At 39.1% G+C, this 144,179-nt stretch overlaps 1 protein-coding gene across 2 annotated transcripts; it reads right to left on the reverse strand.

The window, feature by feature from the left end:
* Positions 1–10,299: 10,299 nt before the first annotated feature.
* WIF1 (Wnt inhibitory factor 1) lies at positions 10,300–119,711 on the reverse strand. 2 transcript variants are annotated; one of them, XM_020990197.2, is made up of 10 exons: positions 118,903–119,708; positions 118,313–118,452; positions 64,689–64,797; positions 52,416–52,556; positions 44,507–44,602; positions 42,897–42,992; positions 33,608–33,703; positions 16,568–16,663; positions 15,423–15,518; positions 10,300–11,221 (listed from the first exon to the last, which is right to left on the reverse strand). In XM_020990197.2, the coding sequence occupies exons 1-10, from the start codon at positions 119,048–119,050 to the stop codon at positions 11,100–11,102; spliced, it is 1,140 nt and encodes a 379-aa protein (XP_020845856.1). In that variant the 5' UTR covers positions 119,051–119,708; the 3' UTR covers positions 10,300–11,099. The 2 variants fall into 2 exon arrangements, with proteins under 2 accessions (XP_020845856.1, XP_020845857.1); XM_020990198.2 differs by lacking the exon at positions 44,507–44,602 and having other exon boundaries at positions 118,903–119,711.
* Between the last annotated feature and the right edge of the window lie 24,468 nt (positions 119,712–144,179).

Consider the following 144,179-nt stretch of genomic DNA (forward strand, 5'->3'; position numbering starts at 1 on the left):
GATTGGACCAGGTAACCTCCATGATTCTTTCCTACTCTAACTCTATGATCCAAGGAAGAGGACAGTAAGTTTTGAATCCAGGTATCATTTGGTAAAAGCCATCACAAGAGATCTTTAATTATTCTTCACTGCTAGCCACACTTCTCTCCCTGATGTTTGCCTTGCTAACTCTCTTGGATAAGCCAAAGCCTTATTAAGAGCTCAGCAAAGCCAATGCTATGACTCGTTTGCATTTCAACCTAATCATCTTTAAAAATTTTCTGTCCCAAAGAGCAATCACTTCAGGAATTCTAGACTGTACACTTTTAGCTCCCACCCTGAGACAATATGTCATAGAATCGCCTATTTTTTTCACCAGCCAGTCCAAGTGTGGCATAAAGCTGGAGCCAGGGAGGTTGTTACATTAAGACACACCTCATTACCAAGCCATTGCCTCCTCTGTCTGGTTTTGGTTCAGAAATAAGGTAATATGTAATAATAAGCCAGGACCGGATTTTCAAATGACTAAGGAGGAAAATCACTTAAAAGCTCATTTCCAATACTTTCAGTTTAGCAGTGGGGATGCCAACTAAGGATTTCCTAAGGCATCTAATATCTATGAGGTCAGGGAGCACATTATAGCTAAATTGAGTATCTCCTGCAGTACCAGCTCCATGTGAGCCAAACTGGGCATGCTCTAAAGGCCCACCCTGGTTACACAGGCAAGATGGGAATTGTCTTTGGAGTGATGACAGAGAAGGCAATCTTATGGAGCAGTATGGCCATTTCTTCCTCTAACCCCTGTCATGTCTGGACCATGACGACTCCAGAGTCAAGAAAAGAGCTTTCAACTGCTCTCTATTCTTCTAGGAAGTTATAAGAAAGATCATCTAAGCACTGGGACTGTTCCCTACCACTATTCTAAAATATGAAGAACTGAAGAGGGATTCGATTATAACTCCCTCAGAGGTATAGAAAATTATACCTCTTTGTGTAGGGTGTGGCACATGTTTTATTACTTGATTCTCTTTCTTGTTTTTTATACTGTTTCATCATCTCTTAATTAAATGCTTTTATTACTGGATTTATGTATTTCAGGTGTGGCCTGGCAATAGAGTAAAACAGGTGGAGTTTAAACATTTACCAGCAAACCTCTGTCTACGGCATATTTAGAGGTGGGCAACTGTAGTGGTGAGGAAGTTCATAACCATGTAATGTAAGAATTGTTTGAAAGACAGGGGGACATTTACATCTTGGGAAAGACTTACCAGGGCCATGATAGCTGTCTTCAAGTATTTGATGAGTTGGCAAATGGAAAATAAATCAATCAACAACCATTTATTAAATGCCTACTATGTGTTTAATGGGGCAACTAGATGGTGAAGTGAATAGAGGCTCTGAAGTCAGGAGGACCTGAGTTCAAATCTGAGCTCTGACACTTACCAGCTGTGTGACCCTAGGCAAGTCATTCAATCTTGATTGCCTCAGTTTCCTCATCTGAGAAATGAGCTAGAGAAGAAAATGGTAAATCACTTCAGTATCTTTGCCAAAAGAACTCTAAATGGGGTCATGAAGAGTCAAACATGACTGATTGACTAAACAGTGTTCAGTATGTGTTCAGTATGTACCAGGCATTGTGCAATACTCTTGGAATACACAAAGACAAAAATGAAACAGTCCCTTCCTTCAAGGAGCTTACATTCTACCAGAGGAGATGCGTACATAAATAAATATGAATTAGATCTTAATTCATCCATTTTGTCAATGGATCACATCCATCATTACAGCTTGCTTGTGTATCTCTCTGGCTGCTTGGAGATCTTTAGTGTTTGCTGTACCTTGGAGATTACATCCGGGAACCAGGGAGAACGAGGGTCCCAAGACTTCATTCCCTTGCTTGTCTTTGTGTAAAAGTTTTAACTTGCTATGTAAATATTATATTTTCACTGGTTCTGAGCATCTAGCATCAGTCAGTCACTCAAGAATATCATTCATCTTCCTGTCATGAAAATGTTTTTCTTCCTTCTACTGTTGGTAGGTACAGTGGAAAGAGCTCTGGATTTAGAGAACTTGGGTTCGAATCCTATTTCTGATACTTACTACTTGTATAACCTAGGCATAGTCTTCCTGGTTCTCCATCTATTCTAATGTATGAGGCAGGGGTGTGGCTGGGAAGGACTAACATTGAGATCAGTGAAAAAGCCCTTGGAAGTGCTTTATCTACTTCCCCCTCTGATTGCAGCATTTACTAAAGTGAGTAAAGTAAGTAAGCAGGCATTTACTAAAATCCTATGCTTTGTTTTTGAAGTTGTTCCTAATACCTGCTTAACGGTGTTTGGAAAAGCTAGTGTACCCCTGATATAAAACTATGACTGGTCATAACTTCTTTGTGATTCGTGTTTGTTCTTAATTTTAAACAGCGAGGCTGCAACACAGTGAGCCAGTGAATGGTTTGTGGCACAGAGATTAAACAGGACAGACTTTTGACTCTCAGTCCAAAACACCTTGGGTTTGTTTTTCCTTAGCTTGGGGGCGAAGCTGATTATGAGAGAAACTTATGGCTTTGATTTTATTAATAACTCCTATAAGCTCCTCAATAGCAGAGGAGATTAACCACAGAACTGGAACCATTTAGCCCTGGCTTTTGCAGAAGTCTTGAGTGAACAGCCTTTGGTGGTATTAGCAGGTACATTCAACCTTGGGCTTTTCTCTGAGGCCAGTAGCCTCAGGAGTGGCTTATTCCCATCATTCCATCTGACGCTGGTCTGTGCCTGGTGAGGGCTAGGCTGCTGGAGGGCAGTCTTATCCATTATTTTCTGTCAAGGAAAGGAAATTGACTAGGAAGTGGATGGGAGGGAAAAGGTGTGGTTTGAGAAGAATGGCCACCCCTACATTCCAAAGGTGGGAGCTAGAGGAGAGAGTGAAAGGCTATTTCTCTTTCTCTTTCGTTTCCTAACTTAAAACTCTGTATCCTGTCATGTTGGTTACATGGGTCTGAAACTTGGACACCACAGAAATCCTGTAAACTGTGGATGGCTTGATTAGTTTGATAATCATTCTAATAGTTCTAGCATCAATAATAGATTTTAAAAGCTGGCCCAGGGACTGAATTCTAGGAAACAGAGCAGATTAGGTTTTCAGTGAGCATTTTTGAAGTGCCCATTAAACATCATTCAAAGAAAAGGAAATGAGATATAAATTCAAGGCTTATATGTCTAATTATACTTTACTTTCTATATCTCTGCTCTTGGAAACCAGACCTAGGATCATATCCTCTTGGAAAGAAGAATATTGAGTAATCCACCTGCCCTCATCCTCTTTTTCATCAATTATCTTAATCATCGATCCATATCCTCCCTTAGAAACATACCCAGGGATGCCCTGCAATCATTAGAGAGAAGCTCTGAATCCCTTGTTTTTAACTAGAGTGGGAAAGTGAGAATAACCTGTGCTTATATAAGCACATCTGTTTCTATTATTCATATGTGGATGAGCTTTGCGGCAATTTATCATCCCATTCTGGATTTCCCTTGATACCCAGTATATTTTTTGGCTTCCTGCCTTCCGTTGGTTATATGTACTCTCAAGGAATGAAAAGTAATTTTAAGATCTAGGCAAAACATAATTGGGAAACTATCTTCTATCTCATAATGCAAAGGACAAATATAATTGAATTTTAATTACTTGTGGCTTTAATTGTCCATGCCATTAACGTAGGTTCTTAGCACTGATCATGGACAGGTCTGTGTAATCAATTAGTATCATGCAAAGGCAAGAAATATAGAGAAAGTCCCCTAGAACACTGGATGGACATGCTATGGAGCATTTGGGGGAGGAATTACACAGCCTGGAAATGCACAGATGGGTTACAAGCTGCTTCTTTAGGGGAAACACCCACATCATAGAGACTGTCAGATATCAAAGGGCGATGGATAAAACTGATGATAAAACTCATAAAGAGGCATGCTATGGGATCCTCCTTGTCATGCAGAGTTTATTTTTTGTATTTATCTGTAAAAGCTTTACGAGTGTTGTACTGAACACAGGACCACCTCTTATGACAATGTATGTTTCCCATGTAGGGTTTCTAATTTTATCTGATGTGTTTTTGTAAATATTTACTCGATGTATTTATTTAACGTTTATGTTTAGACTGTCTCTATGAGGGATTTGACCTCCTCGGCTTATGGTGACAAGACATCCTATTTTTATATCATCATTCGATCATTTTATTCTTTTTCCATTTCTGCCTGGTCTCCCAAGGAGAGGCAATGAGATACAGTAAACAGAGTATGGGAACCTGGATTCAAATCTTGCCTCAATAACTCCTCAAAGGACTTTTCTTCTTCTTCTTCTTCTTCTTCTTCTTCTTCTTCTTCTTCTTCTTCTTCTTCTGCAATTGGGGTCAAGTGACTTGCCAGGGACACACAGCTAGTAAGTGTCATGCGTCTGAGGTCAGATCTGAACTCAGGTCTTCCTGACTCCAAGGTCAGAGCTCTATCCACTGCACTACCTAGCTGCCCCTCAATGGAACTTTCTTCAACTACTAATTTGCTACTTGTACCCATTCCACTATCATTAGCATACTTGTACTCATGTTTCCCCATCCTAGGGATTCCAAACCACTGATTGTCCTTATACAAAGACTCCTTTATTCCCATCCCCTCAATCCTAACCCATCCTCAATCATTTCAGATCTACTCACCCTTTCCATTGTTCTCTATGGAAATTATACAACCCCAATTGTATAATTAACAAACTTGTTTCTCAGTCCTTCTAGCTCTCACTGAGTCTCGGCTCTTTCTTGATAATTCTTCATCCCTGGTCATACTTTCCAGTACTGGTTGAACTTTCACTCATATTTCTAAGTCACTGGTCACAATGGGGGAGTCAAAATACTCCTTATTCACCATTGCCATTTCCAAACGATCCCTCTTCCCGGTAACTCCTCTTCCTTTGAGGTTCATTAAATCCAAATTCATCATCCATTCAAGATTCTGGTAGCTTTGTCCTACTGATCCTCAGGACATTCTGCTTCCTTTCTCAATGGGTTTAGTGCCTGGCTCACAGACTTTTCCCCCCGTCCCAACTCCTCCCCTTGTACCAGGAATAGTTCTCATGACCTACTCTTCTGTTCATCCCCTTGATCTTGCCATCACCTTCAAGTGTTCCACTTCCATGCCCATGAACTCTGAAATTCCTTCACCTGATTATAATCTTTGCTCATTCCATCTTTTCTTCTCCCTTACAACGCTAAATCCTGTTCTTTATCTTCATTGTGACCTCTAACCCCTATGGCCCTCAATTCTTTCCTAGACCATCACTCCTGCACTGGCTACACCCTCCTCTCTTCCCTTTCTCAACCTCAGTGAACCACTTCACCTTTATTCTATCCTTTACCTGTGGGTCTCTTACCCCTTTGACTTATCACCAATTGTGTTTTGTCAAACCCCAATTTTGAATTACTCTTACTAGCTGCCACCTTTGCACCTATTTACATGCTGCTAAGAAGAGAGAAAAAAAACAAAATCGAGTATAATATAAATGTACATTACATGATCTCAACTGGGCCCTTGCTGTGGCAAAGCAGACCTCTTACACTATTCATATGGCAACTCTTCCAAATCTTTTCAACTCTCCTCAAGCTTCCCATAGCAACCCTCTCCCTACCTTCTTCACTGAGAACTTTATACTTCACTGAAAAAACTGAAGCCATTTGTTAACAGCTCCCTCTTTTTGCATCCTCCTCACCTCACATCACTCAAATGTCTTCCCCCACTCTCTCCTCCTTCATACAAAGAGGTGGCCCCTTTGCAGGCATCTTTGATCTCATTCCTTCCGATCTCTTCTGGCATTTCCCCCTCTATTTTATCCCCACCTTTCCAGTAGTCCTTAATGACTCCTTCACTTTTGACTGTTTCCCTTCTGCTTACAAACACACCCATGTCTCTCTCATCCTTAAAAAGCCCTCACTTGATCTGGCCTTCCTTGGTAGCTATTGATTTTCCTATTCCTCTCCTCCCTTTGGGGGCTAAACTCCTTAGGAAAACCATCTACGAATGATGCCTCCATTTCCTCTCCTCTCTTTCAATGCTAAACCCTCCGCAACAGGTTTCTGACCTTCTCATTCATCTGAAATGGCTCTTCCCAAAGTTACCAAGAGCTCTTAATTGCTAACTCTAATGACTTTTTCTCAATCCTCATCATTATTGCCCCTCTATAGTCTTCAGCATTGTCAATCAGCCTCCCCTTCTTCATAATTTTTCTCTCTAGGTTTTCACTACACTACTCTCTGTTGCTTCTTTTCCTAAGTGTTTTACCACTCCTCCCTCTCCTTTGCCACTGCTTCTTCCATGTCATGCCTGATCATTGTGGGTGTCCCCCAGAGATCTGCCTTAAGTTTTTCCTTCTATCCTGTCTCACTTGGTGATCTCATCAGTTCTAATGAGCTTAGTTGTTACCTCTAACAAAATGATCCTGATCTATTTTTATTGTTGTTTAGTTGTTTCAATTGTGTCTGACTTTTCGTGACCCCATTTGGGGTTTTCTTAGCAAAGATGCTGGAATGGTTTGCTGTTTTCTGATCTATTTATTCCTCTCTCCTAACCCCTGATTTCACTTCACCAGCTACCTCTTGGACATTTAGAATGGGATCCTGTGGATATTTCAATCTCAGTCCCATTTATCTTTTTTCCCAAATCATCCTTGCTTTCCAACCCTTCTCACTGTTGAAGGCACCACCATTGTCCCAGTCACTGAATCTTAGGACCTGTGTCACACTCTCCACTCTTCACTCTCATCCACCATACATATCCCAACATCTTGCTGGGTCTTGCCATTTCCATCTTCAGAACGTCTCTCACATAAGTTCCTTCTTCCCACTTACAAAATGACCATGCTGTTGCAGGCCCCCACCACCTCCCTCCTGAAATACTACAATAGCCTGTTGGTTGTTCTCTCTACCTCAAATCTTCCCCAGTTCAATCTGTCCTCCATACAACTGCCAAAGTGATTGTCCTCAAATGCAGATCTGGGGGATGGAGCCAAGACGGCAGAGTAAAAACAGTGATTTGCTTGAGCTCTCTCCCAAACCCTTCCAAATACCTGCAAAAAATGGCTCTAAACAAATTCTAAAGCAGCAGAACCCACAACAAGACAGAACAAAACAAATTTCCAGCCCAAGACAACCTGGATGGTTCATTGGAAAGGTCTATTGTGCCAGGCTGGGAGAGGAATGCAGTTCAGTATGGGTGCGCAGGTAAAGACCAGGCCTCAGTGAACCTGGAGGAGGCCTCAGAGGACTGAATCATGGGCAACTGTGGCAGTTTCTAGACTTCTCAATCCACAAATGCCAAAGGCAACTTAGAAGGTCAGTAGGAAAGGTCTGTGACTGCAATGAAAGAAGCTCGGTCCCAGCCCAGTCCCTGCGTGTGGCCCCAGGGTGGTGGCTGTTTCTGGAGCTCTCAGCCCAGAGACAGAGTGGTAATTGAGTGGCTGATCAGAGGTGCAATTGTAGGGATCTCTTTACTGGTGCTGAGGCAGGAATCTCTTGCTTTGCCCATGCATGGATCTGGGTCACAGTTCTAGGTGGCAATCGTAGGGCAAGGAGGAACACTGGTGTGGTGGAGCTTGTAGTAGCAGTAGAGGAGGAATCCTCCTCACAGTTCCAAGGCAGAAAAGAGTACTTGTGGTCACTCACAGACAAGAGCACAGGCCAGGACACCTCGCCCTTGATCATATCACCTTGGAAGAATTGAAAATTTACAGGTCCCTAAAAGTATCTCTGAAAACAGCTGCACAAAACCCCTGAAGCTTGGGACAGTACATTCTTCACACTGGATGCAGACCCCTACTTTAACAAAAAGTTTAAAAGTTAAGTGATTGGCTGGGAACATGAGCAAAAGGCACCAAAAAAAGTCAGACAATAGAATCTTTCTTTGGTGACAAGAAAGATCAAAACATACAAGCAGAAGAATATAACAAAGTCAAAGCTCCCACATCTAAAGCCTGCAAGAAAAATATGAATCAAATGTTGATCTGACCAGGTCAACTACCTCCAGGATCAAATATAAACCTCTCTGTTTGCTTTGAAATCCCTTCACAACCTGGCCTTTTCCTACTTTTCCAGGTTTCTTACCCTTTACTCTCCTCCACCTCCTATCAGACCCAGTGACACTGGCATTCTTTATGTTTCTGAAACACACTTTTCCACCTCTTATTTCCATACCTTTTTACTGGCTGTCCCATATGCCTAGAATTCTCTCTCTCCTCAATCCTCTCTCCTGGCCTTTCTTCAGGCCTCAGCTCTAATCCCACCTTCTGCGAGAGGTCTTTCCCAGTTCCCTCTGCTGAAAGTGCCTTCCCTCAGAGATCACACTCCCTCTGCTCTGTATATAGGGCAGCTAGGCGGTACAGTAGATAGAACATTAGATTCATCTTCCTGAGTTCAAATGAGACCTTAGACACTTACTAGCAGTATGACTCTGGGTAAGTCACTTAACCCTGTTTGCCTCAGTTTCCTCATCTATAAAATGAGCTAGAGAAGGAAATGGCAAACCATTCCAGTATCTTTGCCAAGAAAACTCCCAAAAATGGCATCATGAAGAGTCAGACACGATTAAAATGACCCACAAAACTCTGTATGTTATCTTCTATGTACAAAGTTATTTACATGTTGTTTTCTCCATTAGGTTGTGAGCTCCTTGAGGGCAGAGTCTACATTTTTGTCTATCCTCAGTGCAGAGCACAGTACCTGCCATGTCATAAACACTTAATAAATGCTTATTGACTGCTTAAATGATGGAAGACAGAAGCCAGGGTGTGGGATTTTGCAGAATGAATGAGTAGGTGAGAAGGAATTATATCTAGGTGAGTGTTTCTAGAAGTTTGCAGTGAAGGGAATCATTAGTTGGCCCACTGCTGGAAAATGTGTTGAAACCTCCAGTGCTCTGACCACTGCCCCACCAGCTACCTCACTTGATGTGCGCTAGCCCAGTAGTCAGTATAAACAGAGATCTGTTTTACAGAGCTATAACTGGGGGGTGGGGGGTTGGGGGGTGACAGCAGGTAACAACAACTGTGCTTTAGCACCTAGTTAGGAAGAAATCAAAGTCCCACCAAGTGGTATACTCCCACGCCTCATCCCAGGTAAACTCTCTGTCTAGCCCTGTCTCATCCCCCACAGTGACCTCTACCCATACAGGTCAATGTCCCACAGTCTTTGTCCTCCCCCAAGAGGGTCCTGTTTCCTTGGGTCTCTTCTCCCCAAATGAATTTGTCTTTAAAAGCTGATTTTAGGAAACATTTCTTGCTGCTTGTCCCATAGGGAACACAATTACTGATTACAACTCTGCTATAGGATCCTATATACAAAGGAGCTTACTACTGGATGGCTTAGAATATCCTTATAATACTCTTCTACTCTACTTATAACACAGTTTAAGGAAAGCATTAGGCTGAGGTTCCAGCATGTCCTTCTATCCTTGAAGGATTGGCCATAAACTTTTAAGCTAGAGGTTTAACTAATCACTGTAGCTATACAGTGGCTTTCAAATCTTTCTGTCACGAGTTTTGAGACAGATAAAGGGAAATCAACAGCTGAATTTTCTTCATCTCCATGACATCATAACAAATGCCCATCATTGCTGTCATACACCCACTCTTTAAAAATTTTATTTTTGTTGATATCTTTTATTTTTGTCTTCATTTCTGAATATATTTATCTCCACTCTCCTTTCCAGCAAGCCATCCCCTGAAACAAATTTTTTTTTAAAAGAAAAAAAAAGCAATTCAGCAAAACCCACCAGCACAAATGCTGTGTTTGACAGTGTTTGGTATATTTAGGGGTGAGCTAAAGCCAGTCCATATCATTTTGTGAGGGTCAATTGTTCAATTTCCAACACCAGTTTTCATACCTGGGAAATCAGGAACTGCTGCAAGTCAGAGCTTGGTTTATTGTTTTGTTGATTGTCTAGACCAGGGGTGGGGAACCTGAAGCCTCAAGGCTACATATGACCCTTTAGGTCCTCAAGTGTAGGCATATGTGGCCTTGAGGCCGCAGGTTCTCCACCTCTGGGATTTAAGACTTAAGAATGTGATGAAGAAACATTCATAATTCAAATTAAGCTTAAAGTTTGTTGGCTACATTCCTCCCCCCAACCCCCCACCCCAGAGATCTGATTGTTAAATATTTACCAGCACACCAATGGCTAATATTCCACATCCACAGTCCCCAGTTTCTACTAAGAAAAGAAAGCAACTGCACTCTTAATTCTTAGCCATGAGACTGATTACAACATATAATAACCACATCATGCAACCTTTGAGAAAATTAAAGCCTCACCTTTATTTTATACACATCAGTCGGTATACAGTTTATTACACAAGAATTGTGCTTTGTTTACAATATATTATATTGCTTCAAGCCGATGCAAAAAAAGTTCATACATTATATTTCTACTTTACTGTATACAATATATTATATTGTATAAATGCCACTGAAAAGAGTGTCTTTTTTTTTAATACTGAGAATTCAGGAAAAACAGGAAAATCAAAACATTGTGCTGAGATTAAAAAAAAATTAGGATGCATTCATTTTTCTCTAAAAAGCAACACAGCTTTAAATGTCTAATGTTTAGATCTAAATATCCAATATTTAGATCTAAGTAACTGATATTTAGATGTAGATCTAAATAATAAAGAGATTTTTTTAAGGGCAAAACACAGTAGCCAGTCATAGCAATCATTGCCTTACCCAATCCCTTCTCTGTGATTTGTGTTTTTTCTTTCTTTTTTTTTTAATCAAGGGTACCCCCTCTATAATGTGCTACAATCACCTACCTTATCATTGCATTTTCAGTTTTGGAAAATCATCTGCAGCTAAGCTTAACTTGATCAATGGACTTTCTAACAGAAATGTCATTAAAAAGACCTATGCCACCATGCTAAAGAAGCTCGTAGAAGACTTAAAAGGAAAATCAGCTCGGTGATTTATAATGAAGCTAATAAAATTCAGGCCAGTATTCTTCCCTGTAATGAACAACATTCTAACATTCAACACATGAAAGGTTAACAAAGGCTATGAACGTGGTGTAACTTAAAACGTTTCAGATGCTAGGGGTTCACCAGATGTAATTGGATTCAGGTGGAACATGCCTCTCTTCTGCCTTTTTAAGTAAAGGCGTGTGCTGTCTGTGCTTGGTAACTGGTGGCTTTAGGGCATGCATGAGGCTGGCTCCATACCCTGAAAAATTAACCGCAGTTTAAGAGAAAAGAAACAACAAAAACAGATCCTTCAGGTTCGTGGTTAACCATACCGATGGAATCCATTTTCCCTTTCTGGCCCAACAAACCTGGCCACAGAAACCACAATATGTATGTAACTACCTGAGTGAGGATTGTGGGAGCACCGATCCTGAGTTGGAAGATGTCAGGGGTCATCTGGTAAAAGGGTTCTTAGCCTGGGATCCGTGAACTTAAAAAATATGTATACTTTGACAACTGTATTTCACTATAAGTGGTTTCATTTGTAATCCTATATAGTTTATGTTTTATGTATTTAAAGACATTCTTCTGAGGATAGGTATCCCCAGACCGCCAAAGGAAAAAAAAAAGGCTTAGAACTTATGATCTAGCCCAACCCCTTCACTTTACAGATGAAGAAATTGTCTTGCCTTACTTTGCATAGGTAGGAGATGCTAAAGGTATTCGCTTCCAGAAGTTCTTCTGTGATTTGATTTGATTGCATCAAATCAGACTTATCTTTATACAAAATCCCTGTCCTAGTAACATAGTCATAACCAAGGTGGTGACCTGGTCTTCTAGCAACTCTTATCAATGTCAAGGGCAATTAAGAGATTGAAAAGAAATGCATGTTCTTCAGCCAAAAGCCACTAACCTATAATGCTGATTCGCAAAAAGAGAATGATAACCTCTGTAGACAATCTGATCACAGATCTTCTTTTGCTATACTTCCAAAACAACTTAAGCCATACAGATAGGAATTAATTCCATACTCCTTCCTTCCCCCTCTTGCCCCTCTCTCATATGGTCAGATCTATCTTGTTGTTCACCTGTGTCCGACTCCCCATGACCACATTTGGGGGTTTTCTTGGCAAAGATACTAAAGTGTTTTGCCATTTCCTTCTCTAGTTCATTTTACAGATGAGGAAATGGAGACAAACAGGGTTAAGTGACTTGTCTAGGGTCACACAGCTAGTAAGTGTCTGAGGTTAGATTTGAACTCATGTCATCTTGACCCCAGGTTTGGCTCTCTATCCACTATGTCACCTAGTTACCCCTAGATCTATCTACTAGAGCTATAGCATTAATCAAAATGATAAACAGCAATTAATTCTGGATGAATTTAGTTCCCGTTCACCACTGGGTTAAAAAGATAATTTTAAAGAGCTCATTCTCCATGATGACTTATGAGCTCATGGAAATAGGGGTGGAAATGGGGCAGAGATTGTATCTATTTGGGAACTCACTTCTCACCTGCCCAGGCCAGGAATGCAGTGATAGCAATATACCAAGAGCCCATGCAGTATCACATAAAACTGCTAGATGAAGAGTAATTGACCCTGACCTCTGATATTTACTAGTTGTGTGACCATTGGTCCACTTACTCTCTCTAAACCTGAGTTTTTCTATCTGTAAAATGGGGGTGATAATGGCATCTATTTCATGGGGTTTTTGTGAGGCTCAAATAAGTTTATCTATGGGAGGTGCTTTGCAAACCTTAATTCACTATATAAATATCAGCTATTATTATTTCAAGTAGCTTGACTTGCTCCAATTCTGTCTATGAACTCTCAGAGGGGGTTCTCTCAGTATAGGGAGGTGGGGTGTTTCAGTTGAAAGACTGCTGGGTTAGAAGTCAAAGGAACAGAGTACAAATATTTGCCCTGATACTGTGTGACCTTGGACAAGTCATGAGCTCTCTGGGTCTCAATTTCATCATTTGTAAAATAAAGTAGTTGAATTAGATGACCTCTGAAGTCTCTTTCAACTCTAAGTCTACAATCTTTTAACTTTTGTTTAGCTGTATATTAGTTCTTCATCCTAATTCAAGTCACCAAATGGATTTCCCCCAAAATCTGGAAAATGGGGCCATACTGGCAACACCTTCTGCATAGTTGCCACTTTTGTTTTGTTTTAATGAAGTTTCTTTTGCAAACAGTGAAATATAATGTAATAAAGTTTATATACTTTTTTTTGATGGAAAAAATTTAGGGGCAGCTAGGTGGCGCAGTGGATAGAGCACCGGCCCTGAAGTCAGGAGGACCTGAGTTCAAATCCAGTCTCAGACCAATCACTCGACACTTACTAGCTGTGTGACCCTGGGCAAGTCACTTAACCCCAATTGCCTAAAAAAAAAAGTGAAAAAAAAATTTAAAAATAGATTAGTGGAGGCTTATTGAAAGTGGGAAAAATACCCTCAAGAGTAAGCTTATGCCACTGATCAAATCAGAATTGGCATCTTCTTAGACAATTTTGACTTTCTAGTGCAGGATTTCTTAAACTTTTCCCATTCAAGACCCCTTTTTGTGTTCCACCAGCATTCATTGGTGGTGTTGGCCTGACAGCATGCACAGTGCAAAGTGAGCATGTCGTGCATTCAGAACCAAGGCTGCAGTGAAGTTTAGTGATGCGACACTGGCAAGTGCTGGAGAAACACCTCGGATTCATTACGCGTTTATTTTTAATTAATTTTTGGTCGTTGCAGTTTCAGAAACCTTTGACTGCTGCCAAATTTTTCACGCCCACAGTTTAAGAAGTGCTGTTCTAATATACATAACAGTCCAGAGCTGAAAACAACATGAGGTAGGTCTATGTTTAATTATCAGGGCATATACTGGTAGCTTCCCACGATGATTAAAACATGAGCCAATAATGCACCAGCCCCCCCCCCCCAAATGTCTGCCACTTGTGATCCCAGCACTTCCCTTTGAGACAAAGATGGCCTTGGGCAAAATGAAGTAGGTAGCCATCTTCAGCAGTCTTCACCATAGTCTCCACCCAAGTACTACTCAGTGTTCCCATGCTGCTGCCTAGGTGTTCAGGACCTCTGAGATGGTAAGCAAGCTGATATAGGTTATTGTGTGTGTGTTTTAAAAAGGGAGATAGGGTATTTGATGGAAGTGTTATTGCTGACCTGAGTTAGAATCCTAGCTTTGCCACTTACTACTACCTGTGTGATCTTGGGCAAATCTACTTAACTTGTCTGGGCCTTTCTCTCCTCATCTGTAAAGCAAAGGGTTTAGGGTTACTAGATCAGGGGGGTCAAACACGTGCCCCCAAACAGTCCTGACTGCAGCTGAACCAGATTAAAATGCAATCGGGAAATATTTAGCAAAATGAACGAAAGTACAATAAAACATAGATAACATTGCATCTTAAACTGTCAATATGGAGCTCACGGGGATTCTCATGTATACATTGGTGGTTCCTGGTTGTGCTTGAGTTTGATACCATTGTACGAGATGACCTCTAAAATACCTTTCAACACACTCTAGACCTACTCTTAGGACTCCAGGACCTCTGAGGTCACCTCCTAGTCTAAATCTATGATTATTCCAGACTAGCTCTAAGATGTCCAGGCTTGCTAGTCCTTGGTGATCCCTTGCCCAGAGGACTCCTGGGATACTTATTTGCTTTGGAAATTACCTGCATAGACCTCCTCACACTTCATTTTTCCCTCAGTGGGTTCACCCAAACACCACCAAAACTATCTTTTCTACATTGTGGTGGGTAGGAGGTGGGTAGGAGTGCAGTGGCCTCCCTCTGCCCTCATGATCTGGAAAATCCACATAAAATGTTTTTGGCCTTCCCTTTGTACTAGAGAAGAAGTCTGAATTTTTTCTTTTATGGATATTTACAGAACCTTATCATAAAATTTTGGTTGATATTATATAATACTATACATATATTTTATGCATTTCTGAGTTTTTAAATTTTTTCTGTATTATCTATTGGCCTTTGTGTGTCGTCTGTGGCTTCCGCAAAACTTCCCATTTAATTTCTTATGCCAACCCATGATATATTGAAATCAATATGGGGAAAGTAGTGATGTGGAAGGGATAACTGTATATATGACCTTACCTACAACTTTTAGCAAATCCATTGTTAAAGTTATTAAGTCCATTGTACACTATCTCAATGTGCCTTGGGCACAGTGCCATTTTAAAACTCCAGAAAAGACCTTTAGACTAAAGAATCAAGGTCAATGGAATGCCAATTTCAAATCTGATTTAAATAGATCTAAATTATAATTGACATGTGCTTCACAATTTGCAATCTGCTGCATCAATGAGTCAAAAGTTACCATTAACAGAAGGCAGCTTTCGGTTACAAGATGTCCGCACCTCTGCGGTCAGTGGGATGTGACTGAAGAAAGTTAGGGAAAATTCTGGGGCGCACTCTAATGGGGCAATTCCACTCACTTTTGTTGCAATGTCGTCCGTGCCAGCCTTCCCTACACTGGCATTTATTGGGCTCCTGGCAGGTCCCGTGGGCTCCACAACCAGGCTCACAGACAGCTAGAATCAGAGAGTATCACAAAGAAAGCTTTCTGAATTTTTGTTTTCAGACCAAATTACACAGTTACTTTTCCTGCTGTTCTGTAGAATGTGTTAGTTTTGGCCTCATCCCTTTCACTTGTGTGGGAAGAGGTAATTTTTTTTTTCTTAAAGTCATTCTCCAGTGGAAAGTTGATTTAGCACCCGGGTCCTCTCCTTACCTATGAGATTAAACTATGCATGATGCCTTGTGTCCACAAAACAATCAGCAGCCAGTAGGGCTTTGACAGTGCAGGACAATGACCCCTCATTATCTTTTAGGAAGTTTATAATGTTTAGAGAGTTCAGTTTGCTCCTTTTCTCCCTCTCTTCTTTTCCTTCTTCTCTCCCTTCCCTCCCCCTCTTTCCCTCTCGCTCTTTCCTGTCCCTCCCTCTCTTCTTTCTCTCCCTCTCTCCCTTCTCTCCCTCTCTTTTTTCCCTTCCTTTTCTGTCTTTCCCATCCCTCTTTCCCTCCCTCTCTCCTTTCTTTCCCTTCTCTTTCCTTCCATCTCTCCATTGCCTCACTTCTTTCCCTCTCTCTCTCTCTCCTTTCCCTCCCTTTCTTCTTTCTCTCCCTCTCTTTTTTCCTTTCCTTTCCCTTCCTTTTCTCTCTCTTCCACCCCCCTTTCCCTCCCTCTGTTTTTCCTCTCCCTCTCTTCTTTTCCTTCCTCTGTTCTTTCTCACCCTCTTCTTTATTTTCCTCTTTCTTTTCCCTCTCTCCTTTCCTCCCTCTCTTTTTTCTTTCCTTCCCTCTCTTTTGCTCTTTCCCCTCTCATCTCCTTTCCTTCTTTTCCTCCACAACCCCTTTCCTCTTTCCTTTACTCTCTCTCTCCCCTGTTATTTCCCCCCTCTCTTCTCCTTTTCTTTATAAGCTTGGAGTTTATCTAATTCTAAGAACCCACATAAGTAAAACTTACATATTACTGAAGACAAGTTAAAATGCTGCCAGTCTAGCAATAACGTATAGCAAGTACAGAGGACATCCTTTATCTACCCCATAACCGAATAGATTAGGTACACCAGGTACTTACGCTTGGAACAGAGATCTCCTTGGTAGCCTTTGGAACATTTGCATTTATTTTTACCAATACATTTACCACCATTTCTACAGGCTTGCTGACATTTGCCTAAAAGAGAAAACCATGTATATTAAGAAGCATTTAGTCCCAAGACCTGAGATCAAATCCTGCCCTGGGCACTAACTGGCTGTATGACCCTGGGTAAATCACTTAATCTTTCTTAGCCTCAGTTTCCCTATCCAGAAAATAGAGATAATAATAGCACCTACTTCACAGGGTTGTGATGAGAACCAAAGGAGATCATGTATATATATACACATACACATATATTTACATACACACACACACATATATAATGTATATATATATAATGCATATATATATAATGTATATTATATATATATGATGTATATAAATAAGGCACTCTACAAACTTAAAGTGATATATAAATACTACTTATCATTACAGTGATTTAGAGATAATTCCATTTTTTTAGTTGAGTTACATGGAATGTGGAAGAGAAATGTTTTGAAATAAATATTTTTTACTGTACATTTTGATACATACAATTTGAGATCATAGATTTAGAGTTGGAAGACATCTCTGATGTCATCTGGTCCAACTTCATATATTAGATATGGGGAAACTGAGGCCCAGAGTGGTCAAGTGATTTTTGCCTTAAGTCATAGAGATAGTAAACAACAGAGCCAAGATTTCAACTCAGGATCCTCTGACTCCAAATCCAGCATTGTTTCCACTGTACCATCCCAATTTATGGTCATTAGTTTGAATTTCTTTTCAGGAACATACTAGTTACTTCCTTTTTCTGTGGGTATAGTTAGGTATGACAGCTAGGTGGCGCCATATTGCAGTGGAGAGTGCTGGGCCTGGAATCAGGAAGACTCATCTTCCTGAGTTTAAATCCAGTCTCAGACCCTTCCCAGCTGTGTGACCCTGGGCAAGTCACTTCACCCTGTTTGCCTCAGTTTCCTCATCTATAAAATGAGCCAGAGTAGGAAATGGCAAACCACTCCAGTTTCTTTGCCAAGAAAACCCCACAAGAAGTCACAAAGAGTTGGACACAACTGAACAAAAACATAGGTAAGTATTCCTTTTATTTTACAAAAGAGCTGTTTTGTTAAAAGTAATTTATGGCTATCAAAGTTTTGCAAACTGAATCAAAGAAGTTCAAAGTTGGAAGGGACCTCAGTGGCCCTACAATGCAACCCATAACTGAAAAAGATTCTTTCCTTCATTATAATAACCAACAGTTGTTCAGCTGTTGCTGGAAGGCATGTCACAGAGAACCCACCACCCCATTCCCCTTGGGGACAGCGCTAATCATTAGCAAATCTGTTTTTGACATGACATTTAAACTTGCTTCTTTGAGATATCTAATTATTGTCCCTTGTTTCACCTCTTAGGAGCAAACAGGACAAATCTAATTCCATTTCCACCAAAAAGTCTTTCCAGTACTTGAAGACAGCTCTTATGTCCCCCTTGAGCTTTCTCTCTTCCAGATTAAACACCCACAGTTCTTTCAGTTGGCATCGATTGCACTCCAGTTGGCATGTTTCCATCCTAGTTCCTCTTGAGCTTATAAATGTCCTTTCTAAATATGGTACCCAGAACTGAAGACAATGCTCCAGATGTAGAGTGACCAAGACTTATAGTGACCTCCTTATTCCTGAAAGCTATACCTCTCTTAATGCAGCACAAGATTGCATTAGCTTTTTTGTCTATTATATCACCCTGCTAATTCATATTGAGCTTGCATCCACTAAAACCCCCAGATCTTTTTCATACAATTAAACACATCCTTACTTTTTTTGTACTTTTAAGTTGATTTCTTTTTTTTGGGGGGGTGTCATTTAAAGTATATTTCTTGAACACACACATAAAAGTATAATCATTTGTCCCTAATAAATTTCATCTTAGTGGATTCTGACCAATTTTCTTTCCTGTCAAAATGTTGTTGGGTCCTGATTCTGTCAATCTGTGTATTAATTATCCTAGTGTAGTGTGTGTGTGTGTATTGGGCGGGGGGCGGTGTGGAGCTGACTTTAATTCTCTCTAGACCCTCTTTTCCTGGGCTGAGCCTGGCTCATTCACTCAAACCCATGCTGGCAAGTTCAGGTGTTTCCTCAAAGGGATGGCTATGCTACTAAATCTCATTCTGAGGGCCACAGGGGTAATTCTGATGTGAGAAAGCTACAGATTTATTACTCACAACTATAGGTCCTAAGCCTTCACTGAGGTGCTTCTCATTTAAACAAATCAGCCAAGATGATTAACTCTTAATCATGAAACATTTACTACTACTACTACTACCACCTCCACCATCACCACCACTACTACTATTCCTCCTACTAACACTACCACCACCATCATCACCACCACCACCACTCCTTCTGCTGCTACTACTACTACTACTATTACCACTACCACTACTACCTACTAACTAGTGTTTACATACTGCTTTAAGTTTTGAAAAAGGCTTTCTAAATATGATCTCATTTTATCCTCACAACAACCCTGGGAGGTAGATGCTATTATTATCTATAGACGAGGAAACTGAGGCAGACAGAGACTTCAGTGTCTGAGGCTGTATTTGAACTCAAGTCTTCTTGATTCTGCATCCAGTATTTTATCCATTGCATCACCTAGCTGCTTCTTAAAGGAAGGCAAAGCTATAATAAGCGTAATATAACATAGCAGCCCACCCATAAACCTGGATCAGACTCAGCACAAATTGTGACCACGGGCCATAGTGGTCACAAACTTACAGAAACCCAAGAGTGAGGCACATGAAAGGAAAATACATGTACCTGAAGCAGCTCAAAACTCTGGACTACAATATTAATGTCCTTGGTCTCTTCGGGCATCAGTGGGCACCACAAATTACCTACTGGGTGGCACTGCTCTCCTTCTGCACCTCTCCTTTTTCCTGCTGGATGATGATGAGTCTCTGATCTCAGTTTGCTGAAACACTTCTTTTATCAAACGTAAACTTAGCCTGGGATCTGTATAGATTCCCATCTCCACTCTCTTGTTTGGACATTTAGTCAATGCTATACCCTTTCAGTGAAAAAAAAATCCCCTTAAGCCCGGAATCTGCAAAGCTATACAGGACTGCTCTGTGGCCAATGAGATCCCTTCCAATTTTGAACAGTTTTGAACTTTTGAGTTTTTTCCTTTTGAGCCAAAGATCACAATAGTCAACATAGGAAAGCCTCTGAAGGGGTTTCCTCTCTGGAGAGCAACACAGTCCTCAGGCAGCTCCTCAAACAGCAGAGGATTCTGCTTTCTTCAATCAGTTCCCAGCATAAGAGCTTTTCTCCAATCAGATCAGCTCCCCAGAATCAATTGCATAGACTGTTAGTCTTTTAAAAAAAAATTTATTTATTTATTTTTTGTTTTCAACATTCACTTCCATAAGATTTTGAGTTCCAAATTTTCTCCCCGTCTCTCCCCTCCCCCCATCCCAAGATGGTGTGTATGTATACATTCATACCGAACCTATTTTGACTGTTAGTCTTAAATCAGCTTGTCTCAGATGGGTTTAGATCAAAGCAGTTGCTATTATCTTTGCTACTATCATTTCCTCTGGAAAAGGCATACCAGCAGATCCCTATGGCTTCTCTCACCATCCCTGTGACTTCCCAGGCCAGAACACCCTTTCCTGGTCACCACTTGCCTATATGTGATATTTCCCCCTCTTAGAATATAAATTCCCTGAGAATAAGACTTGCCGTACTTTCTTAAAGCCAACTGAGTAATCTGTGGCTAGATCTCTTTATTGGTTTTTGCATCATGGTTATATCATTGCTATTACTATTACTATAACTGTGACTTCTTGTTCTTCCTTAATTTTTTTTTTTTTGGTGAGGCAATTGGGGTTAAATGACTTGGCCAGAGTCACACAGCTAGTGAGTGTTATGTGTCTCAGGCCGGATTTGAACTCAGGTCCTCCTGACTCTAGGACTGGTACTCTATCCACTGTGCCACCTAGCTGCCCCCTCTTCCTTAATTTCTGAAGAGGACCAATGACATCATGAGGATTTAAGTGAGGCAGAGTTGCACAAAGTTGTCAGTAAGACAAAAATCAAAATGGATGGCCCTGGTCCACGATGCAGTGGATGACCTTGGCATCTTCGATGTCTGACCAAGCTCTAAGTATCCCACAGCACCTATTTCAGCTGCCTTCACAGCCATTGGAACAAAATCATTCTCATCTGCCCATTCCACTGGAGAAAGTCTTCACATGCTTAGGGTAGACGTACTCTCTAACTCACTGATGGGTTTAAAGCCTGCTAGTTACCTCTTATTATTTCTGTGACAAGTATGATCATCATAGATCTCCCTGCCCCCATTCTGGACAAATTCTATGTCACAACCCACAAATAGGTTCCCCAAATTGAATTTAAATATTATTTTGAACTTAGCACAATTCTTAGCACCTGGTAAAAGGTTAGCAAATGTCTTCATTTATTCAATCATTTGCTCCATCGCAGGCTTAATTCTGATTAACATCAAACTATTAATGATAATTTTGTTTTGATTGCACTAGGAGAACATACTGTTTATAAGATCCATGTAGCTAATCCCTTCCTTTTTTTTTTAAAGATGAAGAGTTATTTTTTAGAAAATAAATAATTCAAATTTTCTAAATTTCAATGTGTGTGTATCAGATTTTCTTAAAATAGGACACATCTGTATTTGAAGAAATCTGTGTATTCCTCTGAATGATCCAGGTTTCTTGTCACACTCCTATCTTTTTTTTTTCAAGCCGAGCAGGTTTTTCTGGAGTCCTCATGAATTGTAGCCTCATAGAATTGAGAAGGGCCTTTAGATGTCATACTGGTGTGCTGATTTTTTTTCTCTCTGGAGTTTACCCTTAACCATTCTGTGGCAGAGGTTTTTAAGAGGGAAGAGGAAGACCAAGCCCAGTATTGACCATCCAGATTAGAAACCAAATCAAGGAACTTGCAGGAAAGGATTTCAGAAGGACTTGCCAATTATTAGCTTTTGATAGCACAGGGCTTCAAATGTATTATTCTTCTCCCCGCTCCCAGAGCCTTTTTTTTTGTTTAAAATTCACACACAGATATACACACAGAGAAGGAATGAAACTATCATTCCAAAGAACTTCCTCCCTTTAAATGCTTTTATTCTCCATTCCATTCTTCCTGTCTAGCTAATGCCTTGGGAAGGTAGAGTCCCTGAAACTTTCTGTCCTAAGGATCTGTATGTTTGCCTGAGGAGAGGAACACAGTGCAGCATCTAGGATAACGAACTCCTTCCTCTCCTTGCTATTCAAACATTTGGACCTATTCAATAATTAATCAGATTGCTGGAACAACAACAAAAACCCCTCTAAATGACACCAGAGGCCTAATTCACTTTCAAATGTCCTGTTAAATGAGGTGACTAAGGCTATTGCACCTTTTGTCCTCAATTAACCTGAGGAATTTCTGAAAGAGAAATTGCAACTACATACCCTACTAACCTCCTTCATTCAACCACTAAGTTTAAAAGAGAAATTTTGCTAGCTTTGGGTAAAATTGAGACCCATTTTCCATGTACTACTGGTACAACTGATGCCTTCCAACTTGTATCCAAAGAACTAATAGCGGTGGTGATGTATTAAATAACCCCTTAAATTAGGGGTTGTAAGTTAAAGTCCTATCCCGGCCAAGTAGTCTTATGTCCTTCCCACCCTCCACCCACCATTCCTCACTCTTCAACAAAACAAAAATAAAAACAAACCAAAAACCTACCCATCACCAATCTGTGTCATATGAAAGAAATATATGATTTTTGGAAAGACAATGTGAAGGAGTGCAAAGTAATCCATGAATTAGGGGTTGTAAGTTAAAGTCCTATCCGGACCAAGTAGTCTTATGTCCTTCCCACCCTCCACCCACCATTCCTCACTCCTTAGCAAAACAAAAACAAAAACAAAAACAAACAAAAAAACTTATCCATCACCAATCTGTGTCATTATGAAGAAATATGTGATTTTTGGAAAGACAATGTGAAGGAGTGCAAAGTACACTGATTCTGGAGTCATTCAAATCCTAGTTCTTATGCCTGTGTGGCCTTGGCCAAATCATTTAATCTCTCAATTTTCTCTTCTATCAGATCAGGAGTCCTTTCTAGCCCTAAATTCTTTGAATATCTAAGTGAGAATTTCTCTTTGCTTCCCAATAAGTACTAGGTGACACAGTAGGTAGAGCACCAGGACTGAAGTCAGGAAGATTCATTGTCCTGAGTTCAAATTAACCTCAGACAGTTACTTAGTTATGTGACCCCAGGCAAGTCACTTAACCGTGTTTGCCTTAGTTTCCTCATCCATAAAACAAGCTGGAAAAGGAAATGGCAAACCACTCCAGTATCTTTGCCAAGAAAACCCCAAATGAGGTCATGAAAAATCAGACATGACTGAACAACAATAAATACTTTATTCTCCCAGTACATAAAACTGAATCAGTTCACATATGGTGACAAAGCTCTCTATTCTGTAACCTGTTACTCACTACAAGTAAGACATGGGATAGTTATTACAGCATTGATCAGACTGAGTATTCTAAAGTTCCATTCCTTCTCCCTTACATTCCATGAGGTGTCACGGTGCCAACAGGGGACATACCCAAGGTCAGGAGGAGTGTGAACTCCAACAAGGTTGTAAGAATTCCTTTGCAATGATTCTGTTGGGGCAAATTCAATCTCTGTTGTTCTTCTTAGAGAGGATGGATGAGGGTAACATTAACAATGAAGGAGGACTTCCAATTTTTATTATTGTATGGGAGGAGGCCAGATATGGCAACATGTGTCTATAATTTGTAATACGAGGTAGGCTGAAGATGGTGAATCACTTGAGCTCAAGAATTTGAAGATGCATTGGCTAATTGGGTGTCTGTAGGAGTCTGGCACCAATATGGTGAGCCCTTAGGAAGGAAGGGGGATGGTGGTATGGCAGCAGGCTATGCCTAAGGAGGGGCATATAGGCTGAGGTCAGAAACAGTAGGTCAACAGCAGGTCAAAAACTCCCATGACAATCAGTAGTAGTGAGATCTGGCCCTAAGTGGTAGTGGCCATACTTTCAGCCAAGGCAAAATAGGGAAACCCAGCCTCAAAAATACATAAAAAATACACCCCCCCCACATGTATGTATGTATGTATGTGTGTGTGACATCTCAGGGGAAATTTCAGGCAATGTTCAATGTATATTTAATATTGATTTCTCCTTTGTGAAAGAAATTTCCAATCCACAAAAGGATTACCTATACTTGGGAAACACCTTTCAAAAAAACAGAGAGCATGATTTTTTTTTTGGCTGGGCAATGGGGTTAAGTGACTTGCCCAGGGTCACACAGCTAGTAAGTGTTATGTGTCTGAGGCCGGATTTTTGAACTCAGGTCCTCCTGAATCCAGGGCTAGTGCTCTAGCCACTGCACCACCTAGCCGCCCCGAGAGCATGATAATTAAGGGAATAGTTTATCATCACCTGATTCTCCCAAAAGAACATGCTCCCTGAAATATGGATGAAAAAGTTATTCCTTAGCAAAAAAATATTTTAAAATTCATGAAGAGTTAATGGGGAGGAAGTTTGGCACCTCTTATTTTCATACCTTCCTAGCTGGTCAGTCTGACTTCTGAAGGTCTTTATTTCCAGAAGTTCAGCAAAGTTAAAATAGTCAGTGTTCTACTAAGTGTCAGAGCAAGACTTCAAACACAGCTCTGTCTTGACTTCAGGCCCAGCAGTCTGTTTACTGTACCATATAAAGGTAATTTTCTTACCTTCACACCTCCCTCCTTCTAATTAGCCTTGTATGATCTAACCCCTTCACTCCCAGGCTTAGATCAGAGGATGAGCAAAAAGTGAGGCAGAAATGAGGAACATTCAGCTAGCACACTTATATGCTGCCAGCCTGCACAGTTCTCCATGCCTACCTTCTCATCCATGTTCCTTGTTGTTCATTTGTTTCAGTCATGTCCAACTCTTTGTGATCCCATTTGGGATTTTCTTGGCAAAGATACTAGAATGGTTTGTCATTTCCTTCTCAGTTCATTTTATATAGATGAGGAAACTGAGGCAAACAGTTAAGTGACTTGCCCAGGGTCACATAGCTAGTAAGCATCTGAGGCCAGATTTGAACTCAGGAAGATGAGTCTCCCTGATTCCAAGTGGGATGCTCAATCCACTGTGCCACCTAGCTGCCCCTATCAATGTTCCTACCAGATGAAATGGGCTCCCTTTTCTGCAAAGCTATTTTGTGATGGTAGGATATATATATATATATAAATTAAGATTATAGCATCATAGCTGTAGAGCTGGAAAAGACCTCTGAGGCCATCTAGGATGACTTTTTCTCATTTTACAGATGAGGAAACTGAGATCTAGGGAAATTAAATGGTTTATGTGAGATAAATTCCGAAGTTGAGATTTGAACTAAAGTCTTCTAACATTACTGGGTGAGGGTGAGAATATTAATGTTATTCTAGCAGCCTGGCTTGATGAGGAGAGCATTGGATTTGAAGTCACACCTCCCCTGGGTTAGAATTTTGTTTCTGCTATGTAACCTTAGGCAACTGGACTTCAATTTCCTCATTTGTAAAATGAGGGGGGTGGAAAATAATGTCCCTTTAAACTCTAGATATTTTGATTCTCTATTTGGGCAGAGGATGAAGGGAATAGGCACTTACATAGCACCTACTATGTGTCAGGCCCTGGGATAAGTGCTTTTATAAATATTATCTCATAGGATACTCATAACAACCCCTTAGAGGTAGTTGCTACCATAATCCCCATTTTACAGCTGAGGAAACTGAGGCAAGTAGCAATGCCCAAGGTCACCCTGCTAGTACTTGTCTAAAGTCAGATTTGAACTTTGTTTTTCCTGATCCCAGGTCCAATATTCTATCCAATGTTGCTTCTGCCTCACAGGGAAGGAGTGGGGGAGATTTCTAAGGTAGGAAAACATTACTTGGTAAGACAGTTAAAAAAAATCTTTCTCTAATTGAGTTTAAATAATTTGAATGGTTTTGTCATTAGAAAGTCATTAAAGTTCCTTGGAAAGTTTGCTGACTTAAAATTACAATCCCAGTGCCCACCTTATCTTTATCTTTGTTCTTGGTGGTAGGATGTTTCTAACTAGCATTTTAGTCAAGCTTAACAGGAGAATCCAGCCAGATTTAAATTTGGGGAGCCATTCTGCCTTGATAGACCCCAGATGAGAAGAGATTAAATATAATATTAGGAGTGCAAACTTTCCTATCATTTATATTTCCTCCCCCCTTGGGGTAGGAAAGGAGATGGGGCCAAGTGAATAGCCTTTCCTAACTCAGGCTCTATTTCCACAATCTTTTCCCATGTTGTAGGGCCTATTAAATTGTGATTGCCATGATTCATTTCATAAGGTATGGTTGAGGCTTCTTTGGGCCTTCTTGTTACAGGCAAAGGATATGTTTACTTCTTAGGACTTTGTAATTTCTAGTGCCAGCCTTCCTCTGTGGCATGTAATAGAAGTGATATTGCAACTAGGTGGTTTAGTGGATAAAGAATTAGGCCTGGAGTCAGAAAGACCTGAGTTCAAATTCAGCTTCAGACACTTACTAACTATATATGGAAAAGTAACTGCTGTCTGCCTGTTTCCTTAATTATAAAATAAAGACAGTAATAGGACCTACTATACAGGGTTGTTGTAAGACTCAAAGGAGATACTATTTGTAAAGCACTTAGCACAGTGCCTGACACATAGTAAGTGATTAATATATATTTGTTCCCTTCTCTGTCCATAGAGAATGTATATGAATAGATGTAATATATTGGGACACTGAGGCTTTTTGTTCTTTAACATTAGAATCCTTGTGAAAGTTTCCACCTTTCCCTGTGGAATTATGAATCAACATTTCATATGCAGAATCCCGAAGGAAAAATGCCATAAACTTCTCCCTCCCTCCAAAGGCTCACTCTGAGAGAACAACACAAGGCCATTCTTTTGACACCAGCTAGGCAATTTATGTCAAAACTTCCTGGAAAGATTCATGACCATTGGCTGGTATCCTGTAAGAATTGTTTCTTACTACCTTTTACTTTCATTTCTAGAACTGGCCAGGAAGGTCTTCCCTGCATTTCCCAATAAAAGTTCCATAGTTAACTGTGCGTCTGGGCCCAAATGGCATCATAGCACCTACCATCATAGATAAGGCCCTCTAACAACCCCCTGGTCAGCTAATATTGAATAAATCAGGAAACTTTCCAGTCTCGACCTCTCATTCAATTAGTTACTGTAATCAAAGATCTCAGATCATAGATATTGAATCAAAGGGAGCAGATAATAGATTGCTCCCCATCAAACACTATCCTGGAACCCCTAAAAAGGATCATCTATGCCACATGTCAGACATGGGATTTTTCCTGTTAAAAAACAGGAAATCTGAGAAGTCATCTTTGGAGATGCCATACCATCACTCCAATCTAGGGAAATGCCACGCTATTACCCAAATCTGGACACAGATCTAAGGGCCTGAAGCATCTAGCTCCCATCTCCAGTCAGCTGTAAATGATATTCTTTAATGAATCTCTTTTGTACACACCAGCCTTATGTGTGACCTTCCTTTTCCCCTGCTGTAGTGTTGATGCTAAGTTACCACATAATCATTCACTTAGAGAGGCACTTGCAGCCAAATGAATGAATTGAAATGGGGTAGGAGAAATTGATGAAGACCCTATTCTCATTTGAAACTCTTAAAACTCAAAGGGCTTTTATCCTAATTGCTGAAGAGTGACTCTCATTTATCCTGTAATGTTGCTCCCAGCAGTAGAAAAAAGAATTTCTCTAGAAGATCCTAGAAGTGGCCAGTTACCAATATCTCATACCACAATCTTATGCAAAATATTTATGTAGGGACATATGAAATAAAGAGAAAACTTGATCCCTATCCATAGAAAGTTGGAAATTGAAATGGGGAGAGAAACAAAGAAACCTAGAACCAAGAGTCAGGTCTGTGTATGAGTTCTAAAAGAGACCAGAAGTGATGAGAGTTGAGGGAGATTAACTAATAGGGCAAACTTCATCAAAGAAGAGTAATTAATAATATAAAACACATCCTGACAATTAAAGATCCATGTTCTATGCAAACCATTGAGGTAACACATTAATGCTATTAAAGAAAAAAAAAAGGGCTTCTTTCAAATCATCTCATCTTCCACTGCCAGTACAAAACAAATAAATTAGGGGTTGAAAGTTTAAAAATAAAACAAAACAAAACAAAGCCAGTGTTTTCGGGCTTTGAACTTTCTGGAGTCCCTGAAACTGTGATTGTACCAAGACACAGTGGTGTTTGCAATAGCTATAACACAGCTGGGACAAATAAGGACCCGCAAGTTTCCATTAGCACATACACAGAGAAGGAGGGGAGGAAGGCAGCTTCCTAGGATGGGGAGAAACACTAGGAGAGCTCACTAGGCTGTAGTTGTAGTATATATGTTGGCTTCCACATGCTCCGTGAATATGAAATAATATAAGCATCATCCACAGCGAACTGGGTTCAACACCTGTGTCCATAAAGATTAGCTACAGAGAAAAAAGATGGAAACCATTCTTTCTACACTGGGACCTGAGCGATGGATTCTTTGCCTAAGCTACATAGAATGTTGTTCTCTCTGAATTTAAGTGAATTACTAACAAAAAATTCAAAGACTATGAGCTGCTTTAGCAACTAATTCCATTCGTCTATGGCTGGTACTGTAGTTAGGACTCTGTGATAATGAGGCTGCCAGGGTCAAGAGTTCCAGGCCTCCACGAGAGGTCTGTTTTAATGGCCACAAACTAGCCCTCTAAACTGCACCATTGATGTGAGAAATGTCCACTGTTCACTTGAGGCGTGTGGTAAGAGAACAGGGAGGAATCTGGGCAATACTCTACCAAGCACAGATCTGTTGTTCCACTGTGCACATAAAGGTCAATAAATGAATTCCTTGCCCACCTAGAAACCACAAGCTAACTCCAAAAGGTCATAAGAATTCAATTCAACAAACATTTATAATTCTCTAGGACCACTAGCTGAGGGACCAGGGGGCAAATCACATGGACCTCTCAATGCCCCTAAACAATTAAATATCCATGATGAGTGCAGGGTAAGAGAGAAGAGAGCCATTCCTAAAGAGGGCCACTGTCCCACAGGGATGGTAGTTACGGGAGAAGGACAGGGGCCAATGGGAAACAGCATGGGTGGCCATCCTCCCCTCCCATTGTCCCCAGTACCACAGGCAGGCTGGTGGTTTTGCATTCAGCAGAATGAGTGCTATGACCACAGGCTTCAAAGCCACTCAGGCCTCAAACTTACATAATGGATGTCCCCAAGGTCTTAGAGCAGTTTTCAACTTTTAATTGCTTAAAACTGCACTAAGACTTTTGGGACAGGCTGTAGCACTTTATGCAAAGAGCTGATGTGATACAAACAGGTATACGTATACAATCTGTAGGGCGAGGCAGGAGGGTAGCCTGGACCACTGAAATCAGAGTACCTTATGAATTGTTGAAGAAGGAATGAAGAATGAGGGGCAGGGACCCAGGACATTTACAGTCTAACCATGCTACAGCAAGCATGTGGTTGGGAAGGGGTGCATTGACCAATCTCTGGGTCAGTTAAGCCTTAGCCTTCATGGCTGAGGATATATCAGGCAAATCGATTGTTATCAGATAACAGTGAGTTGCTGATCTGCATTGGTGAAAGGAGTTTACACTCCAAGAGTACATTATACCGATGAAATTACACTGGACCAGAAAACAAACAACTTTTGTTTGTTTGTTTTGGTGAGCCAATCGGGGTTAAGTGACTTGCCCAGGGTCACAGTGCTAGGGTCAACATATATTTGAAAACAAACATATTTATTAAGCTCCTACTGTGTGCAATATGCTTCCCTAGGGACTGGGGATAAAAAACCAAAAATAAAACCATTCCTGGCCTCAAGAAGAAGATATTGTATTGGGGGATACAACAGGGACAGAAGCAAATATAATACAAAGTTGGGAGTGATGTGGGCAAAGGAAAGATTGCTAATGAGGAGAGTGAGAAAAGATGGAAGGATTTGAGAAAGGTTCACAAAGAAAGTGGAAGCTAAGATTAAGAAAGAATAGTTTTTTGCAAGGAATATAGTAACTCCGGTGGACAAGTGATCTGTTAAGCCGGCCTGGAATCTGGGTAATAACATACATTCACTATAGTCTCTCTGTTCCCCAAGCCATAAGAGAGAGCCTTTACCTAGACACCAATACATGGGAACAAGATTATTCCTGATCTTGTACAAGGCCCATTTTTGGGTCAGGATTTTTCTCATTTAAGAGAATCTAATGACTGTTCCACTATGGATTGCCTTTATAATTTGTTTTTAGGTTGATGCTGATAAATGCTTTTTTCTTTTGAACCTAGCCTGGACTTTCCTGATTCCTACCAGTAGAAAGTGATCATTTGCTTTTCAGAATTCTTATAATTACTTGTAACCTGAGCTTCTCTGGGGATGCCTGTTTCTAACATGGAAACCCCTGTGAGGGCCTTTTGAGCATGCCCAGTTTACCTGATATAGAGCCCTTCTTCCCTACCCCATGGTGATGATAGTCCCCTTTGACTGGCTGCAGTGTCATTAAAACTAGCTGAGCTATGGACCCTTTGTCCCAGCCTCATAGTTCCCCACCCCCCACAACACACACAAAACCCTGTTTCTGTATCAGCATGGATACATTGAACTGAGCCAATGAGAGTGGATGGACTTGCCATCCTCTTCTCTGTCTCTTTTACCCTGGCTAGGGAAAAAGGAATCTAAGAAGGCTGATTTCAGTTCTCCATTATTTGTCCTTAGTTTCAGATACTGAGTGCAGGTGATCCCTGCAGCTACCTTAGAACCAGGATAAATCAGGATACCTAAGCTGGAGGGGTATTTTGGACTTGGAACTGGAAACGGGTTTTATGGGAACCTAACTAAGCTATGAAGCTCATCCCCTTCTCCTCCCCAGTGAATGATGTGTGGGATATGTGTGAGGAGTACTGTACATCCCATGTGTTGGGGAAATAAGTTTGTGTATTTATGATTATGCCTTTTGTAATAAATATTCTCATGTAAAAGGTCCTGTCTTTTCTATTTTGTCTAGACCCTTTCCTTTGTCCATTCATCACAAAGCATTGTGGATAGATGGCTAGATCTCTCAAGAAATACCCCCAGCATTTACCACTTACATCCATATGTGACCTCTCTGAGTCTCAGTTTCCCCATAAAGAATAAATGAAAATAATACTTGTACTACCTACAGATATTAGATACACACACACACACACATACAAAAAATAAAATAAGAAGGCTAATACCTGTGGTATCTACCATTTAGGGATGTTATGATAAATATATATTATATATTTGTATGCATATGTATATATGTATATATAATATGTATATATACACATATGTGTGTATATGTCACTTTAAAGTTTGTAGAGTGCTTTATATAGGATTATTTTGTTTGTCACACGTGTATTTTATTTGTTATAGGTATGTTTTTATATATGTATATATACACACATGTATGGATCTCTATCTATATAGACAGATACATATATACACATATGTCACAGAGAGTTGGTAAACATGTGCAATGTGCTCCTCATACAGCCCCCATATGAAAGAGTCTGGGTAGCCTGCCTCTGGAAAGGTGTGATGGCAAGTCCTAGAAGGTTCCTACTCCCTGATTTGGAGCATGCACAGATAACCTATAACTGGTTTGGTTCACAATGTGGTGAACTAGAGTCTTTTTAATGGGCTGTTGAGCCAGAATTGGGGTTCATTCAAAAGACACTAACCAGCCAAAATAAGTCTCTTGCTTTGTCTTTTCCTCTCCCTGGAAAAAAAGACAAGCCACTATGCCCTTTGGGTTGAGGAGGGGTTTCAGCATACTGGTAATAACTGATTATCACAATGTTTCTTTAAGAGATACTGTCTAGGGGCAAATCCGACCTTAGACACTTGACTTTTACCAGCTGTGTGACGCTGGGCAAGTCACTTAACCCCAATTGCCTCACCAAAAAGCAAAAAAATAGAAAAATAAAATTAAAAAGGCAGTGAAAGAGATACTGTCTAGCAAGAAGCTCCATATTTGTTAGAGTTTGGCGTAGAGAGCCAAAAAACTGGACTGTCTAGGCACAAAGCCAAGAGCTGCTATTGCTTCTGTCTCTGTTGAATCCATTCTGTCCAGCTTCTAAATAAAGGATATTGGAGATGGCCATGAGTTTACAAGCCTTAAAAGGTCAGGAAAGAAAGCCACCAGAAGTCCAGGAGCTGGATCCATGTTGGATTTGTAGAAACCAAAGAATAAGGAATCAAGTCCCAAGATTGACCTCAGACACTTCCTAGCTGTGTGATCCTGAGCAAGCCACTTAACCCTATTTAACTCAGTTTCCTCATCTGTCGAATGAGCTGGAGAAGGAAATGGCCAACCGCTCCTGTATCTTTGCCAAGAAAATCCCAAATGGAGTCACTAAGAGTCAGACAAGATTGAAAAACAACTAAACAATAGCCGCAGCTTTCTAATTCCATGCCCAACACTCTACCCACCTGTGCCACTTGATGGACTTGTTCGGGGAAAGGACCGCACTGGCCAATAGGCACTAGTGATGAGGATTGGCAGTCACATGACTCAGAAGAATTGATAGCAATGTGAGCCCCAGCAGCAGTGGACTGGCATCATGAGAGACCCCAGTGATGGTAGAGTGGGCAGAAAGAAGGCCAGATTTGGCAGGAACGTAAAGTGTGTGAGGGGAAATAGTGTGAGATAAGGTCAACTGGACTCAGGTTATTTGGGGCCTGGAATGCCATGCCAAGGCATTTCTTTCTTATTCTTTAGGACAGTGGTCTCCAAAGTGAGGACTATTTACCCCTAGAAGACCCTGGAATGACCCTAATGGGTATGTGCTCAGCCAATCAGTAAGTTGGAAGATGGGCTGCATCTCTGTGATAGCCAGTCGTCTCCAAAGCTACCACACCATCTTCCAGTTAATTTCTTCCTGGCCTTGCCCCTTCTACTACTAGTGTCCTGTGGCCTTGATGTGCATTGACTCCTCAGGTCAGTTATAGGATAACTGTGACCAGCACTTGAGGCAGCCTGGAAGGCTGAATTCTTCACTCATTCTCTGCCATTGTTTCCAAATTCTGACTCCCTCAATCATCATATGGTTGCAGCAGGCATCTCTCAGTGGAAGGCTCAGTGCTTCAGGGCCATGGCCAGTGATTCTAAGCTCTTGAGGTCAGTGTCTCTCTTATTGCACTGTTGTATCCCCGGGACCTAGGTCAGTGCCTTGTCATACATAATTCAAGTCTTCATGATTTCATCTACACGGGTACATGTTCTACCAACACAGATTATAACCTCTGCATACCTTAGTAGGACATCTTTGTGGGTTATCATAGCCTAAAACATCTAACACCATAGGGTCAACCTTCTTATGACAGCCCTCTGCTTCTTGGTTGACAGACATACTGTCCATCACAATAGGCCTTTAAATGATGGCTTTCCCTCTTGGTAGGAACGACCAGAATTTTGGTTCATTGACATAGCATTCAAGAGCCCAGGGTCATCTCCATGCTACTATGTTCAGTCATTTTTCAGTTATGTCCAACTCTTCATGACTCCATTTGGGGTTTTCTTGGCTAAGATACTGGGGAGTGGTTTGCCATTTCCTTCTCCAACTCATTTTACAGAGAGGAAACTGAGGCAAACTGTGTGCCCAGAGTCACACAGCTAGTTAAGTGTCTGAGTCCAGATTTGAACTCAGGCAGATTAGTCTTCCTGACTCCAGGCCTGGCAGTCTATCCACCGTACCATCTAGCTGCCCATGCTATATGAGGCAGGGCTAACTTGAGATGCTAGTGTGGCACTTTATACACAGTAGAAAATAAATATTTTTAGAATTAAATGTAAAGCCATCCCCCTGGATCCTTCCAACCCAGAAATTCTGTGGTTGTATAAAATAATGGAACATAGAAAGTCAAGTACTCACTTATCTCACAGTGGTCTCCCTCCAGTCCTGGTGGGCAAATACACTTTCCTAAGTAAAAGCAAGTTCCCCCATTGAAGCAGGTTGTTGAACAATTGGCTGAAAGATAACAGGAGAGTACTGCATTAGATGGCAAACTTAAACCAGTGGCCTCAAACTCAATTAGAAACTGATCCCTACAGACCACCTATTGACTTAGAAAACCACAAATTAATATTATCTATGTTGTATTGTATTTTTATCTATTTTTTCAACATTTCCTAATTACATTTTCATATGATTCAGCTGCACAATTGAGAGTCTCTGGTTCGACATCTTTGCCTTAAATTTAGGAGAAATATGATTTTGAAGGTCTTGTTCATTCTTGAGAAGGTCTTCTGAACAGCTAAAACTTGCTCACTATTTTCAGAGAGAAACACTTTTTTGGGGGTCAATATTGATATTAGCAGCTGCATCAATTAAAACCATTTCTACAATTTGGTGATTAGAAGAGACTGACAAAATATTTCTTGGCCAGAGAGTAATACTGGAGAATGTGAGCAAAAGAACAAAAGACTTGGAATCAGGGACCTGAATTTACATCGTTGATGGCCTAGTAACTACCAACATGATCCTTGGCATGTCATTTACCTCCTCTAGGTCTTTGTTTTCTCATCTACGAAGTGGATCACAGAAGGAAGCAGCTGGCATCAGAGGACCTGGATTCAAATTCTGGCACTACCTGTGTATTATACACATATTACATAATACACATACTACCTGTGTGACCTGTATCTCTCTTGGCTTCTATTACTCATCTACAAAACGAGGGAACTGAATGTTGGATTTGGAGTCAGAGGGTCTGAGATTAAATGCCCTCTCTACTAGTTACTTCCTGTGTGAGTTTGAGTAAGTCAATTAACTTGTCCGAACTTCAGTTCATCACCTGGAAAATGCAGCGGTTGAATTAAGTGGGTTCTAAGGTGTCCTGTGGCTCTAAATCTAAGATGTTAGACTAAATAATCGATCTTTGAAACCCCAGGACCTAATCACAGAAAGTAAAAAGCCAATTATTAAGTGTTAAACTAACTAAAAAAAATGTGACCATGCCTCAGGGATCCCTTTATGAAGTGTGAACAAGTCTCTTGAGTGAACTAGAAGGAGAGCAATGATACTGGTCAAAGAATGTCTAGCCATGCCCCCAAGCCACCCTTAAAAGGCAGTGGAACAATTTGTGATGAAGGCAGTTTTAGTAAATTGAGGAGAACACAGTTCCTAATGAGTTGCATAGATTCATGGAACATGTATGAAGCTGAATAGGGTTGACAGGAAATGTGGAGTTGGGTGCACAAAAATTGGGGAATAGGTAGCAATGGGCTGGGCCTGGGAGAATGGAGACTTTTTGGGCCAATTGGGTGTAAGGGATATTGGGACAGATGCTGCGTCACTCTAACCACTATAGATCCCAAAGTAGTAATTCTGTATTTCCTTTCTATACTTGAAGCCTTTCCCCTTCAGACATGGGGACAATCTGTTTACTTTTCTTTGTTTTAAATGCTTATTTTGTTTTCATAAACTGTGTGAACTATAGACATTTGCTAGTCTAGGCATACTTATTGGGAATATGGTTGGAAGGCAACAATTAAGAGGAAACATCCTCAGGGGAAAAAGAGAGTTGTTTTGCCACAGTGCCCTCTGTGACTGGGGGCTCAGAGCTAAAAACAAAACAAAATAAACACTCTCTCCTCCTAAATTAAAAAAAATTTTTTTGGCAACAACTTTCCAGAGCACAGAAAGAATGTTTATATTGAGGAAAACCATCTATGCAATGAGTTAATAGTGATAAGATAAAGTGAATACCAGGTATAAAATGCAGTTAGTGTAATGTGAGAATCAGGACCAATCAGATTCTATTTTTGAACACTGACTCTATTCTGCTGTCACATGTATACTCATCCATTTTGTTGTTTTTAATTTGATTTTAATGAAAAAATTTAAATTTTGAATTTAATTATTCATCCATTGGAATCCAGATTATATAAGCAATCTATTGTTTCACATGTGGAAGTGGATGTAATTAATCAATATCTTTTCATTTTATGAGTAGAGGACCTCAAAACCTACTCGTCCCCCTCCTAACTGGACCAAAACTTACTTTTTACCTCTCCCAACTTGGAAAACTCCTAAACATTCCCCCAATTAGAAATTACATGACCTAATTTTGTATCCTGGCTAATTGTTTTTGCTATAATTAACTGGACCTTTTGGATTTATTTGATTTTTGGAGAGGGTATAAAAATCTGCTTTCTTCTGTATTCAGGGTCTTTGGATTAACTGAGGAGTCCACTGACCCATTCTTTTGAATGCCTAGCTAATAAATCACCTACGCTTGAATTGTTTCATTAGTTATTATTAATTACCCTTTACAACAGGAGGGTAGGTGTGAATAAGAGTGGCTAAATTACTCTGCTCACCACAGTACCCATGCCTGTTACACTCTGATCCTATAACTAAATTAACTCTGAGTCCCCATTCTACCTCTAAAGGTATGCTCCTACAGGATATTTTTTGGGGGAAATCACAATTACTTCCAGTGGTAGCTAATATTTTAGCAAAATGGGTCTTGATATGAGGAGCATGTAATTTAATTTTTTTAATTTTCTAATTATTTATTTTATTATTATTATTTATCTTTTTTTTTATCCAGAGTTTTACCAGAACCCCTAGTATCACATATCAGATTTCTTGAATGGCAAGTTATAATGTGGTGTGGAAAAAGATCAAGACAGGGATGGGAAATTAGGGATACTAAGATAAGGTTAATGTGACTGGGTTAAAAGAGGTATATGTGTAGGGGCAGCTAGGTGGTGCAGTGAATAGAGCACTGGCCCTGAAGTCAGAAGGACCTGAGTTCAAATCTGGCCTCAGACCAAACACTTGACACTTGCTAGCTGTGTGACCCTGGGCAAGTCACTTAACCCAATTGCAAAAAAAAGAAGAAGAAGAAGAAGAGGTATATGGGGAAGGACCTGAAAGATGCGTCACTGCCATCAATTTGAACTTGATGAAGAGAATATCTTGAATCAAGGAAAGGGTTTTAAAGAGGGACAAAACATGATGAAAGTGATTGGAGATTACAGGGAAGGGGAGGAGAAAGAAAAAGGAGAAAGAGGAGGAGGAGAAGGAATTGGAGAAGAAAGAGGTCCAGGAGGTACATTTTGGATTAATCAATCCAAAACAGGTCAAATATAAATAAAGCTCTAGCTCCTATGTTTGGCATTCAAAGCTTCCACAATATGGCACCATTCCACTTTTCCAGCCTTATCTCATAGTACATACTCTATACACCAGCCAAACTGGTCTATTCTCTGCCCCCCAAATATACTGTGTGTTTTCCTACCCCTGTCACTTTGCTTACTCTGTTCCCCATGCCTTGTGTGCTTTGCCTATCTTCTCTTTGCCTGTTAAATTCTACCCATCCTTTAAAGCCCAAATCAAATGTCACGTTGTTGAGGAAACTATCTCTAATCCCCCCATCAATAGTAACTTTGTTTCTGACTTCTCGGACACTTTGTTTATGCTTCCTTAATGCAGCTATCATGCAGTTTTGTATGTTGTGATTTTCTGTATTAGTTTGTTTCTTCCCCAAGACCTAACATGGTATTCTGCACATAGTAGATGCTTAATGTGTATTGAAATTAAATAAAATATGAAATTCTTTGGAAAGTGAAGTTGACACTGTCTATTCTTCTATATTGTGAAAATGCTTGTTTTATTTCTTAAAATTTAAAAAAAATTAAAACCTAGATTAATTAATTAATTAAGAAACTTGAGATTTATCTAAGATGAGGAGAGGAGATCATCAGAGGATTAGCCCAAGTTGAGATTGACCTTCTATGAGAAGACATTGACTCATGATGCAGGAACCAGAGTGATAGATCTAAGTGTGAGGTCCTGGAATTGAATTCTACCTCTCTCTTTGACTCCTTTACTCCTCTGGGACCTTGGACCAGGCATCAAACCATTGTTGGCTTTAGTTTCCTCATCTGTAAAATGAGGAGGTGAGGCTAGATCACCTCTAGCTTTCAGTTCTAGATCTGTGAACCTATGAAGGGGTTAATTTTAATATAAATAGAAGGAGAGGTTAGTGACTAAAAAGCTAACCTCATCAGGCTTTGAAGCCAGGAAGCATGCATTTAATTCAAGTCCCACATCAGACACATACTGGCTGTGTGATCTTGGGTCTTCTCACTGTCTCAGGAACTCTCCAAGACTATAATTTGCAGTGAAGGTGACGGATGACCAGCATTGGTAGAAGGAATTTCCTCACCTGGGAGTTTCTTATACCAATAAAATCACTAGTCCAGGCCCTATCTCTATAGAGGTAGAAGTAGAAAGATTCAGGGCAAATTGGGGGGGGGGTGTTTCTGGAGCCAGTTTCTACCTCTTGAGAGAACTGATTATTAAAGTTTCAGTGGGAACATTTATACCTCAGAAGTTAGCAAATACTGCAAATTAGGGCTTGATTCACTGTTTTGTTGATTGTCTAGGCCTAAGAAAGTGATAGAAAAAATGGTGATAATGCAGATTAAAACTCTTAAGTGTGCTGTGTGTTTTCAGAGAGCTGGTTGTTAAATATTTATAAGCACACCACTGGGGCAGACAGAAGGGAAAAAAAATAGGAAAAAACAATGAGATTCTTCGTGTGGAAATGAAGGGAGGCCTCCATAAGCCATGGCATATGGTATGTATAAGTATGATATAGACTTATAAGTTTGTATGTATAAGTGATATATAAGTATGATATAGAAATTGGATGTGATAATGTGGTAATGTGATGACTTTTACTGACCACCCTGGTGAGGGATCATCCTAAGCTGAATGCTTCATCTCTCTCTCTCCCCCTTATTTTGTTGCTCAAAATGCCAGAGGGAGAAAAAAATGAAAGGAAAAAAATTAAATTTCTAGCTCTAGAGGCTTTGAGGGTAGCTGGGTGGTGCAGTGGATAAAGCACCCACCCTGGAGTGAGTTCAAATCTGGCCTCAGACACTTACTAGCTATGTGACCCTGGGCAAGCCTCATCTATAAAATGAGCTGGAGACAGAAATGGCAAAACCACTTCAGTATCTTTGCCAAGAAAACCCCAAATGGGGTCATGACTGTACAACAAAAACAGAGCATTTTAAAGTTTGTAAAGTGCTCTACATCTATGTGATCCTCACAATAACCCTGTGAGGCAGGGAAACAAAGGTCCAGGGGGCAGAATAGGAAGCACTGATGGAAATTGAGAAGAAGCAAATTAAGACTTCATGTTAGGAAAAAAACACTTTCTAAAAATCAGATTTGTAAGTGAAATAGATTGCCTCAGGAAGAAGTGCTTCTGCAATTCCTCTTTCCATCCTCCCCTTCACCTTAGAGGTATTTAAGCAGAATCTGGGCCACTTGTCCTATAGCATAATTGCAATTCCTTTGCAGGTATGGGTTAGTCTCCATGTTAGCTGAGATTTCTTTCAACTCGAACGTTCGATGATTCTGTGATTTCACCAACCACCACCCCTTAGCGTGGAATGGGAGTATAAAGACATTGCATGTGCCTCGCAGGCTCTCTCAGACTAGAAAATCTGACAAAACTATTAGACCACCAATTAACTGGCTATGTCAGTTGGCACTTATATAAGAGTTTTAAATGCCTAAATAAAGCTGTTAGACCTTGGGAAAATAGGTCTGTAATAATTCCTAGGTAGAAAACCAAAAGAGAGACATGAAGTGACTTTCATTAAGGATGAGAGTTAGGTAAATGAGTAACTTCTGATCTCCTAGAGCAGGGGCTTTTAATCCATGGTCCTTGAATTAGTTTTTAAAGTATTTTGATAACTGTATTTCAAGGTAATTGGTTTCCATTCTAATCCTGTGTATTTTATTTTATGCATTTAAAAACATTATTCTGAAAATGATCTATAGCCTTTTCTAGACTGCCCAAGGGGGTCCAGGACACACAAAAATGGTTAAGAACTCTTGCCCTAATGTGGCATTTCTTTCTTTTTTTTATTTTAAAATTTTTATTGTTTTTATCTCACCTTGATTTCTCAATATATTCCCCTTACTACCTCTCCCCTAGAGCCATCCTTAATAATAAAGAATTTTCTTTTTAAAGGGTGAGGGGAACAGTTCAACAAAACTAACTGGTACACCAATCAGGTCTAACATTATAGGGAGAAGTGTATTAGAGCTAGCTTGTCTCAGAGGAGTTGATCATTAAATTTGCAGTGTGAGCAGTGTAAGTCAACCAAACAACAAATGAAGACCTGATTTGTACTGTTTGTGTGCAAAAGCTAGCTTGTACCAGCTCAGTCAGTTAAACACCCACACTGAAGATTTAACTGACTGAGCTGGTACAAGCCAGCTCTAGCACAGAAACACTACAAATCAGGTCTTGATTTGCATTTGTTTGTTTGTTCGAAATATTTGTTTATTTAAAAAAATTTTCCTCCAGTTAAATGTAAAAACAATTTTTAACATTAATTTTTAAAACTTTGAGTTCCAAATTCTCTCTCTACTCTTGATTTGTTTTGTTGATTGTCTAGACTTAAAGAAAGTGATGGAGGAAACGTTAACAATGCAGGTTAAATTTAAAAGTGTGCATTTACCTTTTTTTTAAATTAGAGAGCTGGTTGTTAAATATTTACCAACATATTGTAATGCAGAACATTATTTTACCATTTAGGTAGTAGAACACTTTAGGCCATGGAAAACTCCAAATTCCTTAGCAAGACCCTTATCTGGCTGCTCAGGCCACAGCCCTCAGATCATATCTCTGGAAGCCTCCATTGTGAGAAAGTTTGCAGAGCATTATCATATCTACACAGAGGGAGAAGGGTGTCCTTGACCAGCCCCCCCAAAAAACCTCTTCCTCTTGCCAGACTTCAAAGATCCATCCCCTCCCTGTCCTGTATACTCCCTATATAAACCCTAGCTCAACCCCTGATGGGGGCTGCTTGATTTGGATGTGAATATCCCTGGCAGCCGCGCGCTAATAAAGTCCAAAATTTAAAATTAGCTTGGGTGGTCAACTCGCTCATTTCTTGGTATAACAATATCACCCATGAGTCCATACCAATTGTACACTTCTACAATGAAAGGAGGGAGGTACAGGCAAATGTGTCTTCTTTGGGAGCAAGTTTAATTATTTTAATTTTACTGAATTCTTGTGGAGTTCTTTCCATTTACATTGTAGTCATTATGTAAATTGTTTTCCTGATCCTGCTTGCTTCACTTTGCATTGGGTCACATAAGCTTCCCCATACTTCTTTGCATTCATTTAAATTATTTTCAATTGATGATTTATTTATTTTTACATTCTTTTCTTTTCAAATTTTGAGTTCCAAATTCTCTTCTTCCCTCCCATTCCTTCCCTTACCTACTGAAAAGGCAAGCAATGTGATATTTATTTCTGATGACTCAAAAGCTGAAGTTATTTATTAACATTTCTTCAAATATGTAGAAGGTACTAACTCCATGCCAAGTCTGAAATGAAACTTTTCAGGAGCTGCTTTTTTCCCCTTTTTGAATAATAAAAGCCCCTTTTGTTTGAGGAGACGAAGAACACCATTTTTAATGTTCCCAGCCTCTCTAGAGGGGCCAAGTGGAATTTCACAAGATTTTCCAAAGAGCAGTCTATGTGAGCTAAAAGCAAAGTTGGAAAATCTTCCATCCAAGAGGTGAGATATTCCAAAAAAGTAAATGTACTGGGTTCCTATGGTAGATACTCCTTCAATAATGCCTGAGCATCACTGATGACCGAAAAATAGCAGAAGGAAAAACACACGCACACACAAAATATTCAGTCGATTGTCTTTTGGTCTAACTAAGCCAATAAAGTCACATTTATGTAAACAAGTTACCAAGGAGTATGGCTTTTAGTAATATGGAGTAGGAAGACAGATGACACTAACCTTTGAAAGCATGAGTACTAAATGTTAATTTCATACCTCTGAAGAACATAATACTGAAAAGGTCTTTCCTCTATTGCACAAGGGTGTGAAAGCATTAATAGCAGGAGTCCCCATTTAAGAAATGCCAAATTGGGGGCAGCTAGGTGGCAAAGTGGATAGAGCACAGGCCCCGGATTCAGGAGGACCTGAGTTCAAACGTGACCTCAGGCACTCTGCACTTACTAGCTGAGTGACCCCGGGCAAGTCACTTAGCCCAAATTGCCTCACCAAAAAAAAAAAAACAATGCCAAATTGCAATTGTCCAGGTGTGAGGTGATGGGGGACTGCCAGGGTGGCAGCTGTGTGAAGGGAGGGAAGGGGGCATATCCATGAGATGCTATGAAGGTAAAAATGATGACTTGGCAAAAGGTTGAGTATGTGAGATAAATGAAAGTGAAGAGTCAAGGCAAGGATGTCATCAAGACTGTGAGCATGGGTGATTGGAAAGATTACTTTAGAATAAGGGCAGGTTGGGGGTAGGGAGGGGGGATAAAATGAGTTCTATTTTGGACATGCTGATTTTGAGAGGCGGATGAGTCATTCAATTTGAGATGTCTAAATGGCAGTTGGTGATATGGACCTGGAACTCAAGAGAGAGTCCAGGGCTTGATGTCTAGATGTGGGAAATTCAAGAAGTGGATTTAGTATGATCGTTGAACCCATGGAAACTGATGAGATCAGCAAATGAGATAGGATAGGGGCAGCTAGGTGGTGCAATGGATAGAGCACCGGCCCTGGATTCAGGAGGACCTAAGTTCAAATCCAGCCTCAGACACATAACACTTACTAGCTGTGTGACCCTGGGCAAGTCATTTAACCCCATTGCCTAGCCAAAAAAATAGAGATAGGATAAAGGGAAAAAAGAAAAGGGATCAGGGCAGAGCCCTAAGGGACAAAGTGACATGGATGAAAAACTAGCCTAAAAGGAACCCAAGAAGGAGACGAGTTGCTTCACGAGCCTGAGATGTAAATCTCTTTTAGGATAATGCAGGGATGGGGAACCTGCAGCCTTGAGGCCACATGTGGCCCTCTAGGTCCTCAAGTGTGGCCCTTTGACTGAATCCAAACTTCACAGAATAAATCCCCTTAATAAAAGGATTTGTTTTGTGATGTTTGAATGCAAAGGGACACACTTGAGGACCTAGAGGGCCACATGTGGCCTCAAGGCTGCAAGTTCCCCACCCCTGGAGCCATTGTTTGCTTCTCAGTAGGAGGACCAATAAGATGTTTTTCAAAGATGCTCAATCTCTTTTTTTTTTTACAGTCACTAAATAAATACAATAAATACTGCACTGTTATTCTAAAACAATAATTTGTATTACCTTTTTCACAGTTTACACCGTAGAATCCAGGTGGGCAGATGCACAAGCCAGGAGTAACACAGAGCCCACCATTCATGCATCGTGGTGTGCAGAGTGCTGATTGAGAGAGAGAATAATGATTAATGGCAAATAAGATTTGGGAACATGACCATTTTGCTATCATTAGTACCATAGGCCTGTTCATTTGTTATGACCCTAAAAGTTTGATTTTCAGGTAGGTTGCAATCAGTTGGAATTTTTGTGGTGGAAATTATGTTATTGATACTATCTCTATCAGTTTCAAGGAAGAGAATTTGGAGGTCTTTCCATAGAACAACACTCAATCAGAACCTGACACATATTAGGAGCTTAATAAATTCTCATTGCCATAAGTTGGACACACATCTTTTTGCCTGCGTTATTTTTATAATCTTTACTTCAGACATCCAAGTTATCCTTCCCAAATTAAAATACTAGGGGAAAGAATACAAAATTTTCTTCCTAATGTTTTTAATGATAAAAAAGTTTCCTTTGGCCAAATGAGTTAATAATTAAACATTTGTAACGATCAATTATTTTCTTGTTTGTGCTTTTCTTTTTCTTTTTCTTTTTGGACCACACTTGTGATTTCATTGGCTTTTTGGAATTCCCAATGAGACCACTCTCTCTATCAAACAAAATAGGTGGGACAGTCAGGTGGCACAGTGGATAGAGCACCAGCCCAGGAGTCAGGAGGACCTGAGTTCAAATCCAGCCTCAGACACTTACTAGCTATGGGACCCTGGGCAAGTCACATCCCCAATTGCCTCCAGAAAAGAAAAAATAGGCACCTTCTCCACAACTGAAAGTCTTAGAAAATGTCCTGAGGCACAAGGAAGTTAAATTACTTGTCCAAAGTCACACACAATGATCATGATTTCTGATTCTGAAGTGGGTTTTCTATCCGCTATACCATGTTGCCTCTCTGTGTTGTGTTTTTTCTTAGAAGAGCCTCTAAACAAACCATTTTCCCCAAAGGTGGAATTCTCATTAAACACTAAATGTTTTTTTTTTTTATCAGCTCTTAGACTCATAACCATTTTATGATATTAGATATTGGTGACTACAGCTGTTTTTGAAAAACTGGAAATGAGCATTTTGAATACATTTAACTTGGGGCTGAATGGCTTTTTAACACTTCACAGGATAGAATAAAGCCCCAGACATATTATATGGCCCTATAAGTTTATCCCGAAGTAGCTAGGTGCTTTAATGATGGCATGTGGGACGAAGCAGTGTTAGGGGCTTCCAATTTCACCATTATAGAAGTGACTGAAGAAGTCAGCAGTCATAACTCTTTGAGGAAAGAATTTACATTTCCTGCATAGACTTTTTTGTAATTTCTGAGATTTCACTAATGCACACTAAACTGATTACAATAAAGTGACTTAAAACAAGAGGAGGTATGTTTATAGTCTCTCTGGGTCTCTGCATACAACTATGTCATGGACAAGTTGCAAGAACGAAAGAAAATAAGTAAGATCAGTCAATCAACAAAGCTTTATTAAGTGCCTACCCAGTACTGGGAACTGTACTGTAGTCCCAGGAATCCCAAGACAAGAATGAAACAGTGAGATATTGATCTTCCCTACCTTTCTCACAGTGAGGCCCATAGAATCCATCGGTACATTTGCAGACACGTCTTTCATTACAGATGCCTCCATTTCTGCACCCGCCTGGGCATTCAGCTTGAGCAAACAGAAATAATTCTAACTTTAAGACTCTGGATACATTAAAAAAGTTAGGTGACTCATACCCAACATGAAAACAATCTGAGCCTATCATATTCTTATTGGTATCTATAGCAATAATCCATTTGACAATGATGCATCTTAGTTTTCCTGCACCTTTGCTTAGATCTCTTGTTCTTCCCACCCATTTTCATTCGGCATTGCACACAGGCTTCTCCTTCAATATATGAAACTTCCCCCATTCTAACTTATGACAGAGAATGGAACAAGGAAGGAAGGAAAAGGACGAGCCATTTAGCATCCAAAACAATGCTTCCTTTAAAAATGTTGGATTGAATTACATAGTTTCAAAATATAGATATTCACATTTGGAAGCTGAAATGACATTTCAATTTCAAATTCCATTCATTTCCTGGTACAAATATTAACAAAAATATGCATTCACTGCCCCCTTTATTTAATGAAAACTTTTTATATTTTTATAACACAGTTGCCTTTTTTTTTTTTGCATTTAGCAGTCTACTTGATAGCAAGGAAGCCAAATGAGATGGGAAGAATTCATAAATATATTTCAGTTTGTCAACTTTCTATCCATCCCATACAATAATCGATCAACAAATAAGCATTTATTAAATCACATACTATATGTCAGGCATTGTGCTAAGCATTAGGAAAACAAATACAAGCATGAGACAGTCCCTGGTTAGGGATTGTGAGAAGTACAGCTCGATAGCCCCTCCCATAGAGGCTCTGGATACTTTTCCTGTAGCTTTAAGAAAGCTTGGAAGCTTTAGGTGTTTCTGTTTAACTGTTTATTGTGAGGAGTCAGTCTAAAGAGGATACAATTTCATTGTGATTCTGCAGTCTGTTTCAGCTGCTCTAGATGGAGAGAGACTGGGTGAGGTGTAACCATAAAGAACTAAGAGGACTTCTTTCCTGAGAGACTCTTGTCTTGTGAAGAAACATTATAAAGAGAATTGTTGAATTACTTTTGGCAGGTATCCTGAGAGAATTGAATGGGACAACTGTGTTTCCATAACTTAAAAAATGGCAGTAGCAATAATGGTTAGAGTTGACTCTGACTGTGATTTTACTCATACCTACTATATTCTAAAAAAAATTTATGTCTTTATTGTTTGATATATTGTTTGTATAGCCAATAATTTTAGTGTTTGTTTAAGATAAGGAGATGGGGGTTGATATATAAGTATATATATGTGTGTGTGTGTGTGTGTGTATATATGTGTGTGTATATATGTATATATATATACACATACATAAATATATATAAACACAAACACACATATATATATCTGCATATATGTGGACAGACAGATACAGAGATGAATGAAAACTTATGGGGAAAGAGGTCTCTTTACTTTATTAAGTAATATTTAATAAATTGGGTTGGTAGCTCAGAGACAATTGATTAATTAATAATGGATATTTTGCCATTTCAATAACTCCTGAGTACATATCTGAACATGCTTCTTGATTTCCTTAGAACCTGAATAAAGAATAAAATAACAAGTTGAGTAGCAGATAAAGAGGAGTAATGACTCCACTTAAGCTACACATGGATCACCAATTTAAAAAACTTGCTATACATAGTTGTCATAGCCTCTGTTTCATTTATAATTTGTAAACATAACAACCATTACAAAATCAGTAATGTGATTGGGTTTTTCTATGTGAAGTTTCCCAAAATGTGGCATCATTCATGATACTCTTATTCATAATTCTTTTTCAACCATTAGTTGAGATCAACATTTTTTCTGCTACAAAACACTCTGTTTCACAAAAATAAAAAGTTATAAACAGTAGTTAAATGTGTATGATTTTGTTTGATAAACCAAAGAACTCTTTATTCATCCATAACCAAAATATCCGATTTTCTGTTTTGAGGAACTATCCCAAAACGAGTCTATGGACTACTCTTCTTTTAGACAGAATAAAATCAAATGCGGATTAGTGGAAGGAACCAGGAATGGTTAGCCTCAGAACACTCAGGGGAGACAGTATAGGTATCTCTATATATCTGAAGGATTATCATGTGAAGGAGGGATCAGACATTTTTATTTGGCCCCAAAGGGCTGAAATTTAGTTGCAAAAAATAAAATTTAGGCTTAATGTCAGAGAAAACTTTCTAGTTATTAAAGTTGTTCAAATATGGGTTGGACTGCTACAAGAGGTGATAGTAAGTCTTCAAGCAGATTTGGCATGACCACTTGTCAGGTATGGTAGAGTGGAGGGAGATTCCTTAGATTAGATTTGAGATACCCGCCAACTCTCAAATTTCGTGATCCTGTGTGTTTCTGAGAATGTTTCCTCATTTTACATGGCAAATGGATTCCTTATCCATTCACATCAGACTTAAAAATAAAATTCTAAAATGACTTCTGAAGTGATTTATAAGCCTTCCTTTATTTTCTCCTATTTCATTTGCAGGCCAAGTATTTTAAAAATTGTAAAACATAGGAAAATATTATTTTGCAAAATTATCAGCCACAGCTATGACTTGTTTCCTAAAGGCTGTTGTTTTATCTTTCTGGATCAGAATAGCAATTGGAGGAAGTTATTGATTTATTTAGATCACTCAGTTTAAAAAAAAGGTTCAACGAATCTACAACTTTGAAAAGGAAATTTCTGCTATAGAGTGAATATGATTCATTGTTATGAATGCTTCTAAGAACCTTCAAAGTGCTTTGGCTCAAGAAAGCCAATGTGTTTGGCAATAATACAGAAATGTTCTGTGCCCTTGCTGGCTCTATACTGTTGCTCAATTTTGTAAAGAGCCTTCCTTTTAATAGACTTTAAAAAAAAAGTTGATTACCCTGACAACTTGAAAACTGTGTGGTTTTTTGACTATATTTATCAATACAAATGATTTTCTATGAGCCATAAATGTCCAAATTGCATAAAAGACCATTTTAAACTAGTGTTTATGGAGCTGGATTTCATTCTGACATTAATTGAGCTCCATCAGTGAAAAGTCCTATGCAATTCTTCCACAGTATATAATTTTCATTTAAAAAAATTCATCACATTGAAAATGTATCGTGATTTGTCATTGCCACCAACAGGCTTACAAAGCAATACAGCTTTCCTCCTAACATAAGTTTCAACAATATATCATGCCTAAATAACCAAATTAGCATCTTTTAACTACATCTATTACTTCAACCATTTACAATGCAAAATAGAAATATTTTCGTTTCTCAATTAATTGATCACAAAGGTCTTCAGATATGTAGGCAATTCTCCTTCCCACCATACTATGTACAAGTAGAGTCATTCAAAGCTGCTTTGTACTTAAGTTTTGAAAAATTTCGTTTTAATTATATTAATAGATACAGATAGCACTACTATGTTTCTCTTATCAAAATGAGGCTTTTTACTCTTAGTGATACTATAAGCGACTTTGATCATGCAAGCAATCCTTTTGAGGTTATAGATTTTGAAAAAGTTAGCTTTTGCAAATAACTGGTTTTCTATAGGAAGATTATAGTTTCTTGCTAGCATATGCTATGCATATACTTTCAAAATTTTTAAAAATTCATTAGGTTTTGCGCTATCTGAAGCAAAAGCGTTCATACAAAGGAAAGAATAGCTTTTCCTCTCCATTAATAACAGTATTTGTAAATTTCAGTGATAAATATAATAGATCACATTTAGTTGGATTTGGGCTTATTACTTCATATTTATTTCTGTTACTTCAGTTATCTTTATTATGCTGGTATAAGTCACTCTAGTGGACTTTTCCTTCAAAGTGGGTATTTATTCATCATGAAGGGTTTTTTTATTTTTTGTTTTTAAAACTGAGAAACCATAAAAGTATATGACAATTGAATTGAAATTTAATTTTTGAAAATTTCAATTATAAGTACTCATTTTCAAGTCATTTCAATTTTTAAAAAAAGTTATTGGTATTTTTTTTAAAAATCAGCTTGTTATATTGTACTCAAAAAATGATCTTAAGAAAAATGGCAGGTATTGTGGTACCTTTTAACTTACACAGAAAGATTGTTTAGCATTGAAATCATACATTTACTGTCAAAATGCAACAAGCAATTAGATACCACAAACTTATTTGGATCATCAGCCTCCACAGACTGACAAGGACACATTGAAATTTGTCATGTCTTGACTCCAATTTACACCTATCATATTAAGTAGTTTTTGGACTGGAGTTACCATCAGTTGGAGTGAATTTGTTGTCAGTCATGCCTTTGTTGATTTGGATTTAAACTTTGCTTTTACTTTTTAAAAAATGGATATATTTATGTGGGAGTTGTATTTATAAAGGAATTGTATTTAAAAATAGCCAACGATTTGGTCCATTGGTTTGAATTTCCCTTAGAGAGTCTCATACCCATCATTTCTCCCCTGTTCCAGAACATGTCTGACATTTTGAAAAATTCTGCTTTAATTGAATGTGATTTTGCTTTCACATCATTAAAAATTCTAAATCTATTGTTTTCAAATTGCTTGCTGAATGGTATTTGAAAGATATGAGAGTGGAGTAAATAGATGGCTGGACCTGGAGTCACAAATATCTGAGTTCAAATCTAGTCTCAGACACTTAGCTATGTGACCTGGAGCAAGTCACTTAACCTCTGTCTGCCTCAGGAGATAATTATAGCATCTGTCTCCCAGGTTGTTGTGAGGATAAATTGAGATAATATTTGTAAAGCACTTTGAAAACCCAAAGCATTATATAAATGCCAGCTATTCTTATTACTATTATTTTGGTTCTAGCACTGTACTATCTAAAGTATACAAGTGCGATCTAATTTGAGTATTCCTTTGTATTTCAAGAGGCTTTATTTATGATAAAAAAAATGAAAGAAAGTGAGCTTATCTATAACTAGACTGCTATCCTGTAAGGGGAAAAAACAGATTTCTCTATATCTTCTCTACTATGGTTTAAAGATTATTAGAAAACAATTGGAAAAGAGGAAACTGGAAGGAGACATGAAATATCATGTTTATAACCACTTAAAACATCTTTTTGGAATTTTCCATTAAAAATTTGGTTCTGTCTTACTAAGTCGTTTTTAGTCCTGGCACTGGCCACTTCTTTCCAAATAAGAATTCAAATTCTTAAATCCAGAAAAATAAGCTCTCAATTCAAATTGCAAAAGCTGAACTAAAGTTAAAAACTTCATTAAAATCACTAGAATAATAAACACTGATTCAGTGGGGAAAGTACTGGATTTGAAGGTGGGGGACCTCAGCTGAAATCCTGATTCTGACACTTAGACTGCAATTGCAACTTGGGCAAGTCATTTGACCTTTATGAATCTCAGCTTTTCTATATGTAAAATGAGAGGTCTGGGCTCTATAACATCTTAGGTTCCTTCAAGTTCTACACATATGTTATTAGCCTATAGAATGCTATTCCATAGCAACCTCTATGCAGTATCTTTATTCTGGGCACTTTTCCCTTTGACCTTCAATTTCAGCAATGAAAATAATGGAGTGGAAAGACTTATCAAGACAGCCATATCTGGGTAGGCTCTAAGGTGGAGTAATGCAATGGACCCCTTAGGCCATGGTTTGGTGAACCCTGTGGGCCTTTTCTCTCTTTTTTGGGGGGGTTTTTTGTTGTTGTTGTTTTTTGGGCCTTTTCTCAAAATAATGCTTTAAATTCATAAAATAAAATATTTAGCATTACAAAGGAAACTAGTTACATTAATATGCACCTATCTATAAACATTTATATATAAACCTATTGTTGTTATTGTTCAGGTGATCAGTTGTGTCAGACTCTGTGATCCCATTATTGGGTTTTCTTGAAAAAGATTCTGGAGTGGTTTATCATTTCCTTCTCCAGATGACTGAGGCAAATAGAAGCTAAGTGACTTGTCTAGGGTCACGCAGTTAGTAAGTGTCTGAGGCTAGATTTAAATTCTGGTCCTCCTCATTCCAGGCCCAGCCTATCCATTGAGCCACCTAGGATATCCATACATAAATATGTGTGAGCATATCTATATCTATAGATAGATATAGATATACACACATATACATATGCACACATTTGCATATGTATATATGTATATATACATGCATACATGTACAGATATACGTATATACACAAATACACATGTATTTATATCTATATATCTGTTTCTATGGCTCTATATCTAGCTATGTAATCATATCTATCTCTATCCATCTGTATATCTTTACCTACCTCTATACCTCTATATGTATATCTATCTCTATATACATCTATTTCCATCTATTTCTACAGGTTTATCTCTATCTCTGTATCTATTCATCTTATTCCATGGACCCCAAATTAAGAACTCCTGCTCTAAGGTAATAATTCCCAACTCTGATTTTACAAAAGCTCAGGGTGTTTCTAATTATCCTATGAAACATCTAAAATTCTCATTTAAAAAATATAAATTACAAAGAGAAAAACATGCCATTTAACAGTTTTAGAGGGGATAGGGAAGAAAAGAGAGGAAACAGGAGTGTTGCAGAATCCAACAAAGGAGGATAGACTTGTACAGCCCTAAAGACTGGAAATTGTTATTGCAGCAGGAGATGTAGAACAGTGGCCCTGAATCATGGACATCTCTGTGCTTCTCTGCCCATTCTCATGGCTCCAGGCCTCTTTTCATATACTGCCTTTGCGCATCTACGACTTTCACTTCCTTATTTGCTTCCTTTCTTAAGATATGAAATGCAAAATGGCAGTTATGCCCCATTTGCATGGCAATGCTCTTCTTACTTTTGTCCTTTATTTGGTCATCCCCTCCCCAATACACACACACACACACACACACACACACACACACGCATGCACACACGCACACACACACACACTATTCCTATGTCCAGTGAATCTGAGATGCACTCTCAGATATTTTCCTCCTTTAGGATATGATCTGAGACTCAGATGTGGGGAGTGAGTTTTATTAATGGCCCTATAGCTTTCTTAGTAGGAAGAGGGAAACGTGATAGAGAGGAAATACTGCTGTATTTCATGTCAGACAACCTGGTTTCACATCTTGGCTCTCTATCACTTATTCCCTGTGTGACCCTAGATATGTCACTTAATTAAGCCCCTCTGAGTCTCATTCTTCTCATCTGCAAAATGGGGGTGTTGGATTAAATGACATTTCAAAACTCTTTTGAGTCTAGATCTTTGGGAAAGGAATGTCTGTTCTGGTTTCTCCACCTGGAGATATAACGTTTTGTTTTGGGTAGGCAATGGAGTTAGGTGACTCGCCCAGGGTCACACAGCAAGTAAGTGTCATGTGTCTGAGGGCAGGTTTGAACTCAGGTCCTCCTGACTCCAGGGCTGGTGCTCTATCCACTGCACCACCTAACTGTCCCTGGAGATAGAACTTCTGATCCTCCAACATAATAGGAAATGCTTGTGTTCATTGGTTACTATTGAAAGCAGATAGCATCTCAATGCTATTAAAAAAAAACCTAAACTAAAACAAAAATATTGCCTGGCAAGGTTAACTGGAATTAGTCTAGGGTTACATACCTGTCAGGTAAGTAATCAGAGGAAGAATTTAAACCTATGTCTTTCTGATACCAGATCAGGATTCCACAAGAACATACAGCTTCTAATATCCTAGTGCTTTTTAGCTAACATATTGTAGAGCTTTGTGACAACTTGAAAAAAAAACTTTTTTGGAAAAAAAAGACTAGTAGATAATATAATAGTAGTTAATGAGGTTATCCTATAAATAGAACCAGAATATGTTAGATACAGTGCAAGTTCCCCTTAACCCAGATTATATTCATGGACCCAGTAGTCTTTACTCAATCCATCAATGATTACCTTGCTGGCATGTTTTAAAGAAGATGGCATTCTGGGGAGTTTGGAGGATAATATCGCCTTCAGAGTTCATTAGGATCACATTCACTTCAAATGCTGCCACTCCGTCTTGTTTTCCAAGACATGGGAATCCTACTCGAACAACTAAAAGAAAAACCAAAAAAATGATGACCATACTAAAAAACATTAATCTGAGTCTAGTTCTCTGGCAATTTTGGGATAAGAGATGCAGACTAAAATAAGAAATGCTCACATTACATTGAAATCCCATTCATTTGGGTGTTGCTTGTTTGGAATCTGTAATAATGTAGTGATAGGCTAGGGGGTTCTGCTCAGAAAATCAATAGTGAAAACATGGTTGCAGGGAAAATGATTCTTTGCCATTTCATGTTTGGCTTTGAGGCCAGCTCTTTATCCACTACACCAAACTCAAATAGAAACAGGCCAATAAATTGTGCATAAGGATTCCTACAGGCAGTAGATTGACTTAGAAAATCACACGTTCACATTATCTATGTTCTAGTGTATTTTTAATTATTTTCTAAAACATTTATTTCCCAAATAAATTTTAGTCTGATTGGTCAGTGCTCAGTAGAGAAGATGTATAGTGGAGGTGACCCAAGGTTTGAATATTAGGAGGAAATGACCAGCAGAAAAAATTCATGAATGGAAAATGATGCCTTTCTTGGGTCAGTTATAGAATCAAAATGATTATAGTATGGCTAGAGGCTCAGATAGCTCTCCTGTGTACTTCCTGTTGTGGGGACTGAGCCCCTTACTTGGAGAAGAGATGTCCCACCCTGGGAAATCCAAGGGAGAGTTGTCTAAGTAGCAAGCCATATGCTACCTATTCAGAAAGGGGGAAGAAGAGTGCAAAAACATGAATTGTCTCTCCATTTAAAGTCTAAGTGGGCAATTCTCCCTGACTGAGTAGTTGGTCCTCATTGAAACAGCCCATCCCTCTGTTGGTATCATGGTGATGAAAGAATTGTTGAGATACCCCAAGAACCTTCAATGTTAAGCATATGTGCTTCCCAAAGTAGCCAGGGAAACTTATTTCAGCTCCATAAATACTCCATGGAGTGTGTGATAGCTATTGCAGGTATAAGGTTCTTCTGATTGCCTCCATTATATCATGAAGGGAGGGAAGGGAGGCCAGAAGAAGAGATTTAGCATAGAGGCTACATGGTGTAGTACAGAGGAGTCAAATACACTGCCCCCAGCATTCAGAGGGCTGACCAAGCAGACTAAAATTTAATTGGGAAATGTTTAAAAAATAATTAAAAATACAATAGAGCATTTGTTGTTCAGTCATTTCAGTCATGTCTGACTCTTCATGACTGCGTTTGGGGTTTTTTTGGTAAAGATACTGGAGTGATTTGTAATTTCCTTCTCCAACTCATTTTACAGATGAGGAAACTGAGGCAAACAGTGTTAAGAGACTTGCAGAGAGTCGTATAGCTAGTAAATGTCTGAAACCAGGTTTGTACTCAGGATGATGAGTCTTCCTGACTCCAGGCTCACTTGTTAAGTCTTACTATGTGCTAGGCACTATGCTAAGCAGTAGGGATTAAAATACAAGCAAGCAACAGTCCATGGCCTCAAAGAGCTTACATTCTAATAGAGGAAGACAGTGAACAAAGAGAATCTGCAAAAGGGTAAAACTGGCCATTTAAATCTTCAGAATCTGTCAATCAATCCCAACCATGGTATAATGGAAAAAAAATTGGGTCTTGAATCAGAGAACTGTGTTCAGATATGAGCTCTGGCACTTACTACCTGTGACACCTTGGGCAAGTCACTTAACCCCTTAGTTTTGTCATAGGTAAAATGCAGAAAAGTTGGATTAGATTTTCTCTAAGGGCCCTTTGCAGCTCTGAAACAATGAAAAATCAACTAGTTGAAAGAAACCTAAAGATCTCCTAAAGAGACGTTTCCCAACAAATAACTCTAGGATTATAGATCTCAATCAGGAAGGGACTTTAGATATCCTCTGTCCCCTATTCCATTTTCCAGATGAAGAAACTGAGGCCAGGAAAAAAGATAATCTAAAATATATATAATATATAATAGGTGGTGCAGTAGATAGAGCTCTATCCTTGAAGTCAGGATTACCTGAGTTCAAATCTGGCCTCAGACATTTGACACTTACTAGCTGTATGACCGTGGGCAAGTGACTTAACCTTAATTGCCTCACCAAAAAGAAAAAAAAAACACATGAGGCCACCCGAAGTCGTCATACAATAAGCACCAGGCCTTCTATTTGAACTCAGATCCTTTGACTTCAAGTTCAGCCCTCCAAGAATTTCCCTTTGTTTTAGTTTCTGTCTGCCAAACTCAGGGAAATTGTCTTAGATGAAGGTAAGTCCTTTCCCTTTAGGGTTTTCATAAAACTCTTTGCTTACTTTTGTAAAAAGAAATGGGCTAGAAACCAGTCTGTGCTTTTCTATAAAGCACTGTCTGCAAGCCAGTACCAAGGCTTTCCCAATGTATTTAGCAACCCAAAGAACATCTCAGGACTTTGGTATAGTCAGTATTCATTAGAGTATAGTTCCCAGAATAACAGGTAATTTTAGTTTCCCTGAATCTTTGAGACTTGAGTAGTGTAAATAACTGATTAAATGAAAGAGGAAAAAAAGAAACAGCAACAATTTAAAAAGAAAATATAAGACCAAAATTGGTCTTGGGGACTCAAGGATGGAATTTATCCCAATGGAACTATGCCTTGCTTTTAATGATATATGAAAACCTCTACTTATGAAGCAGTAAAAAATAGGATGAGACAGGGAATTATTTGAATTGCAGAAGGAATTTTTTACATTACACCTATGCACTTAATGCACCAATACCCTATATGGTCCCTTGTAGTTGACATCCTTCCCTTCTCCCCCATAGCCAATCAATTGTCATGTCTTTCAAGTTTACTTTTATATTTTCTTTCCCATCTATCCTCTTTTCTTCCCTCACAAGACTATCTATTCATGTGATCATGAATCTGGCTACTGACATCCCTGGCTTCCTTTAAATCCTAACTACAGTCCCCACTTCTACAGAAGTTCCCCAACCCCTCTTAATTCCAGTGTTTTCCCTTATTGTTTCCTATTAATCCTGTGTACAGTTTGCTTTGTATACATTTGTTTGCATATTGTCTCCTCCATTAGATTTTTTTAAAATACAAATTTATTTATTTTTAGTTTTCAACATTCACTTCCACAAGTTTTTGAGTTCCAAATTTCTCACCCCTCCCCCCACCCCAAGATGGCATGCATTCTGAATACCCTTCCCCTAGTCTGCCTTCTCTTCTATCTCTCCCCCCTCCCTTCTCTTATGCCCTTCCCCTTCTATTTTCCTGTAGAGCAGGATAGACTTCTGTACCCCATTTCCTGTGTTTCTTATTTCCCAGTTGCATGTGAAAACAATTTTTTAAAAACATGTGTTTTTAAAACTTTGAGTTCCAAATTTTCTCCCTTCCTCCCTCCCCACCCACCCTCATTGAAAAGGCAAGCAACTCAATATAGGTTGTACATGTGCAGTTATGCAAAACACTTCCTAGACATGTTGTGAAAAACTAACTCTATTTCCCTTAATCCTATCCTGCCCTCCCATTTATTCTATTCTTTCTTTTGACCCTGTCCCTCCTCAGAAGTATTTGCTTCTGATTACCCCCTTTCCCAATCTGCCCTCCTCTCTATCATCCCCTGCTCTCTTGTCCCCTTCTCCCCTATTTTCCTGTAGGGTAAGACAGATTTCCATACCCAATTGAATGTGTATGTTATTCTCTCCTTAAGCCAAATCCTATGAGAATAAGATTCTTTCATTCCCTCTCACCTTCCCCTGTTTCCCTTCCACTGTGAGAGACTTTTCTTTTCTGTTTTTTTTTGTGAGATGATTTACCCCATTCTACCTCTCCCTTTCTTCTTCCAGTATCATCCTCTCTCATCCCTTAATTTTATTCCCCAGATATGACCCCTTAATCTTCAACTCACCCTGTGCCCTCTATCTATCTATCTACTATCTATCTATCTATCTATCTATCTATCTATCTATACTACATATAATTTTTTTCCTCAACTACCCTAATACTGACAAAGGTCTCATGAGTTATAAATATCATCTTTCCATGCAGGAATGTAAACAGTTCAATCTTAATAAGTCTCTTATGATTTCTCTTTCCTGTTTACCTCTTCATGTTCCACTTGAGTCCTGTATTTGAAAGTCAAATTTTCTATTCAGCTCTGGTCTTTTCATCAGGAATGCTTGAAAGTCCTCTATTTCACTGAATGACCATTTTTTCCCCTGAAGGATTACACTCAGTTTTGAAGGGTAGGTGATTCTTGGTTGTAATCCTATCTCCTTTGCCCTGTGGAATATTATATTCCATGCCCTGTGGTCCTTTAATGTAGAAGCTGCTAAATCTTGTGTTATCCTGATTGTGTTTCCACAGTACTTGAATTGTTTCCTTCTGGCAGCTTGTAATATTTTCTCCTTGACCTGGGAACTCTGGAATTTGGCTACAATATTCCTAGGAGTTTTCCTTTGGGGATCTCTTTCAGGAGGAGATCTGTGGATTCTTTCAATTTCTATTTTGCCCTCTGGTTTCTAATATATCAGGGCAGTTTTCCTTGATTATTTCTTGAAAGATGATGTCTAGGCTCTTTTTTTGATCATGGCTTTCAGATAGTCCAATAATTTTTAAATTCTCTCTCCTGGATCTATTTTCCAGGTCAGTTGTTTTTCCAATGAGATATTTCACATTTTTTCTAATTTTTCATTCTTTTGGATTTGTTGTCTTGATTTCTCATAAAGTCACTAGCTTCCAATTGCTCTATTCTAATTTTTAGGAAGTATTTTCTTCAGTAATCTTTTGGACTTCCTTTTCCATTTGGCCAATTTTTCTTTTTAGGGCATTTTTCTCCTCATTGGCTTTTTGGACCTCTTTTGCCATTTGGGTTAGGCTATTTTTTAAGGTGTTATTTTCTCCTTTAGCAAGCTGTTGACTTGTTTTTCATGATTTTCTTGCATCACTCTCATTTCTCTTCCCAGTTTTTCCTCTACTTCCCTTACTTGCTTCTCAAAATCCCTTTTGAGCTCTTCCAAGGCCTGGGACTGATTCATATTTTTCTTGGAGGCTTTGGATGTAGGAGCTTTGACTTTGTTGTTGTATATTTTGATCTTCTTTTTCACCAAAGTAAGATAATATAGTCTGACTCTTTTTGTGCTGCTTGCTCATGATCCCAGCCAATTACTTGAGTTTTAAACTCTTTGTTAAGGTAAGAGTCTGCTTCCAATGTGGAGAGTGTACTGTCCCAAGCTTCAGGGGTTTGTATAGCTGTTTTCAGAGATACTTGTAGGGACCTGTAAATTTTCAGTTCTTCCAAGGTGGTATGATAAGGGGCGAGGTGTTTACTCCTTTCCTGGCCTGTGACCACAAGTACTCCTTTCTGTCCTGTAACTGTGAGGAGGGGTTCCTCTATAGCCACTACAAGCTCCACTATGCCAGCGCTCTCCCTCACCCCAGCACTGCTGCCCAGAACTGTGACCCAGATCCACACACGGGCAAAGCAAGAGATTCCTGCCTCAGCACTGGCAAAGAGATCCCTGCAATCCCTCTCTGATCAGCCACTGGATTCCCCCTCAGTCTGTGGGCCGGAAGCTCGGGAAGCAGCTGCCCCCCCCAGGGCCACGCTCTTGGGGAATGGAGCTGAAACCCCGGCTTCCTCTCTCAGCACCGACAGAAACAGACTTTTCCCGCTGACCTTCTAAGTTGTCTTTGGCATTGGTGGATTGAGGAGTCTGGAAACCTCCACAGCTGACCGAGATTCAGTCCTCTGAGGCCTGCTCCAGGTTTGCTGTGGCCTGCTCGCCCACACCGCACCGCGCTGTGCTCCCAGCCCAGCTCGATAAACCTTTCTGATCAATCATCCAGGTTGTCTTGGGCTGGAAATTTGTTTCACTCTGTCTTTTTGTGGGTTCTGCTGCTTCAGAATTTGTTTAGAACCATTTTTTATGAGTATTTGGAGGGGTTTGGAGGAGAGCTCAAGCAAGTCACTGCTTTCACTCCGCCATCTTGGCTAGAATTTCCTTCATTAGATTTTAAGCTCCTTGAGAACAGGGACTTTTGCCTCTTTTTATATCCCCTGTGCTTAGCACATAGTAGTCACTTAATAAATATTTATTGATGGATGGATGGATTGATAGATGGATTCTAGGTCAGGCCCTCATCATCTCTAATCTGGGTCATTGTAAGGGTCTCCTGATCAGTCTCCTTGCTTCCACTTTCTCCCCTTCAATATCTACATGGCTGTTAAAATAACCTTCCTAATGGTGCAGTGGATAGAGCACCAGCAGTGGAGGATCTGAGTTCAAATCTAGCCTCAGATATATACTAGCTGTGTGACTCTGGGTAAGTCACTTAACCCTGACTGCCTCCAAAATAAGCCCAACAACAAAAATAACTTTCCTAAAGCATAGATCTGTCAATGCTCAGCCACTCTTCAAGAAGCTTCAGTGTTCCCTAATACTCCTAGGATAAAATGAAATGCCTGGCTTTTAATGCTCCTTGCAGTCTGGAAGTATATTTCCAGACTTACTTCATCGCATTACTTCCATTCACATGCTCTCTTTTATAGCCAGACTGACCTACTTGCTCTTCCCCAAACTCAGTGCTCATCCCCCATCCCTGGAATGTAGTTCCTCCTCTCCTCTGCCTCTTAGAATCCCGAACTTCCTTTATGGCTCAACTCAGCTGCCATCTCCTATAGGAATCCTTTGTTGATTCCCCTAGTCATTCGTGTTCTCTTTCTCCTTGAGTTTTCTCCTCCTCCTCCTCCTCCTTCTTCTTCTCAGGTTCTCCTGACTCCAGAGCCACTCTATCCACTGAGCCACCTAGCTGCCCCATGTTGTCATTGTTTCAATGTTCTCTCCCCAAGGAAAACAGTAAGGCAGCCTCTGAGGGCAGGTGAGCAGCCCTCTTTGTAACTAGCGAAGTGCCTTGTTAAATCATCGAATCACCAAATCTCAGAGCTGGAAGAAACATTAAAGGCCATGTAGTCCAAGTCATAGTTGAGAAGAATCCTTTGTACATCCTGCTGGCTGACAAGAGGTCCTCTGAAAAGTCAGTGAAGGGGGACATATCACCTCCCCAGGCAGTCCTTCCTACTTTCAGTAAGTCTAAGGCATATACATTTTTCCTACCATCATACCTAAAGTTATCTCTTCACTCTATCTCTTGGTCCTGCAAATACTTTTAAATCGTTATCATTTTCCCCTGACCCCTCCCCAAGTTTTCCCTAGGCTGACTATCTCCGTGTTCTGTCAAAAAAATGTCGCATGTTATCACTTTTCCTCCCCTTGAAACTCTGCAGCTTGTCAATGTTCTTTCTCTAATGTGACACCCAGGACAGAACAGAACATTACTAATGCAGAGTGACCAGGGGAGAGTGCTGTGGAATTTATCACCTCACTAGTCCTAGAAACTCTGGCTTTCTCAGTGTAGCCTAAGATTCCTCGACAGTCGCATGACACTTTGAGCTCCTGCACTGCTGAATTGAATTAGGTTGAGTTGGATTGAGTTGCACTAAGTTGAGCTGAGATTTCTCCTAGTGTCTGTGTGTGGGGAGATGTAATAAAGTCTGCTAAAGGGGAATGCAATTATTGTCAGGCACGATGAAGGGCCCAGTTAGGTTATAAAGCATGGATTTCATTAGAATGACTGGTTTTGCTTTGTTTCTCAAAAAATTATTGTTTTGGTTGTTTATGTTGAGTTGTTTTTGAGTCGTGTCAGCCTCTTCATAATCCCATTTGGGGTTTTCTTGGCAAAGACATTGGAGTGGTTTGCCATTTCCTTCTCCAGCTCATTTGAAGAAACAAGGCAAGCAGGGTTAAGTGACTTGCTTCCTTCAAAAAACCTTCAAAGTAACCCCAGAACTGGGAACTTTCCCTCATTGCCCTAGTATTAGAGCATTGCTCCTCAAGTTATGTTATCCAGGCTCTATACCCCTATTCCCATCCCATTTACACGTTATATTTTCCACCAGAAGGTCCCTTGAATGAGGGACTGTTTTTCATAGTTATTGCAGTCTGTGTCTTACTCATCATAAGTCCTTAATAAATATTTGTTGAGTAGAATAGAGGTAACCAAGGCTCTTGAAGACTATTCTGGCATAGCAAAATTCTTGATTGGTCCTTCCAAGCCAAAAAGGCTTCAAGTACTAGCCTAGTATTGGATTATGTATCTTTTCTCCGAGAATGAGATTTAGGATAAGTTTAGAACTCATCCACTGAGGATGATATTTATTCAGCCACTTTATGGGGTGAGGGGTAGAGTGGGGAGGCAGGTTGTTACCACCTCCTTCATCTGAGGGAGTATGTACCAAAAAATTGTAAAGTATGCATTATAGTTGTAAGAACTTCCACATTCATTTATCTTATTTGAAATAGTAGTGGATAGGGTGCTGAGCATGGAATCAGAGAGTTGTGTCCAATTCTTTCTGACCCCATTTGGGGTCTTCTTGGCAAAGATACTGGAGTGGTTTGCCCTTTCCTTCTCATTTTACAGATGAGGAAAGTGAGGCAGAATTAAGTGACTTACCCAGGGTCACACAGTAAGTATCTGAAGCTGGATTTGAACTCAGGATGATGAGTCTTCCTGATTCCAATCCCATTGCTCTACCCACTTCACCACCTAGCCATCCTACCTAATCTAAACCTCTTGGCTTGTCTACAACTGGTTTCCTGCTTCAACACTTGTATCAGCTATGACCTTCTGCAGAGCCCTTCACTTATCATGCAGCTTCGCAGAGAGGTTTTATACATCTTTCTTTGTACTGTGGGGTCACCATAAGCTTCCACTCTCTATTCATTTTATTATGGACCTAGTAGACCGAAGTGGGGACCATAGTAAGTATTGTTGAAAAGGTTCTTATAAACCTTCAAAAGGTTTTCATAAACCTTCAGTTTAGAATCTGGTACTCTGTTGGCTTCCCAGGGTGACAGAGACAGTGCCCAAAGAGGGACGGCCCTACTTTTACATAAATCTTTTTTTTTTCTTATACAATGGAATAATTTTACTGAAACGACCCTGCAGTTTGCAGTTCCTGTTTTTGTTCTTTTCAGATGCCAGAAAGCAGACCCTTCAGGAATTGTTAAAGATCAAGAGTTTCTGTAGTGCAGGGGTTTAGGCATAGAAGATTCTATGGGACTTTTTTTTTTAAAGGACATAAACACTTTGAGGATATAAAAGAGCACACGTGCTTTGTTCTGAGCAGAATAATGAAAGCTACCTGGATGTTTAAGAGTGCAGACACACTTACTTGGTTACTTTTTAATAATTCAGTCCACCTACACATGCTTCCACTATGGAGTCTGTGCTAATTAGGCTAATGAATAACTGGCCTGCACCAATTACAGTCTCTGGGGAATGGGATAAGGTCCCAATAAAACCCTTGCACCTGCATTTCTGTGAAGGAGTCCTAAATCTGACCAAGAAACCTCCAAACCTGTTCCTAGACATCACTTCAAAGGGAATCAGAATGAGTCCCTCAACCAGTTATTCTCTCCCCTACTCCCCTCTCAAACGCTTGGGGTGTCTACCTTCATCTCATTCAAAGAAGCATAAATTCTCTTCATTATAAAGACCTGGATGCCTTGGAATTTATGTCTGATCCAAATACATTCAAAATCTATTTGATACTATTCGATACTATATTACAATATAATATATATAACAGAATAAAATGGAATAGAAACTATAAATACTATTCAAATAGTCTCAACTATTCTACAAATTCTACAAATATTCATCCCTAGTAGGTAGAGGGCTATCTTTAGAGTTAGGAACATTTGAGTTCCAGACTGCCTCTAGATACATAGTGACCTGACTATGGGCAAATCACTTAATAGCTCTGTACCTCAGTGAACTCTAAGATTCTAAGTGATATAAGACACGAGACGTAACTCTAAGACTGTAAGTGACTATAAGTTGCCGATATGTTCAGGAGGAAGAAGGGTATGCTTCCATACTTAGAATTTCCCTGCTCTGCTTAAAATCATAGACTCCTTCCCCCAGACAACCAAAAAAAAAAAAAAACCAAACCACCCCTATGCTCAAGACACTATACTAGGTACTGTGGATACAAAGTTAAAAATAAAAGCACTCTTCTCCCTAAGCTTAAATTCTATTGCCGCTTACTACTTCTGACCTTGAGGGGATTTATTTAGTATCTCTATGCCTCAGTTTCCTCATCTGTATAATTAGGAGGATGACTAGATGACCAGCTCTAAACCTATTATCCTGTAACTGCTCAAAATCTGTGAATATTATTAATATTATCCCTTTGAGAACAAGTTTAGAAATTCAGCATGTAATTTAGCTATCTTAGACACAGACCTGACTGATAGACACAGAAATACAAGAAATTTGAACCCAGTACACCTGATTCCAAGTTTTTTTCCACACTACAGGGTGCTGCCCCAACTTTCTGTTAAAATTGTCTCAGTAAATAACCAACGAGTTCCACATAACCGAGGGTTTTTAGGTGGAGGTCAAATGGCTGCTGATCAGGTACAGACTCCCTGAAACTCCCTAAAGTCCCTTCTGACCTGAATATTATGTCCTGCATTCACATGACACTTTTATCTTGTTTGAGTCATGTCCTTACAACATAAACAGCTCTTTTTACAGATGAGGAAACTGAGGCAAACAGGATCAAATGATTTGCCCAGGGTCATACAGCTAGTATCTGAGGCTGGATTTGAACTCAAGCCTTCCTGACTCCAGGTCTAGTGTTCTGTCCGCTGTACCACCTCATTGCAATAGTGGTACCCGGGATCATAAATTTGGATCTAGAAGGGACTATAGATGCTGACTCCTTTATTTTACAGATCAGGAAACTGAGGCCCAGAGAGTCCAAATCCAGTACTTTATTCACTCTGCCTGGGATGAACAATATGAAAATGTTAATTTAAAAAAAAATCATCTATTTAAAGAAAAATCAGTTGAAAGGTGGTGGGAATAAAAGACCTTGGGCAAATAATTCAGACCCCAAGGCATTTTTCCATGGACTCCCTTGAGATCACTTTTGAGGGGCAAGCTACTGGGGGTATAGAGAGCAGAGGTAGGCTGGACCAGAAAGGAATGCCCCGGGGGTATTCTTGCCAACTAGGTGTTAATTCAGTCATCTCTGCTTTCAGGAGTATAAGTGTTATTTAAATTTTCTTCATGGGTCAGAAATTGACTAGTAAGACAGCCAAGAAACCCTAGCATGCCTTCATGGAGCCATGCTTCCCAGGAAATGATTCTCAGTCAATTTGATCTACTTTTTCCTATCTCTGAAAAACTGGGTGGAATAAAAAAGACGGCTCTGTAGTATTTTCAAGATGTGGCCAGGAAAAAGTATGTTTCTGCTTAAGATCCTCTCAAAACTCAAGTGGTTTAGACTGGAACTAACTAGGATAGAAAATGTTGGTCCTTCGGAAAGCACAATTCATTAGATGAAGAATGTAGCCCTCTCTTTTCTATCATTCCTTATCTCTCCTCTTCTTCAAAGCCTTATTTAAAACTCTCCTCAGGAAAACCTTCCTTAGCTGACCCCAAGAGCTCCTTTATTCCCCATGTCCCTTATGAATTTACCCCTACCAGATTAATTTGTTTCTATTGGTTGTATATAGAGTCTTCCAAGAGTGTTAGCACATTCTTAAGTTTTAATATCTTACTGCAGTCTGAAGTTGTAATAACTTAAGCCTGCACTAAGACTTTTGGGACATCCTATGTAAAAACCTAATAGCCAAAAAAAATCAAAAAAGCATTAAGAAGCTCCAGATCATGTGATTAGTAATCTTAAATTTCTAGGAAGCTATAAATCTTTTGTTTGTTCACTTCTATCATTCTCTTTTTGCCTAATGGGCTTGAGATAAAATGAGAAACAAGATGATATTGCCGATAGGATTCTAGTCCTGGAATTGGAAGAGATTGGTTCAAATGCTCTCCCCACCCCTCCCCCCATCACTAGCTAGGTGCCTAAAGGCAAGTCATTTTCTCTAGAACTCAGTTTCTCCATCTGTAAAATGAAAAGCTTGAACTGATGGCATGAAAGTTTCCTCTAGTTCTATATCTCTGATCCATTTTACCTATGCCAAGTGGCTTACAGCCCTTATTCTCTATAAGGCCCTATATTCTCTAGTCATCACAAGAGCAATTGCATTTAAAATAAACTTTAACACATGAAACTGCATTTCATTATTTTCACAATAGCCTTCCCAAAGTTGAAAACTACCAACCTGATGCCTTGTGGGGAACTGTCCCAAGCAACGGGATGTTGACAGTGGGGTCATCCATGATGCCTTTATCCAGAGACCGTAAAGATAAGAATTCATAGAAATATTCAGCCTATAACAGAATGCATTGAAGATCAGTACTTATTAAAATCAGCATCCAATGGAATAACTATTCAACATCTACTCAATACAAATTTACCATATTTCATCTAAAGGTCACTGAACCAAACAAAGACTGAGGCATTACGTAGATGCAACTTTCCAAAATGAGGACTCATTGAAACTCTTTATTTTGAGGGGAGTTATGAAATACCAGCAGCAGACTGTGGTCCAAGAGGATCAGCTTATTCATTCACCTAAAAGAATTCTTTGGCTGTTGTGTGCTGGAAAAAGTCTCCTTAGAGATAACAGATTTGGAGTTAGAAGGACCTTTAGGAATCATCTAGTACAACCTTCTCATTTTACAGCCAAAGATGTTGAGGGTCAGAAAAGTTAAGTGATTTGCCCAAGGTTACGTAGCTGATAGCCATAGTAAATAAAATAGCCAGAACTCAAACCCAGATTCTCCAACTGTAAATTCCTTTTCTTTCCATTTCCCTACAGATTCTCGTACTATATTTTGACAAGATGTTCTTATAGATAAATGACTTTAAGGCTCTCTGAGTAGCCATTAGAAGGGCATTTGCAAAGGAAGGAATTAGGTACCACCTAGATCATCCTTTCAGTCCTTTCAAATCTACAGTAAAAAAGTTTTCCCTGAAGTGGAAAGCCATAATCAATAGCACTAATGGATAGAAATGATGGCCTATTTGGAATGCTTTGGTTGCCAATACGTGAATGAAATAAAAACATCAATGATTTTACTATTACATTTATTTTCTTGTCTCTTTGTCTTTGGGAATATTATGTTTGAGGCCAAAATTCAGCCAAAGGTAGAAGAGGATAACAAGTCAATAACCATAGTCACAATATGAAAACAAATCATATAACTGTATGTTCTGGCCATTTATATTTTTTCAACAGATCTCTATTGAGAAAACTGTTTTCTGTTCCTCAAATATCCGTGGTAACCTGGATGCTGACAATGAGTTCTCTCTCACCACCTAGTTTTGACACTTAATTGAATTTAAAGCAGATTCTAAATTAGAAAGGCTGTCTTTGAAACTGGCTGCTTTTCATGTGAAAGAAAGAAAGAATAAGTAATAAGCACCTCAAATGCTAAGATGAGGGATGGGCAAGGTGAGTGCCTCCCAAAATGTGCATGTGTCCTTCTTGTAGAATTGAGAAGGATAAAGGAAGACATAGTGAAGTATGTACAAAGGAAGCAGCTCTGAGTATTTAAAGAAAGGAGCACAAGAAGAGTCCTATATACAAAATTTATTTTCCATTATGGTAGTCATAGGACTATGATTTCTGAAGAAATGAAGTTGAGAATCATCCCAAATGCAATGAAGAAGAGAATGAGGAGCATGCATAGGCTGAAATGTATCACAAAGAAAAGAGTTACGAAGAAGTGGTTTAAGGGATGTTATCAGAGAGATGTATAATTGGGAAAAAAAAAGAGATGGGTCAGGAATGAAGAAAGATGGAGGCACTCACTAGATGGCCAGTGTACTCTGTTGGTGTCCTCATGGTGTCAGAAGGATGAAAGGAAGCTCATCAGTATGTTAGGGGGGTCCCTGAAGGAAATCTATTTGAGGAAATGGATGAAGGTCAAACAGGATGGGAAAGCAACTAGGTGGTAGAGTGGATAGACTACAGGGCCTGGAGTCAGGAAGACTCATCTGCATGAATTCAAATATGGCCTCTGACACTTACTAGCCATGTGACCTTGGGCAAGTCACTTAACCCTGTTTGCCTCAGTTTACTCATCTGTAAAATGAGCTGGAGGAGGAAATGCAAACCACTCCAGTATCTTTGCCAAGAAAACCTCAAAAGGAGTCATGAATAGTTGTGAATGACTGAACAACAATGAGGTTGTGATATGTATCACTGGAGGAAATGAATACTCAAATTGATGATATCACAGATGGTCTGGAGTATTGGACTATGAGAGATCCTTCCTCTCCACTCCCCAATCCCAATTGATTTCTTCTCATGAGTTTAGTTAGAATGCTCTCTCTCCTCTTTGCTTGGTCAAACACCTTGAGTTTTGAACTCTCCTGCTGGCTTTATAAAAGCTCACAACTTAATTCCAATTGATCAAGGATGTTTTCCTTACTCGGTCTAAAATCTCTGATGGATTGATTGTGATAACTTTGCATGTGGTAAAGGTGCCAGGGCATAGCAATGTATGTCTTGCTTTAAATGGGGTGGGATAACTTGATTGATTTACTCAATCAGCCCTGATCTTACATCAGATATTACTGAGGAAATGGTTAAGTATTAGAAAACTTTTCTCTTAACCAAATCACAAAAGCAAGTGTATGTAATTTTATTTAGATCAGAGAGGAGAAAGGAAGAGGGACAAACACACAGAGACAGAAAGAGAGATATCCATTTGTATGTGTAAGAGGGAGTGAGAGAGAATAGAGAGAGAGAGAGAGAGAGAGAGAGAGAGAGAGAGAGAGAGAGAGAGAGAGAGAGAGAGAGAGAGAGAGGCCCCTCTCCCTTCTTGACTGGTCCAGATCAGTGAGCCAAATGAAAATAAGATGAGGGAAGCCTCTGTCAAGAAAGCCTTCATATTCAGTATTCTAAGTGACTCTGGGAATTCATATGCATCTTTTGTACTAATGGTTGCTCATTCAAGGGCCTTTGACTCCTACCTCAAGCAGTTAAAGCTGTGGGACCCTGGGCAAGTCACTTAAACTCTCTGAGTCCCATGTACCTCATTTGTAAAATGAAATGGTTGGATTCAATGACATCTAAGGACCTTTCCAGTTCGATATCTATGTTTCTATGGACCTGTTTTTTACTTTATTCTTCTTTAAATAAACCTTTCTATTGTGATATTGTGCATAGCATGCATGTTGAGTAATTCATCTCGGCATACTTGGTGGGAGGTGGAGGGCAGGGGCTTATGGGAGTTTAGGGAACCATTTCCACATGTTTCCTGAGTGTGTGCTCTGGGCCCAGAAAGTGAGAAAGTTCTTCGAGGCATACCTAGACCCTTCATAGGATATGAAATGGACTTTTAGGATGTTAGGATCAAAAGAGGAGAGTCTATAATGTCCAACCTCCTTAGGTGAAGATATAAGGCTGAAAGTTATCTCAGAAGTGATCTGGTTCAACCTTCTCATTTTCAGTTGAAAGATCTAAGTCCCAGGGAGGTTAATGACTTGCATGAGGTCACTTAGGTAGTAAGAAGTAGAGATTTGAACCCATGGTCTATGACTCCTGAGTCAGAGATTATTACATTATACCATGAGAGTCACTGGCACAGGGATTACATAGAACTTTTTTTGAAAACAGTGGCCTGAAAATATTTTTTCAAACACTTGCAGTCACATCCAACTCTCCATGACCCACTTTGGGGTTTTCTTTGCAAAGATACTTGGAATTGTTTGAGATTTCCTTCTCCAGCTCATTTTACAGATAAATAACTGAGGTAAGCAGGGTTAAGTGACTTACCCAGGGTCACACAGCTAGTAAGTATCTGAGGTCAGATTTGAACTCAGGAAGATGAGTCTTCCTGATTTCAGACCCGACACTCTATCCACTGCACTACTTAACTGTCCTTTCAAATACTACATAAGTATATTTATAACACTTATTCCATAATGATACTTTTTAGTTTTAACCTTTTTCAAATTAAGTCTATCTTCCTATTAATGATTTTTAAAAATATACTTGTAATTTTATCATTACAGGTAACTTTTCTTCCTTTTTCAAAAGTTTTATTTTTTATTATGAAATTGAAAAACATCAATCAACATAAATATTTCAATATTCAAAAATATTTCAACATGCAAAGAACTGAGAGGATTATATGGTATAATCACAATAATAATAGCTAAATTTATATAGTTTTTAAGGTAGGCAGAGTGCTTTACAAATGTCATCATTTTTTTAAATTCTCACAACAACCCTGGGAGGCAGATGCTATTATTACTCCCATTTTATAAAGGAGGAAATTGAGACAGACAGAGATAAAGTGACTTGCCCAGGATCTCACAGCTAGTAAATATCTGAGGCCATATCTGAACTCAGGTCTTACTGACTTCAGGCTCAGCGCTCTCTCCACTGAGCTAACGCTATTGCATCAATGAAGCATGAACTCCCAGAGGCAGCTAGATGGCACAGTGGATAAAGTGCTGGCCTTGGAGTCAGGAGGACTTGAGTTCAAATCCAGCCTCAGACACTTGACACTTACTAGCTGTGTGACCTTGGGCAAGTCATTTAAACCCGGTTATCTTACCACCCCCCCAAAAAGAGGTGAACTTGTGTATGCTAAAACTAACAATATAGTAAAAAAAATGCCCTGTTTGCTCACCCATATGAACATTTGATCCCTCTGTGTTTTTTAATATTTTATTGATGCTGTTTTTTCTTTCATTCCTTTTTTTTTTTCATCATTATCACTGCTAACCAACTCCCCTTCTACAACTCCACTCCACTAGAAGCTTTCCCTTGGGACCAATGAATATTATCCAATAAAACAAATCCATACATTGGCCATGTCTAGAAATCTACATGCTATTTTGCACCCCTAAGCCATCACTTCTCTGGTAGGGGTGGTAACAAGCTTCACCATCAGTCACAAGCGGTCATTGCATCGTTTAGATTTGGCTTTCATAAAGTTGGCCTTTATGTTATTTTAATCATTTTATAAATTATTCTCATAGTTCTGTTCAGTTATCTCCTACAATTTCTTACAAGTCTTTAGAGGATTCTCTGAATATTTTTTCATGATTTCTTTTCTTTTCTTTTTAGGCAATTGGGGTTAAGTGACTTGCCCAGGGTCACACAGCTAGTAAGTATCAAGTGTTTGGTCTGAGGCTAGATTTGAACTCAGGCCCTCCTGACTTCTGGGCTAGTGCTCTAACCACTGTGCCACCTAGCTGCTCCCATGATTTCTTGTAATATAATATTCCATTACCTTCTTCCACTATAATTTGTTCAACCATTCCACAATGTATGAACGCTCATTTTGTTTCCATGTCTTTATCATAGCAAAAACTGATGCTGTAAATATTTTATGCATATAGGTCCTTTCACTCTGTCTTCGACCTTTTGGGTTGAAGGATATGCACGGTTCAGTGTCATTTTAAGTGCAGTTCAAAATGGCTTCCAATGATGCCAATAATAGGGGCAGCTAGGTGGTGCAGCGGATAGAGCACCAACTCTGGAGTCAGGAAGACCTGAATTCAAACCCGACCTAAGACACTTGACACTTACTAGCTGTGTCACCCTGGGCAAGTCACTTCATACCATTGCCTAACAAAAAATAACAACAACAACAAAAAAAGAATGCCAACAATACGTTAGTGCATTAGTGTATTCCTTATCTCTCTCTCTCTCTCACATACACAGCCCCTCCAACAATTGTTTTTTTTTCTTTTTGGACAAACCAATGAGTGTGAGGTAATTTGCATTTTACTTATTAGTGATTTAGAGCATTTTACATCATTTATGTGGTTACCATATAAGCCATATATAATTTATACAATAGCTTATGTTTTTTTTTTGAATACTTCAGCCATTTGTCTATTGGCTCTTTTTCACATCTATATTTATATTGATTTATTCTACATATTAAATATCAGACTTGTAGCAGAAAAAAAATACAAAGTTTTTTTTTTTACCAGTTAACTGTTTCCTTTCTAATCTTGATGTTCTGCTTCTAGTATGTTTGTTTGGAAGCTTTTCAATTTTATATAATTAAAATTATCCCTTTGAAGGATTATCTTTATCCTTTGTTTATTCAAGAATTCTCACTAACAGCAATTGTCAAAGGTATATCCTCCCCTTCCCCTTTCATTTGTTTAGCATATGACCCTTTCATTTAGTTCATGTAGCCATTTGGAGAAAATTATGGTATATGATGTGAGATTTTGATATGTCTAATTTTTGTCAGATTGCTTCCCAGTTTTCCCAGCATTTTTTGTGAGTGAGTCCTTACAGCAGTAGCTGGAGTTCTTGGGTTTTATGTAATATTATGCTAATATGGTTTCTGGGTCTTGTTTACGTAATCTGGCCCACTGATCAACTTTCCTATATGTAATAGGTGTCTGGCACATGCTCAGACCCCATCAGCTGATTTAACCTTCACATAGAGAGCCCTGGCAAGATTGCTTCTGGGATTATCATGATGGTGTAGAAGGGAAGAGAATGGAAAACATGTGTGGACATGTTTTAATTGGTTCCAGTTGATTAACTATATGATCGAAGGAACCTTTTATAATTGGCTGAGTAGGTAAAATGTCAATGTCTTCAAAAAGACCTGACACAGCTTCGGCCACCTCTTTGATTGATTTTCACTGAGGAAACTTGGTAACTTTTCTTATGGCTTCCAGTGAATGACTCTTCTGTAAGGGGAAAGATCTCGGTTTTCACAACTGTGTGGTATTTCCTCTGAATTCCATTCATAATCAAAAATTCTGTGTTGATATTCACACATCCATATGTGTACCTGCTTGAAAAAAGCATGGCACACAGTCCACTCAGTCTAAGAGATTTGCTATTCTTTATAGCCCAACTATTTACATTGACTTTCTTAAAAGTTTACAATACTTTTTGTTAAAAAAAAAAGATTAAAAAAAATAATGAACATTATATTGGAGTCTTTCCAGTTTTTAGTACAGTACCTGGCACATAGAAGGTAATTAATACTTATTGATAAATTGATTGATTTTCTAGAAATCTGTGATCCATGACATGGATTACAGGAGGTAAATGCCCACATAAATACTACAGTATGCCTGAAGTAGGAAGCAAATATTAGCCTCATTTTACTGTGAAAACATAAATCCTTTTCCCAGAGTCACAGGAAATAGGTGATGAAACCAGGAACATTAATGGTCTAGTCCCTAGACAGGGCTTCCTGTTCTTTTCTTACTTAAAAATCTAATACTCTAAACTCAAAATCTCCGCATCAGAAAAAACTTGCTTTGAGACAGGTAAGATCACTGTCAAAAAGAAAAGAGAACTAACTTTTGCGTTTGGGAACACAGCTTCACAAATTGAATTTTTTTTAAGATAAAAAGGGAGGCAAAAAATAAAATATGAGGATCAGTGTTTTAGAAAGGGTCAAAAAACCTATTGAGAAAAATAGCCTTTTGTTTCTCTAAGGGATATGACTGGAAACTTGCAAAAGAGCAGGTAAGATGCTTAGCTGGAAAAATTTAAAAGAAAATCTTTTCCTTGTATTTGCACGAAGAATGGGACTAGACACTTATGAAAGTCTAAAATAGTTTCTTTGATTTGTTTTTTTTTTATGGAAAGTGATTTTTCCTTCAATTAGCACGAAGGGATACCCATCTAAGGAGTGCTGGGAAAGTAGGAAATTGCTTCCAAGAGACTTAGATTAGCATCAGAGTCGTTCCCTCTAGTGAACGGGACTTACATCATAATGGGACACCGTCCTGAGTCTCAGTGCTAGCACTCTTTGGGAAGAGTTAGGGAAAAGAACCACAGAAATAGAATCCAGAACTTTATTTCTAACAATTAAAGCTTTGAACCCTGATATATTCAAGTGAGCATGCTCAACAGCTGCAGACACATTTGATGTCTGAAGAATTAGAGAGAAAAACCTGCAAGAGAAGATCACCTCCAAATCCCTCATCTATTTAATGGATTATAATGACAGTCAAGTTACTCTGCTTCCCTAGCCTTATCTCATATACTAATCTCCATTTTTTTTTTCTGAATCACTTGTCATTGTTAAGTCATTTTTCAGTCATGTCCAACTCTTGGTGACCCCATTTGGGGTTTTCTTGACAAAGATACTGGAATGGTTTACCATTTCCTTCTCCAGCTCATTTTTCCAGATAAGCAAACTGAGGCAAACAGGGCTAAGTGACTTGCCCAGAGTCACACAGCTAGGCCAGATTTGAACTTCCTGACTCCAGGCCCAGCACCGCTATTCCATACCACCTAGCTGCCTGTCTAGCACATAGTAGGTGCTTAATAAATGCTTATTGATTGATGCTGATGCAGACCTAAACTGATATGGTTACTGTGTAAGTAGAAAGAAAGAGCTGAATACAAGAGATGTCATGAAGATAGAAATGACAAGATTTAGTGACTAATTGGTCACCTAGGATAAGGAAGAATGAGGATTATAGTATAATACCAAGGTTACAAACCTGAGTAATTAGAAGGATGGTGGTGCCTTGGCAGAAATAATGGAATTTGGAAAAACAGATGATTTGAATGGAAAGACAATATATTCAGCTTTGGATGTGTTAAACACCCATAGCAAGAGATTGCGATGTGGAAGAGTAGCCCAACACAATGTATTAACAATCAATCAAAGTGACCTAGATTGCTTCAGGAGATGGTGGGTTTCTCATCACTTTAGAGATGTAAGCAGAGGCTGGAAAACTGTTTTGTCAGAGATATTAGAGAAAAAATGCTTGTTCAGGTACAAGTTGATTAGATGGCTTCAAAATTGCCTTCCAGCTTCTGTGATTCTCTTTCTTTCCCACAGTGCTGTGCACGTAGGCACGCTCTCAATAAATATTTCTTGATCCAATGATGGCACAGCTGAAGAACATCTCAGTGCCTAAATCTGATGTTCTCCAGAATCCTAGCTACAACATTGGAATAGTTTCAGTTTCTGATTTTTCAGAGACATTTTTTTTTCTCAAAGCACAACAGTCAAATTACCTTCAGGGTCAGACAATTCTCTCTTACCTTGATGTATAGCCAGACACCCAAACAACCAGCCAGTCAGACCAAAAGGACGAGTATGTGCAGTGGTTAAAAATTTTTTTTAAAAGTAAACAACAGACGAAATGAACACGGCTGTTTGATATCCTGCCAACCAGTTTCGTAGTTTGTGATGATTACTTGTTCTTTCTGGGATGAATGTTAAGCAACAAGGTTCTCAGAAAGAACGTGAGAAGATGATGTGAATGAAGTCCAGATCTGAAACAAGACTTTCTACAAAGCTGTCCTGGGCTCCCATTTCCTATCAGAATCTTGAGACATCTTGCCTGATGTATCCATGTAGAAATAATTAAGACATTGCTGAGCAGCTCAGCATAGGGGTTGCTTGTTCTTTCTGTCTTTGTATCTCCCTTATCTAAAGGGCCAGTGTTCCAGGGCATCTAGGTGACTCAGTAGCCTCAGAGGACCTGGCCTGGAGTCAGAAAGACCTGAGTTCAAATCTAGCTTCAGATACTTACCAGTGGTGTGACCCTGGGCAAGTCACTTACCCGGTTTGCCCCAGTTTCCTCATCTGTAAAATGAGCTGGAGAAAAATGGCAAACCACTCCAGTATCTTTGCAAAGAAAGTCCTAAAAAGGGGTCCCAAAGAGTAGGACATGACTGAAAATGACTAAACAACAATGAATGTTAGCTATTATTAAATTAGTGAGGAAACTCTCTCTACCAGTGTAGACTGGCATTTGCTTTACAACTTAAAGCCTTAGAATGTTGCCTGAGGAAGGGCTTCTTAAACTTTTTCCACTGGCAACCCCATTTTGATTTCCATGTTATGCAGCTTGAGGGCATGCAAAGTACAAAGTGCGCATGCTTTGTATTCAGAACCAAGGCTGCAGTGAAGTGGCATGATGCAACATGGGCAAGCATTGTCAGAAACACCTTGGATGCATTACGCATTTGATTTTTAATTTTTGGTTGCTGCACGTTCAGAAACCTCTTACTGTTGCCAAATTTTTCTTGACCGCATATGGGGTCGAGACCCACGGTTTAAGAAACACTGGCCTATGGCATTGGGAGGTTCAGTGCCTTGCCTAGGGTCACATACAGTCAATATATGTAATAAGTACAACTTGAACTCATGTTTTCTACCAATCTATACCCTTCAGTGCTTCTTAAACTGTGGGTTGCATGGGGTTGTGAAAAATTAGGCAACAGTAAAGGGTTTCTGAATATGCAACAACCAAAAATTAATTAAATATCAAATATATAATGAAACCGAGGTGCTTCTGGCAGTATTTGCCAATGTTGCATTGTAGAACTTCACTGCATCCTTGGTTTTGAACATATGGCATGCGAATTTGCACTGCATATGCCCTCACACCACAAAGCCCCAACAAACACTGCCAAAATGCGAAAAGGGGTCACAAGTGGAAAAAGTTTAAGAAGCCCTGCCCTAGATCATCTTATCTCCCTGACAGACATGCTTTGCGCACATAGTAGGTGCTTAATAAATGTTTACTGAATTGAATCAAATCTTACTTAACTAAAATTGACTATACTAAATGAGCTCTTCATTTTACAGTGGAAGAAACTGAGGCTCAGAGAGGAAGTGACCTGTCCAACAAGAAGTAGCAGATGAGAAATTTAGTCCCAGGTCTTCTGCCTCCAAATCCAAGGCTCTTTCTGCTGTAGTAGGTTGCCTCTTCCTTCATTTATTTTTGTTTTGTTTTTGCTAGGCAATGGGGTTAAGTGACTTGCCCAGGGTCACACAGCTAGTAAGTGTTATGTGTCTTAGGCTGGATTTGAACTCAGGTCCTCCTGAATCCAGGGCCGGTGCTCTATCCACTGCTCCACCTAGCTGCCCCTTTCATTTTTAAAATCTGTTCTAAATGCACACTGAAACGTTGTATGCAAGAGAAAGTAGACTGTGATTGACTCAGCTCTTCCTTCCCCTACGTTAATCCCATGTCTACACAAAGAGTCATTGTGTCGAAAAGAGAGATTGTAACTACTGGCGTGTAAATATAATATTAAAGCTTAAGGGTGAAGTAAACAACATTAAATCCATAAGGATTTTGTAAACCAAAGCTGGCAGGGGTTCACTGGGCTCATTTTCACATGAATCTGAAATGACCAAAGCATTCATTCCCCCTTTTCCCTTTTAGGATTCGGGATTGTCTTTGCCCTGTACAAACTAAAATCAGACCTGGGTATCTGAGGATAATTCGCTTTTCACATTCCCTCAAGTATTCCTGAGCAGCTGAAGACAGTTCCTTAAGTTATTGATTGTTTGGTTACCCCATACTAAACTGAAGTAAAAGTCAAGATGCCTTGAAAGGGAACAAGGAATAGAGAAGTAAGATTTGGGGGTGACTAAAGTGATTTTCTCTGACTTCCACAAACAAGCTGACACAGAAGAATGTAGACATGTAGTAGGCTAGTGAATCCAAAGGTCCATATTAAACAAATCAGCACCATGTATTTATCAAGTTGGCCGCTGGGAATGAAAGAAGACAAAAGAGAGATAAATCCTATCTACCGAGAACTTACATCCTACTTAGCATCGAAAGGAGAGAGGAGTTATCATACATTAATAGTAATCAAGATATCTAGAAACCTAACCTGGATGATCTCCAAGCCAGTGTCTGCCCACATACCTCAGTTTCCTTAAAAAGTTTTCTGAAGGGGCAGCTAGGTGGCACAGTGGATAGAGAGCACCAGCCCTGAAGTCAGGAGGACCTGAGTTCAAATCCACCCTCAGACCAAATACTTGACACTTACCAGCTGTGTGATTCTGGGCAAGTCACTTAACCCCAATTGCCTTAAAATAAATAAACAAATGAAAAATAAAAAGTTTTCCGAAACATGTCCCATACTCCCCTATTGACTAAGCTTAATAGACCATACTGTCAGCACTGGAAGAGATGTTAGAGATCATATAGTCTGGGGTATGGCCCAAGGGCGAAATCTACCTGGCTTGCCTTTGTATGCTCCCAGCTAGGAATGTTGTTTTACATTTTAAAATAGAATAAAATCTTATTTTAAAATGAAAAAATTATTTTAACTTACAGGAAGATTGTGAAAGCAAACTGCAGGCTGAATTTGGCACCTACGTCAGAGTTTGCTCACCCTGATCTAGTTCATTTCCCTCATTTTATAGAAGGGAAAAATGAGGCCCAGAGGTTAAACAAACCATATAAGGTCGAACAGAACTGAGGTTTCGAAGAACAGCATGAGGACACCATGAGATGTGGAAAACCTTAAAGACCTTCAGTACTGGAGTTGTGAAATGCCTTGGCAATATGTGTCCTCTACACATGTGTCTCACTACTGTTGTATTCTAAATTTTATATGTATTTGTGGTCATAGCTATTATCCTTACTATGTCATCTCAGTAAATGCTTTTGCTTTGAATTAATTGTATCTACTGACTTTTTATAAATGGAAAGTACACTGATGAGGGCTCGTGAGCTATAGTTTTAGAAGGACAGCCTAACTGAGATATACCCTAGACAGAGGTGGGGAATCTGTGGCTTCGAGGCCACATGTGGCCTTCTAGGTCCTCAAGTGTGACCCTTTGACTGAATCCAAACTTCCCAGAACAAATCCAAGGATCTTCCAGGAGGAGTCTAAACAATAGGGTGGTACTATGAGCCTTTGAAAGACTGTGGGAAAGAGGGAATAACTAGAATAACAGAAGATTGTTTTGATAGCAATCCCAAGTTCACTTCCCTTCTAGAGAGAGTTTTATATTTCTCTATATAATATTTATATATATATTATATAAATATGTAATATATCATATAAATAAAAATTATAGAAATATAAATATTTCTGTATTTGTTTATAGGTTCCTATAGGTCCTTAGAACTATATAGCCATGAAAGAATCATGTAGGCTGTTTTCTCCTTTTTTCCAAGAAGTTTTCTCCATTGAGAAATCTTCCTTTAGAAAATCTGGTATCTGTACTCAAGCATTTAAAGAATTCTTGAACAGGGATTATCTATGAGGCAACCTCCAAAGTTGATGGCACCCAGGAAATCTTGCTTCTTTGGCTAGAAGACAAGATTGCTGGATCACACTGGCTATGGAATTCAAAATTACCCCATCTCTCCACAGGAAATTAGAGTTTAGTAACAGTTTAAGTAACAGTGGACTTTTCTCTTTCACATTTGACTTGAAAGAATAAATAATACAGAAAAAAAGCAAATCCCAGCAAAACCAACATATAAACGGAGTCTGACAATACATTCAATGTTCCACACCCATGGTCCCCTACCTCTACAAAGAAGGGAGGGAGGTATCTTTCCAGGTAAACAGTATTGTTTTTGTATGATCACAAGGTCATAGGATTTAGAACTGAAAGGCATCCTCAAGCCCAACTCCTTCCTTCTATAGGTGAGAAAACAAGCCCCAGAAAGGTAAAGTCAAACAGCCACTCAGTACTTAGGAACCAGAAGAAATTAGGCTTTTGTTATTTATTTTAATGACTCAAAAAAGTCACTTTCTTCCCTTTTGGTAAAGGTTATTAGATACTTTTTGGTTTGATTTCTTGTTCATGAAACTTGCCATTTTCATATATCACAGTTCTTTGGTAAAAAGAAGGAAGGAAGGAAGAAAGGAAGGAAGGAAGGAAGGAAGGAAGGAAGGAAGGAAGGAAGAAAGAAAAAAAGAAAGAAAAAAAGAAAGAAAGAAAGAAAGAAAGAAAGAAAGAAAGAAGGAAGGAAGGAAGGAAGGAAGGAAGGAAGGAAGGAAGGAAGGAAGGAAGGAAGGAAGGAAGGAAGGAAGGAAGGAAGGAAGGAAGGAAGGAAGGAGCAGCTACTGTTTGCTTCCCAAACTTGTTCCTTGCTCAGTACATGGCTAGTGCCCTTGCTCACGACTACTCTCTGCCCTGGATCTGTGACCTAGTACCAGGTGATAGGCAATAAAGCCACCAAATGGCACCCATTCATAAATGCTATTATTGTCCTCATTTTACAGATGAGGAGGTTGAGGCAAAGAGAGGTTAAGTAACTTGCTTAGAGGCACACAGCAAAGAAGCATCTGAAGCTGTATTTGAATGCAGGCCTTCTTGACTCTACTACCCACTGCACCACCTAGTTGTGTCTGTCAATATATTAGGAGATACCCTGTTTTCCAGAGCTAAGGCCCAGCAAGCAAGCTATGCCCTGAGCTTGGCACAACAACAATCCTTTGTGTTCACCCTCTGGATGATCTCAGCCACAGGTAAATCCCAGAATTGCTTCTGGTCATGAAGGCCTGCTGTGAATCATGTTGTTGTTATACCTCCTCGTCAGAGCTATATCTCACTGTGTAGCCATGAGTGTTGAGACCTCCCCACATTAAGGCGGGTCCGTCCCACTAAGAGAGGGAAGAGGGGATGGGGGCTGACACGTGTGTCCTTGCTTGCTAGCCATTTTCCTCACTTTGAAATCAAGCTTCTCTTTGATTCCTCACTCCCTGTCTGTAGCCTGCTTTGTTTTGCTCTGGCCACCCACAGGTAAGAGGCCAGTTCTGGTCCTGTTGACACCTCTAAGAGGCAATATAAGATGTACACCTCTGGTGGCTAGTTTAATCTGCTCTCATATATTAGTCAAACAGCAAGATGAGTATGGTGAGAGAGGCAGAAGCTCCATAATCATGACTTCTCATAGTCTAAAATCTGGGTCCAAATCTCAAAAGAGAGTAGAGTGTGTGTGAAGGGAAGGAATATGAAATTAGATTGGAAAGGTCCACCATGTTTTAATTTCTTGGCTGAAAATTTTGTATTTTATCCTAGAGATGATAGGAAGTCATTGAAGATTGTAGAGAAGAGGAGGGCCGCAGTCAAGTCTGTATTTTAGGAACGTCAATTTGGCCACACCAAGGGGGAAGAATTGGAGAGGGGAATGGGGAGGCCAATTAGGAGGTTATTCCAATAGTTGAGGTACGAAGTAATGAGGGCGTGACCCAAGGTAACTTTGGAGAAAGCAGCTTTAGTTTAGTGATAAGGTCAAAAGTCTGATGGAAAAGGGTTGAGAAAAAATGAAGTGCAGATGAAGAAAATAGAATGATTTTTCCCCTCCTAGGAGTCTGTGTACTGTTTAAGAGATATAGGATGACAGGGATTAAGGGGTTGATAAGGCCAAATAAAAGGTTGTTGTGTTTGTTTTTAATGAATGGGGAAAGCCTTGGTATACTTGTAGGAAGCATAGGGAAAAGTCAGTAGAAGAGACTGAAGACAAAAGAGAAAAGGAAGACGATTGTGGGACCAATGTACTGGAGGAGATACAAGGGGATGGCATCAAGAGTACAAGTAGAAGGGTTGGCCTTCATAAGAAGAGTCACGTTTTCTTTTTTTTCTATTTTTTTTATTACTGAAATACACAATTTGAAAAGAAAAAGAAACATATTATAAATTTAAGTATTGAAACTTAAATACAAAATAAGAAAAGGGGGCAGCCAGGTGGCGCAGTAGATAGAGCACCAGCCCTGGACACACTTACTAGCTGTGTGACCCTGGGCAAGTCAACCTCAATTGCCTAAAAAAAAAAAAAGGAAAAAAACCATGCCATGTACACAGCAAAACATGAAAGGATTCAAAATATATAGCAATAAATTTTCATTTCAAGAAAGCCTGTGTAATAAATACTACATGTTTTGTAGAGAGCTGTCCATCTTTTCTTTGCTTCCTTGTTAGTTTTCTTCTGTTCTCTGCTGTTCACTTTTTACTTTCTTCTTTTTTCCTTCTTTCTCCCCCTCCCCCCACGTCAGAAGGCTACAATTAAGTGTGGATATATTTATATATAGAGATAGATAGATACATACACACGTACATATACACACATATATACATACATACAAGGACCACATTTTCATCAGAGACTGAAAAAAAGGAGGAAGGAATGGAGGACATGTAAACAGGTCATGCGATATAGAAAGGGGGAGAAGACGAAGCTCATCTTGAATGGTCTCTATTTTCTCATAGTCCTCTGTTGAGAGAGTTGGGGCAAGGGGATGCTGTGAGAGGCTTGAGGAAAGAAGAGAGTTTTGCAGTGGATGTAGAGCATAAAAAATCAATGATAGGACTGTCTAGCTGTGGTGAGGACCTGGCTGAGATTAGATAGCATGAATGTCATAGTATCATAGATTTAAAGCTGGACCTTAGACGGCGTCTTGTCCAAACTCCTCATGTTAAAGAAAAAGAAACTGAGGCATAGTTTGCTCAAGGTCATACTGATATTAAGGCACAGAGGCAGGATTCTAATCTAGTTCCTCTGCCTCCAAATCTAGTGCTCTTTCAATTGTATCCCATAGCTTCTAGCTGATCCATATGATAACAAAGCATTAAACTATTAATGTATATGTACACGTATATATGTAAAAATCTAGTGCTTTCAACTGTATCCCATAGCTTCTAGCTGATCCATATGTCAATAAAGCATTAAACTATTAATGTATATGTACATGTATCTAAGTACATGTACATGTGTGTGTATACGTAAAAATACATACATATGTATATGTATGTATATACACATACACACACACATCATAGTCCAACTTGGTAATGGCAGAAAGCCTGAAAGGTTATAGGTGGACCATATGAGTCAGGCACATAAAGGAGTAACCCTGCACCAATTGCAGAACTGAAGATGCCAAGAACAGCACTTGAAATATGAAGACATTTTCCTAGCTTAGCTTATCAATGACTCTACTAAAGTCCCTCTCCTTCAGTGGCCCGTTGTGGTAGGGAGGCAATGTGGGGGTTCTTAAAGGCTTAGCCAATAAAGAACAAGCTCTGAAAGGTCCTGCCAAGCTCACAAGGCTTGGTGGATGGGCCAAATGTTGGACGACGTCTATTAGTCCAGAAACCAAGCTGGCCACATTATGCAATGCTCATCACCAGAATTGCCATATAATGATGAATTTTTCAGCCACTTCTTATTGTTCAGTTGTTTTCAGTCATGCCTGACTCTTCATGACCCTGTTTGGGGTTTTCTTGGTAAAGATAACTGGTGTGGTTTGCCATTTCCTTCTCCAGCTCATTTTACAGATTTGGAAACTGAGGCACAAGGGAGTAGGTGATTTGCCCAGGGTCACACAGCTAATAACTGTCTGAGGCCAGATTTGAACTGGGGAAGATGAGTTTAGGCCCCCAGTGCCTATCTACCGCACCACTAGGTTTTCAGTCACAATAGCTCTCAAAGACCTATTTATATCATAGAGGCATGGTGACCTGTGCCAGGACATCAATGAAATCACAAGTCATGGAGGTTTTGGAGTAACATAGGAATTCTAAGGATAGGAAACGGACCTGCGATTTCACTGGTACAAGGGACTTCCAGACAATGACACTCCTCCACTGCAACTTAAGAGTCTTAGAGAGCTAGCTAGAGATCTGAGTGGTTACGTAACTTGCCCAGGGTCACACAGCCATAGACAGCAGATTCAGAACTTGAACCTGGGCTTTCATGACATTTTCCTATCCATTATGACATACTGCCTAATATGGCCATTAGATTTTGAAAATCAATACCCCAGAGTAGTCCAAATCTCAATTTGCATGGATTAGTCATAGGATCACAAATTGAGTTAGAAGAGATCAATACCCCAGAGTAGTCCAACTCTCAATTTGCATGGATTAGCCATAGGATCACAAACTGAGTTAGAAGAGACCTCAGAAGCTATCCAGTCCAATCCTCTCATTTTACAGATGGGAAAACTGAGGCCCAGAAAAATATCAAGTGATTTGCCCAAGGTCACACAAGTAACAACCTACCTCAGAGGTAGGATTTAAACTCAGGTCCTCTGCTTTCAGAACCAACGCTCCTTCCAATATACCACAGTGGTTCAGGTATGTAGCTTTTTATTCTGAGGTAGCATGAGATAAATGCTTTTTTGGTGCAGGAGGCATTATCCACTGTACTCTTCAAATAGAGATAACCAGGTGGAGCAGTGAATCAAACACTGCACCTGGAATTGGGAAGACCTGAGGCTGAGAGAAGGCTAGTAAAGTTTCTATCTTTTATGCCAAGTGACTGGAAAGGCACAATGCTGTATGCAAAAAGAAGGCTAGATAATAGTAAGGAAGACCTGGGTTCAAATTCTGGCCCTGGCACTTTTCAGTTGTGTGACATCCAGCAAGTCACTCAGCCTCTTAGTGTCCAAGGCACTTGATCCATCCTGGTGGAAGGAATTTTCACACCAGGAGTTCCATCACTTTTCCAGATTGCTTTCCCTTACAAAAAAAAAGCCAGTTAATTTCCTGTCCACCTAAAAATATGTCCTCCAATATCTGAGTCACCCAAATGCTTGTATTAACATTAGAGATGGCATGATATAGTGGATAAGGGCCAGCCATGAGTTAGAAAGACCTGGATTCGAGTCTCACCTCTAACATGTACCAGCTCTTTGACCATGGGCAAATCCTCCTCATTATCCCCAAAGAATTCTCTAAGATTAGAAATTGCAGATGAATTGCAAATCTGCATCACTGCATGGATTTTCCATGTAAAGATTTCCCTACAACAACTCTTTTACTAAGGGGATTTGTTCTGTGAATTTTGGATTCAGGCAAAGGGCCACACTTGAGGACCTAGATGGTTGTATGTGGTCTCAAGGCTGTAGGTTCCCCACCCCTGGGCTCTGGACCTTTTCCCTCAATTCTGCCAAGCTATTACATATTAATTATTATAACAAGAGCCCTACCAGCCTCCTTGTTTTAAACATTCTTTTCTTTCTGTATATTCTCTTTCTATGTATTCTATAGTATTAACTTCCATTTATACCTAATTAGTTACAATTAGGCAGCTAGTTATTTGAGGCAGCCAGGTGGAACAGTGGATAGAGCGCTGGGCCCGGAGTCAGGAAGACCTGAGTTCAAATCTGGCCTCAGACACTTACTAGCTGTGTGACGTGGGGCAAGTTACTTATCCTCTGCTTCCCTTAATTCACGGAGAAGGAAATGGCAAACCCCTCCAGCATCTTCGCAAAAAAACCCCCCAAAAAACCAAGATCCATGGACAGCATTGGTGTGTTATGGTCTATGAGGTCACGGAGAGTTGGACAGACTAAATAACAATTACCCTCTCTAGAGCTCACAATGAAATCTGTTTACTTTAGAGTAAAATGTCCTTTAAAACAATTATGAAACTGATAGGAACTGACATTGGAGTTAGTTAAGCCAGCTTTCATAAAACAATTGACGTTAAGGCTTTCTTATCTGTCATCTTTTAGCTCTGATGGTTGATCTGATGTGATGAGAGAAAGTTCCCAGGAGCCAAATAGGTGGCTTCAGCTCCTGCATAGTAAGTTAGACCACAGTTAAGTCATACGGACTGGCTTTGGCCCTGCTTCAAAATCCTGATCCTTTGTTCTGGAGGCTTAGAGGATAGCTTTGAAGTTCAGGATAAAACTCTTCTGACACACCATTACTAATGAATAACCTTCTGATTGTGATCTTGAGAAAGTATAATCAATAATGTAGAGTAAATAAGTTAAAACTGGGGCAAATGGTGATGGGCTGGTAATTGGACCTTTATAGACTCCACATGTTCTGATGGCTGCATTAAGCAAGAAGCCCTGTGTAATAAATATTGATTCCCCAAACATGGTGGTGGTGCTTTCTCAAAAGGCTGCAAACTTGTTGCAGTTACAGTGAACCTTATAGTTTTTCAGGTTCCCACGATGAGGTCTAATGGACAGGTCTGGAAACTTAAAATGATGAGGAGCAAGCTCTTTTAAAAAATAGAATCGTAGCATCTCAGAGTCAGTTAGAAGGATCTATACAGGTTATCTCACCTAAACCCCGAAACAGGTAGAAATCCCTAGCAGTGGGACAAGTAATCAAAGGACCGGTATTAGTATCTCAGGAGTAGGCATTCTATCTTAATTATTCTTTTGCTTCCTGTAAGGCCTAAAGCAAAAGTTTCATACAAAATAAGTGCCTAATAAATGTTTGCTGGATGGATGAATTAATTACAGACCTATTAACTTAAAAGTCAATAATAAACTCACCTGATCTTACATTACCACTTTTTTTTACACTTCTGTAATATTTTATTTGTTTATTTTAAACATTTATTTATGATTTTTGTATATTAGTTATTTGTGTCATGTGTCATATACCACTATTAGATAGTAATCCTGCCTTGTCTAACCTTTGTGTAACTCCCAGCACCTAACACAGTGTTCTGCACAAAATGGCATTTAAATATGCATAAAATGGAACGGAATTCCAGGATAGGTGAAAACTGGAGTGGCATTCATCTCTGAGAAAGAGCCAAGCATAAAAAGATGACAACCTTGCCAGCTTAATTTGATCAGCTCATCCCACCCTGAAAAGGAAAGAAGGGAGGTTCAGGGTCAGTACAAGTTGTGCTGACATAAGATTCTTCTTCCATAGGCATTGGATAAAAGAAGAATACCAAAATCTAAAGGGGAAAAAACTTTTGGAAATAGGCCATTATGGAGAGAGGCCAGCTTTTAGAGATGAACACTTCAGGCACACACACACACACAAAAGGATGCCATTCGACATCTATTAAATATTGGCCAGATTGAATAATTGAGTTAGGTAATCTATATCTTCATGCTTTTTTGATGTCATCTTCAGTTAAATTCCTGCAGTTGTGGGCCTCAAAGAGCTTTAGAAAGCATATCAATTCTCACAATGACCATAAGGGGTGAAATAATAGAACACAGAATTTTAAAGCTGGACATTACCTTAGAGAATGTCCAGTCTAACTGCCTCATTTTATAAATAATGAAACTATGCCCAGAGACACTAAAAGATTTGCCCACCATGATACAACTGGCTAGTGGAAGAGTAAGGAACACACCCCATATCTCCAGACTTCTATTTTCATTATGTCATGCTACCACCCCATCTATCATTTCCAATCTACAGATGTTTAAATTAAAGACACATAAATATTAATGCTATAGCTATTTGATCAAATAACTAAGTTATGACTCTGAGACTATACTGATTATTACAGGCAATAGAAAAGGCAGAGAGATATTATGGAGAGAGCCCTGGGGTTTACAGGGAGAAGTCCTGAGTCTGAGTCTTACTCTAGCAGCTAGTGTTGTCATTGAATCTCTCTGAGCTTCATTTCTCTTATCTATCAAATGGGGTTACTGCCTCTACCCTCAGAAAGGGCTATGGGGAGAATCAAAGGGAAATAATGTGTGTAAAGTGTTTTATAACAATGAAGTGCTACATAAATGTGAATATCTGTTATTAATCAAAATAATTAATAATAACAATAATAATATTAATCACAAACATCTGGACATTTCATCCAGTTGGGCAATTCAACATAGCTAGACATTGAGTCGGAAAAAAAAAGAAAAAATATCATACCATTAAAAAAATTAGAAGATTGTCTTTCATAAGCTTGACTAGGAGGGAGAATTCTTAAGCAGACAAGGGACAGAAATAAAACCAACTTTGATTTCATACAATGTAAAAACTTTTACATGAATAAAATTAATAAATGCAGAATAAGAAGAGATATTATAGAGAAGGGAAAATATTTGCATCAAATATCACCAGTAAAAGTCTAATAACCAAGATATATAGGGAAGTGACACAAATATATAGCACCAACAGCCACTACAGTTATCCCTTTCACATCACAATTTTCCCATCCTGAGTTTAAATGTATCACAGGTAGGTATAAGAAATTAAATGGGAACTTTGGGGGAGTTTTGTAGAAGCTACAGATGACAAGTGAAAGTCAGCAGACACAACAAAGCCTATGAACAAATACTTAACCCAAATTTTACAATAATGTACTGCAAACACTCCATTAAAAAAAAAGTAAAAAAAAATCTAGACTTCTCTATTACAAAGGAATGGTCAAAATATTTTGGGTGGATTTTCCAGATCATAAGGATGCTATGCCCCCAACCCCCATGATGTGGAAGGGATAACTATACTTAGTTCTATCCTTAAAGTGTCTGAATGTTGTTTAAATGAAAAACGGCAAACTATAAATAAACTATTTGAAAACATGTTTCATACCACTAATATTAAAAGAAATGGGACTTCTGGTTAGGATAGTGACATAGAAGATCACTAGCTCTCCTTCAAAACCTCAGAAAACATCTGAATAGCACCCCAGGAGGATCGATTATAAAGATAAATGGGGGGGGTTGAAATATGTGTCTCTATGGAGTCCAAAACTGCACAAAAGATTGGCAGAGGTGAGAAGATGGGGAGAGAAGCTTCACTTGAGCTTCATAAGAATTCAGGTAGTTGCAAAAGGAGGTGGAGGTGGGGAGGAGAATCTGTGTGAAGGAATCCAGCAGCTCTTAAAATGGATTTATAGCCAATTGGTGCTCTGAACAAAAGAGTTGCAAGCTCAAATTCTAAAAATCAAGTGCCTAAAGCCAATCTCAGCCCTGGACTAGCAGAACAGAGTCAGGAAACAGATCAGCCTCCATAGGTCACTGCATAGAGACATAGAGGCCAGCTGTGCACTCCATAAAGCAACACAGGTCACTGAGGGCCAGCTTGGTGACTGAGCACCAGGGCTGGCAATGGAAGGGTTTTGCGAGACCAGTGTCATCTCCAAAATCCCAGTAAGGTCCATCAGTGACATAGCAGAGAACAGAACCAACTCTCTATTGTGGATTGTGCAAGAAGATAGTAGCTAGACACAGCCAGAACCCATAGTGAATCAATTACTTGGAGATTGAGACGAAAGTCAAACATAATGACAGGAAGTGGGGCCTACTGCCAATCATTTCTTTCAGGTTAGCAGAAGAAACGATATTCTGACTGGAGCTCAAGTCACCCACCTCCTCCTTCCTTAGCAGCTGCCTTGCCCACTTCTGGATGATCCTGCCCTGTCTACTCAACTGATTAGTGAGTCCCTGCTTGGGGCCACCATTTTTGGTGGATCCCCAGACATGCTTTGCTCCTGGCTCAACTCTGAACTATTCCAGTCTTGCCCCTGTGCTCATATACTTCTCTCATTGCCCTCCCTCATTTCAGCTTCTCTTGATGTTTTTATCTCACTACTTAATAATGCAAACTTCTCGAGAGTAGAGACCATCTTCTTACTTCCAAAATCCAGAGCTGTCAAGTCAAACAGAAAAGCAAAAACAAACACAAAAGCAAAAACCCAACACTACAAGCATTCAAATATTCAGGGACTATAGTCAAAGTCACACAAGACTCAAAAGCAGCTACAATAAAGAAAAGAAAAGACTGGAATGTGATATTCCAAAAGATAAGAGAACACCTTGCAACTAAGAATGACGTCTTGCAAAACTGAACATAATTCTACAAGGGAAAAAATGGATTAGCTTTTAAAAAATGGATTAGCTTTTAAGCATTCCTGATGAAAATATCATAGCTAAATAGTAAGTATGAAATGCAAACACAGGCATTAAGAGAAACCTAGAAAGATAAATAAGTATATTTGAGCAACTGGAAAACACTAAGTGATGATAAAGGACCTAAACTCTAATGAAGGATGACAGGAAAATGACCCTTTAGAATTTTGATGTCTTCAAGACATACAGAGGTAGACGTAGGGTATGGTTTTGTTGGTTTTAATAGAGAAAAGAAAAGAAAGGGATAAAAAGAAATCTACTAGGGAACAAACAAAGAAGAAGGGAGTGAAGGAACTAATCATTTGGAAAAGAAGAATATATAAACATGGAGAAAGGGATAGAGGAAAAGGTATCTAATGACCTCACTCTTATATAAAACAAATGAAGAAGGGTTGAACATACACACATACGTGCAAGTGCACATGCACAAACACATACACAAACAGAATTTAATAAAAATATATTCAACTCAATAGAGAAACAGGCAGGGATAGGGAAAAGGAAAGGAGCAATAAGAGGAAGGAAGGGTAGAATCAGAGTTCACAAGCAAATTTCACCTTCAGAGGATTAATCACAAAAAGGGAATTTAAAAGGGAGAAAGAAAGTACTAGTACTAGAACAAAGGGTCTAGGCTTAATGAGGAAAGGAGAGGCAGGGGAATATGAGGGGAAAACTTCAATCATTAATTAGTGTTAATAAGCTTCTTTCTCTTTCTTCATCTGATTGTTCTTTATAAAGGCCTCAAACTTAAATGGAAACTAAACAATTCAATTTTAAAGCATCCTTAAGTCAAGGAATAAATCATAGGAACAACAACGAACTTCATTAAAGAAAATGACAACAATGAAACAACAAGCCAAAAGCAGTTCTTACGGGAAATTTTATTTCCAAGCACTTTCATCATCAAAAGAGAGAAAGAACAAATAAATGAATTGTATGTTCAACTGAAAAATTAGAAAAGCAAAAAAATTTTTTTTTCAAGGCAATTGGGGTTAATTGATTGCCCAGAGTCACCCAGCTGGTGAGTATCATGTATCTGAGGCCGAATTTGAACTCGGGTCCTCTGGACTCCAAGGCCAGTACTCTATCTGCTGCACCACCTAGCTGCCCCCCAAATTTTTTAAATTAAAAACCCCAAAAATAGAAATTCTGAAAATTGAGAAAAATAAATAAAATTGAAAACAAAAAAATTGAATTAATTAAACAAGGAATTGCTTTTAAAAGAACAAAAACGAAAGAGAAAATTTAAATAACCCTGTCTCTCGAAAAAGAAATAGAACAATCAATAAAAGGCGGGGTGAAAGAAAAAAACAGGACCAGATGGATTTCCAAATGAAATCTATCAAAGAATTAATTCCAATATTATATAAATTGTCTGTAAAAATAGAGAAAGAAAAGAACCTTCCAAACTCCTTAAATGAGACAATACTGTCCTGATTCCTAAACCAGGGAAAGATAAAGCAAAGAAAGAAATCTAAAGTCTAACATCTTAAATGAGCATAAATGCAAAAATGTTAAATAAAATATTAACAAAGATGCTATAGTCACATAATAAAATTATTTGCACTATGACCAGGTTGGATTTATACTAGATGAGGGATTCAGAGTTGGTTCAATATTAAGAAAACTTTAAGTGTAATTTTTGCTGTTGTTTAGTCATTTCAGTCTTGTCTGACTCATCATGACCCAATACATGGTTTTCTAGGCAAAAATACTATAGTGGTTTGCCATTTCTTTCTCCAGTTCATTTTACAGAGGAGGAAACTGAGGCAAACAGGGTGAAGTGACTCGATCAAATATACTTATCTTTCTAGTAAGTGTCTGAGGCCAGATTTGAACTCAGGTCTTCCTGACTCCAGGCCTGGAACTCTATCTACTATGACCATATTAATAAGAAAAACATAAATTACATGATTATATCAATATTTCCCGAAGGAGTTTTTTTTTTAATTTTTCAAAAGAGAGTTCAGTCGAAGGTTGGGGACTGGATATTGAGGACAGTTTCTTCATGTTTTAGGGAAAGAGGAAGGAAGGAAGGAAGGAAGGAAGGAAGGAAGGAAGGAAGGAAGGAAGGAAGGAAGGAAGGAAGGAAGGAAGGAAAGAAGGAAGGAAGGACAGAATGGAAGAAGGAAGGAGGAAGGGAGGGAGGAAAGACAGAAGGAAAGGAAGAATAAAGGAAGGGAAGAAGGAAGAAAAGGGAGGAAGGGAGGAAGAGAGGGAGGAAGGAAAGAAGGAAGAAAGAAAAGAAGAAAGGAAGGAAGGAAAGAAGGGTGGGTGGGTAAGGGAGGGAGGCAGTAAAAAAGGAAAGAAAGGTGAGAGAGGAAGGAAAGAAGAAAGGAAGGGAAGAAGGAAGAAAGGAAGGAAAGAGAAGGAAGAAAGGAAGAAGGAAAGAAAGAAGGTAGGAAGGAGAGAGGAAGGAGCAAATATGAGAGATTATTGAGGGTACCCCATTGGTACAGCTGAGAGATCTCCAGCACTCTAAAAACTACTGGTTTCCCTTCTGTCTCCCATGTGTACACAGCAGGAGAGGCCATGGAGAAGTCCCCGTCTCTGGCTTTTGAAGTAGCCACAGAAGATGCTCCTCAGGAAAGGGGAACCAGCACTTTATCAACAATGGTATTTGAGTCTACCTGCCAGACTGTTTCTTTTCCACTGTTTCACTCCACAGAGATCAGCTTCAACCATAGCCAGAGGATGCTTCAAAGGCAAGGGATTTACTCAGCTCTCAAGATTGTTGCTTCAAGGAAAACCGAGTGATCTGAATGCCTAAGAAGTTCTGCTAATAGCTTATCTCTATCTTCTTTTTTCTCATCTCCTCAACTACTGTCCTTTGAATACTTAGCTTTAGAAGTTCTCATAAGCAAATAAATTGCTTCATCTCAGCACCAATGAAAATATTTGTAGGTCACTGAGAGTTCTCTTCCTTTTAGATAAAATTTAGCAAGCCATGCCATTCCATCTTTTAGGAAGAGATAGAATCTGGTGTTCTGTCTTAAGTCCCCAGTAACAATTTAGACCCTGAAAGTGATTCCTTTGATGGTCCTGACCAAGTTTCTAAATTATAGCTCTGGCTTCTTTCTTGGAAAAAATAGGAAGAAATAATGTGACGATGGGGAAGTAAAATTAGTTAATATCTTGAAAACATCTTGAGTTGTAGGTGCAGAGAAACATTTAAAAATATTTAGGGAGAAATACTGACACAGAGAAGAGTAACAGAAAACTAAAATTCTCTCTCTCTCTCTCTCTCTCTCTCTCTCTCTCTCTTTCTCTCTCTCTTTGTGTCTCTGTCTCTTTGTCTCAGTCTCTCCTCTGTCTCTCTGTTTTTGTGTCTCTGTCTCTTTTTGTCTCTGTCTCTGTTTGTCTGTCTCTCTCCATGTCTATCTCTCTGTCTCTGTCTCTCTGTCTCTCTCTATCTCTCTCTGTCTCCCTCATTGTCTCTGTCTCTCTGTTTCTCTCTCTGTCTCTCTTTCTGTCTCTGTCTCTGTCTCTCTCTCTCTGTCTCTCTCTCTCTCTCTCTCTTTTCTTCAGTGCAGGACATCCCTGGCATGGAAATTCCTCCAATTAATATAGATCATCTATGATGCAACTCATAGTCTTACAGAGTTGATTGAAGCACAAAAATCTTATCTAGAGACACATACTCAGCTTGTAGCATGTTGCAGAAACGTGAACTCAGATCTTTCTGATTCTGGACTGACCCTCTGTCCCACTATACCCCCTTTGCTTCTTAGTAATATGCATGTAAAATTAAATGTATTTCAGTAGGATACTTAACAGAAAATTATTTCCCTTATAATATATGTGCATTTTAAATTGCATTACTTTTTTTCTTTTTTTACTGTTTTAACAGTTTACTCTCTCCGTCCCACTCCCCTACCCTTTCTGAATTTAATGAGACAGAGAGAGAGAGAATCCTTGTAACAAATATACACAGTCAAGCAAGACAAATTCCCTCATTGGCCTGGCCTAAAAATGTATGCCTCATTCTGCATCTTGAGATTATCATTTCTTTGTCAGGGACTGGATGGCATACTCCATCCTCTAGAATCATGATTTGTCATTTCTTGAATCAGAATTCTAAAGTATTTTAAAGTTATTTTTCTTTAGAATGTTATTAAATAAGTTGTTCTACTGGGTCTTCTCACTTCACTCTTCATCAATTCATTCAGTTCTTCCCAGATGTATTTGAAATAATCTATTTCATCATTTTTTATGGCACAATAATGTTCCATGACATTCATATACCATATTTGGTCTATCTGTTCCCCAATAAGTGGTCCCTTCCTTTAGTTTCTAGGGGCTTTTTGCTACTACAAAAAATAGTCGCTATAATATTTTTGTACATTTGGGTCCTTTTCTTTTTCTTTCATCTCTTTGGGGTATATGGCCAGAAGTAACATCTCTGAATCAATATTAGGCATGTTTTAGTAACTTTGGGGGCTTAATTGCAAATTGCCCTCTTGAATGGTTGGATTCATAGGTCCACAAATAATGTATGACTATGCCTATTTTTTCACAGCCATCCAGCATTTGTTATTTTCCTTTTTTCTGGCCACCTTTGTTCATCTGATGAGTGTGAGAAGGAACCTTTGAGTGGTTTTAATTTGTATCTTTCAAATTATTAATGATCTGGAGCATTCTTTCATATAGTTGTTATAATTTGTGATTCTTTTTTTGAAAATGACTTTTTCTTACTTTTGATGCCTTATTGGGGAATGGAATTTATTTATACAAATTTCAATTAGTTCCTTATATATTTTGGATAATAGATTTTTGTCAGAGAAACTTGCTGAAAAGATTTTCCCCCCTGGCTACTTGTTTCCCTTCTAATTTTAAAAGCATTGGTTATATTTGTGCAAATACTTTAAAATTTTTATATGATGTATACAATTTATATATTTATACATAATTTATGATATATAACTCATATATAAAGTATATGATTTAAAATAAAATTTATAAAATTTAATACAATTTTACATAATTAAAATTGTCATTTATTTTCTATATCCTCTCTATCCCTTGTTTGGTTAAGAACTCTTTCCCTATCCATAGATTGAAAAGGTAATTTCTTGCTCCTCTGATTTGCTTATGATGTCACCCTTTATGTCCAAGTACATATTTTATGTATCCATTTGGAATTTATTTTGGTATATGATGTAAGATGTTGGTCTACACCTAATTCCTGCTAGGCTGCTTTCCAGGTTTCCCTGAAGTTTGTTCAAATAGTAAGTCATTACTCTAGATGGATTCCTGCAAATTAATTTTGTTATTATTTTTCCTACTTCTACTAAATTATCCTTTTGTAGTTTGAGGCACTGAATAAGTAAATTAATTTAGGTAGTATTGTCATATTTATTACACTGACTCAACCTACTCATGAGAAATTAATATTTCACCACATTACTTGTGTCTATTTTTCTATAAAAAGTGTTTTACAGTTGCATTCATATAGTCCCTGAGTGTATCTTGGTCAATAGATTCCTGAATATTTTATAGATTCTCTAGTTATTTTAGATGGATTTCTCTTTCTATCTCCTTTTGGCTCCATTTTGTGGACAACATACAGGAATGTTGATGATTTCTTTGGATTTATGCTATATCTGCTGAATTTATTGTTTCATTTCCTTTTTTTAGTTGATTCTTTAGGACTCTCTAACTTGACCATCATGTCATGCTAAGTGATAGTTTTGTTTCTTTTTTGCCTGTGTTTATTCCTGTGATTTCTTTCTTTTTTTTTTTTTGTCTTATTGCTGGAGTTTGCATTTCTAGCACTGTTGTAGTAATAATGAGGATAATGGGCATATGTGCTTTACCTTTATATAACTCCTATCATATAACTTTTTTTTGGTGAGATAATTGGGGGTAAGTGACTTGCCTAGAGTCATACAGCTAGTGTTATGTGTCTGAGGCTGGATTTGAACTCAGGTCCTCCTCACTCCAAAGCCAGAGTCTATCCACTGCACCACCTAGCTGCCCCTCCATCATATACTTTAAAAAAAATTAGAGGATTTATCCTTTGATTTTTCCACTGCATTATGTTAATTGTAGCTATGCAAGCATACAGTTGTTTGAAATCTTTTGAAACATGCTAACAATTAATAATCATAATTATGTGCATCTTTTATATAGATGGTCCCTGAGAACACTTTATAAACTTACATAGGCATACCCTACTCACCACTACTAATCATCTACTTCCACTAATGGAGTCCAGTTCCAAAAAAAAGAATTCAAAAATTCCAGAACATGGGGCAACTAGGTGGCACAGTGGATACAGCACCAGCCTCGGAGTCAGGAGGACCTGAGTTCAAATCCCACCTCAGACACATAACATTTACTAGCTGTGTGACCCTGGGCAAGTCACTTAACCCCATTGCCTAGCAAAAAACAAAAACAAACAAAAAATTCCAGAACAGATATAGTCACAAATCAGTAATAATAACAGCTGACATTTATAGAGAGATTTAATTACAAAGCAATATATACATATACATATACATATATACATACACATACATGCACACGCACACACACGCACATATATATATATATATATATATATATGTATATATAAAATCACCTCATTTGAGTCTCATGGCAATATTGTGATGTAGATGCCATTAACCCCATTGATTAATGGGGTAAACACAGCTATGACTTCCCCAATGTCACATGACAGAGACAAAATTCAAACCCAGGTCTATCTGACTCCAGGCCCATCATAGCCTTCTATAGAAAACTTTTAAGGTAATATGCCTAATCAAACCTCAAATTCAACATCCTTTTCCATGGCCATAAAGGAAAACTAAGCTCAAAGAATTAAAAATTATAAGCTGTAATATAGGCCTATTTATGCTTGCAAGTGAGTAAAAGATTTTGTGAATTTATAATTACTACCAACACTACTTGCAATATCAGATTTCAATTTGTAGCTGAAAATGGATTGAATTTGTTCCCCCATCCCCACCCCCCACTGCATCATTTCTCTATTTCTCTAAAGAACCCATTCTACAACTGCTTGGGAATAGTGAGGTAGACTTTAGAAATAGTTTTAGAGAGTGAATGATGTCTCTGTCCTCTCTACCTGTCCCAGAGTCCCTACTTATGTCAATCCATTCTTTAAGGCAAATAAAGCTAAGCTGATGATCAACCTAAGTAAAAGATACAAATGAATCTTACTAGAGCTGACCCCCCCAAAAAAAGAAGAGGGGGTGGAGAAGGACCTACTTGTACAAGAATATTTGTAGCAGCTCTTTTTGTGGCAGCCAAGAATTGGAAACTGAGGGGATATCCATCTATTAGGGAATAGCTGAATAAGTTTTGTAGTATATAATTATAATGGAATATAACAAATTGTGGTATATGATTATAATGGAATATTACTGTGCTATAAGAAATGATGAGCAGGGAGATTTCAGAAAAACCTGGAAAGACTTACGTGAACTGATGCTGAGTGAAAGTGAGAAGAACTGGGAGAACATTGTACACAGTAACAGCAACATTGTGTGATGATCAACTATGATAGACTGGGCTCTTTTCAGTAATACAATGATCCAAGACAATTCCAAAGGACTTATGATGAAAAATGCTATCCCACCTCCAGAAAAAGAACCAATGGAGTTTGAATGCAGATCGAAGCATACTATTTTTCACTTTCTGTATTTTTTCATGTTTTTTTTTGGGGGGGGGTCTGTGTCTTCTTTCACAACATGCTAATATGTTTTGCATGATGGGACATGTATAACAAATTGCTTACTGCCTCATAGAGGGGACAGGTACAAGAGGGAGAGAGAAAATTTAGAGCTTAAAATTTTTAAAAGATGAATGTTAAGAGTTGTCTTTTCATGTAACTGGGGGAAAGAAAATATTATTTTAAATAGAAAATTTTAAGAATAAAGATGACCAGCATTATTTAAATGACCATTCAACTGTACTTAACACATCACTTGGTTTTTGCCCCAATATCTGAGCTCTTCTGTTATTCTATAATCTTATTTCAAGCACAAAATTTTTAACAGTGCAAAAGTCCAATGGCTAATTAAATAGGACTCTAGAGCTTCAGAGCTATGAAGGAACTTCGAGGACCTATGTAACCTATGTAATAGATGAAAAAATAGAGCTCCTGAGAAATGAAGTGATTTGCCCAAAGTCACACAATTAATTAGTGGTAGAATCCAGACAACAAACATAGTCCAGAGCTCTTTTTCCTGTACCATGCAGCTTGAAAAGCATACAATTGTCTCTTTTGATTTCCAAGTGCTTTTGTATAAACAACTGATTACAAGCATGCGGATTTCAATCGCAGAAAACTTGAAAGATATTCTCTTGCACAATATCCATCCCATTTTCTTGTAAATCAAACAAACTAAATCATATGAAGGGAAGAAATAATTTTCTACTTTTTCTTCATCTCACTGTAAAGACACCTACAGTATAGGTTAGAGATGGGAAACAAAATTCTAATAAATGTGAAATGTTAAGAAGTTGAATATGGGGGGCAGCTAGGTGGCACAGTGGATAGAACTCTAGCTTTGGAGGCAGGAGGACCTGAGTTCAAATCTGGCCTCAGACACTTGACACTAACTAGCTGTGTGACCCTGGGCAAGTCACCCCATAGCTTAGCTAAAAAGCAAAAAAAAAAAAAAGTTGAGTATGATAAGTACATGTACTGGAATGTTAACTTTTCCAATGAAAATGTTTCGATTCCATTCAACAAGTAATTTTTGAATGTCTATTATAAAATTCCTAATAATGCACAAGCCCATTTGCATTAAAGAACAGGTGCAAGGCTTTTATGATGGTTCAGGTCAGTATTTTATTGCTTTTGGCCAAAGGTTGGCATGAGCAGTTGTATGCAATCTTTATATTCACTGCTACCCTATTAAAGGTGTTAATGTAGGAAAGATGGCAACCTTTAGAAACCTCAGAAATATTCATTTTTTAAAAGTGAATCTTCATCTAGCAAAGAAGCTAGATACAGGTTTCATAGCACAAATTCTGGGATCAAAAAGCTATTGATATAAACCTTTCACTTTGGATCCAAGTGGCTTTGCATTAACCTTGTGAGTACTGTCTGTGTTTCAGAGAACTTGGCTTCCTGACCAGATCCCAAAATAATAAAACTGTTTGTATGCATGGCAAAGTTTTAAACTTTTGCCTTGTTCTGTTGTTGTTTGAATATTTTTCGGTCATGTCTGACTTTTCATGACCCCATAATGGAGTAGTTTGCCATTTTCTTCTCCAGGTCAGTTTACAGATGAGGAAACTGAGGCAAACAGCGTTATGTGACCTACCTAGGATGGATGATGAGTCTTCCTGACTCCAGGCCCCCAGCACTCTAACCAATTGCACCAGCTAGCTGCTTTTGCCTCACAAAGGTACTTTCTGTATCCTGCCCTACAGGAAAATAGAAGGGGAAGGGGAATAAGGGGGGGGTAATAGAAGGGTGGGCAGATTAGGGGAAGAAGTATTCAGAATGCATGCTGTCTTGGGGTGGGGAGGGGCTGAGATGGGGAGAAAATCTGGAGCTCAACATCTTGTGGAAATGAATGTTGAAAACTAAAAGAAATAAATAATAAAGGAAAAAGAAAACAAAGCAAAAAAAACCAAAGGTACTTTCTAATGAAACTCTTTGGTTGAAAATTGAATTGCATGGATTGCCTAGCTGACTCATGAGCTAAATACTAGTGATCTTTTACTGTAACTCTACCATGGCCAAACTATTACATTCTCCTCTCAGATTGCATCTCCTAGAGGCCAGAGAGCTGATCACATGCAATACCTAATACAGTACTATGTGCCTTCTTTCAATCAACAAATATTTATTCAGCACTTAAAACTCACATTTTTTTGGGCATTTTAAAGTTTGCAAAATCCTTTACATACATGATCTCATTTGATAATCACAGCAATCCTATGAGATAAGTGTAATCCCTCCTCCATAGACATTGATGCTGGAACACTATAGGCCAGGGTGAATTCAGTCATACAGGAGAGACCGCATTACTGCTGGTTTCCAGGACTTTTGACCTTCCTTCTAAGGAGAAACTATGAGAAGAAAGCATAGCAGCACTTAGGTCCATACTTCTCCTACCAAGTTTGGCAGGGAGCTCCCAGGGAGCTTGGGAAGAGTGCATTGGTCCTTCTGCTATGGAAAGCAAGGAACAATAGAATCAAAACTGGAAGAAAAAAAAAAGAAAGAAAAAAAAGGATTATGACCAGTCCATAGGGAGATCCAGAATGGAAGTGACGAATTGACCAGACCAGAGGAAGAGAGACCAGGAACCAGCAGCTATGACACTGAATGAGATCAAAGTCTAGCCTGAAGTTCATTTCTCTTCCCTCTTCACCCCCACCCCTACTTTCTTCAAGGACTACCTAGGGAAACTCCAGTCTGACCACTTTTCTTCACATTTCCTCTTCCAAGTGATGGGGGAGGGGCAAGGGAGAAAACAATGGTCCTTATAGTCACCACTTTCAAGTCATATTGTAGTCTACTATAAACCTTGTTTAATGACTCTGGGTATTTATGGTATTTGATAGTGCTGTTAAAGTACATGAAGGCATCTAGATGGCACAGTGAGTAGAGAGCCAGGCCTGAAATCAGGACGACCTGAGTTTAAATTTGACTTCAGATACTTACTAGCTGTGGGACCCTGGGCAAATCACTTAACCATTTTTACCTCAGTTTCCTCATCTGTAAAATGAGCTGGAGAAGGAAATGATAAACCACTCTAATATCTTTGTCAAGAAAACCCCAAATGGGGTCATGAAGAGTCAGACAGGATTCAACAACAACAACAACAAAGGTCATCAACTATGATTTGTATTTACGTTTATAAGTGCAGACTTTGGGGTGGAGAAAGAGGAAGATCACCCGAGGGGAGAGGAGATCCTCCCTAATTCAGGCTGGTGGGACTCAAGGCAGAAAAGTGATTAGAGAGAGGGTGTCTGCCTTTGGGATAAATTTGAGCATATCTTGTTCAACTGCTTATGAACCCGAAGAAAAATGTAACAAGGAAATGAGCCTGTGAACAGAGAGTTGTGGGGTGTTGGTGAAGTTGAGTCCAAGTGTAGCCTTTGGCTTGGGGTGGTTGTATCTTAGCTTGCCTGGCATTAGAAGATTCCTAACACTACACAACTTTAAGAAAGCCAGGGCCTGTAATAGGTGGGGGCCCAATACTTATATAAATAGTATGATAATTCCCATTTTACAGAAGAGGAAACTGAGGCTAAGGAACATCAATGGATTTACCCTTGGTCACACAACTAATTCATATCTGAGGTAGAATTTGAATGCCAATCTTCTTCACTCCAAATCTAACACTTGTATCCATTATATTGTGTCACCTTTCCACAACAAAATGTTTTTTGATGATAGTGTCGGATATTCACTCTGGGCTGAAATGTCTCTAAAAATGCATAGTCATATAAATATTTAGTTGGTATTCTATGTAATATTATTTATAAACTCAGAGAAGATAACTCACCTTTGTATAATATATTGAGTTAAGAATTTGCCCACAATATCCCCAACATGTAGGTAGCATAAATACTATCATTCCCATCTTACAGATGAAAAATCTAAGGCGACTAGACGTGCTCAAGGTAGTAAGTGGCAGTGAGACTTAATTCCTATCTCCAGGTCTAGCATTTTTTTTCCGCTACTACAACCATGCTGCCTATGAGTGGATGAAAGAAATACATAAATTAAAAACCTGAACCCAAAGTATTACAGCTAGGCTATTTTTTTTTACTAAGTAAGGTGGTTACATCAAAAATAAAAATAATTAAAGAGCAGTGACAGGTTTTACCTCTGACATGCTCAGCACAGAACCTAGTACATCATAGGTACTTAACAAATGTTTATGGATTGGAAGTATTTAGTAGTTCTGCTTGAGTGTTTGGCTCCCAGGTCTGACATAAAAAGTGAAGTGGAAAAAGAAAGAAAGAAATGGGCTAATTATAGAAGAATGAATCTAGAAAGAAATCCTGAGTACGTATTGAAAATAAGGGATATGCCTATCAAGGTATAAGCAAATGATTCACATTTTTAGTTGTGTTAGAGTAATTTTCAGTGGTGAACTTGGCTTTAATGATCTAATTCCTAAGGGTAATTGGGAGGGAAAATGTTTTCCAGTGTCTTGAAAGAGATAACAGGATACCCAAAGGGCAAAACCCCCTGAAAATGAGACTATCTGCTAGATAATTGCTTTAGGGGATCTGCAACCTTAAAATCTTTCTTCAGGTCTTCAACATCTATTATTTCATTAGTGTGGATGTTTCCTCAACTGACATACATTTTACCAAATTGTTGTAATCATCACCTGGTGATGAATGTTTTGGTGATGAGCCTCTCTGAATTTAGCTAGGCTGGTCTTCAGACAATAGATACCCAAGCGGGCCCTCACTGATCCTGGGAAGCATTTCCAACTTGTAGGACCCACCAAAACTTGTGCTCTGCTATCGTAATCTCAGAGATCTCAAGGTCACCTCTAAATTATGAGGATGCTTCCAGACTCGATTTTAGTGGATTGGGTGGGAGAAATCAGTCAAGAAGCAACTTTCACATTGCCATCTGCTGGATACTGAGATAAATGACCTAAACTTAACTAAGGTAAAAATTCTCCACAGTCACAAAAGAATTCTGAAACACACATCAAAGGATGAGGAGAAAATTTGGTGGATTTTCAGATAAATGCAACAGCATTGCTTTGTGAAGTGCTTGTATGATACTTTCAAAAGTATTTCTGTAGAGAGGCATTAGGTCATGATGGAGAGAATCAGTCTCAGAAAGACCACCTTTCAGGTACAAACTCTAACATAGACCAGCTGTGTGACCCTGGGTAAGTTGCATTTCTCGGTGCCCGAGGCAATGCTCTTAGATCAAGGGACAGCAAATTATGGCCTGTCGGCCAAATTCAGTCTGCATGTTTTTGTCCTTCTAGTCAGCTAAGAGTGGTTAGTTGAATAAAAACAGACAGTGGGCTGAATTTGACCAAAGGTCAAAACTTGCTGTCCCTTTCTTGTTATTGTTCAGTAGCTCCGTTGTGTCTGACTCTTTGTGACCACCAGGCCCTTCTATCCTCCACTATTCTTAGAAGTCTGGCCAAGTTCATATTCATTGTTTCTATGACACTATCTATCCATCTCATCCTCTGCCATCTCCTTTTACTTTTGCCTTCAATCTTTCCCAACATCATGGTCTTTTCTAATGAGTCCTGTCTTCTCAATGTGCAGCCAAAGTATTTAAGCTTCAGCTTCAGTATTTGACTTCCCAGTGAACCACCTGAATTAATTTAAGTATTAACTGATTTGATCTCCTTGTTATGCAAAGGACTCTCAAAAGTCCTCTCTAGCACCACAATTCAAAAGTGCTGGTTCTGTGGTGCTCAGCTTTCCTTATAGGCCAACCCTCATAGCCATTCATTGCTACTAGAAAAACCATAGCTTTGACTATATGGACCTTTATTGGCAAAGTAATATCTCTGCTTTTTAGTACGCTGTCCAGATTTGCCATAGCTTTTCTTCCAAGGAGCAAGCATCTTTTAATTTCATGGCTGCAGTTGCCTTCTGCAGTGATCTTTGAGCCCAAGAAATAAAATCTGACATTGATTCCATTTCTTCTCCTTCTATCTGCAGGAAGTGATGGGACCAGTTGCCAAGATCTTGGTTGTTTGTTTCCTTTTAGAATACTAACTATAGAACAGCTGTCCATCTGCATTGGTAGAAGTTTTCACTCTGAGAGTTCCTTAATCTAGCAAAATCACAGGTTTGGCTTTAAAGAAAAAACCAAAACGTTTTTGAAAATAGACCTTCCACTTCCCTAATGAAGACATTTCCCATCTACTAAGCCAATAAATATTACTGAAAATAAAACTAGAATTCAGATATAAACCCTCCTGATGATATTTGTTGCTGTTCCATCAATTCAGTCACACCCAACTCTTCATGACCCCTTGGACCATACTGTCCATGGGGTTTTCTTGGCAAAAATACTGAAGTGGTTTGCCATTTACTTCTCCCATGGATTAAGGCAAATGGAGGTTAAGTGATTTGCTTAAGGACATAGCTATTAAACGTCTGAGGTTGGATATGAACTCAGGTCTTCCTGACTCCGGGCCCAGTTCTCTATCCACTGAGGCCCTGATGACATGTCTCCTCATTATTTCTGCTGACATGGTTCTTGGGAACAAAATGGCCTAGAATTTCTGAGGCACTAAATTTATTCAGGTTCACCCTCCTCACTGATAAGCTTGTTTCCACCAGTTCCAAACCTACCCATACTTTACATACTATGCCATTCTGAAATCTAACTTGTCCCAGATCAAAACCAAGGAGAGCTCAGTACCTCAAACAAAATCCCTAAGAAGAGATCCTCAGCTCTGTTACTTATTACCTATTTGACTTTGGGCAAGTCATTTGATTTCTCTGGGCCTCTGTCTCCTCATTTTGAAAATGAATGGGTTGGATAAAATGTCTTTAAGACCTCTTCCAATTCTAAGTCTATGATTCATGGTCTTTTGGATCAAGAAGCTATATTGCCACTTGGCCTGTTGTAGAAAGAGGCCAAAGTACATCTTAAAATGTATAAACAGGGGAATGTAACATCCACCAAACCTCCTATCACTTATTAAACAAAGAGGAACCCTATAAAAGTGTCAAGGATTGACCAATGGGTTGCTCATTGAGCTCTGTATGGGACAAGATCATTTTCTCTTTCATTTACAAGGGAAGGCCATAACTTGCTTTCAGTTCCATCAGATGAATCTTACAGGGCTTACTTGACCAATCTCATCAGTTTCTAAGCAAGGGTCCTCTTGTTCCTGCTTCTATGTCTTTGCAGAGCCTACCCTGCACACCAGGAATGTTCTCCACCCTGCCTTCTAAGGTCCCTTGAAGCAGTATGTCCATGCTCTCCAAATGTCTACTAGACATCCCAAAATATATATTTACTAGGCAAATAACATGCATCAAATCCTTTTGGACTTCTTTGTTATATCCCTAGGAACCACATCATTGGGAAATCTCATCATCCCGCAAAGTGGAATCAGCCTTAGCACTCACAACTCATTGGTATCTTCCCCCTCTCCATAACTTCCATCTAAAGAGAGGGCTCAGGTTGGCCATCTCTTCATTTCCCAGTGACTGCATTCTTTTTGGACTCCTTTGGATTTCTCCATCCTGCTCCTTCACTGGGTACCTTCTCCTCTCCACCCCATCCCTTTTCAGCTTCCTATTGAGTGATGTCTTAGATTAGATTAGATTGTAAGCTCCTTGAGGGCAAATATTGTCTTTCTTTGTGGTATTTCTATCCCTAGCACTCAGCATAGTGCCTGGCACATAGTAGGTATTTAATAAATGTTTATTGACTAGTAAAGCAAAACTCATAATCTTTCCTCTCAAATCACCATGGGAGGGTAAGATTTAGGGGGAAAGAAAGAAATGCCATAGTTGTCCCCTCAATATACATATGTGCATATATACATACATGTATGTGTATATACATATGTATGTATGTACATATGTTTTATATATACATATGCATTGATAGATGTCATGCCTGGTGGGATGGCATATAGCCTGATAATTGCTCTCTTCTTCCTACCAGGCAAGATATACACACACACACACACACACACACACACACACAGAGGTATGTATGTATATGTATATATGTATATCTATGTATGTGAATGTGTACGTATATGTATATGCGTGTATATGTGTATATACCCATATTTATGTATATATGTATATAGTCCATCATGCCCACATTCCATAAGTAGGGAACCAGAAGAGAGGGGGTGAGATTCTTACCCCTCTCACTCACAGAAGCTCAGCAGGTAAACTTTTCCTCCGTATATAAATAAGCCTCGCAGACATACCATTACATTTGACATGGGCCTTTCTGGATTGCCATGAAATACTGAATTTGTTAGCATTTTAATGCTTTAGTGGGGTCAGTTCTACACAAATAGAAAGAAAAGAGTTTTGTTAGTTAATCTAGCATATGCTTTTTGATATTCTGTGGAGACAGCACCACTTAGTAGCATTGAAATAAGCAAAAAAACAAACAAACAAACCCCAAAACTAGTTCACTGTATGGGCCTTTTATACTTTCTAAGAATTCTTTCTTTTTTATTTTTGGCTTTTTTTGGTAAGGCAATCAGGGTTAAGTGACTTGTCCAGGGTCACACAGCTAGTAAGTTTCAAGTGTCTGAGGTCAGATTTGAACTCAGGTCCTCCTGATTCCAAGGCTGGGGCTCTATCTACTTCATCACCTAGCTCTCCCCCACTTTCTAAGAATTCTTCCAGGGGCTGTTTAAAACTAAAATGACTTCAATTATTTTATTGTTGTTCAGTCATTTCCAACACTTTGTGACCCCATTTGGGGTTTTCCTGGCAAAGATACTGAAGTGGTTTGCCATTTCCTTCTCCAGCTCATTTTACAGAGGAGGAAACTGAGGCAAACAGGATTAAGTGATTTGCCCAGGGTCACACAGCTAGTAAGAGTTTGAGGCCAGGTTTGAACTCAGGTCTTCCTGACTCCAGATCCTGGCTATCCCCTGATCCACCTAGCTTCCCCAGCAGTGATCACACCAGAAGGCAAATCCAAGCACTGGTAAACATTCCTCACTAGTGAAATCCAGGTGCATAAAATATTCTCCAACCCACTCTCTTTAGATAGAGCTAAAAAAAACAAACAAAAACCCTTTACCCCCATCTTTCTCCCCTTTCTCCCCACTGATAATATTCATAAGCCTGATTCTTTTTTTATAAATAAGTTTATTCCCATTGTCTGTGAGTATGTGGCCAGAGTATATATCAGCAATAGCTCTGAAGGGTGTCATATTTCCCACAGAATATAAGCTCCAATTCTGCACGGGGGTTAAAAGGGACACACCCTCCCCTCTTCTCTCCCCCACTGCCACCCCTGGGTGGAGTGAGTGAGCTACATTTTAGTTTTTTGAATGATTCTGCAATTCTCCCAACAGACAGAGCTTGAACTTGGGGTTGAGTGACTTGTCTCTTAGAAGAATGAGCTGGTTGTGATTGTGGGTATATCTCACCTGAAGACCATGGAATTGAGAGTTGCTGGTGCTAACTACCCTTTTGCCCAGTTGCAGGAGACGGACACTAGCATAGGAGTTCTGAACATGAAGGAAAGTAGGGATACAATATGTGAGGCAAAGTAGGGATAGTAACATATGAATATGTATTCCCTCATATTCAAAACTTCTATGCTAGCAGGGTGGTTAATCATTATTGCCTCATAAATAGCTGAACCTGATGGAGACAAGTAAAAAACTCAACAAAGATATGATTAGAGGAGGCATGATTATATCTAAGGAAAAACATAGACAAGAAGAAAAAATTATACAACTACAAATATGGTGGACATTTTAAAAGTTCCTTCTATATCCAGAGACTCATGCTAACTTCTAAGGAAAACACTATGTTTACATAAGATGTGGTGCTAACCTCAAGGATCTTATGGTCTATTAGGGAGATAAGGTACCAATAAATATCTATAAACAATATTATGTGATAAGTGAAATTATAGAGTTCCAAAACAAAGCTCTATCTAAGGTCTAAAGCAGAAAGACATTATTGTTCAGGAGATTATGGAAGATTTTCTGGGAGGAACCAACATTTAAGTTGGGTTTTATTTTTTGGTAAGGCAATCGGGATTAAGTGACTTGCCCAGGATCACACAGCTAGTAAGTGACAAGTGTCTGAGGCCGGATTTGAACTTAGGTCCTCCTGACTCCAAAGCCAGAGCTCTATCCACTGCGCCACCTAGCTGCCCCTAAGTTGGGTTTTAAAGAAAGGATAGGAATTTAGGGAGTGAAAAGGAGAGGAGGCATTCTAGACACAAGGAACAACGTAGAGGCAAGAGGGTATAGCTCACAGTGAGGGTGTAGAGAATAGTCCAGTTTGGTTGCACTATAGATTGTTTGAAGGGAGGTAATGTAAGTCTGGAAAAAGTAGGGTTGAGTTAGATTTTAGAAGACCTTAAATGCCAGGACAGTAATCAGAGAATATCTTTTCTGTGACTAGACAGAAAGAGGAATAAAAATCTCTCCGGGTGTCAGTTTCCTATTAAATGGCCTCATTCCTATGATTGACTCATCAACAGATTGACTCAATCAGTAAATATTATTGAGTTCCTACTAGGAACTGGTGATACAAGGACCATACTCACATAGTTGTTGTTTGTCCTTCGTTCTCCAGGAGGACTATGACATCAGGAAGGTGATGCCATGACATGCAAGTGAATTAGATTTAAGTGAGGCAGGGCTGTGCAAAGTCACCAGCCTCACTTTCCCTTCTGGAGCCATCTGGGTCCAGTGGCCAGATATGGATCAGCACAACTGGAGATAGCCCTCCATACTCATAGATCTCAGTGAAGTAAGAGGTTAGGTCACTTGTTATCAATGTGAATAGCTGATAGATGCTAGACTTGGAGCCAGAAAGGTCTGGGTTCAAACTCTAACTCTGATCCTAATTACTTGTGCTACCATAAGCAAGTCATGACCTTTCTAGGTCTTAGTTTTCTCATTTATAAAATGCCAGTGGTTGGATTAGATGGCCACTAAGTTCCCTTCCAATTCTAAATCTATGCCCATGAGTCTACTCTCACTTTAGTGCTTGTTAGAATGTGATAACATAGATGTCAGTCACAAGCCACATGGAGAGACTTGCTTTGTTCTGGGGAGACAAGAAGACTGCTAGAGTTAGCTAGGTGGTAGATATATGAGCATTGAAGATCTGACTTCAAGTCTAATCTCGGACACTTAATTGCTATGTGGCCCCAGGCAAGTCACTGCATATATCTGCCTCAGTCTCCCCAACTGTAAAGTGGTGATAATAATAGCTCCTACTTCCCAGGGTTGTTGTGAGGATCAAATGAGATAATATTTGTAAAGTGCTTAGCATGGTGCCTGGTTCATAGGGTCAAATAAATACTAATTTCCTTCCAACCTACAAATCCTTGTCTATTCATCTTGTCAACCCATTACAAGAAGGGTGGTTAAAATCAAGACATGACAAAGAATAAACACCCTTGTTCTTGGATCAACAATAATATCCTGATTGTGCTGTTATGTGAACCTGCCCATTTACACTTGAATGATTCCAGGTCCAGAGTCTGTTTCTTCCTGCTCAATTTAAACTGCTGGATGCTGAACACCTACCCAGATGCTTGGACTGTGTTTCTGTTGCCTCTGGAAATCTAGACAACTACCCCTCCAAAAAGCCGTTGTTTGTATGGGTTATATCTATTGATGTTTACCATATTAGAAATTCAAATATCTGCTAATAATGGAAAAGAGGATGGTGGAAGAGGATTTCCATTGTCAGTAGCTTTGGCATTACTTGTTAAATATTCATTTTATTTCTCTCTTATTTGTTGCGACTCAGAGAATTTCAGCTCTCATCTTTCTCCCCTATCTGTAAAAATATTTCTAAGGGACATTGCATTGTACTGACTTTGTCTCTTTAAGATGTATTATTTTGGTGGGTCTAGAGGCAAACCTGCTCTACAATGCTGCTGACAAACTTTGAAATGCTGCTTTCTTGAAGTGTGAGAAAATATTCCAGTTACAGTACATAAATAAAGTTAGATGAACTATTCCTGAGTTTAAGCCTGTAATCTGGAATAGTAATGGATGGATTTATCAGAAATATCTTTTTCTAGATAAAGACCAGCTTTACAAGCAGTTTTTCTTATTGAAAACACTTTGTAGTCATCCTTTTTCCTTCTTTCTTCTGTTTTTCATTGGACATGGGCATCTGTCTGAGCTGTAAATTTCATTCTCTCCTTTTGGTCCAGCATGTGAATGAGACATAAACTCGTTAAAATCCTCAGATTTCTTTTTAGATTCATTTTCTTGATCTCTGTGGTGGTAAGGGTCCTTCAATAATCACTGGACAAAATCTCTCAGGGCAGCAGATCTGGAGAGAAGGGATTGGAGAATGTATGGGCATAATGAAAGAGGGGATTCAGTCACGTTCATCTTGCTGCCTTTAAGGTCAAGGAGATTGTGTATTTAATTTGGCAGCATTTCTCAGTTTCACTAAATTCATTATAGCCAGTTCTCTGTTTGCCAGGGTATGCACTTTCCTTGGCCATAGAGAAAAATAAATTTCCTCTTTGCCCTGAAACATAATTAGGAATTCTTACACCTTGAACAAAGTCAGTCAAATTTGGTAGGAGAGGTAATGGTGGAGAAGATAGTCCTGCTGTGGTTACAGTTGTCCTGGGAGAGTGGATGGCCTGCTCAGAGAGACTCTGGCTTGTACCCCCATTGATTTGGTGGAAGAATCGGCTCCAGCAAATAAGATCCTGGGGTTGGTGGCTTTGGGGGGGGTGTGATCATGTCAGGAGACCAGAACTGTGTGGCAAGGTGAGGGCATGGCAGTGATTATGAAGAGGAAGCACATTCATTTCCCTCTTTTGGTACCCCACAAATGCATGGCCCCATCTTTACCCCAGCCCTTCATGTCTTAGGTTTGTATTGCAAACATTAAAGCTTCTAGACCTTGAAGAGTTTAATAAGATGTATTCATAATTACAATAACACAAGGGAGAACAAAAGAGAAGCTGGAAGTGTAATAAGAAAAGTGATGAAGGAAAGGAAAGGGAAGGCAAGGGAAGGGAGGAAAAGAAGCTTCTATATTGTGATAGCACATAACCCTGCTAGGTAGTTTCTGTTATTATCCCCATTTTACTGTTGAGAAAACTGAGGCAGACAGAGGCTAAATAATTTGCTCAAGGTCAAACTATTAAGTTTCTGAGGCAGAATTAGAACTCAGGTTTTCTTGATTCCAGGCCCAATGGTCTATCCAACCTAGCAGTACTTTCACCTGTGAGAATCAGGAAATATTTCATGTAAATGGTTGCAAGTGAACTAGGACTTCAAGAAAAGGGACTGAAAATGTAGACTAGAACCAGAATATGGAGGGCCTTGAGGGAAAGAGCATAGAGTTTGTGTTTTTCCTATGAGCTATGGGTAGTTTCTGATGGTTTTTTGCATGAAGGAACAATGCAGCTATGCCTGTGCATCAGATATTGGAGTTATAAATAGTAGGAAGTGATCAGTAATGTCACATGCCACAGAAAAAATCGGAGAAGACAAAAAGTGAAATGCTCTTGGATTTGACAATTAAGAAGCCAATAATGACTCAGGAGAGAGCTGTTGGAGCAGTGGTAAGAACCCAAGCTGGATTGCAGTGGTTGAAGAGCAAGCGGATGGTGAACAACAATGGTTACAACGAGCATAAACTATTCTTTCTAAAAGCGTCAGCTGTAATGAAGAAGAATTTGAGAGCGTGGCAGGGTGAGCAGAAGGTTTGCTTCTAGGATGCAAGAGATCTGAGCATATTTGTAGGCACAAGAGAAAGAGATTATAGAGTAATAAGAGGTTGAAGTTGGACAAGAAAAAGAAGGATAAGAGAGAAGGGATTGTTTGTTGAATGATGGCATAAGGTCCCAGAGACAAGGCCGACGGGTGGGATCAAGGACACAAAGGGGAGGGACAAGCCCTATAAGAGCTTTCAGAGGGAGGCATCATTGAACAACAGTCCATTCCCGCTTGTAGGATAGAAAGATTGGGTTTTACTAATTGTCAAACCACCTAAGAGATTCAATTTCGGCACACATTTCTTCATTTTCTCCCTCTGTATTTTCAGAAGGATCCCTTGATCCCAGATGTTTTCAAATCACCACACCTCTCTTTTTTAATATGGACACTAATGCATCAAACACCAAATTCCCCTGTGAGATATTTTCAGTATAATGCACAACTGTTCTATTTCAACTCTGCAAGTAACCAAGAGAAAAAAATATGAGAACAAACACCCATGGATGCCAATGAAGGATTTATTTACCATAACTTTACACCACTACTTAAAGAAGCAATAATGTAGTTTACATTTATCCCATGTAAATTACTATGGAACCAGATGTAGCTTACAAGGTGCCTTGTAACTCATCTCCTCTAAGCAATAAAGTCTTTTCTTTCTTTTTTTTTTCCTCTGGCAAAGGTTCTAGAAACTGTTTTCTATCAGCAGATACAACAGATGGCTGGCACATGCCTGCTTTCCTCAATGAAGTGGGATCTCCACAGCAGTACTCTTTGATCCTTAGTGGCATGTCTACAACACCATGATGCAAAATACCACAGCAGAACATAATCTAAATATTAAAGGTTTTAGGCCGTGCTTTTGATATGAGAACCTCCTTTTAAAAAAAATCATGCCCATAGTATGTAAACATATTCACATTCCCACTTTGAAACTGTGGTACAGAGGTCAGAAAATGAGGTATTTCCTCTGTTTGGTGACAGAAAACTACAGTAAAGACACTACTGTAAATCCCAAGAGTGCAAAGGTATGCAGCTTGGTCTGGAACTTCCAAAACTATCATAACTCCATTAGGAAAAAATGTGAGCAGTACCCATTATGCGACTTAAAAAATCTTAAGTGTTACCATAACTTCAGAGATGGAATGAGGTGTTTAACGGCGGTAGGCATTTCCTTTGAAGATTAAGGGGAAGTATATTTAAATTAAAATTCATTCTCTGTGCCTTTGATTTGATTTTGTCAAAGGCATGGGGGCAAGGAAGAAGAAAATATTTCAATATAAATCTCCCCACAGCTCAGCCAGATCAATGGGACCTCTTGGTGTGACTGAAGCCAGCAAATCTGAGTGAGCTGAAGCTGTGTTATGCAACATAGAATAGTTGCTTGGGGGCCAAAAAGGCTCTTATGTTTTGAGGCTACCTTAATGAATGAATGTGACGGTGGCTGATTATATAGTAATCATTTACCAGAGTGGCCATATAAACATTTTTGGATTTTAAAAAGTGAGCCTAGTTTTCAGTAAGAGGATTTGATTCAAATTTCTTTTCTCTCATAGCATTTTTGTTTGTTTGTTTTACTTTGTAATGAAATTTAGTTTGGGTGTTAAGGAGGAGATTTCTTCTGAAAGATTATCCATAGCTATAAAGTACTTTCTGGTTCTTCTCATACTGGATATTTCCTTATTTCTGACAATATTCTCTAATTCAAAAAGTCTTTATAGTAGGGGCAGCTAGGTGTCGCAGTGGATAGAGCACTGGCTCTGGAGTCAGGAGGACCTGAGTTCAAATTTGGCCTCAGACACATAACACTCACTAGCTGTGTGATTCTGGGCAAGTCACTTAACCCCAATTGCCTCACCAAAAAAAAAAAAAGTCTTATATTGATTTAGAACTGGAAAGGACCTTAGAGTTTATCCCATGCAACATGCCTATCTTACAGATAAGGAAACTGAGTTTCAGAGGAGCTAAGTGGCTTGCCCAAAATCACACAAAGCCAACAAGATTTAGAGTCAGGACCTCTGAATACAGCTAGAGCCCACATTCCACTTCCCAACACTTTGAAATTGCCAATCAGATTAATTTTATTTACTAGAAGCAGGTATGAAAAGTTCATGGGTGAGTCACATAGAAAGGCTAAAGAGGAACTGTCCAGCTAACAAATTGGTTCCCAGAGGACCACAAATTACTGGCTGTTCAAGAAATCAAAAATGTAATGGAATCAGCCCACCTAGTTTAGCTAGCTTTTTGAACAACAAAAAATGGAAAAGAACATCTACAAGATCAATTCTGGGATCAGTGTCTCCAATCTTCCATCATGGTAAGTGATCAGAATGTGACTGAAGATTTGCCCATTTTATACACATAAAGTATGTTCCTAACTCTTTCAATATTGTTATGTTGGTATTAATAATGCAGAAGAGCTATAGGGTGAGACAGCTTGATGCATGAAGAGAGATCTGGCTTTGGAATAAGTAAGACCTGGTTCAAGTTTTACCTCTTACATATGCTAGCTAATATGACCCTGGGCAGCTAGGTGGCACAGTGGATAGAGCCTCAGACACTAGCTGTGTGACCTTAGGCAGGTCACTTAACCTGTTTGCCTCAGTTTCCTCATCTATAAAATGAGCTGGAGAAGAAAATGGCAAACCACTTCAGTATCTTTGCCAAGAAAACCCCAAATGGGGTCACAAAAAGTCAAGCGTGATATCAATATCAACATCAAGAATATCAATATGAAGGAGTCACTTAGCCTCTTGAGTACTCCAGGCAATTGAGCAAGAATATAAGTTGCAAAGCAGGTGCCCATCTGACATCAATGAAATCAGGAGTCAATTAAAAAAAAAAGGACTGGGATAGACTAATATAGAGATGTTCTGGAGCCAGCTTGGACCATCTCTGGAGAACCAATGATTAAATTTTCTGTGTGATTACTTAAATCTCAGAAACAGGCAAACACTACAAATCAGGGCTTGATTTTTTGTTTTGTTAGTTATCTAGATTTGAGAAAATGATGGAGAAAATGTCAATAATGCAGATTAAATTAAAAAGTGTGTCCTGCATTTCCAGAGAGCTGGTTGTTAAACATTTACCAGCACACTTCTGGACTAATGAACATATATTTATGTGTCTGTTCTTCATTCAAGGTACAAGGTCCTACACATAAAGTCCCTTAGGCAGGAACAAAATATTTTCCTTCTCCTCTTCCCACATCCCTTGCAAAATATCTCAATTTTGTTTTTGGAACATTTTGCAATTGAGTAGATGGAACACTACCACTGACTTCTAGTGGTTATAAAGATTTATGAACAATACATAAACGTCGCAAAGGTTTATACTAAGCTCTGGACATATTATCTTAGTTGTCTAAAGAAAGGAAAGGGCAAGACCCAGGTTATTGGTTTGATCCCAATATGGGCCACTTGATATCCATGCAGAAGAAAAGACCTGTTCCAAGGGTACAGATTTCACCATTAACTATCGTCAATTACCTCAATAATAATAATAATAATAATAATAATAATAATAATAATAATAATAATGTTTGCTCTCACTTTGAAGCAGAATCATTTTAAAGAGTGTAGATAATTCTATATGAACCCATGGTCAATTTTAAAACACAACTCAAAAAAATGCCCCACTGAACCAGCATCAGGAATATCGTCTTCCAATGTGAGGAAAAGGACATTTTAAAAAGATATTAAACCCAGCATGGTGTAGAGGCTAGAGAGCCAGCTCCAAAGCAGTATGACTTGGGTTCAAGTCATACCTTTGACCTATACTGGCTACGTACCTACTATGTGTCAGGCACTGTGCTGAGTGCTATGGATGTTGTTTTTCAGTCATGTCCAACTTTTCATGACCCCATTTGGGCTTGGGTTCACCATTTCCTTCTCCAGCTCATTTTACAGATGAGGAAACTGAAGCAAACAGGGTTAAGTACTTGCCCAGGGTCACACAGTTTGCAAATGTCTGAGGCCAGATTTGAACTCAGATGAGTTTCCTGACTCCAGGTTCAGCATTCTATCCACTGTGCCACCTAGCTTCCCAATGGGCTGTAGATACAAATTAAATAAATGAAACAATCTGTCTTTGCAAAGAGCTCACATTCTCAATGGCCCAATTAACTCAAGTCTAAGACTCTTAGTTGCGGAACAGGTACTGATGTGTATTGATGAAAAGAATTGCCTCACTGGAAATTCCCTATATTGATCAAAGAACAGACCTAGTTCAAAATAAAGGTCATTGGGCACATTAATATTTTGTCAAGAAATACGTAAATATAACAGGTAGCAATGGCCCCATGTTGATATTAGACCAATCTGTCTGACAAAAGCTTTAACAAAAACTTTCCTTGGAAGGAACTCTGCACATAGTAGGTTGTTTTCAGGATAATAGGCTTAACTGTTTTCTACTGTAGGCTTCCAAGAAAGATGACCTGGCAAAGTCAATAGAAGGCTGACTTTGTAGACAGGAAAAAACCTACATACCAGCTGTGTGACCTTGAGCCTTGACCTCTAGGTCCTCAAGCGGTCCTTTGACTGAATCCAAACTTCACAGTCAGTAGGCTGCACTTGAGGACCTAGAGGGTCACATGTGGCCTCAAGGCCACAGGTTCCCCACCCTTGGAGGGAAAGAAAAAAACAAAAAACAAATGAGGGACTAGTAGTAGGCATTGAAATGAGTGCCCTAGCTTAAGATGTAACCCCTGCCTTGGTATATGTCTGAGAATGAGTGGAGGTAAAGCAAGTTGAGGTAGCAATGAATAGAGTGTTGAACTGAGAGTCAAAAAGACCTGAGTTCAAATCCTGCTTCATTCATTAGCTAACTGTGTGACCCTAAGTAAGTCACTAAAACTCTCCGTGCCTTAGTTTTCTCATCTGTAAAATAAGGGGATTAGATTCAATGGCATCTAAGATTCTTTCTAGCTTAAAATCTATGGTCCTAAAAATTCACACCTACGAACTGTGAAAGGATTGTTATTTTTAAAGACCAGACCCGTGCTTTTATTAGTATAGGTAGCAACCAATAAAGAAGCTCCCTCTACCAATTCAGACGCATGTTTATTCTGAAAGGTCTAGCCTTAGAGAAGTGCCTAGAACATCAGGAGGTCAGGAGACTTGCCCAGGGTTTATTATTGTTCGGCCATTTATCAGTCATGTTCCAACTCTTCATGATCCCATTTGGAGTTTTCTTGGCAACGATCCTAGAGTAGTTTACCATTTCCTTCTCCAGCTCATTTTACAGATGAGAAAACTGAGCCAAACAGGGTTAAATGACTTGCCCAGGATCACACAGCTAGTACACATCTAAGGCCAGATTTGAACTCAGGTTTTCATGACTCAAAGGTCAGCACCCTATTCACTTCGCCACCTAGTTGCCTAGGGTTGCCTAGCCAGTATATGTCAGAGACAGGATTTGAACCCAGGTCTTCTTGACACAAAGGCCCATCATCCACCACCCCATGATGCCTGTCATTAAAGGGCAGTAGATACCCAACAGTAAAAATGCTCCTCCAACTTAATATCTCACAGGAAAGGGAATTTTAGTGGAAAGAGAAGAGTTTTAAGAATGATGGCAGGAAAGGGAGTTTTATAACTGGTAGGTGAGTTTTCAGAGACAAAGGTGGGACGTTTTCAGGTTGCAGAGGTATTTAATGGTTTTCAGAAAGCCTAGAGAGAATTAGCGAGTGATAGGCAGGTATATATTAGTGAACTCTATGGAAACTATTTAAACTGACCCACAAAAGTTATGTATTTGCTTACTTTTTTAAGTTTGTTGATTGAATTATAGGATCATAAATGATAGTGAGAAGGAAACTTTTGTTATTGTTGTTCAGTCGTGTCCCACTCTTCATGACCCCATGGACGATAGTGCGCCAGACCCTTATTAAGACCGCTGTCTTCTGAAGTCTGGCCAATAAAGTTACCGATCCCCTAATCCAACTCCTTCATTTTAGCCCAGAGGAGCTAAGTGACTTATCCAAGGTCAAACAGATAATAAGTGGGAGAACTAGAATTCAAAACCAGGTGCTGTGATTCCAAATTCAGATAAGTAATGTACAGTGAGGAAAAACAAAGTGATACCAAAAGATTTATTCAGATATACACTTAGGGCATACTTAATACCCTTATGAAATCAATTGACAAAGAGAGAACATTGCATAACTGTTAACTCTAAAATCTGTATTTTTCCCTCTCAAACGTATTTTAAATGTTACTAGCCTGCTACCTGAGTAAAAAAGAAGATAATAACCTCCTCCAGTAGGTGTTCTTAAAGTTTTCTGTAATTTTGTCCATGTGATACCAAAACATCTGGATAAAACAATTGAAAAATTATCCAATCTCCCAGATTTTTTTTGTTGATACACTGCAAACATCTTAATGTTCAGGATCATTTGGACAAAGCACCTGCATGACTGTGGATTTTTTTTAACCTTTTATCTCAATGAAAAGTAATACCATGTCCTAATTCTCTTTGCATCTCCCTCTATGCTGAGCATGATTCTTTGCTCATGGCGTGTGTTTAATAAATTGTTGTTTACTGAATGGGTGGCTTGGTGTCACATAAGCTCAATCACAAATGATTTGTGAATATCCAAGCAATATTTAAAACATTATTTTCCTTTCATTAAAGAGTCATTCCACTATGTTTTGCATCATATGTATAATCAGTATAAAATTGCTTGCCTTCTCAAGGAGGGAGGGAGAGAATTTGAAACTTAATTTTTTTTAAATGAATGTTAAAATTTTTTTACATGTAATTGTAACAAAATGAATAAAAATATATAGGAAAAAATATCATTCCAATGGATCTTTTAGAGAAAAAGACACAGTGTTCCTTCCTGGTACTATAATTATATGATTTCATTGACTGAAATTTAATTGATGCAATTCCATATTTGGGATACTTAGAAACATCTGGCCATTTGGCAGTCTATCCAGATGACAGATAAGGCATTGTAGTATAGTAGAATAAGAAGGATTTTTTTAAGATAGCCTAGGTTTGAATCCAGGCTCTACTACTTAATAGCTGTGTGACTTTGGTCAAGTCATTTAAACTTTCTGGGCCTCAGTTTCCTCATCTATAAAAAGAAGTTGGACTAGATGATCTCTGAGGCCACTTCTAGTTCTAATTCCTATGATCCTGTTAATCTGTCCCTTCTTATTTGCTTATTGTGGCACAATACAGTAAACAAACAAACAAACAAAATTCAATCCACCTAACCAGAGAAGCCTGACTTCAGCAAAGAAAATGAGGTAATTTAATACTGGAGCTAAAATTCCCTGAAGATTGAAATAACAACACTTCTTCTAAACACTTTAGACAAGTAAACAAAAGGTAAGAAAAACAAAATACTGATTCAAATGCTATTCTGACTTTTTTTTCTATTCCAGCTTCATGAGACCAACAAAAAAGTACCAGTTTTGAGATCAAATGATATCCTAACCTATTTATGTTCAACTGATCACCTAAAGTCTGCACACCCCTGCAATGCCTAAAACACAAGAAATGGGAAAAAGTTAGCATTTCGGCTTTTGCTCAGCAATTTCCTGTTTAGAAGGTTGGATCTCAAACATAAATCTGACTGGTTATTTTCATCTGTATCTTCAAGGGTTCTCATCCATTCCCAAGGAGAGAGGTGTTATTCAAGCTACCTTTCAACGCAAATGTGAAGCAATAGCTTGATAGGTCAAATTTACTTTTTAAAGTAAACTATAGTATTAATATTGAGGTTCTTTTACCAGCTGCCCAAAAGACTTTAGGTAAAAGAATTAGAACATAAAGGAGGGGAACTTGGCCAACTTGTTTCCATAATCCAGATTTCCATCTGTAGACAGTTTCCATGCTTGTATTTCCCCTACCTCATGAAATAACAGGTTTGACCAATTCCCAATACTCCAATAAAATAATTTTTTTCTTAAAAGTCATGAAGAAGCAACCATAATAGTAAGGAGTAAAGGGTTCAATACAGCAAAAGAGAGGGCAGTTATATTATAACAAAAATGTGTTATTGGTAGGTTGAATACAATAGAAGATGAAAAGTTAATATTATAAATTTAAGCAGTTTTTTTAAAAGAACAAAATTGAAGAGGACAGAGCCAAAATGATTGTGCTTGTGCTTTCAGAAAGCAATTAAACTGGAAATGTTTCTCATTATATAAGAGTTATCATGTTAGGAAATGCTTGCTGGACAACACTTGATAAAAATGGTCATTTTTGTAACTTTTGGATTTAAGCTGAAGAGAGAAATGTTGCCATTACTGTAAATCATAGACTAAATTTTAAAATTCATGGATAAAGTATCATTTATTCCACATTTCTGCTGTCAGTTCCTTGATTATACAAAGACACATAGTCAATACATTTTAAGTCTTTACCACCCCACCTCCTTTCCTAAAATTAGAAGTCATTGATGTTCAATTCAATTGTTGATAGCTATCTATTCATAAACCAGATACAGATAAATAAACATAATGCTGAGAAGAAAATGCTATGCTTCTTCATGAGACAAAAAAAATACTCTTTTTCCATTATGATTTAAATTATTTAAAGTAGTAACTTTTAAAGCCAATTGCCCCCCAAAATATTCGCACTTTCCAGTATGGATCCTCAGCTGAGTTTTTTCCTAAGTTTACTTTCAGGTGAAATGTAGCCTGTTAATGTGTTATGTAATATATCACGTTCGTGTAAATCACATAACATGAAAATTACTGCCTCCATTCATGCAGTTTAAATTGTATATGTTGGAATTTGCTTAAAGTTCAAATAACGGAACATTATTTAGTCCTCATTAAAAGCTGGTGGCATTTTGACTATTCCTCTAAATTTTAATGTTAAGGAATCAGTGAAAACACCACGGTCACCTTAGCAATCACCAAATGGTAATGCATCTCACTTAGACGTACAGCATGTTCCTGGACATAGTTGCCATCATTTTTGTTAGAATTCTGAATTTATCTGATTAATAATGCTAAAAAAACAAGGAGCTTTGCCTTTTAAATATTTACAGGAAAATCATGTGACAAATAATTCCCTGATCACAGTATTCTAAAATGATCATACTAGGTACTTTACAGTATTATTTCTGCTTTGTTGCAAGCAATGAGATTACTCAAGGACAGCATTCCACACCCTTCAGAAATTATCAGTACTTACCTTCCCTGTGGCTTGCCAGGTAAAATTCATGGAATGAATATTAACAGGAATAACTGGCATTCTCTGTTGAGCTTTTCTGAAATCATGAGTGAATGGGGCCATTTTCCCCTCTGAAACAATCAGAATATCCTCTTCGAAACCTGTTTTTGAAAACAAACCAAAATGTGTGAACCTGTAAGAGAGAGGTCTTGTATTTCCAGAAACACCTGCCTTTCTTATCTATTTCTTTTGAAACAGCAAAGCTACAGAGATGACCATTCAATTACATGAGACAAGAGTGATGTTTAGGACTGATGTTTGCTAAGGGGGAAAAGTGTATGAGAGAGTAATGAATAAAAAGAAAGGCTGTATATACAACCACACTTAAGGGTACCTAGAAAAGTAGCGTTGAGATACAATGTAATTAAGAAACGTACTCAATGAAGTTCTCTGGGGTTAAAAAAAACAACTGGAATTTAAGGAGTTTTTCAAAGAAAAAAAAACCGTGATTTTGAAAGCCTTTGTGTAAAGTCAGTGTTGTTATAAAGACATGTCAATTACCCAAGACCTCTCTGCTTAACTGAAGTGGGAAAGGTAAAGGGCGATCTTACCTATGAGGACTCTTGCTTGGTGAGCATCAATCCACATGTACAAGCTGTCTTCTTGCTGTGGCCCAGCTTCACTCTGTAAGACAAAAAGCCACGGAAGGATGCTGCAGAGCCGCACTAGTAGAGAAGAGAGGAAGCTTTCCCTGGCCATGCTGGGCAGCGGGATTTGTTCTTGGTACTTCGCTGAAACTCTGGTCTCACGGAAACTCTCGCCTCTGTCCCACCCGCTTGAGCTTGCTGCTCGCTGCTTGCTGCGTTCGTTCTACTACTCACTCTACCCCGGCTGCTCCTCCTCGCACCGCTGAGCCTGTCTTTTGGCCTCTCCTGGCTGCTGAAAAAGCAAGGATATGAGCTAGCGGTGGGGGGGGGGCGTAGGGAAGAGGAGGGGGCGAGAGGAAGAAAGGGGGAAAGAGAGGAGGAGGGACTGCTGGAAAAAGGAGAGTGGAAAAAAAAAAACTCCAGACAGAAAATCGGAGAGAAGCAAGACAGTACCGGCTGGGAAAGGAGAGAGGGAGGGATAAGTGGGATAGCGAAGAAAATGGGATCAGAGAAGAAAAGGAGAGAGATAGAAACAGATAGAAAGAGAGAGTCAAAAAGAAACAGAGAAACAGAGGGAAAAAGAAATAGATAAAAACAAAGAGACGAACAAGGAGAGACAGAAATAGACAAAAACAAGGAAACAGAGACAAGAGTCAGAGAGAGAGAGACACACACACAGAGAAAGAGAGCTCTCACTGACTCTGGGAAAGCGACGTTAGCAACAAAGTCTCCGGGAGTAAGATGCTGGGAAACTAGAGCCAGGGGTGGCCTAGAACCAGAGGCCAGGGCTCTGGCCGCTGTTTCAGCACCTTATCGGTGGCGCAGGAGAGCCCCAAAGTTTGGCACAGACCAAGTGTGGAGGAGTGCCAAGTGCCAAGGTCGCTCGATAAAGTCTCCGTAAAGGGAAGGGGCGCAAAAGAAAGGCGAGCCTTCCGTCCCCCAAGAGGCCAGAACTGTGTTGGTGGAGGCTGTAGGTACAAACGATAAGAAACAAGTGTTCTTGGTGTTCCCACTCCTTTAGGCTAGAGTGCTCCGACCCTGGGAACTTTACTTGCTCCATTGAGGAGTTGAGAGAGAGAGAGAGAGAGAAGAGAGAGAGAGAGAGAGAGAGAGAGAGAGAGAGAGAGAGAGAGAGAGAGGGGAGAAGGACATGAAGAAGGTTAAATAATAAGATGAGACCCCAAATTTGTGGGGTGCAAAAATCCACAAGAAATAAAAACCACTGAGCTCTTCCATTCGTAGTTAAAGCCACATTCATTATCTCTGCACTTTCTGCACATCTTTGTTTTTATACAACTACTCTTTATTTAAAACAGCAGCTTTTACTTGTTTGCAAAGATTTCATCCACAGCTATTCCCCATCCCCACCCCAGCCCATTTCATTTTGCTCTACTAGAAGCAGTCCCTCTCAACTCTAGCTAGAAGAGAGACTCTGCTAAATGGGCCTCAGTTTCCTCCTCTGTAAAATGAAGGGTTTAGACACCATTCCCTCTAAAGCCCCTTCCAGATAAAACTCTAGGAATCCTGTTGAAAAGCTGGGGCTCTGCTATGTAGGACAAGCAGGCCCCCACCCCCCACTCCATGAAGTCTATCAGAACTTTATTCCAACTCCAGTGAGTCATTGGAGCATACATCTAGGGCTGGAAGGGACCTCAAAGATCATAAAGTGCAGGGGTTCTTAACCTTTTTGTGTGTCATGGACCCCTTTGGAAGTCTGGAAGTCCTCTTCTCAGAACAATGTTTTTAAATGCACAAAATAAAATATATAGGCATAAAAAGGATATCAATTATATGAAAATGCAATTATCAAAATATTTTTAAAAGAAGTTTTCAGGGCATCACGAGAAGAACCCCTGATCTAGTTCAATCACTTTATTTTTCAGTTGAGGGAAAACAAGGCTGTGACTTGCTCAATGTTATACAGCTCTTAAATAAGACAGAGTTTGAGTCTGACTCCACAGCTGATGCTCTCTCCGATATATCAGTCAATAACTCAGTCAACAAACATTTCTTATGTGCCTACTATACACCAAATTCTGTTTTAAACAGTGTAGTTCCATGGTTGTTGATAATTTTTGCTTTAAATGTTTCATATAAGAACCGAACTGCCTGAAGAAATTTCTCTGAATGCAGAACTAAATCCCTGAGCCCTACTATGTAGTAGCAAGTGCCCAGCCATCATGAGAATCCTTCAATTTGCTTGTGCTTTAATAGACTTGGAGAGAGAACATGCATAACTCAACACCACTGAAACCTTAAGGTTTAGGACAAAAACTGCATCCAAACCACAGGTGTTTTCAGGACCGTGGTGGGGAACACAGGGCCCCACAACATATACCGTACTCTTGCTTCCCTCCTGGTTCCCTGGACCTCCTCCCTCCCCCAAAGCAAAAGGAGGCTAAAGGGGTTTTTTTTAAATGTCAGAAAGTTATAGTACTGAGAAAAACCTTGTTTATTTGTCTTTGTTCTTCAGCACCCTACCTCCCCCTGGACAAATGCCACAGATCGAGTGTCTGTCTGGGTTAGAGGTTGTGTTTCACTTAGTTCTTTGTGGGAGAGTGGATCCCCAAAGAAGAAAAAACAAACAAATCCTGAAAACACAGAAGCAGGAAGCATACATTCAATAAAATAAAGGACACTGGGCCCTTGGATCACAGAAGTCATTAAACAGCCCCAAAACGGGAGGTTTTCCAATTAAGAAAATCTATTGGTCCAAGGAGAAAGTTGACTTAAGACATGTCCTCAAAACATTTCCCTTTTGACTGCATATGCACAATTTTATCATAGAATATTTTTAGAAAGAATAAAATACCATAATCCTATATTTAAGTCATCCATGAGCAAACTCAGGGTTTTTGAAAATAAATAAAATTTGTACATTTATAATGTTTTCCAACTATTCTTCCTGTAAAACAACAAAACAGGTTTAATCTGTCTTAAAATATTTCCTTTACAAGATGGAATTTTTTTTTTTACTTCAAAGAAAGTATTTTCATTTACATGATGGATTAAAAACATGTTAGGCATCTTTTAAAGGATTTTTAATGACACAGGCTCAGTCGGCACTTAGTTATATGTCTCAATATCACAAAATAACAGATTTCGTATTCAACCTTGCAGGTGCAATTTTAACTGAGAATTTTTCAGTTGACTGAGAGGCTGCCTAAGGCTCTATGGCTCTCAATGCAAGGAGGCCCTCTACAGGTTGTGCTGGTCAACTACAAGTTGATAAATTAGCAAAAAAAAATATATATGTATATATATATACATATATGCATCAAAGATTTGTCTTCTTTTGTATGGAATGAGGAACTAAACTAATTCCCAATGAACCCCCTCTAGGCATGGTTCTTTTGCAGCAGTACACTTTAATGTTACCAATTGTCAACAATAATGTAGGACAGCAGAAAGAATGCTTGATTTGAAGTCAAGGGTCCTGGGTTCAAATTCCAACTCCTTCCTTTATTGCTATATAACCTTGAACAAGTCACAACACTAACCTGTTGGTTTGAGTTCTGGGATTAAGCCGAAAAAGACTTCTTGCTGTTCCAAAGGATAACCTGTCAAATACACAAAGTACCTATGATCCTAGATTTTATAGCTGGAAGGAACCTCAGAGGATACCTAGTACAATGCTTTTGTTTTACATATGAGGAAACTGAGGCTCACAGGGGTTGTGATTTGCCTGGGCTAAGTAGTAGAGTCAGCATTTGAACCTAGGACCTCTGATGCTAAATACAATACCATTTTTATGGCATGTCATTGCCTTCCATGGAAATAGATACCATGGGGACTCCTAAGGCTTCCCTTCCCCAGGCTAAATATTCCCAATTTCTTCAGTTGATCCTCAGGCGATGTGAACTCAATGCCCTTCACTATCCTTGATGGGCACCTCTGGATTCTCTCTGAATTGTCAAAATATTTTCTAAAATGTGGCACTATGAATTGAATATCCTATTCTATGGTTAGGTGATACCATGGTGCACAGACTACCAAGCCTGGAGTCAGGAAGTTGTCCTTCAGTCATTTTGCAGTTGTGTTCAACTCTTTGAGACCCCATTTGGGGTTTTGTTGGCAAAGATACTGGAGTGGTTTGCCATTTCCTTCTCCAGTCCATTTTACAGATGAGGAAACTGAGGCAAATAGGGTTAAGTGACTTGCCCAGGTTCATCCAGCTAGTGTCTGAGGCCAGATATTAACTCAGATCTTCCCAACTTCCAGTGCTCTATCCTTTGCTCCAGAAGACTTGAGCTCAAATCCAGCCTGTGTGACTAGCTGTGTGACTCTAGGTAAGTCAGCCTCAGTTTCCTCAGCTGTAAAATGTAAATAATAAGAGCACCGACCTTACAATATTTTTATGAGGATCCAATGAGATCCAATGAGGGCTTAGCACAGCACCTGGGCATATAGTAGGTGCTATATAAATTATTATTCCTTTCTCTTTTTGTCCACATACAGTCTAAAAAGCATAGACTATGGTAACACTATCACCTCCCCAACACTAGAGACAACATCTCTTAATATGGCCTAAGAGCACATTGTTTTGTTTTGTTTCTGACACAGTTGAGTCATACTGAGCTTTCAGTCCACTAAAACCCTCAGATCTTTTTTTTCAGATGAATTATTATCTAGTCATGCCTCCCCTTCTTGTTTTTCAACCTCGCATTTAATCCTATTCACATTTATTCAAGGTTATCAAGATAACCAATATTCTAACTTAACAAGACCTTTCTAGACTCTGAATCCATCATCCAATATATTAGCTACCACTTCCAACTAAGTATGTGTCATCTGACACATGTGACCAGCATGCCTTCTAAATCTTTACCGATAAAAATGTTAAGCAAAAACCCCTCCAAATACCTATTAAAAATGGCTCTAACAAATTCTAAAGCAGCAGAACCCACAAAAAGACAGAGTGAAACAAATTTCCAACCCAAGACAACCTGGATGATTGATCAGAAAGGTGTATCATGCCAGGCTGGGAGAGGATCATAGTGTGGCATGGGTGCACAGGCTTCTGGGAACCTGGAGCAGGCCTCAGAGAACTGAATCGAGGGCAGCTGTGGTGGTTTCCAGACTCCTCATCCAGGAATGCCAAAGACAATTTAGAAGGTCAGTGGGAAAAGTTTGTTTCTGTGGTGCTGAGAGAGGAACGCAGGGTCTCAGATCCAGTTCGCCAAGAGTGCGGCTCTGGGGTGCAGCTGCCTCCTGAGCTTCTATCCCACAGACTGAGGGGGAATCCAGTGGCTGATCAGAGAGGGATTGCAGGGATTTCTTTGCCAGCGCTGAGGCAGGAATCTCTTGCTTTGCCCGTGTTTGGATGTGGGTCACAGTTCTGCGCGGCAGTCCTGGGGTGAGGAGGAGCGCTGGCGTTGTGGAGCTTGTAGTGGCTGTAGAGAGGAACCCCTCCTCATAGTTACAGGACAGTAAGGAGTACTTGTGGTCACAGGCCAGGAAAAGAGTAAACACCTCGCCCCTTATCATACCACCTTGGAAGAACTGAAAATTTACAGGTCCCTACAAGTATCTCTGAAAACAGCTACAAACCCCCGAAGCTTGGGACAGTACATTCTCCACATTGGAAACAGACTCTTACCTTAACAAAGAGTTTAAAACTCAAGTAATTGGCCGGGATCATGAGCAAGCAGTACAAAAAGAGTCAGACTATATTATCTTACTTTGGTGACAAAGAAGATCAAAATATACAACCAGAAGAAGACAACAAAGTCAAAGCTCCTACATCCAAAGCCTCCAAGAAAAATATGAATCAGTCCCAGGCCTTGGAAGAGCTCAAAAGGGATTTTGAGAAGCAAGTAAGAGAAGTAGAGGAAAAACTGGGAAGAGAAATGAGAGTGATGCAAGAAAATCATGAAAAACAAGTCAACAGCTTGCTAAAGGAGACCCAAAAAAATACTGAAGAAAATAACACCTTAAAAAATAGCCTAAACCAAATGGCAAAAGAGGTCCAAAAAGCCAATGAGGAGAAAATGCCCTAAAAAAAAATTGGCCAAATGGAAAAGGAAGTCCAAAAGATTACTGAAGAAAATACTTCCTTAAAAATTAGAATAGAGCAATTGGAAGCAGTGACTTTATGAGAAATCAAGACACTGTAAAACAAATCCAAAAGAATGAAAAATAGAAAAAATGTGAAATATCTCATTGGAAAAACAACTGACCTGGAAAAGATCCAGGAGAGAGAATTTAAAAATTATTGGACTATCTGAAAGCCATGATCAAAAAAAGAGCCTAGACATCATCTTTCAAGAAATTATCAAGGAAAACTGCCCTGATATTTTAGAACCAGAGGGCAAAATAGAAATTGAAAGAATCCACAGATCTCCTCCTGAAAGAGATCCCCAAAGGAAAACTCCTAGGAATATTGTAGCCAAATTCCAGAGTTCCCAGGTCAAAGAGAAAATATTACAAGCTGCCAGAAGGAAACAATTCAAGTACTGTGGAAACACAATCAGGAAAACACAAGATTTAGCAGCTTCTACATGAAAGGGCTGCAGGGCATGGAATATAATATTCCAGAGGGCAAAGGAGATAGGATTACAACCAAGAATCACCTACCCAGCAAAACTGAGTATAATCCTTCAGGGGAAAAATGGTCATTCAGTGAAATAGAGGACTTTCAAGCATTCTTGATGAAAAGACCAGAGCTGAATAGAAAATTTGACTTTCAAATACAAGACTCAAGTGGAACATGAAGAGGTAAACAGAAAAGAGAAATCACAAGAGACTTATTAAGGTTGAACTGTTTACATGAATGCGTGGAAAGATATTTATAACTCATGAGACCTTTGTCAGTATTAGAGTAGTTGGAGGAAAAAAATTATGTGTATTCATAGATAGATAGATAGATAGATAGATAGATAGATAGATAGATAGATAGATAGAGGGCATGGGATGAGTTGAAGATTAAGGGGTCATATCTGGAGAATAAAATTAACGGATGAGAGAGGACTATACTAGGAGAAGAAGAAAATTATCTCACAAAAAAAAGCAGAAAAGAAAAGGCTCTTATAGTGGAGGGGAAACTTGGGAAGGTGAGAGGGAATGAGTGAATCTTATTCTCATAGGATTTGGCTTAAGGAGGGAATAACATACACATTCAATTGGGTATGGAAATCTGTCTTACCCTACAGGAAAATAGGGGGAGAAGGGGACAAGAGAGTGGGGGGATGATAGAGAGGAGGGCAGAGTGGGAAAGGGGGTAATCAGAAAATACTTCTGAGGAGGGACAGGGTCAAAAGAAAGAATAGAATAAATGGGAAGGCAAGATAGGATTAAGGGAAATACAGTTAGTTTTTCACAACATGTCCATTATAGAAGAGTTTTGCATAACTGCACATGTATATAACCTATATTGAGTTGCTTGCCTTTTCAATGAGGGTTGGTGGGGAGGGAGGAAGGGAGAAAATTAGAAACCTAAAGTTTTAAAAATGCTTGCTTAAAAAAATGTTTTCACATGCTACTGGGAAATAAGAAATACAGGAAATGGGGTACAGAAGTCTATCCTGCCCTAAAGGAAAATAGAAGGGGAAGGGGATAAGAGAAGGGGGGAGAGATAGAAGACAGGACAGACTAGGGGAAGGGATATTCAGAAGGCATGCCATCTTGGCTTGGGGGGAAGAGTGAGATGGGGTGAAAATTTGGAAATCAAAATCTTGTGGAAGCAAATATTGAAAGCTAAAAATAAATAAATTTATATTTAAAAAGTATTAAGCAGCAGAAGATCCTTGGGGTGTTCCAGTTGAGACTTCCTTCCAGGGTGACATCAAATAAGCAGATTTCACTTAGATAAATGTTTCCATGCCTATGAACTAATAACAATAACACTCATAATAGCTAATGCTTATATAGTGCTTTAAGTTTTGCAAAGTTCTTTGCCTGTATCATCTCATTTGATTACACACACACAAACATGCATATGTATATGTATATACAGGTGGCTAGGTGGCACTGGATGGAATTCTGGGCCTAGAGGCAGGACGACTCATCAGCCTCAGACACTTACTAGCGGTAGGATCCTGGGCAAATCAATTAACCCTGTTTGCTTCAGTTTCCTTATTTGTAAGATGGACTAGAAAAGGAAATGGTGAACCACTCTAGTATTTTTGACAAGAAAATTCCAAATGGGATCATGAAGAGTCAGACACTGACTGAACAACATATGTATATATAATGTGTGAGTTTATATGTACTATGTATATATGCATGAATGTGTTACATGTGATATGCATTTATAGTTATATGGTGTATGGAATGTTCACCTCTGGTGTGAGGGCTACTTAGCCCTTTTCAAGGCTGCTCATCCACCTTTGGTGTCCACCTGTCACTCAACAATTACTGTGGCTCCAGCACAACCTGGTAAAACTGTCTGGGCAGACAGGCTAAACCAAGGTGAAGGTAACCAGTGGGCTTGAGGTCCATCAGTGATTTAGGGGGATGTCTACCCCCAAGCATGCAAAGACTTCCTCTGGCTGAATGGGCAAATGAGAACAATTTGTTCCAATGGCCATGAAGGTGATTGAAGCAGGTGTTGTGGAGTGCTTAGACATCAAAGATGCCAGGGTCATCCACTGCATCCCAGGGCCATCTTGACCTTTCTCCTACCATTGGGTGTGATGACCCTGGAGGAAAGAGTGAGGCTGATGACTTTGTACAACTCTGCCTCACTTAAATCCAGTTCATGAGCTAGTCAAGACATCACTCCCATGATGTCATTGGTCCTTTTCAAAACAAAGGACAAACAGCAACATACATACAAATATGTGTATGTAATACATATGTTTTACATGTGTGTGTACATATACATAATCTCATAAACATAATCTCATAAACTCTTCCCCATACCTTGAATGAGCTCATTTCCTATGTCTTACTCTCAGATTTCTTAGCTTTCTTTGAGGTTCAGTGCAGTTACCACTGATTCTAAGTAGCCTTCCCAGATTTCCCAAGTCATTAACACTCTCCCTCCTCAAATTATCTTGTAGGGAAGGGGAAGGAAATGAGCTTTTATATAGTGCCTACTATGCATCAGGCAGTATGCTAAGTGGTTTTATAAATATCATCCCATTTATCAGATCCTCACAGAAACCCTGGAAGGCAGGTACTATTATTATTCTCATTTTACAGATGAGGAAACTGAGGCAAACAGAGGTTAAGTGACTTGCCCAGGATCACAAAGCTAGTAAGTATCTAAGGCCAGATTTTAACTCAGGTCTCCTAACTACAGGCCCAGTGCTTTCTCTACTGTGTCACAACTGCCTTGTATTGACTTATCCGTGAACACATTCCGCCCCCCCATCCACAAGAATGTAAGCTATTTGACAGTAAAAAAAAAAAAGTCTTTTTCTTGTTTTGTCTTTGTCTCTCTGGTGCTTAGTATAGTGCCATGCAAGTAGTGAACACTAAATAGATGTTCTTGAATTGTTGAATGGAAGACAAAGTTTTATTCTCAGGAGACAAATGTTTATTCCCTTCATGTGACTGCAGAGCACTCACTTTCCCCCAACAGTGGGCAGCCACTTGTAAGGACTAAATAGAGTGCTCAATGATTGGAGAATGATGTGAAAAACTGTAATATATAAATATAATGCAGTATTATTGCGCATCTCCAGCTTCCTCAGGTGAGAAGAGCAGCTGAAAGTTTCTCTGACCATGTATCTTGTGCCTTTCATCTCCTACTGGACACAACATATCCCCTGAGGGAAGATGGTAAGGGGCTGAGCTGAGCGTCTTCCATCTGCCACAAAGCAATGACATCTATCTGTGTCAGCACAAGGCAACTGTTACCTCCTGCTGTCAGTCCGATCTTCCAGCTAAGATGTGGAGAACCTCAGATGCAAAAAGGAAAACAATTTTCCTTTTGATGTCAGGCCTTCCATCTCCTGCTGTAACATGTTCCTTGAGAGAAGAGGAAGATGAATTTCTACTTCTACCACCTGCGCCCTCCTTCCTGCTTAATCTCCACCCTTAAGAGGGAAGAGGAGTAGTGATGTGAGCCCTCCTGTCTGAGCATCTGACTATGTGCCTGATATCTCATACTACACTTGCCTCCAGCCCAAAATCTCCAGTCTCCTTTGGGAAGGGGAGTGATATCCTTCACTCACTGATGAACATCTGGTCAAATATTATCCAGCCCTTCCATTGTGCCCTCTGGAATGCCTGTTCCATAGGTAACACACTTCTCATTATCAACAACCTGAAGACAATCTGGAAACATGTGTCCTCTTTCTCAAAGCTGGAAGCCAGAAGAACATAGTCGATCTTCTTTCTCAAAGCTCTTCCCAACTCTGCCTCTCACTCAGGCATGAAGCATTGAGTAATCAATCTTCACCAGTAAGGAGAGATCCATGCAAATTGGCTTTGAGCTCCAGTTTATATTTGTAATAACTAATTATGGGCTACTGAGAGCTCATGTGTCAAATATCTGGGACCTTGTGCATCACATGAATATGACAAAATATTATTGTGCCAAAAGAGAGTAAATATGAAGAATTCAAAGAAATAAAGGAAAGATGTGAAGTGATGTAAAGGAAGTAGAATCAGGTCAACATACATATACTAAAATAATAATAATAACAACAGGGGCAGGTAGGTAGCGCAGAGGATAGAGCACAGGCCCTGGAGTCAGGAGGACCTGAGTTCAAATCTGGCCTCAGACACTTGACACTAGCTGTGTGACCCTGGGCAAGTCACTTAACCCCATTGCCTAGCCAAAAAATAAATAAATAAAGTAACAGCAACAAATATCCAAAAATGCATATAAGAAATTGAATTCAGAATAAGATAGGGAAACAAATAAGATATTTTTATTATTATCCCTGGTAAATTTAATATGTATGTTTCATAACAAACTATAAATAATAGAGATTATAGTTTAATACACAATCTTTGTGTATTTGAATATTTGTTTTGATTGATATTGTTTAGAATAAATTAAAATGTCAAAAATAAAGATTTTTAAAATGAAAATAGATTGGCTTATAAGGTAGGATTCTCATAACTAGACTTCAAAACTAACAAATACTAACAGTGCAAAGGAATTTTAAGAAAGCCAAGCCCAGTCTGCCAGCATGGCACAAAGGAGTGACTGGGACCCATCCTGGCCGTGTATTTATTCCGCAGCCAAGAATGCTGGGTCCTACAAGCAAGAAAATCATTCTATCAGCTATGCCTCATTTGGAAGAGAATTTGATGAGGCAATTGCTTTGTAACAACTGCTCTAAGGTTGAGTCCCCTTTCTCCTGGACTATATATACTTGTGGGACAGTACATCATAGACTATTAGAAGCAAATGTTTGTACTTTTGTTCTTGCACATCTTCTCAGTAAATATCTCTTTGTAACAATGTGTGTTAATTGGTTAAAATGAAACTGTGATGCTAATCACTTGATTGAGATTGAGAAGAACACATCAGAATAGGAGCTCACACTGATAGCATTAGAAAAACACTCCCAGTCCCTCAGGGGATCCCTAGACCCTTGAGGGGAAGATGTAGTCTAGCTTTGGGTACCCCACTCTTCTTCAGTGTGAGTGTGAGTTGGGATAGTCCTCCCTTCTCCGAGCATGTGCTATATTTATATCTTTTAAAATGGATATCTTGGTTTCCTATAAAAACAGGACTTTACCTCACTTTCCAGTCTCCAGATGAGATATCTCACATTCAGACTTTTCCGGCTGGTTATTACGTACCTCCAATACTGTCTGAACACCACAATTCTTCGTAAAACATTGTTGTCTTAAGTTCTTCATAACAAACTCAGGCTTCATGGGATCATTTGCGTCTCCACACTGATTCCTCAGGTGTAATTTCCTCTGAATGAACTTGGCATATCTGTGGCCATTGAATATGTTTATAATCAAAGATTCTTCTACTTCTCTGATTGTATTTTGACAGTAATCATCTTCTATCAAATTGTGGTGATCTAATTGATGATATGAGGTCTTTCTTACTGTTTTCAGGGTCTGGGATGATCTGTATCTCTAGCCCCGTATTTGTTTCTTGATGCTTGTTCTTTGGAAGTCAACTATTTGAAAACTAATTTTGCATTCTTCTTTCGTGTACATTCATCCCCTATGTGTCTATCCAGGACTCAGTTGTAACAGAAGATGTACTGGTTCCTCCATACTGTGCTGCTGGTAATTTTGCAACATATTATTGTGACCTCTGTTCTCTGTTCTCTTGGTCTTTCACAAATAGGATTACTGTCTATAGTTTCAACAGATTCCCTATTGACTTTTGTCTTTAAATCTGAACCATCAATGTGACTCTCTTTGCCGGGCTTCTTGAGTCCATATATGAGAAAATGCTTGAGTGAAAGGGAAGGTTGAATCTCCCCAGGCCAAGGAGCCCCTGGACAGTTTTGTACTCACCCCACATCCTATGTGCTATATTTATCAGCTTTCAAAAGTTGATAAAATCAGGTTCAGGTCAATGTCAAATAGGAACCATCTTACTTCTGGTCTGTGTAAGTTATCTTACATTCATTCTGGCCTACTTCACTGACTTCCTCAGATTTTATTATTCCCCTCTATTGCAGCCTCATTAATTGATCATTTATGCCCTTCTGCCATAATATACCTAGTCTCAGTCTTGCCCACAGGAAGTGTGACTCTGTTCAATGCAGGAGATCTAGTCTATGCCTTATCAACAGGCAATCTCTTTCTTCCATAGGGCACCTAGCTATACTCCTTTTACACGTTGAGAGAAATGATTCATTGAGGACCCCTACTCAAATTCTAATCAATATTAGTTCATTAAGATTTTATAAGGGGTAACGATTGTTAGTAATTATTTTAATATATTTATCTAGTAATACATATCTAGTCAATCACCTAACAATAGGCATAAGAATAAGCAATTACTAATCCACGCTTTATATGTCTCATAGGAATATAGATTCTAAAGAAGAATATAAGCCTCAAACTTGAATGTAATGTTCATTACTTGTTGAACAGCTATGTAGCTCACTTGTGCAACCACAAGAATGCTGACAAACACATCTCCACCCTGTTTTGCCTAAATGCCATGACCAGCCCAAGCATGGGTGGTGGCATGGTACAGAAAGTCTTTCTCCCCCGACCCACCCCCCTCCTCCATATTCTTGGAGCGTATGTGTAGCTTGTATCATCTCCTCCTGCCTAACCTAAGGAGAAGCCCATCTATCTTGTAACCACTTAGTCAGAGGAGATATTCCTTGCTTCATTCAACTCATGACCTTGCTAATATATCATTGTCACTTGTTTTAGCTTACGTGTCAACCAATGGGAATTTACCATTCCTCTTTTGCATATTTGGGTATCAAACTCTATAAATACAAGGTTCTGGAAGAAGGACGTTTCTCAGATCATGAGGAAGATCTGAGATCTACTTCATTATGGACCCTTTAATAAAGTACCATTGGCTCAGAGCTCTGCCTCAGTGTCTTTTATTGTAGGTTGGACAATTTTAATCTCCATATTGTCTCCTCTATAGAATGTAAACTCCTTGAAGATAGGAGCTACTTTTTTGTCTTTGTAGCCCCAGCACTCAGCACGCTGCCTGGCACATAGCAGGTTTTAAATATTTACTAACTCAGCCCAACCACCCTCCTCTCCACTAAACCCATCATAGAACATAGTGATAGGAATTTGGGGCTTCAGGCCCAATGAGGAAAATGTTTGAAAGCAGACTGATTTTTTTCATTTTCCTGAAATTAAATTCTGGTAGGTATTCTAAGACTCCAGAAAATGTATAAAGCAAATTCAATTATGTCCTACCTTTAGGATATAAAATATCTTGTTAGAAATTGATTGATGAAAATATGGTGATGGGGATTTTATTAAAAGGCTAATTTAGCCTTTTTAAAGAAAGGAATTTATTTTCAGTCTAAATAATATGTAGCAGAGAAATACTAATGGCCATATCTTTGCTAAGGAATTTCCTCTAAATAATTTCCACTCAACCAAATTTATTTTCCTATTTTATTAAATCATATGGCTAAAGCAAACTGACAACTTGCTAACTATTTGCTCACCTCTTTCGCACAGTATCTTTCTGGGCAGGGTACTGCCACTGAATGAGTATTGCCTCAGTCAAACTGAGACTTGTTAAAGACCTTAGCTTAAAAAGGCCAAGGTTTCTCACTGCATTCAGAGCCGTCTCCAGTCATCCTGATCTGTATCAGGTAGGGAGGTGTCTACCCCAAGCATGTGAAGACTTCCCCTGGTGGAATGGCAAGATGAAAACAATTTGTTGTGACAACCATGAAGGCAGCTGAAGCAGGCACTGTGGAGCACTTGGAGCTTGGTTAGACGTCAAAGACGCCAAGGTCATCCACTGCATCTTGACTGTGCCTTTCCACTGGATTGTGATTACTCTGAAAGAGAGAGTGAAGCCAATGACTTCATGCAATTCTGCTTCACTTAAATCTAACTTATATATGAATCAAAAGACAGCACTCATATCATATCTTGCCATTGGACCAGAAGGCTCCAGAGGAGAAGGTGAGGTTGTTGACTTTGCACAGCCCTACCTAACTTAAGTCCAATTCACTTGTATATCATGGCATCACCTCCCTAATGGCATGGTCCTCTTTGAGAACAAAGGACAAATAACAACAGGATCATTGTATTGCTGAAAATAGCTAAGTTATTCACGGTAGATCATCATACAATATTGCTGTTACTTTGTACAACGCTCTCTTGGTTCTGCTCATTTTGCTTTGCATCAGTTCATGTAAGGCTTTTCAGGTTTTTCTGAGAGCATCCTGCTTATTCTTACAGCACAATAGTATTCCATCACAATCAAATACAACTTGTTCAGACATTCCCCAAATGATGGAGCACCTCTCAATTTCTAGTTCTTTGCCACCACTAAAAGATCTGCTGTAAATATTTTTGTGCATATGTACAGCCACTAGCATTTTTCATTCCTTTTTCCACAACAACTGCTATCTGGCTATGCTTCCCTTTTCCTTTTTGTTTTTGATCTCTTTGGCATACAGACCTAATAGTGATATTGTTTGGTCAAAGGGTATGCAAGTTTTATAGGTATTTGGACATAGTTCCAAATTGCTTTCCAGGATGGTTCAATCAGAATACAACTTCACACACAGTGAATTAGTGTTTTAGTTTTCCCAAATCCCCTCCAACATTTATCATTTTCCTTTTCTGCTACATTAGCCAATCTGATAAGTGTGTGGTGGTAGCTCAGGGTTGTTTTAACTTGCATTTCTCTAATCAATAGTGTTTTATGGCATTTTTGTGTATGACTATAGACAGATTTGATTACTTTATCTGAAAACTGTCTGTTCCTATCTTTTGACCATTTATCAATTGAGGAATGGCTTTTATTTCTATAAATTTGACTCAGTTCTGTATGTATTTGAGAAATGAGGTCTTAATCAGGGAAACTTGCTGTAAATTTTTTTCACAGTAATTATTACTAGGTAGTTCTCTCCCCCACCATTTATCCTATTCTCTCTTCTCTTTCACCCTGTCCATTCTCAAAAGTGTTTTGCTTCTGACTTTTACCTCCTCCAATTTGCCCTCCCTCCTATCAGCCCCTCTTCCCTACCAAGACTTCTCCAATCCCCTACCCCTCCTACTTTCCTATGTGGTAGGATAGATTTCTACTCCCAACCAAGTGCGTGTTATTCCTTCTTTGAGCCAATTCTGAGGAAAATAAGGTTCTCTCGCTCCACTCACACTTCCCCCAACTTCTCCTCCACTGTAAAAGTTCTTTCATGCCTCTTTTATGTCAGATAATTTGCTCCATTCTACCTCTCTTTCCCCTTCTCCCAGTTCATTCTTCTTTCTCACCCCTTAATTTTATTTTTTAAAATATCTTATCATATAACAATAATATAATAACCTTATCATATTCAATTCACACCCATGCCCTCTGTCTAGGTATATTCTTTCTAACTGTCCTAATAAAGAGAAGAGTTTTAGGAATTAGAAGTATCAATTTCCCATGTAGGAATGTAAACAGTTTATTTTTATTGTATCCCTTATGATTTCTCTTTTCTGTTTACCTTTTTATTCTTCTTTTGAGTCTTATATTTGAAAGTCGAATTTCCTATTCAGCTCCTGTCTTTTCACCAAGAATGCTTAAAAGTCGTTTTTTTCATTGAATATTTATTCCCCCCAGCTGCCAATGACTATACTCAGTTTTGCTGGGTAGGTGATTCTTGGTTGTAATCCTAGCTCTTTTGCCCTCTGAAATACCATATTCCAAACCCTTCAGTCCTTTAATGTAGAAATTGCTAACTCTTGTGTTACCCTGATTGTGGTTCCATGATACTTGAATTACTTCTTTTTGGCTGCTTGCAATATTTTCTCCTTGACCTGACCGCTCTAGAACTTGGCTATAATATTCCTGGGAGTTTTCATTTTGGGATCTCTTTCAGGAGGTGATGTGTGGATTCTTTTAATTTCTATTTTATTCTCTGGCTCTAGAATATCAAAGCAATTTCCCCTGATAATTTCTCAAAAGGTTATGTCTAGGTTGATTTTTGATCATGGCTTTCAGGTAGTCCAATAATTCTTAAATAATCTCTCCTGGATCTATTTTCTAAGTCAGTTGTTTTTCCAATGAGATATTTCACATTTTCTTCTATTTTTTGCAGTCTTTTGATTTTGTTTTATTGTTTCTTGATGTCTCATTGAGTCATCAGCTTCCACTTGCCCACTTCTAATTTTTAAGGAATTATTTTCTTCAGTGAGCTTTTGTTCTTCCTTTTCCATTTGGCCAATTTTATTTTTTAAGGAGTTCTTTTCTTCAGTGGATTTAACCATTTGGCCAATTCTGTTTTTTGAGGTGTTGTTTTCTTCAGTATTTTTTTTATGCCTCCTTTACCAAGTCATTGACTCTTTTTTTCATGATTTTCTTGCATCACTTTCATTTCTTTACCCAATTTTCCCTCTATCTCTCTTCCTTGATTTTTTAAAAAAAACTGTTTTCAACATCTTCCATGGCCTGCGCCAACTCATATTTTTCTTTGAGGCTTTGGATGTAGGAGTTTTGACTTTGTCGTATTTTTCTGAGTTTGTGTTTTGGTCTATTCTGTCACCACAGTAACTTTCTATAGCTAGGATCTTTGTCTGCTGTTTGCTCATTTTCCAGCTTATTTATTGACTTTCAGCTCTATCATAAAGTAGGGTTATGTTTCTGGAGTGAAGGGAGCACTGTCCCAAGCTTCAGTTTTGTGTGCAACTGTTTTCAGAGGTAATTCTGGGGACCTGTAAGTTTTTGGTGCTTCCAAGGTGATATGATATAGGGAGAGGTGTGTTTACTACTATTCTGTACTGTGCAATGATCTATTAGCAACCACAAGCACTCTTTTCCACCCTAGAACTGTCCCTCTTTTCCTGTGGCCATGAGATGTGGTGTATTAATCCCTTGCCCTGGGACTGACACCCAGGACTGCAAACCAGATCCAAATATGGCCAAGTCCTGTCTCCAGTGCCAGGAAAGGGACCCCTGTAAACTCCTTATGACCAGGTGTCTGAACCCCTCACCATCTGTGGGCTGAGAGTTCTGGAAACTGCCACTGCTGCTGCTAATTCAGTCATACCCAAAGCCTGTTCCTGGTTTGCTGGGGCCAGGTCTGTGCTGGTGCAGCCTGTATCCTGCTCACCCTGGTGCACCAGACATTTCTTGCCAAACTTCTAGGTTGTTTGGGGCTGGAAAATTGTTTCCTTTTGAGGGTGCTGCTGCTCTAGAATTTGTTTTGAGGCATTATTTAAAGGCATTTGGAGGGGCTTGGGGGAGAGCTCAGGTGAGCCCTTGCTTTTTCTCTGTCATCTTGGCTCTGCCTCTCTGACATGAATTCTTGAATCAAGTCATTCAAGTACTGAATCCACTATCATTTAGTCAATTCATATATTCCATAAACATTAATTAAGTGCCTACTATGCCCAGGTACCATGCTAAGTGATGGGGATACAAAAAGAGACAAAAGCCAATCCCTGCCCACAAGGAGTTCACATCTCTGTATCTTGTCCCTAAAGTATAGCATGACAGATTTGGTCCAGATTTCCATCCTAAAATCCAGGAATTATTCTTCTAATTTTCTAAGAAATTATTTTCTTTAGGGGCAGCTAGGTGGCGCAGTAGATAGAGCACTGGCCCTGAAGTCAGGAGTACCTGAGTTCAAATCCAGCCTCAGACACATAACACTTACTAGCTGTGTGACCCTGGGCAAGTCACTTAACCCCATTGCCTAGCAAAAAAAAAAAAAGAAAGAAAGAAAAAAAAAGAAATTATTTTCTTCAGTGAGCTTTTGTACATCATTTTCCATTTGGCCAAATCCACATTTTAAGGAGTTGTTTTCTTCAGTTAATTTTTACGTTTTTTTCTATTTTTTTTGGCTTTTGGAAGTTGTTGACTCTTTTTTCATGACTCTCTTACATGACTCCCATTTCCTAATTTTTCTTCTACCTCTCTTATTTGATTTTTTAAAATATTTTTGAGAGAGGATTCTGGGAAGATGGTAGAGTAGGTGAGAAAATTCCAAGCTCTCCAGATTTCCTCCACAGACAAGACAAAATAGCACCTCAGGGTCAATGTAGAGTGGAAAAAAAATAAACAAGAGTTGGAGCAGAACAGTGGTCCTGCTGAGACAACTGGAAAAGATCCAAAGAAAGATCCCAGGAGGGGCAGCTAGGTGGTGCAGTAGATAGAGCACAGGCTCTGAAGTCAGGAGGACCTGTGTTCAAATCCGGCCTCAGACACTTGACACTTTCTAGCTGTGTGACCCTGGGCAAGTCACTTAACTCCATTGCCTAGGCCCCCTCCCCCCCAAAAAAAGTGAAAACAAGATTATGAAAAGAAAGTCAACCAACTGGAAAAGAAGATCCAAAATCTTAAGGAAGAAAATGACTACTTGAAAGTTAGAATATGTCAAGAGGAAGACAGCAAAGTTATAAGAGATCAAGAAATAATAAAACAAAATATAAAGAATGAAAAAATAGAAGAGAATGTGAAACAGCTTATAAGAAAAACAACTGATCTGGAGAACAGATCAAGAACAGAAAACATAAGAATAATTGGACTACCTGAAAGCTATGATCAAAAAAAAATCTTGATACAATAATACAAGAAATAATTATAGAAAATTTTCCTCGGGGCAGCTAGGTGGCACAGTGGATAGAGCTCTGGCTTTGAAGTCAGGAGGACATAAGTTCAAATCCAGTCTTAGACACATGACACTTGCTAGCTGTGTGACCTTGGGTAAGTCACTTAACCCCAATTGCCTCACAAAAAGAAGGGGAAAAAAAAGAAAACTTTCCTGAAATGTTAGAACAAGAGGTGAAAGTAGAAATAGAAAAAATCCACCAATCACCACCTGAAAGAGATCCTTAGAGGAAAACCTACAGGAATATGATAGCCAAATTCTGAAACCCCCAGTTTAAGGAGAAAATATTATGTGCAACAAGAAAAGAACAATTTAAATATGGCAGAGCCACAGTTAGAATTTCATAAGAACTAGTAGTGGCTACAAGAAAAGATTGTAGGTTTTGGAATACCACATATCAAAAAGCAAAAGAATTGGGGTTACAGCTGAAAATATCATACCCAGCAAAGTTAAGTATAATCCTGAATGACAAAAAAATGGATATTTAATGAGTTGACAGACTTTCAAGATGTTATTGCAAAAAGACCTGAATTAAATAGAAAATTTGACATACAAAATCCAAGAGAAATATAAGATAAACATCAAAGACTAATTACAGGGGACTTAATAAGAACACATTGTTTACTTTTTATACTTGGAAATGTAAGTTTTATGTCTAAGACTGTCATTAGTAATTGCATAGTTTTAAGGAAAGAGTGGGATATAGATGAGCATGATGTGATTCTAAAAAGCAAAATGATGCAGGAATAGGTAAAAAGAGTAATTATCTCATATGAATGAGATATGAGAGGAAAAACTGACACAGAGGAATTAGATGGGGGAATGGGTTAGACAGGGAACAATACATATATATATATACATATATATATATATATATATATATATATATATATATATATCTTGAAGGGTATAAAAGTCTTCTAAATTCAGAAAGAAATAAGAAGGCAAGGGAATAGGGAGGGAGGTGAGGATAAAGGAAGAATAGGGAATGGGATAAGAGGGAGAATAGAAAGATGTGTAGGTTAACTGGAATGGGATAAAGAGGGAACAACATATATATTGAGGAGAGTATAAAAATATTCTAAATTCAGAAAAAAAATAAGAGGGTAAGAGAATAGGGTGGAAGGAGAGGATAAGGGAGGGATTCTTGGGGGGGTAGGTTAAGGAATAGGAGAGCAAAGTAGTGGATAGAAGTAATGTAGAGGAGTGAGAAGAGATAGGAATTGGGTGAAGAATTGGGTGAGAAGGTTAGTGACGAAAATAGGAAGGAGGAAAGGGAAAAAGATGTGAACCAACTAGATTCAGTAGTATTAGGCCTTAAACCAGGAGTGGGGAACCTGCAGCCTCAAGGCCTCATGCGGCCCTCTAGGTCTTTGGGTGCAGCCTTTTGATTGAGTCCAAGTTTTACAGAACAAATCTTTTAATTAAGAGGATTTGTTCAGTGAAGTTTGGATTCAGTCAAAGGGCTGCACTTGAGGACCTAGAGGGCCACATGTGGCCTCGAGGCTGCAGGTTCCCCACCCTTGTCTTCAACCATATTATAAGGTAAGAGTGGTGTTGAAGTATAAAATGGGTAATTTTCATTGTTTTTAATTTAAAATTTCCTGTATAAATAAAACCTAGGTAGCCAAGACTAGAGGTAATGCAGAAAATTGGGGGGAAAACTCTCATAGACAATCGCCCAAATAGAATGTGATTGGGTTGGAATATTGTTGTGGTGTAAGAAATGATGAGCTGCTGGATTTAGAAAAATATGGAAAGATTTGGACTTATGAAAGAAGACGATATCTACCTTCAGAGAAACAGATGACAAGTGGAAATAAGCATAATATGGTCTTACATATATGCGCTTGAGCATAAATGTGTATGTGTTTGTATGTTTATGGATATCTATGTATATGTGTGTGTGTGTATCCAAGCTTAATTGTAACCATTTTGGGGTCAGGTGGGGAGGAAGGGGAAAAAATAAAGTGAAAGGTGTAAAGTAGAGGACAAAAGAAAACATACAAGGAAGTAAAGAAAAGATGAGCAGCTTTGAAAATAATGTGTAATATTCATTATATAGGTTTTCTTGAAATTTATTGCTTTACATTTAATCTTTTTTATATTTTTATATATCTTTGTATCTTTTTATATCTTTTATATTTAATCTTCTCATGTTCTGCAGTGTACATGACAATGTTTTTCTTTTCTTATTTTGTATTTGAGTTTAAAATAAATTTTAAAATGAAGGAAAAAGAAAAAAATAGAATCTTTTTTGAGCTCTTCCTGGAATTCTTTTTGGTCTGACCCTAATTTATATTTTTCTTTGAGGCTTCATGTGTAGCTGGTTTGACATTGTTGTCCTCTTCTGAGTTTGTGTTTTGATTGTCTCTGTCACTATAGTATCTTTCTATGGTCAGGTTCTTTTTTGTTTGTTTTTTGCTCATTTTCCAATCTATTTCTTGACTTTTAATTTTATGTTGAAATTGGGCTTCTGGAGTGGAAGGAGTACTGTCCTATTGCTATTTTCTGAGCTAATTCTGGGGATTTGTAAGTTATCAGTTCTTCCAAAGTGGTATGATCTAAGGAAAGGGTATGGTTACTGCTCTCCTGATCTATGCTCTGGTCTGTGAGCAGTCACATACTCTCTTTTCTGCTCTGGCCCTATGACCAAGATCCCCACTCTCCTAGTGCTCCTCCTCACCCTAAGACTATGACCCAGGTCTGTGAACCAGATCCCCAGTTGGGCAGTGCAACAGAGCCCTGCATCCTGTGCCAGAAGAGTGTCCCCATAATCTCCTTCTGACCAATTGTCCAGTCCCCTTACTATGGGCTGAACTCTGGAAGTTGCTGCTGCCAATTCAGTTGTCCCCAAGGCCTGCACTGGCTTGCTGAGGCTGGGGCCTGCTGTTGGCTTGTTCCAGGGGTCAGGGGTGCAGGGCCTTGCTGCTGGCTTGCCTGGGACTCCCTGTGCTGGACCATGCTCTACTCTCACCTCGGCAAGACAGACCTTTCCCATTGACCTTCTAAATTGTCTTGGGCTGGAAAACGGTTTTATTCTGTCCTTTTGTTGGTTCTGTTGCTCCAGAATTTGTTTTGAGGCATCATTTTAAAGTTGTTTAGAGAAGAATTTGGGAAAGCTCAGGCAATTTCCTGCTTTATTCCACCATCTTGGCTTTGGAAGTCTAGCATTACTCTTTTAAGAGTCGCAGAGCACATACTCTCTGGCGCTATAGGGCTAGATACCTGTGTTTGACCTCTTGCTGAAGGACAAGGGATGACTCAGAATCTTCTGATTAGTCCTTTGGGGTCCCTATGATTGGGGATGATTGGTGACTGGGAAAGGAAGATGCACCCTTTCAGAAAGTTATAAAGGAAAAGGAGAAAGGCCCTGCCCCTCTCTCTTTGGGAGCATGTTGCTTCTCTGACACCACTGTCTTGCACTCTTCCTTGGAAAATTCTCCTCCCTGCCTCCTCTCCTTGCCTAAATCATGGGGACTCAGGACTAGTTTTCAGCTGCTTCACCATTTCAGCAAAGTTAGCTATTTATATTCAGCAAGGGGCCAATGCTTTTGTCTATCCATCTCTCCATCCCTTCATCCATCTATCCCTCCATCCCTCCAGAGCCAGAGCACATGTCCCCATGGGATTCTTTTCTGTTATATCATGACTATGGCATCTTCCTGATATACCAGCCTAGTGTCATTGCTAACAAAAGGAAATGCAATTAGTCTGGCATGACTTATTACTTATTTATTACTCACTATTTGATACATTGGTGCATGAACATCTGAAGCCACAGATTTTATTGCTGACTTTTGCCATGGATATTGTCTTTTAGGAATTACTGGTCATCACTATTGATCCTTCTTGTGGTATCATACCCATTATTCTCTGCAGAATTTAGTTTGGAAGATTTATAGGGTCAGTTTTTTCCTCTTTCCATTTTCAGATGATAACCCCTTGATCACAGGGTTGTTGCCCTGCTTCCCCTGAAATAAATTTGCCCTAGGCACAAAGGCTAATTACAGCTCTGAATCTACCCATTTATATCTCTCAAATGTGTTGTTGAGAGGGTAAGCATATATCTTCTGTTTTTGTATCATCTTCATTACCTTCCCTAAGAGCGTGGTCTTAAGCACTCAGGGGTTATTCTTGGTGTGGCATCATGGTATAATGGAAAGGATATATCGGACTGAAAAGTTAGAAGTGATCAGGGTTTAAATCTTGTCTCTGATAACTACTATTTAGGTGATAATAGACAATTGTCACCCTCTCTGGGCCACATTTTATTGTTGCTGTTGTTGTTCACTCTTTTCTGTTCTGTCTGACTCTTCATGACCCCATTTGGGGGTTTTTGTGGCAAAGTTTGCCATTTCCTTCTCCAGATCATTTTATAGATGAGGAAACTGAGGCAAACAAGGGCAAGTGACTTGCCCAGAGTAATACAGCTAGTAAGTGTCTGAGGTCAGATTTGAACTTGAAAAGATGAGTCTTCCTGACTCCAGGGCTGGCACACTATCCACTGTACCATCTGGCTGCCTTTACATATATTAACTACTTTTTGTTAATTATATTAAATACCTACAAAAGTTAGGTGCTATGCAACTTGCATCAAAAAAATCTTCAGTCAAGCATTTATTTAATGTATTTGTTTGTTTGAGACTGGGTCTTCCTAGCTCACTAAAAGTAGAAGTATAAGAATCACTCATGGGTGACCCCACTATTGATCAGCATGGGAGCTTTGACCTGTTCTGTTTCTGACCTGGGCCAGTTTGGTCCTCCTTAGGCAACCTAGTACTCACTCCTTCCACTCCTAGGGGAATCATCATATTGGTGCTGTGCTTAATGTGGACATCTGATGGGCTTAGCTTACTGCATCACAGAACTCCAGAGCTCAAGAGATCCACTAGCCTTTGCCTCCCTGGTAGCATAGATTATACACCCAGCCGAATCAAGCATTTATTAAGTGCTTACTATATACCAAGCACACTGCTGGATCCTAGGTATACAAATGTAAGGGTAAGATTGAAACCATCCTATTTGGCTCTAGTGGTTTGACTAGTTAATAACACTTTTAGATTGAATCAGACAATCAGAACCAAATCAATCAAAGTGAATTACTTTCTAATCAAAGCGACTACTTCAGCTTTAAGCACTTCCACTCTTGCCCAAAGTCAAAATAAAAAACGGCCCCTTCCCTCAAAAAGCTTACATTCCAAGAGAGGATACAACATGTACTTTAAGTAGCTACAAACTAAAAACAAACGTAGAGACGGTAAAAAATACCTATGTAGCCCTAGTTGGACTGTGGTCTCCTGGGAATTATAGCTTTCTCAGCCAGAAAAGTGGGTAAAACACACCAAGGCTGGTAAATGAAACTTGAAAGGTTGGCTATCACTGCTCCTGCTTCTGTTATCTGTCCCTGTACCCCCTTTCCACAGAGTACTGCCAACCAAGATGGTCCAAAAGACTTCCAGAAGACACTGGTCCAATTTGGGGGCTACATATATAGGGCAGATGCAAAGTAACTTGGAAAGGAAGAGACTTGCTGCTTCATTGGAAGGGAAGCAACACACATGAAAGGTCTCATACAGAAGAGGGATGCTTGGGCTGAGCCTTGAAGGAAACCAAGGGTTTCAAGAGAGAAAGCATCCTGGGAATGGAGCACAGAGATAGGAAATGGAGTGAGGCTATTAAAATAATTCAGGCAGAAGGTGAGGAGGGCCTGAATTGGATGGTTACTATGTGAGTGGTGAAAAGGAATAAGGGGAATAGGCAAGTTGTTGTGAAGGTAGATATGGCAAGATTTCACAAGAGATTATTAGATAAATGGGGTGCATGAACACAAGGCATTGATAGCACCAAGGTGGAAAAACCTGAATGATGGAAAGGATGGCAGTCCCTGAAACAGTAATAGAGAAGGGTACATTTGGGGAGAAAGATAAGAGCCTTGGTTTGCACATGCTGAGTTTGAGATCTCTATGGAATATACAGGAGGAGATGTGATCATTCTATTGGAGATATGGAACTGGAATTCAGGAGAGAGACAAGGACTGGCTATCGGCAACACTGGCATAGAGATTATATTTGAACCTAAGGAAACTAATGAACTCACCAAGA

The sequence above is a fragment of the Phascolarctos cinereus genome, unplaced genomic scaffold (genome assembly GCF_003287225.1).
Source record: "Phascolarctos cinereus isolate Bilbo 61053 unplaced genomic scaffold, phaCin_HiC Scaffold_1;HRSCAF=81, whole genome shotgun sequence".
NCBI classification, from domain to species: domain Eukaryota; kingdom Metazoa; phylum Chordata; class Mammalia; order Diprotodontia; family Phascolarctidae; genus Phascolarctos; species Phascolarctos cinereus.

Coding starts and splice junctions, on each gene's coding strand:
- WIF1 (XM_020990197.2), bottom strand. CDS start 119,050: ATGGCCAGGGAAAGCTTCCTCTCTTCTCTACTAGTGCGGCTCTGCAGC. Junction 44,603..52,415: donor CTTTAAAACATGCCAGCAAG/GTAATCATTGAT, acceptor TGTTTGCTCAAG/CTGAATGCCCAGGCGGGTGC. Junction 11,222..15,422: donor CGGACGACATTGCAACAAAA/GTGAGTGGAATT, acceptor TTAATTTTTCAG/GGTATGGAGCCAGCCTCATG.